The sequence below is a fragment of the Tenrec ecaudatus genome, chromosome 8 (assembly GCF_050624435.1).
Source record: "Tenrec ecaudatus isolate mTenEca1 chromosome 8, mTenEca1.hap1, whole genome shotgun sequence".
In the NCBI taxonomy this organism is placed as follows: domain Eukaryota; kingdom Metazoa; phylum Chordata; class Mammalia; order Afrosoricida; family Tenrecidae; genus Tenrec; species Tenrec ecaudatus.
This window is the reverse complement of record NC_134537.1, coordinates 150,923,054-151,066,179: the sequence shown is the minus strand read 5'-3', so window position 1 is coordinate 151,066,179 and position 143,126 is coordinate 150,923,054. Positions and strand designations below refer to the sequence as shown.

At 51.4% G+C, this 143,126-nt stretch overlaps 1 protein-coding gene, 1 long non-coding RNA gene and 1 pseudogene across 2 annotated transcripts; 1 reads left to right on the top strand and 2 right to left on the bottom strand.

The window, feature by feature from the left end:
• Positions 1-38,241: 38,241 nt before the first annotated feature.
• On the bottom strand, positions 38,242-39,624 carry LOC142455568 (periphilin-1-like; annotated as a pseudogene).
• A 58,097-nt stretch (positions 39,625-97,721) lies between these two features.
• On the bottom strand, positions 97,722-122,354 carry SDC1 (syndecan 1). The gene is made up of 5 exons (XM_075557067.1): positions 121,786-122,354; positions 102,560-102,641; positions 101,311-101,759; positions 99,993-100,128; positions 97,722-99,807 (listed from the first exon to the last, which is right to left on the bottom strand). Exons 1-5 carry the CDS (start codon positions 121,849-121,851, stop codon positions 99,638-99,640), a joined length of 903 nt encoding a protein of 300 aa, XP_075413182.1. The 5' UTR covers positions 121,852-122,354; the 3' UTR covers positions 97,722-99,637.
• On the top strand, positions 120,610-127,086 carry LOC142455303 (uncharacterized). The gene is made up of 4 exons (XR_012785762.1): positions 120,610-120,901; positions 122,738-122,975; positions 123,366-123,489; positions 125,300-127,086. It is a non-coding gene; the product is annotated as an uncharacterized LOC142455303 (long non-coding RNA).
• Positions 127,087-143,126: the final 16,040 nt, after the last annotated feature.

The following is a 143,126-nucleotide window of genomic DNA, read 5'->3' as shown; positions in this document are numbered from 1 at the left end:
GCTGTCTCGCTACCTAAAGATGGAGTTCGATGAAAACAGAGGGTCTCTGTTAAGTTCGCTGCTTGATCTTGGGCACCCAGAACAATGATCTAACGAGTAGGTGTTCAACCGATGGGCTGTCAAATGGATAAAATCCCCAAAGAATCTAATTTGGGTCCTGTTTCCACAGTGCTCACATCCGATGGCATGCGAGATAAACTGGCATATACATCATGATGATCATTTACATAAGTGCCAGGGCAGGGGCTGTGGGGCACTACACAGAGTAAATGTGAGCGTGTGCTTTGGAAGGCAGTTCTGAAAGGCTTCCTGGGGAAGGTGTCAGGGATCAGCAGGCGGGTGTCAAGGAAAGTAGAGGACCAAGGCCTAAGCAGGATGTCCTGAACATACAAGAGCTGAAAGGGACCACAGCAGAAGATTCAGGGAAGGGCCTTGAAAGACTGCTAGCCTGCCAGATTGGGGCAGGGCTGACCTACTTCCTCCCTGGATTGCTTGGCAGAGGGGAGGGACTCTGATAAGGCCATCTTCTGGATCTAGCTCATTCCTTTATCCCTTCAACACCAACTGCTGTGCCCTGGCAGTGCGCCAGGGCCGGTGCCGTGGGCAGAGGCCCCAATAAAAGATCCCGCCCCTGTGGTTGACAAGACAAAGCTGAACGCCAAGGTGAAAGGTGTCTCTCCCCAAGCCCACACTCTGTGCACAGGGCGCTGCTGGATCCCTCCGACACACGCATGCCTGAGCTCCAGGGTTACACCAGGGACACTCCCCTCAGCCCTGCAGGGACTTGTCCCTAAACTGGTTTTGCGGCCCGGGGAGCCTGTATTTCTGCTCACTCACCACACACGCCTGTCTGCATAGAAGCCTGGCGCACACGTGTGCGTGCACACACACCCCGCTGCTCCTGAGGCCTCCCACTCTCCCACTCCCCCTTCAGGTAGTGAATCCAGCATGGAAAGTGCGGAGCCCAGGGGCCAGAAGAAGACCCCCTCCCCTGTCCTCCAGAAGGTACTACTTGGGAAGTAAGCATGGGTCCCAGAAAGCCCCCTAAGCCTTTAGAACATGACAAACCAGTACAGAATCACGCAGGCTGAGCCCTATCCACCATGGGATGGGGTGACACGGGCTTTTAAGAACAGGGAGGATTTGCACCAGGTGTTGAAGAGAGGCATGGATTGGTGAACATGGAGAGGAAAGAGATGGAGAGGTAGGGAGGATGACAACACTGAATGAATCGGGCTCTTCGGCTACTGGAAACAAAAACAGATGGTCTATGGGTCCATGTAACCGAAGAGTCAAGGTAAGCCTGATTCCAGGTTATCAATGGTGTCAACAGAGCAATAGTTTCCCACTGTGTTCTCACCACATAAGGAGCCAGACATACTCGAGCAATTTAAGTGGACCAAGAAATTGCCTTTCCTGAGTATTTCAGCAGAAAGGCTCAGAAGTTTCCGATTGGCTCCCTATGAGCACATGTCCATTCTGAACCAATCCTCGTGGCCAAAGATCTGGCATTCTCCAATGGGGTGAGTCCAAGGCAGTACCCACATTTCTAGGAGATTCGCCCCCACTTAAGTCACATGGACTGGGTGTCCTCAGAAGAGCAGGGTTCAGTGATAAAGCAAAGGTGCCGGGTAGAGAAATAGGCCCGCAGAAGAACACCCTACTGTAAACCACAGCGCTCCCTTTGGGGAAGGGCGTGTAACCTATCCAGTGGGCTCATCAGGAGAACATTTTTACCGCAGGGCAAGAGCCCTCCCGAGATGAAACTTGGCTCTTTGGTATATTACAATAGATGCCACAGAAGAGCCTTGGGCTCTTTTAATCCATGCCCTGTGGGAGAAATTAAAAAAAAAAAAAAGACATTGGAGCCCGTGGGTAAACCTTCTTTGGAAGAGTAGAGGCTGGAGGGCCATTCTCTTACCATAAAAACCACAACAGTGAGGAACACCCAGATTCAGGGAGAAAATGCTAATGGTTTCTTGACACACTGAGTTTGGAGCGCCTCTGAGACACCCCGGTGGAGTTATCCAAGAGGCAGGTGTAGACATATGAGAGAACTCGCAAAGACTGGAGACCCATTGTCTTGCTGGGAGCCTTTGTTGCTGTGTGTTAAAGCAGCCACCCCAAAGCCAGCTTACAGGGCAGTGGACCCGCAGCCCTGAGTTCGGGGGAGGGTGGCTGGGAAGGCGATGCTCTGATGAGGACATCTGACTGGGCTTCGCTCCTCCATGCGCGGACTACCTTAGCCCGGCGGGGAGGGCATCGCAGCCTGGATCAGTCCTGGCTCCTTCATCCCAGGAGAAGCTCAGCTCCTTGAACCACCACCCCTCCACGTGGAACCACTTCCTCTCTACTCTGCGAAGTCCTTCCTCTTCTTTCCAGGACCACAGGGTCATGGTCACATGCCATCTGCATTTACTTCAATGTCTCATGCGTGACTGAGCCCACTACTATCCCGTGAGCTTCTAGATAGCAGGGACGAAGGCCTTATCCTTTCCTCTAATAGACTCATGGTGCAGTCTTCCATCATCCAAAGACCTGTGGAGAACCTCCCACATCCTAGGGCTCTGGTCAGGCACCGGATACACCGAGCTGAAATGTGCGGTCCTGCCTTGAAGACAGGTGATGACGCCCGACTGTGTCGTTGCTGGAAGAGAGGTGTGTGCACAGCGCCGTGGGAGCAGCAGCAGAGTGCCGACCTCAGACGTAACAGAAAAGGCGTCAGAGTGGCTAAACCGAACCGCATCAGCAGTTGTTCTAGGCCAGGCTCTGGGCTAAGCAGTTTGCTTTTCATTGACTTGTTTCTACCGGAGCTTGTTTCTACACATCGGACTGCTAACCACAAAGTCAAGGCGTCCTACTCCCATAAAGAGCTACGGTCTTGGAAACTCCCTGTCCAATAAGGCCACTGTGAGTCGGCAGCAAGTTGATGGCAGCGTTTTCTTGGGGTGTATGTGTCTTATGTTATTTATGTCTCTGAAGTGCTTTGAAAGCCTCAAAACCAAACTCACTGCCACTGAGTCAATTCCGACTCATCACAGCCCTATAGGACAGCTTAGCACCGCCCCTGTGGGGTTCTGAGACTTTAAAGCCTTACCCAAAGCGACAACCTCAATGATCAATTGCACAGTGGCGGGTGAGTTCGAACCACTGACCTTGTGGTGAGCAGCTCACTGTGCCATGGGGACTCCTTAAAGATCTGTTTACAAGTACACCAGGATTATTTTTAAGGAGGTAAACACAGACCAACTGTACAAAATTCAAAAGGTCCTGCGGACATCTAAGAGCCTTCACAGAGCAACCGATCCTTTCTCAGGTCTGTGTGTCTTTCTAGAGGTGAATTTGCGTACAAGTCTGTACAGAAACACAATATTTGGGCTATTAGGGTTTGGTTTGGTTTTTTAATTCAAGATGTCTTGGAGCTCATTTCATCCCCTGAGGGAGCTACCTCATTCTTGGTTAGTCAGTGGATTGGATTTCAGCATACAGACATCATCAAATAAGAGAATGTTAGTACCCAAGAGTCATTTAGTGTGGTACATGTGAGTGTCCCATAATTTATCCAACCAATCATATGAATGAGTATTTATTTTTTCTAATTGTTCACTATTATACATAATATGATAACAAAGGGTAATGTAGACATAATTTCAAATATGCATCATCTGTGTATTAGATACATCAAATAGGTGGTATTAAGGGGTCCAGCTGCATTTTAACTTGTCATTGCCTTCCATCTGCATTCAGTTTCAAACACACACCATTAACCTTCACAAGGGAGGCGCCAGTAGCTCAGTGGTTGAATCCTTGCCTTCAGTGACAGAGAACCTGGTTCAAATCCTAAAGAATACGCTTCGTGTGCGGCTACAACTTCACTGCCAGAGAAGGCTTACATGTTGCTATGATGCTGGACAGGGCTCGGTGGAGCTTCCAGGCCAAACAGACTAGGAAGAAAGGCCTGGCAATCTACTTCTGAAACCCCGTGGATCCTAATGATCTGAAGCGCAACTGTTGGTTACAGGGATGCCGCAGGACTGAGCAGGACTCTGTTTCTGGTGTGTACGCTTCCCGTGAGCCACTACAGAACCTCCTTCTGCATGGCCAAGCACCAGAGCTGGAAGAAGAAGGCAGCACTTTCTGTTAAAATGCACCTTTCTTTCACCCTTCAGTGTTTTTCATAGAAAATTAGATGGGCCTGTTTGCACTGGAGACTATTCACCTGTGTCTCAGGACCTCAGGGCCAGTCTCCCTGAGAAAGAACGCATCCTAGGCGCCAGGGCTGAACAATGAAGGTCAGGAAACCTGGCCAGGCCTCCGGGGTAGAGGCCCAGAGGACACCTTGCCTGGAGCAAGTTTAGCCTTCCCTTCCCAGGGTTCAGACCTTGAGGCAGCCCCTGTATGGTCCACCTGATTGCCCCACAGGCAGGCAGGCGCTCTTGGAGATGGGCATCAGGCACGTCCTCACACCTGGGGCCCTGTGTGTGACTGCCAAGGGAGGAGACTTACCTGGCCCGGTGAGAAGGCAAACTGATGAAGAGAACAGTGTAGTCTTCTCTCTCTCTCTCTCTCTCTCTCTCTCTCTCTCTCTCTCTCTCTCTCTCTCTCTCCATACCAATTACCCTTTCCCAATAAACCCTCCAGTCTCCAGGAGTAGTCCTCAGAATTCCCAGTTACTCCAAAGTCAAACTCCAGTTGGAACCGCTGACCCCAAGGCTCCTGGGTGAGGCCAGAGGGTAGGAGAGAAGAGGAATTTGCCTTCTATGGAGCCCTGGTGACGGAGGGGGCTGTGCATTGGGCTGCTAACCACAAGGGCGATGGTTCAACCCGTCAGTCATTCTACAGGAGAAAGATGAGGCTGTCTCTTCCTATAAGGAACCTCCCACCCCCCACCCCAATGGGAGCAGTTAGACCCAGTCCTGCAGGGCTGCTATAGGCAGAACTGACTCAATGGCCATGAGTCAGACCATCTCAGGCCACCAGGCAGGAGGGAGGCGACGGTCCCTCTAGCAGTGTCACCAGCCTGCTCCAGGCCAAGTCCTCTCTCCTGCAGTCGCCCTGGCCATGTCCCTCCTGGAATCCATTTTGCCTCCAGATGAAAAGAAAATGTTTTTTATTTATTGTTTTAATGCCTAGAAGGCCCTTCCGAGCCCGTGCCTACCTGTCTACTCGTCGCTCTCTCTTCACCCAACTCAGCCCGGCTGCAGCCCCAGCACGCAGTGCGCACGGTGTCACAGTTCATGTACCAGCTGATTGCTGTGACGAAACCTATAACCCTAAAACGAATGACTTACGACAGCACAGACTGAATGATTGATGCCCTAAAACTAATGACTTACGACAGCACAGACTGAATGATTGATGCCCTAAAACGAATGACTTACAGCAGCACAGCTCTGGAGATCTGAAGTCCAAACATGAAGCGTAGGGACTAAAGTCTGCGTGCCTGCCGAGCTGCATTCTTATGGCCATTCTAGGGGAAACCCCATCCCCTGGCTTTTTCCCCGCCTCAAAAGCTGCCTGCACTCCTTTGCTCGTGGCCCCATCTGTCTTCAAAGTCAGCATCCCAGTCTCCCAATGCCTCATCTGCTTCCATCATCACATCTTTTCCTCTCTCTGACTCTCATGATTGTATTGAGGACTCGCCAGAAAATTCTGGATAGAACCCCTCCTCCCATCTCATGACCCTTAATTCAATCGTACCCGTAAAGTCTCCTGTGCCAGGTAAGATAGCATGTTGACAGGTACTAGGGATTCGGACAAAAACAATCTGTGGGCCATTGTTGTTAGGGGTCGTCGAATTGCTTCTGATTCTTCTTGACCTCGAAGACAGCAGCGTGAAACCCAGCCTGTGGTCCAGCGCCATAGTCCAACCACCGCTCCCTGAGTCCCTTACTTCAGACACTGTCTCAAGCCATCTCCTGGAGGGTCTGCCTGTCTTTCGCTGACCTTCTACCTCCTCTCTCTACCTGCTTCTCTGAGGAGAGGCATGGTTTCGTCAACCACAGCTCACTAGGAACTTCTGAACACGTACGTGCTTCTTCCCCAAACCAGGGCACTGTGGATGACTGCATCAAGAGGCTGGATTTGGACTGAGAACAAGCCCTTGCCCTGAACCCACTGAGAGCTCACTAAACCCACTGTCAATTCCAACTCATAAGGATCCTATAAAAACCCACTGCCATTGGGTAGATTTCAACTCACAGTGATCCTACAGGGTGGGATAGAACTGTCCCGGTGGGTTTCCGAGGCTATAACTGATGAGAGCAGAAAGCCTTGTCTTTCACCCACAGATCGTCTGGTAGTTGTGAACTGCCGGTTAACAGCCCAATGCGTAACCACTCCGCCACCAGGGCTCCCGATCGAGCAGAGTGAAATTGCGCCTGGGACCTTTCCAGGGACAGACAGCTTCATCTTTCCCCCTCAGACCAGCTGGTGAGTTCGAACCCCTGACTTTGCAATTATGCAACCTAGTATGCCATGGGACTCCTTCGCCCACCAAGAGGGGTCACCATAGGTGCTATCAAAGACCCAGCCTGAGGGATCCATCGATTTCCCATTCCCTCCCTCCACCTGGTCATGAGTTCATGCTCAGACCAACATATTTTCAAGACTGAGGCTAAGGCCAGGACAATTTCCCTCACCTTCCCTTGTTCCCGCCCAACACCCCAGCTGATTGGTACTTCCTTCTCTGGGCTCCCACTGCACTCGGTACCAACCACAGGACTGTGTGTGTCAGCCTGTGCGTGTCTGAGACCTACATGGAATGGATGTCTAGGGCTTGGAAGACTCTACCTGGAGATCAGCTCTTCCCCTGCTCTGGACGCAGCCCAGCCCTGCCATCTCTGTCCCCAGCACAGACACCCCTCTGGTGTCCTCTCCAGCCTGCTTTTGCCGCTCGCCTTTGGAGAGTATCTGCTGTGTGCAAGCCTCCGGAAGAGCTATGGAGTCACCAGAGTGCATGAAGGAGACATGGCCCTCACTTCAGAAGGGCTCCCAGCCCTGGGGAGGCCAGGCCCCCAGACAGGGAACTCCAGAGCAGCCAGTGAGAAGCATCGGGGCGGGGCTGTTTGGAAAGAGTGACCCCTAGAAATGGAGAAGGCGGAGCGAACACACAGGGGCAGGAATCCAGAGTAAATAAAAAATGAGGTCTCCCAACCTCCTCTGTTTACAGAGGCCCAGAGAGGGAAGGATCTGGCCCAAAGTCACACAGCAAGTTGATGGCAGAGCCGGAACCAGAACCTTGTACCAGATCCTTGACTCTACCCAAGATCCAGTCTCCCTCCTCTGCCACTTCTTAGCGCCAACCAGCTCACACTGATGGCGGCCTTGCTTGAGTCTTCCTTTCGGCTCATGCTTATCCAAGGCTCACCCCCTACTCCTGGGCTTCCAAGTTTCCCTGACCCACTTCCCCTCCTGTTCACACCCCACCCCTCACATCCCCATACCCTCCTGCCTCTCCTTGTTTATCCCTCTCTTGCTGTGGGCAGGCCGCCTGTGTCTTCACCCTCTATTGTGGGAAGATGCTCGTGTTTAGGGAGGAAAGTTCAGACCACTGGGGGTTTCTCACAGCTTATGAGCCCCTCCCAAAGCTTGGGCAGAAAGGGTGAACATTGCTGGCCAGAGCTCTGGGGGGGGGGGGTGGAGTTGGAAGGGACATGAAATCCCAGAACTAAAAATAAAACGATGTTTCCCTGCTGGCCAGCATGGCCTCCAATCCATGTGCTGGCACCTCTAGCACCAAACTCCTGCCCGGGCTTGTAGGAATTGTTCAGACAGAAAAATCTTTCTTTTATATTTGCACCAAAATTGTCTATTTCCACAAGTTTTCCCACACCTGAATGGCTTCATGTGGCCCCTGGGCACAGTTTGGAGTGGAGAAATCTGCAGGGGACAGCTCAGAGTTGAGACACCAGTGACGCTGGGGCTGTCATGTTGAACATGAAACTGAAGAGCTGGGTCACACAGGCAGGGAATTGGCAGAACTCAAGACTAGAGGAATATGGGGTGAAGGCTGAGGCAGAATAGTCTGTGTGGCCCATGATGGAGGTTTGAGCATTTGGAGGTGGAGTTCCCGGTGACAATATTAATAGAAAGAGCCATCTGCCACATCTTAGTTTGGGATTCCCCATAAGCAGAACCTAAGACCCAGGCTTGGGGGCCAAACAGTTTATTTAGACAGTGATTTCGACAAAAAGAAATAAGGGGCTGGGCGAAAGGCCAATTAATGTACATTGTTGAGTTGGTTACTGCCACAGGCACCTGGGCTGGGTCCCACAGGAGACTGTCTGGGACACATGGCATGTGATTCAGACTCCCGCCAATGAGGACACGAGGCTTGGTATAGGGTCCTATCAGAGTCAGAGGGGTCTGAATAATTCTTATGAAAAATAGCAGAGAAGGCAAACACCAGGCAAAGATACTTTGCCACAAGGAAAGCCAAGGGATGCCTGGGGCTACAGAAGCAGGCAGAGCAAAGATTTCCCCTGGAGATCTCGAAGTCCACCTTCAGACTCCCAGGGGACCAGAACCTCCCCCTCTTTAAAGGCACCAACTTGCGGGAGTTGTTGTTACAGCAGCACCAGAAAACTAAGACACCACCTCAGCTCCCTCCGGGTTGTGTTCTGAGCTTCAAAAATCCTGAAGCAATAGAGCAACGAAGAGCCGCAGGAAAGGCTGCGTTTGGGCACTGGCCCCAAGCAGGGGCCTGTCCACCCAGCTGTGCTGAAATAAAGGGGCTGCAGCCTGAAGTGTCTGCTCAGCCAGCCCCCTAGTGCTGTCCAGCCCAGGGTGCTCCTCTGGAAGGACGACATGGCCAGGACCTCTTTGATCCCTCCCTCCACAGGCCCATTGGACAGGGGGCAGAAATCTGTTCGTCATCTGGTAGAACATATTGGAGGCCTTTGGGTAAGGACTAGAGGACCCAAGATGTGGCCTTGGTATGGAGAGGACACCTGGCCTTTGAGAAGTATCGGGGTGCTGCCTGGACCACACGGGGGGCCTCGGGTCTGGAAGAGGGGTTGGGGTGGTGGGGCAGAGGAAGACACATGAGGAAGGTTTTGAATAAGAGGCATTCCAGCAATGTGGAAAGAAATCAAGATGGAGACGGCATGGCCAGAGAGCAAGTGTACCCTCAGGAAACGCCTGGGGGGATTGAAGAAGAGGAATAACTGAGACTTTCAGGTGAAAAATGACAACTTACCTCTCCCCCGCCCCCCACGCCCCATTATAATTTCATATCTTTTTAAAAAAATCATTCTATTGGGGGCTCATACAACTCTTATCATAATCCATACATTCATCCATTGTGTCAAGCACATTTGTACATCGAAACTTTCCTAAAACTTTCATTGTTGCTCATGTCAGGTGCCCACAAGTACTCAAGTAGATTCAGACTCAGAGTGACATTTGTTCTTCCATTGAGACATTTCAAAGGAACCCATGCAATCACAATAAGGAGAGAAACCGAAGGATTGCTAAGAGCCACCACATGCTCTGAGATGAATGTGGTGGTGATGGTACAATTCCCCTTGCTATGACCCAACGACTGAACTGCTGGATTGTATGATATGTAAACGGCTTAAAATAAATAAATAAAATCACTACTTTGAAAAAGAGCAACAAACTGACCAACCGGGAAGCTGAAGAATAAGAATGGGTTCATGAGACCACTCCTTCACGCGCTCAAATCCAAGCCAGCTCCTAGTTGACCCCTCGAGTTTCCAACTGGCTACATTTCCACAGGAGCAGATAGCTACAATCTTTCTCCCTCCAAGTAGCTGGTGGTTTTGAACTGCTGCCCTTGAAGTTACCAGTCCAAAGCATAACCCACTATGCCAGCGGTTCTCTACCTGTGAGCTTCGACCCTTTCACAGGGGTCACCTAAGACCATCAAACACATATTTCCGATGGTCTTAGGAACCAAGACACCACTCTCCATCTGTCTCCAGGTGGGTCCACCCACATGCAGATACGCCCACCCACGAGTACCCGGCATGAAGACTGTTGGCCATGCTACACCATGCTTCAAGATAAAATTTCACTTATTTGTAATTAGAAATAAATATTTCACAATATATAATTACATATTATTTTGTGATTAATCACTATGCTTTATGTTCAATTTATAACAAAATACATCCTGCCTGTCAGATATTTACATGACAATTTTTAACAGTAGCAAAATGAGAGTTATGAAGTGGCAATGAAATAATTTTATGGTTGGGGGTCACCACCACCTGAAAGGGTCGCATGAGGAAGGTTGAGAACCAGTGCACTTCACCATTAGACTCTAATGGGCTCCTTGATTTATCAGCTGGAGAAAGCCAATGCTTAAACCCACGGTGGAGCCGATTTAGAATCACCCTTGTTGCGCCCAGGCCATGCGGAAGATTCAGAAGTTGGCTGTAGTGGGTACCTCTGGAAGCAGGGAAAGATTCGTTCAGAATCATTTAAGAAGCACTTGGCTCTGGGCTCCTTTTTCCCCTCTTCACGATGCTGTGGCTCAGCCCCTCCTTCCCCCTGCGAGGAAGGAGCCCTGGGGCTCAGACCCATCCAGGGGGACTGAGCAGCATGGAGGAGGGTTAGGGGATGGGGGACTGAGCAGCATGGAGGGTTAAGGGATGGGGGACTGAGCAGCATGGAGGGTTAGGGAATGGGGGACTGAGCAGCATGGAGGGTTAAGGGATGGGGGACTGAGCAGCATGGAGGGTTAAGGGATGGGGGGAGTGAGCAGAATGGGGGAGGGTTAGGGGATGGGGGACTGAGCAGCATGGAGGGTTAAGGGATGGGGGGAGTGAGCAGCATGGGGGATGGTTAGGGGATGGGGGACTGAGCAGCATGGAGGAGGGTTAGGGGATGGGGGACTGAGCAGCATGGAAGGTTAAGGGATGGGGGGAGTGAGCAGCATGGGGGAGGGTTAGGGGATGGGGAGCATCTTTAGTGCTGAGACCCACTGGCTCTTTGGGCAAAAAGCAACCAACGGGCCCACATCACTCTACCCTTAGGCAGAAGTTTGGAAAAATCCTCTCTGGACATTCTGGCTCATGCAGAGGAGCCGAATGTCCTGACCCGGGGCTTGCCAGAAGTGCTGGATGCATAGTAGTTACACTTGGGCTACTAACTACAAGGTCAACAATTCCAAAGCACTAGCCCCTCCACTGGAGGAAGATGAGGCTTTCTACTCCCATAAAGAGTTGCCCCATCCTTATGGAGAGAAGCAATACCAAGAGGGGAGGGGAAAGCTGGCCTGGGGGAATGATCAACATAGACCCCCACCCCCAGGGGCAGGAGGGTGGAGAACAACAGAAACATGGGTGAAGGGAGACGATGGACAGGGTGAAATACAAAAAGGTAATTTATAAATGATCCAGGGTTCACAAGGGTGGGGGGGGGGGTAAAAAGAAGAGCTCATATTCCAAGGGCTCAAGTATTAAGAAAATGCTTTGGAAGTCAGGATAGCAACATATGTAAATTAGCTTAATACAATGGATGTATGGATTGTTGTAAGAGCTGTGAGAACAGCTCACCCCCTTGCAAAAAAAAAAAAAAGAGCTACAAAGCTAGCCTGACCTACAGTGTCCCAGTGAGTCAGACTGGCCCCTAGGGCAGCATGTTTGGTTGTTTTTCCTACAGATTCCCAACTGATGGCGCACCCAGGACTCTCTCAATGAAGACAATGGTTAGCAAGCCCCACCCTAGGAGGAGAGAAAGAAGTGAGTAAATGTCCTGGGAACAAGAACACTCTTGGACATCATAAAACTTGGGAGTAGTAAAACTGGATGAACCACCTATACTGTTTTTCTTAGACACTTTTAACCTTGAACTTGTGAGGCTGCATTGGATGAGTAGATGAGTGTTCGTTTTATACTGTTGATAGGTTTTATACCCTCTATTGAAAGTGTGAAATATTTCAAAATTAAGAAGCTCAAAAAGGGCATTTAAAGTCCTATTGTAGATCACTGACTGTGCTGTTTTGTGAGACCATCCTCCTTTCTTGCTTCCAAATTTTAGATCCTGCTATAGCTACTCAGCCCTTTGCTGGTGGCACTTTGGGATACAAGGACTGGGCAGTGTATGGGAAGGGGTGGGGATGGAGCAGAGGGAAGATAGGGGACAAACAGAACCTTAGAGCTAAAGTTGAACTTAGAAACATAAGAGACCTGTCTAAACCTAGATTCTCAAGACTCCCTAAAGATACGAGAAAGGGGGAAGATTATGTGTAAGATTCAAGTAAATTTATGTAAACGTTACAGAAAAGAGTAATCCTAGAATATTGAAAACTTTCGACTTCCAAACCCTCGGACAACTCCAATCTGGGTCACCCAGGAGCAAACCAGCTGCCAGGGGTGGGCATGTTTTCTAAGAGCCAAAGGCATTTGGAGGGCTTGTCAGTATTGTGCTGTGATTTCTTTTCCATCACCTTCTGTCCTGTGAGCTTTCCTCAAGTGACAGAAACTTTACACAGAGGGAAGCGAAGTCTGTCAGAGTACAGTTATTGTGAACAGTGCGATTCTTTTGGGCTACTTTGTAGTAAGAGGTTGTTAGGTTTCTCGGGTGGGAAATACCTTGGTTCTTGGCTTTGCATGAGAAAGAAATTCTCCCCGAAGCCTGGTCTGCGACCCAAGTGAGTTTTTACAAAGGTAGAAGGTATTTAGGGTTTTATAGTCACTGAACACACATGCCTACCTGAGGCCCAGGAGAGACCACAGCACGGCAAAGCGGAAGCCCGAGGAGCAGCCAGAGAAAGAGGCCAGCGGTCTCCAGGTTCAGGCTTTTAGGGCTTTCCTTTGGAAGGCGTGGTCGATGGTCCTGGTTGACCCCATTGACTGAATTAAGCCCACCTGGCCTAGATTGGGCCAGGTGTACCACCTACCTAAGTGTACCACCCTCTCCCCACTGGCTTGGGGCCTGAATTGGTGCATGCCCAGTAGACATCCCTGGTCCTTGTTCTGCTACTGAACAAAGTATTATTACAAGAAACTATAAATCTCACCGAATACTCAGAAGGTCCAAGAGTCAGATACGGATGCCATGGGGCACAGACAATAGCCAAGCCCTCCAGCAGGAGCTGGCCCCACTATGAGACAGAATGGCTCTGGTCAGCCCCCACCAGTGTTTCAAGGACTATTGTTAGATGTCATCAAGTCCCTGCCTGCTCATCAGACCCTGTGTGCAACAGAACAAAATATTGAAGCTGCTGGGTCAATCCATTTTCTCTTCTGTGGCTCTTCCACTTGACCAAGCACTATGTCCTTCTCTGGTGACTGGTCTCTCCTGATGGCATGTCCAAAGCAGGTGAGACAAAGTCCCGACAGCCTTGCTTCCAAGTAGCCTTCTGGCAGTGCATGGTACTTTCCAGAGTCTTTGCCAGCCCCCGATTCAAACGCAGCTACTCTTTGGTCCTCCTTCCTCATTGTCCAAACACCACATGCAGAGGAAGCGCGGGAAAGTACCATGGCTTGGGGTCAGGCGTACCTTAGTCCTCAGAGTGACATGGTTGTTCTCCAACACTTTAGTTTTGTGCAGCAGACTTGCAATACATTATTTGGTTTCTAGACTACTGCTTCCATAAGCATTGGCTGTGGATCCAAACAAGATCAAATCCTTGGCCACTTCAGTCTTTTCTCCATTTACCATGATGGTACCTCTTGGTCCACTGGTGAGCATTTTGGTTTTCTTTATTGAGGCGCAACCCATAGTGAAGGTTCCTTACAGTCCTTGGTCTTCATCAGAAAGTGCCTCAAGTTCTCGATTTCAGCTGTGTCATCTGCAGGTTGCTAGTGAGCCTTCCTCCAATCCTGATGCCACATTCTTCTTCATAAAGCGGGGCCTCTCAGATTATCTGCTCAGCATGCTGACTGATAAGTATAGTGAAAGAATACAACCCGGAGACACATTTCCCTGATTTTAAACCGCTCAATATCCCGTTCTGTTCAAACACTTGCCTCTTGGTCCATGTACAAGTTCCCCATAAAACAATGAAGAATGATGAAATTTCCATTTTTCTCAATGCTAACCATAGTTTGCTAAGATCCACACAGTCAAATGCCTTTGCCTAGTGAATACAAGACAAATAGACCTCTTTCTGGTATTCTCTGCTTTCAGCCGAGATCCGGTTGACGTCAGCAATGAAACCCTTGTTGCCATTTCCTCTTCTGAAGCTTGCTTTGATTTCTGGCCATTCTTGCCCATGTGCTGCTGCAACCATTGTTGAATGATCTTCAGCAAAATTTTACTTGCATGTGATATTTAATGATACTCTTTGATAATTTCCACAAACAGTAGACCATCTTTCTTTGGAATAGTGATCCCTTCCAATCAATTGGCCAGATAGCTGTCTTGCAAATTTCTTATAATAGGAAAGAGTAAGTTCAGAGTCTCTTCTGACATCTACTTTGATCTTTTTTTTTTCTTTTTGGTCTTTTAAATGACCTTTGCCTTCTACATGTAAGATGCTCTTGATGTCATTCCAGAGCTCACCAGGTCTTCTGTTATTACTCTTTCATGAGTGAAATCTATTCTTGAGATGATCTTGAAATTCTGGTGGAATATACTCAAGGTTATATTTTGGTTCCTCTGAACTTGTTTTACTTTTCTTCATCTCCAACCTGAAGTTACATATAAGCAATTGATGGTTGGTTCCACATTCAGAGACTGGCCTTCGTTTGGCTAAAGATTGTGAGCTTCGTCACCAGCTCTCCCTATAGATGGAGTCTATTTGATTCCTGGGTATTCCATCCGGTGAAGTACATGTGTATAGTCATCACTTATGTTGTTGGAAAAAAAGTATTTGTAATGCAGTCATTGATCTTGCAAAATTCTCTTGTGCAATCTCCAGCGTTGTTTTCATCTCCAGGGCCATATCACCAGGGCCATATTTTCCAATGACTGTTCTTTCCTCTGTATTTCCAGTCCAACCTCTAATCACTATCGATGCATCTTAATGGCTTGTTCAAGTTCAGACTGAAGAAGTTGGTGGAACTCTTCAGTTTCTTCATCCCTGAAAGCTAGTGGTTGTTGCATAAATTTGGATAATTTTTGTATGAATTGGATTTCTTTATGTATGCATAGATATTATCCTATCACAGGCAGCATTCTACTTTAAGACAGATCTTGAAATGGTCTTTGTGACACTGAATAAGACACCATTCCTCTTGCATTTATCATTCCAGTATATTCTAGGATTCAAAATGGCCAGTCTGCATCCACTTCGGTTTACTGATGTATTGATCTTCATGCATTCCACTTCCTGTTTGGTGACTTCCCATTTTCTTATATTCATACCTTAAACACTCCACATTCTGATGCTTAATATGTGTTTGCAGTGTCGTCTTCTCATTTTGAGTCCTGCCCCATCAGCAAATGACGGTGCTAAAGGCTGTCTTCCATCCATATTATTATGGATGGCAGGAGAAGGCAACTCTTCCTCATGGTTTACTGAATGCCTTCCGACTTGAGGGTGTCGCCTCCCGGCGGTGGATCTGTGTTCTGCCAATATCGATGCAGTGCTCAGTGGGGAATCCTGCATAGGTGGACAACGGATCCCTTCTGTGTAGTCTGACCTTTGTCTGGAAGCTCTGCTCAAACTGTGCACCTTGGGTGACCCTGCTGGTTTTGGACTTACTGGGGACATAGCTTCCAACCTCTCAGCAACACACAAGCCACCGCAGTAGGCCACACTTAGAGACAAGTGGGGTGTTCCAGAGACTGGACTCCAGAAGCTCTGCCACCAGAGGCTTCCAGCAGCACACCTTTGAAAGATGGCGTCCCCTCCCCTACAGGCTTCCTTGTGTGGCTCCACAGTCCCACCAGTCATGTGTGAACAGCGAACTGTAGCACCAGGACTGCACCCCATAGAGGCCAAGGGATCCGAATCTAGCTTCTACTTTGACTGAGAGGGTGCAGGATGTGGAAAGTTCTCCAAACCCAAATCCATAGCCATCGAGTCAGTTAAGAACCCCACACAGAGTTTCTGAAACAGAAGCAGGACAGTCTCTTCTTCCTCAGAGGTACAGGGGCCTACAGACCAAGCCAAGGGGTATCGGTAGAGCTAGCCCCTAAGAGCAGGGTAGAAACCCCAGAGCCAAGGGCAGCCAGGTGGGAGATAGAGGAGCCCCTGTGGTCTGCTCAAACAGCAGGTGGCCTTAACTGGCAAATGAAGGGCCAGGATACGGGCAAAGCGTTTAGTAAATGGTCAATGATGACCCCCGGCAGGTCATCAGTCCTGGAAGTCCTCTTCTGGGCTTCGATGCAACAACAGCTCCAGAGAAGCAGAGTAGTGGTCGGAGCAGGGAGGAAGATGGGAATGCCTGTTCTAAGAAGCAGAAATCGGTAAAGTTGTCCAGAGATATAGGGCTCATCTACCTCTACTTCCCATCTGTTAAAGAGAGGGTCTTGCTTGTTCCCAGTGCCTGTCCAGGTCTGGACCACTGGAGGACAGAGAGAGTACTTGCCCGGGCTTCCAGTTGCCTCACATCCGCAGGCTTTCCAGGTCCACTAAACCAAGAGGTGGTGCTGGAAGCTTCTTCCCATTAATATTTCCAATGCCTGGGCAGGTGGGAGGTGGAGAGACATCCCTCACCTGCATTCCATGGCAACGGTGCCCTGTGCCAGACTGGGGCTGAAGCAGAGCCTGGCACCCGCCCTACCCCATGCAGCTAGCCCGCAGAGGCGGGGGCAGAGGGACGAACTCCTTCTTACCTTCATCTCAGGCTGCTCCAGTCATAAACCTTGGGTGCTGAGCAAACGGCCAGGGGTGTGAGGCCTCCCAGTTTCGCTGCTGGGAAAACAGTCAGGAACGCCGAGGCTGACCTGGTTTCGATGCTCATCTCTGCAGCCTCGCCTCTCCTCTCCTCTCCCTACGCCACCACTTCCTAGAGGGAGCAGTCAAGGCCCCACATTCCTCCAGAGCGGCCTCATCAGGAGAGGCTGCGGAGCTCAGACATCACCTCCATCACTGAGAGGTCCCGCAACTCACGGTCCCTTTGAGTTATTCCTTACTCCATAAAGACCTAGCATCTGAGCTGGTCCCATAGTCCAACTAGGAATCTCTGTTTCCCAGGTGGGGAAACAGAGGTCCAGGAAGTGGAAGTGACAGCTAGTGGCCGAGCCAGGCTTTTGCACTCAGGTTTCTGTATGCCCAGTGCAGCTCCTGTCCCTCTGCCTCCTATGGACAAGCACAGGAAGCAATCCTAAAGGGGGGCAGAGAACTTCCAGAGGCATGCCAAGGCTTTGGGATGAAACAGGAAAAGCAGCTCAGCCCTGGGATGCCTCCACTGGAAGCTCCACAAAAACACCAAGGGCCTTGCTTCCAAGATTCCAGGAGGTGGGAACCTGGTGGGAGGCGGGAACCTGGTGGGGAAACACCCCCAAATGTGTCCTGGGACAGTGGGGGCTTCCGTCCCTGCCCAGGGCCTTCCCTCCCCAGCATTCTGCTCCACCAGCACTCCAGCACCCCCAATGCCCCCCACTCATTCTGAGCTCATATCAAAGACCAGGGCAGTTGGCAAAGCACTTCCCGCCCCCCCAGCCCCCATCCCCACCCCCACCCCCACCCCAGGCAGTGAGTTTCCACCCCCTCTCCCAGAACCAGATGGAGACAACTTCTCCATCACATCCAATCTGCTCAAAGTTACCTGTACTCCATGCAAGTCCCTTATCAGAGGACCCTCCACCTGCCTCCCCAGCTGGGCTGGTTGGCCTCCAGCGGATTAGCCTGCCCCCGCCCAAAAAGACAGCACAGCGGAGGCTTTGGAGGCAGATAACCAGGGGGTAGGTTTGAACCCGTCACCTGACAGCTTGGTGGTTTTGAGCAAGTCACCTGTCCTGATGCAGTTGTTTTCGCAGAAGGTCCTGGGACCGGAGGAGAGGTTGTGGGGGAGAGCTTCCTCTCTTGCCCTTTTTCATCCATCACAGGCACACAGGGTTCTCCTGCCAGTCCCGCCCAGCTCAGAAGCTGTTGGGGGTGGGAGTCGGCCCCTCAGAAGCGGCTCACAACCCCAGAGCTCTTCTGTGGCTGCTCAATGCCGGGACATCATTCCATCTTCTCAGTAAGCCCGTGGCTGAGGCAAGGCAAGACTCACAGTCCCATAAGGCCCAAGGCTTCACAACCACTGGTTGGTGTGGAGTCAAAACAGAGGAGGTCGGGGTCAAGGGTAGGTCGGGCCTGGAGCAGGGGTGCAGGAAGGAACCTTCCAAGCTGCTCCTTCCTCTCCTGGTATGTCTGCCCTCAAAGGGCAGGAACGAGCCCAGCCCAGCCGCTGCCCCCTCCCAGCTGTGCCCTGGCCCAGTGTGTGTCCGCCAGGGAGGCTGGTGCTGGTGCTGGAGCTGGTGGCGCTCAGTATCAGTCTAGCCAATGCCAGTCTGAGCCCATAACCCTGGGTTCAGATCAAAAGACCTCGGCCCTCAAATCCGGGGGCTTGTGAATGGCTCCAGACCATAAATCTGAAACCCTCCAGCTAGTGAGCTGCCCTGATTCTGACTGGAGCTGGGGGGTGAGGGGTGGGAGGGGGAGAGCATGTGTGTGTGTGTGGGGGGGGGGGGGGAATGCTAGGATCCTGTTTCAGCCCAGACAGCAGCCAATCGGGAGGGAGGAGGGAGGGGGGACAGACCAAGCCCGCAGCGCCCCTCCCCCACAGCACCCAGTTTGGTTGCCCCCTCCCTTGTCCCCCACCCCTTTGTGCCCCATAAATCCCGGGGTCACTGTCCAGGAGGAAGAGCTGTCTTCTGTCCCCTGGGCCGCATGGCCACACAGCACCAAGAGCTGCTTCAAGCGCTCATTGTTCGCCCCTCAGGAATTTTAACGGCTAACATCTGGGTCCAGGAGGCCGGAAGAGCAACCGTCTTCACCTCCTTTGATTCCTCCTCACCCAGAGGGCTTTTCATGTTTTAATTTGAGGTGACCTCTGACCTGAGTTCCCTTCCCCAGAGATCCCAGATACTTCCTGCGCCCTCAGATAACCTCCCAGGCCTGCCCCCACCTGACCAGGAGCCACTGCTCAGGAGGCCCCACAGAGCCCCTCTGTCCTCCGGGTCCCTTCTGCCACTCCCCTTGCTTCTCCTGGGGGTGCTAAAAAAATAAAATATCTCCCTGAACTCTGAGTCCAGTGCAGTTCAGCCTTCAGAAAGTCAGTCAATCTTTTGATGACAACAAAAATCAAAGAGCCCACAGAGAGTCAAGAATCTACCGTGTGGCAGGCAGGCATCCTACAAAGCCGCGGTGTCCGCTGACCTGCTTGACTGGCCTTTTGAAATTCCTTCATTTCAGCCCCCACTGCTGGGTCTAGAAGCGTTTGAGGATTCCAGAGATGCAGAAACAAACCCCTGGGAGGGGATTCCCAACTAAAATCTCTACCCAGCATCCACAGCTCCGCTGGGCAGAATGCCACCCCGCTTCTCCTGGTAACCCTGTGAGGACCCCTCAGGGTGTCCGGGATCCAAGAATGTATGGGAAGGGACACATGGGCCAGGCTCTCAGTATCTCTCCCTTAAATTCTGAAGCTTTGTCTCCAAAGCGTCTGCCTCCTATATTCCTGCAGTAGTTACATAGTTTCATGTCAACTTGATATATAAAAGTGTAGGGGTGGAGTCTTGCCTGTCAATCAGGTCACAGCCTGATGATACCTCCTTGTGGGTGTGGCCTCATGAATCCCAGATAATTTATAAATTACTATTATTTTTTCATGTCTTGCACTTCCCGATGTCTCCCTTTACCCACTTTTCTGTTGTCCATCCCCCTGGGAGGTGGCTATAGGTAGATCATTGTGATCGGTTCCCCGTTTCTACCCCCACCTTCCTCTTCCCCTCCTGATATGGCTACTCTCAATATTGGTCCCGAGGAGTTTATCTGATCTGTATCACCTGTGTTTCCAGCTCTTATCTGTGCCCTGGTCTAGCCAGATTTGTGAGGTAGAATTAGGGTCATGATAGTGTGGGGAGGAAGCATTAAAGAAACAAAGGAAAGCTGTATGTTCTATTGGTGCTGTACTGCAAGCTGACTGGCCCATCTTCTCCCCATGACCCTTCTCTAAGAGGATGTCCAATTGCCTACAGATTGGCTTTGGGTTTCTACTCTGCACTTGCCCCTCATTCACATTATGCTTTCTTGCACTGGGTCTTTGATGACTGATACCTGATCCTATCGACACATTGTAATCACACTGGTTGGTTTGCTTCTTCCATGTGGGCTTTGTTGTTTCTCAGCTAGATGGCCGCTGTTCATCTTCAAGCCTTTAAGACCCTAGACACTATATCTTTTGATAGCCGGGCACCATCATCTTTCTTTACCACATTTGCTTGTGTACCCGCTTTGTCTTCAGTGATCCTGTAGGAAAGGTGAGCATCACAGAATGCCAGATTATTAGAACAAAGTGTTTTTGTGTTGAGGGAGTACTTGAGTAGAGGCCCAATGTTCATCTGCTTCCTTAATACTAAAGCTATAAATATATGTACATAGATCTATTTCCCCATCCTCATATATAAATATATTTACATATGTACATGCCTGTATTTAGATCTCTATAGATGCCCTTTGCTTCCTAGTTCTTTCCTCTATTTCCTTTTGTTTTCCTCTTGCCCCACTATCACGCTCAGCCTTCATTTGGGTTACAGTAATTCCTCTCGGTTACATTACCCCTGATCAATCCCTACCAGGCCTCCTACACCCTCCTCACCACCAATTTTGGCTCACTTGTTTTTCCCTTTTCCTTGGGTTTGTTAATACCACTTCCCTTTCCCCCCTCCCCCTCTCCCATGTCCCCCTTGGAACTGTCATCCCATTGTTTTCTCCTCTGGCTTGTTTATCTTGTCTATCTTATCTAAATAGACATGCAGAGATAATATGCATAAACAAGATCAAGCAAAACAAAGTGCATGTATTTATAGGTTTAGTGTAAAGGTAGCAGATGGACATTGGGCCTCCACCTAAGTACTCCCTCAATAAAAGAACACTTTTTTCTGTTAAATTGACATTCCATAATGCTCACCTTGTAGCTCAGAAGCAACAAAGCCCACATGGAAGAAGCACACCAGCCTGTGTGATCACGAGGTGTCAAAGGGATCAGGTATCAGGCACCAAAGAACAAAAAATTTTATCATTGTGTGCTCCCCTTCCCAATATGATCGCTAAAGACAAAGTGGGTGCATAAGCAAAAGTGGTAAAGAAAGCTGATGGTGCCCGGCTATCAAAATATATACCGTCTGGGGTCTTAAAGGCTTGAAGATAAACAAGTGGCCATCCAGCTCAGAAGCAACAAAGCCCACATGGAAGAAGCACACCAGCCTGTGTGATCACCAGGTGTAGAAGGGATCAGGCATCAGAGAACAAAAATATCACATCATTGTGAATGAGGGGGAGTGCAGATTGGGGACCCAAGACCCATCTGTAGGCCACTGGACACCCCCTTACAGAAGGATCTCAGGAGGAGATTGGCCAGTCAGGGTGCAGTGTAGCAACGATGAAACATCCAACTTTCCTCTAGTTTCTAAATGCTTCCTCTTCGCCATCCCCCTCCCCCACCCCATTATCATGATCCCAATTCTACCTTAAAATCCAGCTGGGCCAGAGGATGTACACTGGTACAGATAAGAACTGGAAACACAGGGAATCCAGGACAGATGATCCCCTCAGGACCAGTGGTGAGAGTGGTGATACTGGGAGGGTGGGGGAAAGGTGGGGTAGAAAGGGAGAAACGATTACAAGGATCTACATATACCCTCCTCCCTGAGAGATGGACAACAGAGAAGTGGACGAAGGGAGACGTTGGACTGTGTAAGATATGACCAAATAATAATAACTTATAAATTATCAAGGGTTCATGAGGGAGAGGGGAGAAGAGAGGGAGGGGAAAATGAGGAGTTGATACCAGGGCTCAAGTAGAAAGCAAATGTTTTGAGAATGATGATGGCAACAAATGTACAAATGTGCTTAACACAATGGATGCATGTATGGATTGTGATAAGAATTGTATGAGCCCCAGTAAAATGATTAAAAAGAAGAAAAGTCTATAACTAGCTCAAGGTCTATTTGTTGCCCTTTATGAGTGTTTTCCAATGGAGTCTGATGGGGCACGACGCCCTGGCTCCACAGTCTATTTTTGCTGTTCCCTGGGGGATTCATTGCTTGCTCCCCTTGCTATTCTGTTGCACGTCCTTAGTTTTCTCCTTGGTGTGGTGTGGTACGCGCAGGCACAATTCCTGCAGTATGTGTCCAGTTTTGTCCCCTAGTGCTATGGGTCAGTGAGGAACATTGTGTCTCGTGGTGGGGTGGGCCCTATGGTCCTCTCTGTGCATTGGCTGCACTGAGCAGAAATATCGTCCTCAGGCCTTGGTGGGCCAGGATGTGCTTCACTCTTTTTTTCCTCCCCCTTTGTTTGCTCCTTTGTGCTCTGATCAGACACATCCCTCTCCCTGAGCTGTAGCCTCAGTGCTGTCCTCTCAAATGAATTCTTCTGAGGGCAGAGGCGGTTGTCCACTTAGCTGGTGATGGGGCCGGCCCCTCAGGCCTCTACTAGTTCCCTGCTTCATGCCAGTGTGTTGTGTTCTTGTCTTGGAGCACCTCATTGAAGTCTGTTCCCTCTTTCCCTGTGGAGATATGAATAACACCCTCCCCTTGGGTGGCTTAGTGCCCTGTTCCCCTGGCTACCCATGTCTTTCCCGCCACCCCCTTTTTCAGTTGGTTACCATATGTATCCCTGGGTGTAGTCTGACCCTACCATAGTACCTGGACCTTGCCCCAGGAATGCATGTATATAGTAGCTTCTTCCCTCTGCCCCTTTTGCATTTTTGAGCTGACCTCAGCGGACTCATGTTGTACTTGTCCTTTTGTGCTTGGCTTACTTCGCTGAGTGTAATTTCCTCCAGTTCTTCCCATGCGGTGATGTGCCTCCTGCGTTCACCCACTGCGTAAAGCCCTGTCTTACACACTGCATTTCTTTCTCTAGTCATCCCGGCCTCGCACAACTCCATTCTAGCTTCCTTGGTGGTAGAGTCCCTGTGGGTGCAACACATGTCCTTGTCTACTAACCGAAAGGAAGGTGGTCCACCCAGAGGCATCTCAGAAGAAAGAACTGGTGATCCAGGTCTGAAAGAGCAGCCCAGGAAAGCCCGTAGGCCCGGCTCTTCTCTGACACACCTGCTAGCAGCTTGAGTTGGCGTTCATTCCACGGCAACTGGCTTCAACCATGACAGGGATCTGTCCCAACCCCGAGTAGACCAGGACACTCTCCAGTTCCAGTTCTTCAGTGGTTCCTCTCTCTCTATACAGTGAAGTGAACGATTCCCCCCGGGCATTCAGGCACCCCGGGCTGGCTCAGCTCCACTGCCCCTTTGTCCCAACGCTCCCCTTAGGCTCCCTTCCTACCTTCCCTTCCTCAAGTTCTGTTTCTCTTTTTGAAGTGCAGCTTAAATCTTACTTCATCCAGAGCTTATCATTCCAAAGCCTCTATCCGGGAGACTCCCTCTGTCCAGAGGCCAGGTCGTTCAGAAAGGACGCTTGGACACACAGTGGGTACTTGGGAAACGTGTGCTCATCTGGTTTGGTTTGTCTTTATTTTCCCCTCAAGAAGTTCAAGAAAAAAACAAGAAGATAGTGCGCCTGCCTTGTAGGCTTTGAAAAGAAGGGAGGAACATGGATCAAATGATTTTCCACATCAAAAGCAGGGGAAAATATCATGTTAACTTAGCCCCTGCAGCCCTCTGCTTCCACATCAACCCAATCATGAGTTAAGACTGATTGATTCCCTCCTTCACCCTGTGTCTTGCCACTCTCCAGCTGGGGTAGTTATGTAATCTGGTGTCAACTTGTGAAGGGGTGGAGTCTAGCCTGTCAATCAGGTCACAGCTTGATGACCTCATTTGGAGGCACCACAGAGATAAGTAGCTCACTGGAGGCCAAATGCCCACAGACTCTGTGCTTTTCCTGCTGAGAAGACAAACCACATGGAGGCATGCTGATGGAGCCAGAGCCCTGGAGCTGAAGGAGCCACGTGGAGACCCCTGCCAGCATTGAGTTGCTTCAACTGCCACCGAATCCACAAGACTTTCCATCCACTGGCCTGTGATCTTCCTGCATGCAGCATCGCTGCATGTGTTGTGTGAGTCTGAAGAGGACGTAGGGGCTAATAACAGACTTACGGGCTTGATCTGGACTGGGCTGGGATGCTTTCTCAATATGCAATTGCTCTTTTACATAAAGCTCTTTTATACACATGTGAGTGTCTCTCTGGATTTGTTTCTCTAGTCAACCCAGACTAACATGCCGCAATCCTCCTTTTCACTACACTCTCTTCTCCCCTCTTGCCCTCGTATTCCCCTCCCTCCGAAACGTTAGCCCACCTTCATCCAGTGCATCTGATGTGCCCAAGGCTCGTGCCACCTAGCTCAGAAGATGCATGGAGGGCGGGGTGTACATCAGACATAGCTCACAACCTCGGGGCTCTTCTTCAGCCCCCTCCCCCCCCAACAGATGAAGGGCAGGAAACAGGTTTCCTGATTGCCCGAGGGCAGCGATGCTTCAGAAGTAAAATCCTCATCTTTACAGAGGAGACACGAGATGAGTTCCTGGCCAACACTCTCCGTCTTTCCTTGAACAGCTGCATGTTGCTGACCATGCATTCCCTGGGCTTCCAGACTATCGGGCTGGGAAGAAAGGTATGGGGTTCTGCTTCTGAAAACCAGCCAGGAAGAACCTATTGGTCACAATGGTTGGACCCCACTGGGTCCAAGGTTGCTGTGAATGAGTGGCCAAACGGAGTGGTTACAAGTTGACTGTCAGCCACAAAGTCAGCAGTTTGAAACCACCAGCTGTACCTTGGAAAAAAGATGAGGCGTTCCACTCTTGCCCTCTGTTCATAATGGAGGGACGGGAATAAGCTGGTTACCAAACAGAGTGCATTGGAGGGATGACTATAGGAGAGTGAAAGGATACACCTGACTTGAACAGTTAAAACCTGTCAGTTGATCCCCCCTCTGATACATGTTGGGCCTGATCTGGTTTTCAACATTTTCTGGGTTTTTGTTTTGTTTCATATTGGGGTTTATCTCTAAAGTATTTTGTCACTGGGGTAGCCCTCTTGAATTGTTGTTAAATGTTTCTCTGTTTTCCCATATATGAAACCCAGGTTGATGAACCTATAGAGACAGCAAGTAGAATCAGGGCTCCTGGGGGTACAGTGGGGGAGGGGAGGTAAAGGGGACCTGACGTCAAGGAGTTCAAGAAGGAAGAGAATGTTTTGAAACTGATTGTGGTAGCAATTGTACAAGATGTGATTGAACTATGGAATGATGTGATGTTTGTATTAGCTCTCAGTAAAATGGTTTAAGGGGGCGGGGGGAAGAGTTACAGTCTTGGAAACCCACAGGAGCAGTTCTGCCCTGTCCTATAGGATCACTCTGAGTCACTCTGGCAGTGAGTGTGGATTTTGTTCCTTGTTTTGGAACCCCGATAACAATTTCTCGATAAGGAAACAGACGCTCCTGGAAAAAAAGCCTATAAAGGGCACCCAGCTGAGGGTACCAGAGCCTGAATCCTTCACAAGGCTTGCCAGCCCCAGGCCAGTACCCCTCCCCCGCGCCCCCCCTCCCCCCCTTCCCCCCCCCCCCCAGAGAGGTCTCGCTCCATATGGGAGCTGCCTGTGCTTAGGGGAGGGACCACCAGGCTTGGGAGCCTGGGAGGCTGAGTCCTGCCCCACATCAGCATGGTGACCAACAGAGAAGATGCCATGCAGGGCAGAGAAGGGGTACGCCTAGAGGGACTGGGATGCAGGAGAGCCAGGACGCAAACCCTCAGTTTCCCGCTGTCACTCTTCCCAAACTGGCCTTTGGTTTAGATTGAGTCATTTTCGCAGTGACAGGCACTGGGTGGCCAGCACGGCACTAAGCTAAGCAGTCGGGTCACAATAGAAAAGGAGGGGAAGTCCTGGCGCCTGCTGTCACCCAGGGTAGGAACTCATGATGTCACACCCCACCCCACTCCATGGACCGTCTTCCCTACCAGACCATACAGAATCCTTATCATTTTAATAGTAATTATCCATTTTAACCATAAAATAACATGTGATCAATAGAGCTGGAAATGACTCAAATGAAACCTTTCTTAGATTAGATGGTTCCTAACCACTAGTTTGTTTTGTAAGATCAATGTAATCTCATTAAAATGATTACAATGCAATCTGTAGTTACAATATGATTAGTATCAGAGTAAAAAAAATGCCTTTTCTGATTTTTCTCCTTTTCCTTAAAAGGCTACTTTGTTTTCGAAATAATTCTTGCTATGGCTTCACAAACACTACCAACCCCACTAGTGTAGCTGAAACACCCAGACATTTGAAAAAACAATGATAAGCACGGCAGCAACAGCAAGAACCATAGTGCTGTCTGTCAGTGCGGGCAGCCCTCGGGATCGGAAGCTCCACCGGAGTGGGGTGAGAATGACAGTTGTGACCAGAGCCCATTAAAAGGTTCAGAAAGTGCTCTTGTGGGCATATCGATGCATGTGTATGTTGGGCTTACGAAAAATATTTTTTATTCTAATGAACTATCTGGATTTTTTTAATAGTGAATTTCTGCTGAAACACGGCACAAAAAATTGATAGCCAGTCATTTGGGTGTCATCTCCTCTGACAGTGTCACCTGGTGCATCCTCCCCCGAGACACCCTTCCCCCACCCCTCCAGTGACATCACAGCTTTGGGGTCCTGAGAGGAAGGGAGAGGAGCTGAGACATGCAGGGCTGAAGGCCCAGAGCAAGCCGAGCTCAGACTGGACAGGCTTCCTGCACGGAGGACGCCCCCTCGGGCCTGGTACATGCAGGGCTCCTGTACCCACATGACCACATGGCGACCATCAGTCTGGAGTGGCCACACCCTGCAAGGTTCAAGAGCACTCTAGAGTCCAGAGCCTTGACAGCTCTGGGCAGAGCCATGGGCAGCCCAACGGTCCCCTCCCACTGGGCCACAGGCTAAATGGCAGCATTTCTGACCCCAAATCCCAGTCACACTGCCAGCCCCAGCCACACTGCCAGCTCCAGCCACACTGCCAGCCCCAGTTACACTGCCAGCCCCATCCGCACTGCCAGCGGTTGGGCCACATGACCTGGTTGAAGCCTTCCCCGCCTGCCCCTCGTCATTCCCAATGACTCATGTGGTGTCTCCAGGCCCAGCTCACCACATCTGACATCATCACCGCACCCCTTTCCCAGCAAACCCTGCTGAGCCCTCGCTTTCCTCTGAGCCACCTTGCTCCTCAGGGTTGGGAGCATCTGCACTTGGGTGGGATCTTAGAGCACCTCTAGGGCAGCCTCACCTTATAGTTGGGGACTAATCCCTGAGAAAGGTGATCGTTGATTGGAATTCACAGGCAGTTAGAACTGGATTCTGTCTCTTAAAGGGGCTGATCTGAAGCTCAGTCAGGGTCTGAGGAAATAATCCTTTCACTTGCCGGTGGCTAAGATCTTACCTTTTACACCTATAAATCGCTGCTGGACTTCCATGGCTGTGCCCCTGGGCACTGAGGTGCCAGTGGAAACAACTACAGGGGGAAGGATTGCCCCTGCCCTTTCCTACTGCTGGACATGGGGAGCGGCCAATCTTCCTCAGGGAGATCTGCCATGATAGAGTCAAGAGCAGAAAGGCAGGGATGGGCATGGTGGTGTGTTGGTAGAATTCTCCCCTTCCATGGAAGAGATCTGGGTTCGATTCTCAGCCAAGGAGCTTCATGCACAGCCACCTTCCGTCAAGTGTGCACACTGCTCTGATGCTGAGCAGGTTTTATGGCAGTTCTATAATTTCATATCAACCTGATACATAGATTATATGGGTGGAGTCTAGCCTGTCAATCAGGTCACAGCCTGATTGATGCCTCCTGTGGGCATGACCTCCTCATAAGGATTCTGGAACTTTGTCTCTCTTGGATCTACCATTAGAAGATCTCTCTCTCTCTCTCTCTCTCTCTCTCTCTCTCTCTCTCTCTCTCTCTCTCTCTCTCTCTCTCACCTTCCTGTTGAGGAGCCACACAGATGGCAGTCAAAGCCCTGGAGATGCATCCACTGCTGCATGGGTCTGAAGAGGAATTTATGGGCTAATATCAGACTTATGAACTTGATCTGGACCAGACTGGGATGTTTTCTCAATATACAATTGCTCTTTGATACAAAACTCTCTCTTACACACATACATGAATGTCCCAGGATGTGTTTCTCTAGTCCACCTGGTCTAACACAGGTTTTGACAGAACTTCCAGACTAAGACAGACTAAGGAGAAAGGTCAGCTGGTTTATTTACGTGGGAAGCTCAGCCAATGGAAACCCAGGGATCACAATAGTGATCCTTACCTGATGAGGGGAGGCACAGGCCCCAGCGGCATTTCCTCTGTTACACAGCAAGTCACCATGAGCCAAGGGTTACGGAATGACAGCAAACTAGCAAACAGCAGCAGAAGGTGTAGCACCTGGCTAGAAAAATGAGACTGAGCTGTGGCTCAATGTAGGGGGGCTCGCTAAGGGGCATCTTCTAAGGAGCCAGAGTGAACAAAAGAAAAGCAGTGGGCACCCAGCACCCCAAGGACCCATCGTTTCCAAAGTGGGATTATTGGTCCACCAGTATCAGCATCCCTGGGGAAATTGTTAGAAACACATACTAAAGACAAATGCTTAGCTCCACTCCAGACCTACCGAAGCAGTCCTCTGGGGAGTAGCAGCCAGCAATATCTACGATACCAAGCTCTCCAGACAGTTCTTATGAGAGTTCGAATTTGAAAACACTGTGAGACGAGAGAGCTAGCCAGCACCTGACAGTCCTGGGGGAGCTCACCAAATGCTCCCGCAAACACACTCTGCTTGTCAATAGGTGGTCCTCTCCTGACCAAACAGATGGGTCTGTTGGCAGGCAGGGTATTCCAGAAGGGTCTGGACTGGAATGAGTCTCCTGTTCAAAGGTGTGCCCTAGGATAAGACTGTGAGTAGTCACGAAGTCACCCCCACCCCCAAGTTCGGTTGCCTCTGCCCATCTAAATGGACTCCTGTCTCAATTCCCCTGCCTGACATTCCAGCTCCCCATTGGCTTTAGAACTCAGACATGAGCCTTCATCCACTCTGCTGCACCCATTACTATGCCAGGCCCAGAGTGTCCTTCCTGGTGGCTGCCTCTCCCTATTGCTGTACGATGAGGCCATCGTGCACCAGCGGCCAGCTATCTGTAACTGTGTTCTGGCTGTCCAGGGCACCCACGTGTGAGTGTACAGCTAGCAAAAGAGCAGTCAGAGGCCGATGCTCGAACCCCTAGTCCACTCATCCCGGTCCTGTAGGACAGGATGGCATCCAACTAATTAGAGCATCATCTCCCAATTTGCGTGAACACGTGATAGGGGATGGTGCTTGGAGTTTCAGCCCTCTTTCTCTCCCCCTTCACCCAACCGCCAACCCCATGTTCCTCTCTATCCCAGCTGCTGCTCCCTGCCCGCCCCATCTCTGTGTCCTCTATGAAGCCCTGTCTTCTTCTACCCCGACGGGACCCCCACCCTGTCAAATGGCCCTGCCCTAACCGCCTTCCTCCTTTGGATCTCCCGGCTAGGTTGGTTGCCCAGGCTCACCATTCTCACTCTCCCCATCCTCACCCTCTATGACTCCGCTGTCAGGTGTCAGATGACCTAAGAGCCAGCAGGTGACACGTCTTTGTGGATTGAAGTTTGAGGTAATGAAATCACAGCACCTCCTATGACACCCTATTGAGGGATACCCCTGCATTAGTGGCTACAAAGAGTGAGCATCCTTCTACCACCTGCCTGGTGGTTTTTCTCTCGAAACGTCTGTGCCTGAGGAGCCCTGGACTCCCTCTGCATCAGGATAGCCTCTCTGAGATTAACCTATCACATCCCACACTGTGTTAGTCTGGGACTTTAAAGAAGCAAATCCACAGAGACTCAAGTGTAAGAGTTTTATATAAAGGTTAAGTGCACATCATGAAAACATCCCAACCCAGTGCTGCCCAAGCCCACAAGTCCAACATTAACCCATTAACCCAGATATCCAACACTAATCCACAAACTCCTCCTCCATCTCACAAAACAGATGCAATGATGCCGACAGCAGGAGGAAAGCCAAATCAGTGAGCATGTAAGTATCTCAGCACTGACAGGAGTCTCCACATGGCTGCTCCAGCACCCAGGGCTGCATCAGGGTAGATCCATGTGGGTTTTCCTCACGGATGTCTTGCAGGAAGTGAGCCTTGCCAGTGGAAGCAGGGAACTGGCTAAGGCAGCTGCACCCTGGTCCGACCATCAGAAAGCAAGAGACCCACGAACTAGAAAGGCAGGGCTCACTGAGCCATTTATCCCTCCGCCCTTCAATTAACCCTACATGTGTTTATCGGCCAGGTAACTACCTCACTACTAAACTACCTCACACACCTTACCTCCACCACGAGCTTCCCTTCCCTGGCTGCCGTGCCCATTCCACTTGTGGTGTGTTCTCTTCATTCTGCTGTGGAATTGATTTTTCCAGACAATTTCACATCCACCTGCTTTTCTCTTATCATCATTAGAGATGAAGAAAAAATGATCCGTAAGTACAGTGGCGTCATCTTCATCTTCTGGAATAAATGAAAGCAGATATGGGCCTCTAGAGAATCCTTACTTCTTTGAACCATTGCAGATGTGTTTTTAAGAACTCAAGCAATAGCATGATCACTGTTAGGGGGTGAAGTGGTGGAGAGAAAATACAGAGAAATGAAGAGAAAAACAATGTTATCACCTGAAATCATACCAGCCAGAGGAGGTGACGAATCACTTTTTGTTGTGTAACTTTCTGAGCTGTTTCCTAAGTAAACAAACTTCACACTAGCTGGGAACATGAATTCAGTCGATCTCATTTATTCAATAGTAACCCAAGCTCCCATAGGCCCATGTGAGAAGCAAGCCTAAATCCTCTGTGCCTTATCCTACCTCCTTCCCTAAAGAAATCGAGAGTCCACCCAGTCCTAGGGGTAATGCTACTTACAAATGGCAACCGGAAACTGAAAAACCAAGAGGTCCTGGCCTGCCTTGCTGCTGGCATGGCACCACGGTGCCGTGAAGACGCTGGCCTGACAGAGTCCACTGGGATCATGCTTGGCAGGTCCTGAACCTCACCTGGTCCACTGAGTGGACCACCTGGCCTAACCTTGGGCACTAAGGTAACAGCTCTTGTAGTGCTTGAGTTTCAACCCTCCATCTCCTTCCCGCCCCAATGTACTTTCATATCTGAGCTGCCAATCCCTGCCTGCCCATCCCTACACCAGCACAATTATGGTATGTAGCTATTGAACGAAGTCTTGGCTCTTTGGACCCACTGAGTGTCTCCACAGGAAAAGAAGACCTAGTGATCTTCTCCCATGAAGACTGCAGCCTAGAAAGCCCGGTCCACTGTGAGGCACAATTCTCCTCTCATGCATGGGGCCACGAGGAGTTAAAAATAACTCAATAGCATCCAGAAGCAACATTCCTGAGGTAGATTGAGGCCCTGAGGTTGAGCCTGTAAGATCCTTGGTGTCATAGTGGTTGTGAGTTGGGCTGCTAACCACAAGGTCAGCAGTTTGAAACCACCAGCCACTCCTCAGGAAAAAGATGAGGCTTTCTTCCCCCGCCCAAATACTTATAGTTTCTCAAGACCACAGGGGCAGTCCTATCCTGTCCTAGAGGGTTTTTGTGAGTTGGAATCGATTCTGTGGTGGTGAGTTTGTTTTGTCCTTTTTGGGGGGTGCCCAAACCAGTCCCACATTATCACTGAATAAAGTCCTGATGATCTGTTTCTATAATGAGCACAGCAAAAAAAGCCTATGAGCAGTTCCACTTTGTAACCAAAAGAGCCTGTGTGACAGCCATGGGCTAGAACACACGAATAGCTGTGAGGAAGGTGCGGACCAGGCGGTCTTTACTCTGACACACAGAGGGTCGCCACGAGTGGGGAGTGGGGAGCAACTCAGCGGCATCTGTCATCCCTCTGGAGCATGCGGGGTCACCGTGAGTCAGAATCCACTCAATGGCCTTTATCAGTCCCTCTGGGATCCTTGCCCCCCAGGGAAATCCAGGCCATTAGCAACACCCATAGGTGACCAGGAGCTACTAAGGGGGAGTCCCCTGAGCAAGGAAGTGCTCATCCCATTGTCTAACAGACCCGATGGCAGTTTCCACTAGAAAGAACACTTCTGATGTGCCAGACCCCGCTCTATTATTACACGTATTGGAGAAGCTGGTAGAGTAGACTTTTTTGGTTGTTTTTTCCTCAGTTAGAGTTGTGAGCGCTCAGGGACCTCCTGCCGCCATTAAAGTCACACCAGCCTCCACCCGACATCCTTCCCCACCTACACAGAGCCCTTTCCGCCTTCCCGTCCGGTCAGACAACATCAGGGAGGCTCCTTGATGATGCGGATCATGGTACTCAGCTCAGCTGGGCCCTCTCGGCAGCGGCCACTGGACTAGCCATATGCTTGGGTAGCCCTATGTATCCTTTGCTGGAGAATCTGTGGACTAAGGTGTGCCTAACCCGAGCACTGGCATTTCCAGTCACCTCGTGTGTAATTCGCATGTTCGGCGGCGAATAAGGAAGACGACAGAGAATTGATGCCCTTGAGCTATGGTGCTGGTGGCTGCTGAATAGACCACCAACTACCAAACCACCCCCAAATCCGTCTTGAGATGCGTACAGTCAGAATGCTCCTTAGAAGCGAGGATTGCAAGAGTTTGTTTCATGTACTGATGGCAAACGTTCCACGATCAACCTCAAAAACCAGTGAAAGAAATAAGACACGAAAGACCACAGCGGACAATGATTCCATGAATTGTTCCACAGAAAGTCCCCAGAAAAGTCCTTAGTGATTAGCAGTGGGGAGTGACTTTGAATGGGTACAGAGTTTCTTTTTGAAGTGATGCGAATGTTCTGGACTGAGTTAGGGGTGATGGTTACACACCTTATGGATACATTAAAACAACATTACAATGTATACTTTACATGGTGAGTTGTATGGTGTGTGAATTATGTCTCAATTAAGAAAAAATATTGGTTGATGGATATTCTAGTTTCAACCTTTAATATTCACCAGAATCACATGGAGGGTTTTTTTTTCGGGGGGGGGGGGGCTAAAATTCAGATTCCTGGGCCTCCCCTTGCAGCCTCAGATTCAGTCCCTTAGGATGCAGCCCAGGACTCAGCATCTGATGGCTGCCTTCGAAGGGCCCTTCTCTGTTGCCCCAAAGGGCTGCTGTTTCCAAGGACTTGGGTCAGAAAATTTCTGAGCCAACCTCAGAAGACAAATAAAATTCTTTAACCTATTATTTCAGAGGAGGGGGAAAAAAAGCTGAAAATTTCAAACACAACCAAAACTTTGTTTTTCGTCTGCTTTTTATTAAAAACAGACTGGGACCCAAAGAAAAGCCATCAGGAGTAGGTAACGAAGTAACCATGATCATAATAAAAGAACAGAATGGAAAAACTGCCTGGCCTCGGGCAAACCACACCAAAAAAGGCTTCTGCCTCCTATGTTCAGCTGAGCAATTCAGACGGAAACATACCACTGGCCACATCGAGAGCTCCGTTTGGAGAGGGGAAACGACACATTAATAAAGCACTGCTCACTCCCCCCTCCCCCAAACACCTTCGGAGAGAGACACACATGCCTACACACTCCAAATGGAAGGCTTTGGTATGCGTTCCGCGTCTAGGGCTTTCTGCGGGGTTGCAGGGAAGCAGAGTTGTAAATTGGTATTAGCGCACGATCAAAAGGAATGTCTGCTTGCAATTATTTTGTGTTCAGGCAGCATTCAGAGACACTGGCTTTTAAAGTTCTGGCTGGGCCACGTGGTGCCCGTTTACGTACATACTCACACATGGACGTGCCTTTGGCTTTGTCCCCATGAAAGAGAGAAGACAAAGCCTGGATTTTGTCATTGTTGGGTCTTTGTCACAGGACAGTCTTGACCCAGCAGCTCCAAGGAGGCCCTCTGACATCGCTCTGGGCTTTGTTGTAACCACCGCAAGAGGAAATCTTGCTAATAACCCCTTGCCCCGAAAGGAGCAGTTACTGTAATTTGAGATCCGTCCGACCTTGCTTTACAGAAATTCACTTAACAAAACTCCAAGTGGCATAGAGGGGTGGTTGAAAGGAAACAGCATCTCTTACCCATGTATACTGAGTTCCTGGTTCTGAGACAGACTTCACTGATGATTTTATATTTCACCAGAGTCGGAACTCACAGGGTTGACAAGCCCCAAATTAAATGAAATAAAAGCCTTCTTGCCCCCAACAACAAAAAGGCCAACAATACAATTTGAAAACATGCCAAGGATAAGTTCACTCCAGAAGACACTCCTAACAAGCTCCTAAACATACTCCTGATCATTAGCCATGAAACCCACTACCATCAAGTCAATGCCAATGCACACAGACCCCACATAAGATTTCTGAGGTTTTGTAAATATTTATATTTAATATATTAAATATTTATATTATATAATATTTAATATTCATATATTATTTATATTTATTATTTATATTATATTATATATTTATATTATATTATATTATATTTAATTATATTTATATTTAATTATATTTATATTTAATTATATTTATATTAATCGCTTCATCTTTCTCCCAAGAAGCAGCTGGTGGTTTTGAACTGCCTACCTTGTAGTTAGCAGTTCAGTGCTTACCAGACAGCACCACTAGAATTCCTTTTTCTTTTTTTAACTTTTATTTTAAGCTTAATTTACTCCAAAGTAATACATTTTTACTTCCTTGGTTTCTTCTGGGAGGTCTTTCTCTTCGGTGCAACCTTCTCTTCTGATTGAGGAACCATTTGTTCCTTCTCAGTCAGGATCATGTCAGAGTGGCCAGGGAACTCATGTATGGATCGATCTGACCATACATGGTCTCTCTCAGGCGGCACTTCCCGGGGGGCTTTGTCCACCCGGATGTGCTCCGTGACCAGAAAATGCACATGTAAACCCTTCAGTTCAGCCTGACTCTGCATTTTTAAGCACGTGCAGTAAAAATTCAGCACTCTCTTTGGACCACCACGACCCAGGGCCCAACCCCACTGTTTGGCTTGGGCACATCTACCCATTCCACCATTGTAACGTCGGAAGGGCGCACACTGTTTCTGCAAAGTGACAGCTTTCAAATACCTGGTGGCTTTCCAGATATGCACACCCTGGATGGCCTGGGCAGTTTCACAGGTATTCTGAAAATGGACCTGAAGATTCAACCTTCTTGATTTGCATGATTTTGTGGGGGCTCTCTGGGTCAAGTGAGCAGTGAACCACTTTGGACAGATCACCTCAGGCCACTATGGGGAGAGAAAGAGTGGTAAGCCCTGGGAGAATTCATGGTCACTCACCTTCTCCAGACTTCCTCATTAGCCATTCCCAGACCCGAATTCATTACACTGGAGTCCATCCTGACTCACGGCAACCCTGGAGGGCAGAGTCGAACTGCCTCTGTGGGCTTCTGAGGCTAAAAATCTGCACTGGAGTAGAAAGCCTCATCTTTCTCCCAAGAAGTTGCTGGTGAGTTTGAATGCTAGCCTTGTGGTTCGCAGGCCAACCCCTAACCCAGTACACCACCGGGCACCTGAGCGGCAATGAAAATTGCCATGAGGTACCATCTCAAGCTGGCAAGGAGAGAGAGCACAGATCCAAAAGAGCGAGGACAGCCAGTGCTGACGGGGCTGTGGCGAGATTGGGACTCGTACCCTGCTGCTGGGATAGACAAACGGTCCAACCACTATGGAAAACAGTACGGGCCTCCTTAGGAATTATCGCACGGCTAGGTATAGAGTCTAGAGAATTAAGTGCCGTGGCAGGAACAGATATAGACATACCTGTAGTTGTCCCAGCATTTAGTCACAGGAGCAAAAAAGATGGAAGGAAACTAAGCTCCTTCCAAGGAGTAAATTGGTAAGCAAACTGGAGGACATACATACATGTCACATAATGACAACAGAAAACGTTTTGTCTTGTTTTGCTTTTAAGGAAGCAATTAGCTCAAAGGACCTGTGTCCTCTGTAAACCACAGCCTCCTCTAACATGACACCCGACAAAACCAGATGGTGCTGGCCGCCGCAGCCGGCCACTCTGACCAAGACCACAATAGCAGGTCCTGGGTAGGAGGGACATGAAATGCATAGCCCAAAATAAAAAAGACCCGACGTACTGGAGTAAAAGAAACGAAAAGAACTTCTTAGACAATTGCCCTGAAACAGCCTGTTACACCGGAAACTGAAGACACTCCCAAGGGTCACCTTTGAGGCAAATACTAGATGAGACTACACACCAACATTGACCCCATGAAGAACGTGCTGCTTCGAATAAGCAGTTACAGGAGACCCAAAGGGCAACAGTTACACAAAACCAAAGGTGAGAAGACAGGGGAGGGACAGGGAACCCGGGTGAATGGAAGCAGAGATCCCAGGGAGGAAACACGCTGCGGGGATTGCGACCAATGACATGGAGCAAGATTGAATAGGCAACTAAGACGCTGTGCAAACTTTCACCCGAATTACCATCAAAAGCCTTTTTGAAAAACAGATGAACAAATCTCCTCAGTGGACAGTTTCCTCAATGGACCCCCACACAAAAAAAGTCTGTGGGATGTGTGTGTGCCCTATGATTCCATATGGTGGCGCAGTGAGATAAAGGGTGGGTTCTTCACCGCAAGGTGGGGTGTTCCAATTCACCAGCAGCTCCTCCTCGGCAGAAAGACGAGGCTGTCTGCGCCCCCAAAGATGGGCAGCCTCAGAAACCATGGAGAGAGTCCCTTGCTGAGTCAGGATTGACTCGGCGACCATGGGGTTTGTTGTTGTTGTTTTGAGTTCATGATTCCATCTCGTGGTGACTGATTCATTACTGCTGCTACTGCCATCTGTTATATATGCCTGTGAGGCCGCAGAGCCCCATCCATCCGAGTGTGACGGCAGTCTGCATGTTGTCAAGCCCATCGGCTGCTTCCACCCACGGGCGTGGCCTCGAGGAGCCGTGCTCGGGAATGGGACCATGGGCACAGATGCGTGGTAGCAAGTGGAGGAGCGGAGGGTAACCAGGATCCCTGCTTGGGTTCTAGTTCATGCACCCCTGGGTTTGTTCCAACAAAGCACTTTAAAACGTGTCTATGTGAACAGTGGGTGACAGCAGACAAGCTCTCTCAGGAATACACTTTTCTTAGACTGGTTATGGTGTCTTAATAGATATTAAGGCATATACATGTGTGTGTGTCTCATCTGAACAGCGGCTTCTGAGGGGATCTGCTAGACCGGTTCTCAACCTGTTGGGTCGTGACCCCTTTCACAGGGGTCGCCCGATTCATAACAGTAGCAAAATGACAGTGATGCAGTAGCAACAAAAATAATGTTATGGTTGGTGGGGGGGGGGGTTTCCCTACCACATGAAGAATTGTATTAAAGGGTCACGGCATGAGGAGGGTTGAGAACCACTGTGCCAGACCAGTGAAATTCCAGGCAGAATCGCATTCCCCAGGGGCTTCCTGACAGTGGTCTTACAGAACCCAGGACAATTATAAGGGATTATTAGGTATAAGAAAATGGAAAACGTCATCAGTGAGAAAAAGGCCAAGAAAATTGAACTGGGGAGTCTTTTCCCATCACGACCACGCAGCTGCTCATTCTTCGGGACAGCCAGAGCTACCCTACAGAGTGGGGGACCTTACTCCGCCCAGCTTACTGCCCCCAGCCTGCCCCTTCAGACTTCTTTTTGTTCCCCAAGCTCAAAGAACATTTAGAACATTTAAAAGAAACTCATGTGAGTCTCTCAAGAATACCAAAACTTCTGGTTTTACATGACGCCGACCAAAGAGCCCAGAACTCTTCCAGGAAGGGCTAGGGGGTGATGGTGGATGGTCCAAAGTGGATGGTCCGAGATGAGAAAAGAAAGCTTCACATGATGTTTTGGGTTCATGAAGCGTGCTATGATAGTTTGTAGCGATACTTTTTGACCCACCCTTGCCTTACGGGTGTCCTAAGTTTGCAAGACTCCTGTCTGGACCTCTGATCCCCTGTCTGCCAATGCCGTTTTCCCTTCTCCAGCCTCTGATCATCTAACCTTGAGGTACTTCTTGAGGGGGCCATATTCTTTCCTGCCTGGGATTCTCCCCTCTGCCTGCCCTTCTCAGGACCACCTCCTTCCCAATGTCACTCACGACCTGACACTGGAGGGTGCGCTCTATGGGCAGTGCTGTGTATGGCTAACTCACCCCTCTAGCAGCTATCAGGCGTCCTCCAACTGCGGCCTGCGGGCCGGCCCACCAAGGACATTTATCCGGCTTGCCGGGTATTTTTGCCCCGTTTTGTTTGGAATTTGTTCATAGTTTGTTTTGTTTTGTTTAATACTTGACGAATTCTTTTTAGTGACAATTCCTTTAAGCCCTTTAACACAAAGTGAGATTCACAATTTCATCTACACTAAATGTCAGAAATCATCTATTAAACAAAGCAAAAGAGAAGTAACAAGTTAATTGAAAATTCACATATTAATTATTTTTGCAATAAGGTGCTGTGGTTGGGTCCCCTTGAGTGGGTTCTGACTCACATTGATGAGGTGCAAAAGAACAAAACACTAACAGATGCTATGTCATCCTCACAATAGTTGCAGTAGTTACGTCCCCTTTTCTAACCACAGAAACCCTGGTGGTGTAGTGGTTACACAGTAGGCCGCAATTCATGAAGTTTGCAGTTCGAAACCAACAGCTGCTCTCATGGAGAAATGTGGGGATTTCTACTTCTGCAATGAGTCAGTCTCAGAAATTCACAGGGGCTCTTGCACCCTGTGCTAATGGGTCATGATGAGTCAGAATTGAAATGATGGCAGGAAGTTTTTGCTTTTTTAATTTTTTTTTTGAGTTCCAGCCATTGTATCGATCCATCTCATGGAGGATTCTCCTCATGTTTGCTGCTTTCTACCAAACATGATCTCTTTCTCCAAGAACTGGTCTTTTCTGATAACACCTCCAGAGTTCAGGATGTTGCCCCTTTGATGAAGAGACTGCTGAACTTGAGGGGGAAGTATCTCTTGAAGTTTTCAATGGCTGAACAGGTCTCTCTTTGCTTCGATGCTGAGACTGATGGAAAGGGTATGACTTGCTCCTCTCTGGCGAGTAGCCTCTACTGCTGACACTGGATCCAGACCGGCTGTGTGGGGAATCCTTTCGGCCTACAGGTGATTCTCTGAAAAAGGGATTGTCCTTTTTGTGAGGAGACTGCTCTCTGGTATAGTGGGAAGAATAGAAACTTTTTCTTCGAAAGCCATCTCTCACATCCCTGTAGTCAGGTTGGCGACTTCCGGAATGATCATTTCTTGGCCATCTAGAACCAGAATCATCTCCTCTGTGAGATGGACCACTTCTTTGATCATGAGAAAAACTGCGGCCCTCGTCATATGCTCGGTAATCAACATGACTGTAATATCTATTGTAGCTTCCTTCACCAGGTGTTTCTAGTCGTGGTGGTTTCTTTGGCACAATATTAACTATGGTAGCCATCACTGAGATGACTTCGAGGGGCTGCTCGTTCTCTTGGGAGTCTTTCATGGTCATATCGTCCATCAGACCCAGACCACATTTCATCTCTTCTGCTAGCCACCACTCTGGGCCACCCCGAGATCCTGTCTGTTTTGTTTTTTATTTTTAAACTATAGTCCGGCCCTCCAAGGGGTCTGAGGAACAGTGAACTGGCCCCCTGTTTAAAAAGTTGGAGGACCCATTTAGACCAATGCCTTTCTCGTGGCCACCTCTTGAATGACTCCTGAATAACTGCATAAGTGACCTTGCAGGCCTCAGCTCACACCTGACTTTCACGGTTCAGCCTTCTCTGACTTTGGTACTGGGATACGTTACTGGCTTTCGTTAAATGCCTTTATGACTGACTAGTTGATTGGTCTAACGTCTCACTCCCCACCCCACCTCACATACCCTCACAACCCACCCACACACACGATTATAAGCTCCGGGAAGGACAAAGGTGGCACTAGAGAACTCTTATTGTACGTGTTCAAAAAATGTGTATGATTGAATAAACTGCCAGACAGGTTTGGGAGATGTCATGTTTTCCTAAGCCGCTAGTTCCGAGTCAAGTATTCAGAGGAACTAGGGAAGAAAAAAACCAACAACCTGGGTTCAGGATCAACAGATGGGAAAGGCATGAAGTTAGTGGGTGGTTCAGCTGCCTTCCTGACACTTTCAGGCCTGCTGGAGCGCAGAGGGATAAAGGGGCGGCAGAAGGTCTCCAGTAGGGTGACACATTCTCATTTCCGTTCTTTCTGCTGCTTGTGTGTGAACGCTGGCGGCACAATAGCTAACGTGCTTGGCTGCTAGCCAGAAGGTCAGAGCTTCACCCCCACCAGCCACTCGGCAGGAGAAAAGACGGGGCCATCCCCTCCCATGAAGATCAAAGTCTACAAAACCTCTTGGGCAGTTCTGCCCTGTCCTGTAGGCTCACGGCAACAGCGGAGTGACTTGCCGAACAAGACGTCCCATTTTCTGTCGTCTACTTCATACGACAGCATTGTTAGTATGCAGATTGAACTTGTCTGTCTGGTTTCCATTCCCCTGTGACCTGTTCTCTCTAGTACGGTTTTCGAAAACCATGTCGCACTGGGCAATGACGCTTTTCTTCCCGAGGCGCCTTAAATCGGAAGCCCACAAGGAAACGTGACGCTCTCAAACCTTCACAGGTCTCGCGTTGCTTCCGACGGAACACATGGGCCCATTGGGCCAGGGGAGACTTCGTGAGGGTCGTTGGATGCCTGGCGCAAGCGTTTCCTAAAGCATCTGGTGGCAGCAGAAAGGCGTGGGATGTGCAGCGTCGCCCGAGGAACCAAAGGCCAGTTGCATTCTCTGGGCTTGGTGCACAGGGGGCTGCCGGGCAGACCCTGAAGTCGCCCTCAGCTGCCTGGGCCAGCTTGCAAGCTGGACGTGTGGGTGCCAGAGAATGGGCTGAAACAAGCTCGCTTGCCAAATGAATTCCCCTCGGGCCTCCCTGCCACTTCCCAGTTGCTGGGGAAAATCGTGACATCTGTGGCCACATGGGGCCTGTCTTGGGGCTGGGCTGCCGACGGGCAGGGGAAGCAGCCGGGGTCTGCTCAGGCTTCTAAACACCAGAACTCCGGGAAGGTTGGGGCAAAGTCTTGAGCGCACAGAACTAGTGGGACCCGGGATGCTTGCATTGAATACAGGATCCAGGCCCCAGCTCCTGAGGCTCACAGGGGACCCACCCCAGATGTGTCATATTTCACCCTGTCTGGTGATAACTAGGGGGACTGCTGTCTTTTTCACTTGCCCTCATAGTCTGGCCACAGAGGAGCCTCCGTGGCATAGAGGTTACCCATCGGGCTGCTAGTCTCAAGCTTGTCACGTGGAAACCACCAGATGTTCCTTGGGAGAATGATGAAGCTGTTTCTAGAGTTACCATCTCAGAAACCCACCGGGGCAATTCTGCTCTGTACTCTTGGGTCACTGTGAGTTGGCATCCACGCTTCAACGGTAGTGAATTTGTTTATTTGCTGGTTTGGGAGGCAGCCACCAGTTTTGATTGGCTGTTCATCTAAAGGTCAACCTTCCAAACCTCCCCAGGGGTAGCGTGGAACAAAGTGCTGACGACCTCCGTACAGATGACAGCCTATGCAGGGTTCTACTCTGTAAGAGATGGCTCCCCATGTCTGGTAGTTACATAATCTAGTGTCATCTTAAGGTTTAAGTGTGTAAGGGTGGAGTCTAGGCTGTTAATCAAGATATGGCCAATGAGATCTCTGTGTGGGCATGGCCTTCCCCTAAGGATTCTGGAAACTGCTGATTTGTCCTCCTTGGAGGTGGGAAACTCTTGACTCACACCCTGGGAGATATAGCAGCTGACAAGATAGATGGACCCCACCCTGATGCTGGAGAAGCCATGCAGAGACCCCTGGCAGCGCTGAGATGTTTCCAATGCCACTGGATCCAAAGACGTTCTACCTACTGGCCTGTGATCTTTTACATTCAGCATCATTGCATGTGTTTCGTGAGTCTGAAGAGGACTTTATAGATTGGTACCGGACATATGGGCTAATATCAGACTTATGGACTTGATCTGGACTGGGCTGGGATGCATACTCAATGTTCAATGGCTCTTGTATATCAATCTCTTTCTTATACACATATGTGTGTCCATGGATTTGTTTCTCTAGTCTACCCAGACTCACACCATGCATCAGAATTGACTCGACAGCAGTGAGGGTTGGTAGGCTTATTGGATCTTGCTATAGAGTAGTAATAAGTTCCATCACTTTTATTTCTAACTTCCCAGCTTATGCAACACTTGATAAGTGTTGGCTTTTAGCCTTAATTTCATATGCAATACACAAATGTGGGCTCCTGGCTTTCGATAAAGATAGAGGCAGCCGGAGGCCCATATCTCAATACCAGTGTGCTTCCCAAAGACAGCGCCTTACCACTTATTTTGACCTTTATCCAGCCAGACCCTTTCCTGTACTTCTGCACATTGTTCTATCCATTCATTTGCTCATTCAACAAATGCGTATTGCATCCCTACTATGTGCCAGGGGCTCTCTGAGGCAGCAGTTGTGACACAGACAAGGGCTTCATTTTACAGCATTTATATTCTAAATTCCAGGTGTGGGAGGCAGCATGTGCGATAATAAACAAAAATGTCCCGCAGCAGAAAAGGAGGAAGGGGAGGAGATAAACAGGATGATCTGACAGAACACTCTGTGTGGGGCAGGGAGGGCAGCCAGGCCAGAGAGGGGCATGTGAGACCCTGGGGCAGGCACAAACCTGCCCTGAGCAAGAGGAGGAAGGAGCTTGGTATGTGCTGGGCACAGGGGAGGAGTAAGCGAGACCAGCGGTGCCAGCAGGCCGGGTCATGGAGAACTCTGTGGACAAGGGCGCACACTGGTTTGTATTTTAAATGCAATCAGAATACTAGAAGGCTTTAAGCAAGAGAGTGATTTATGTTTTTTAAAAATATTACACTGATTAAAAATAAATTAAATATAACACAGATCACTGCTCAGAGACAAGACAAGTAAGGAGATTCGTGAAGGCCTCCCCACTAGCAGTTATAGAGACTTGAATGAGGCCATGTGCAATAGAGAAAAGGAGATAAAAAGTGAGGCAAACAGAAATGTTTAGGATGAGAAGGTGAAAAGAGCAAAGGGCATGGACAATGGGTCTCAGAACACAGGGCTCCCTAAGACTACCTTCCGGAGATTCTCTTTCAACCTGGAACTGAGCCCATCTCTGAGATCACTTGTTAGCAAAATAGCTGAGGGCCACACATGATAAAGGATTTTCCCCGGAAATTCAGTCTGCATGAGAGCAAAAGATCACCAATTGCTCTCACGCAAAGATGAGCCTTTAAGGGGGCAGGGAAACTAGAGGGCTGGGCACGGAACAACCAGAAGTCACTGGGAGAGAATGTGCGCACATCGGGACAAACGTAACTGAAAATGCTACTGAGCCATCTGTGCAGAGACTGCCTCATGGAACCCTCACTTGCTGAGTAAACTTCCACCAAAAACTCAATGAGGTGTGATTTTTACTGGGCTCAGGTTTTTGACCAGAGACACAGAATGAAGTGGTGCCGTCCCTGGATGTGGTGACTGCATGGGAAGCGCAAGGACAGGGAAGGGTCGAGATCCAGCGCTTTGTTGTAGGCTCCTTGGTCTGAGCTGTCAGGGGAGACATCAAGCAGTTGAGATATAGGATGCCAGAGTCCTGGAGAAAGAAAGAATGTAAGCTAGAATCGTGGAATCCCTCAGAGTAGAAGCGGTATTTAACGGCTCGAAAGTGGCTGCTAACACCCGGGGAGAAACTACAGCAGAAAACACCCAAGACAAAGCCTCGACAAACCAACAATTAGAGGTTAGGAAGGGTGTCACCAAAGGATGCTGAGAAAGGATAGCAGGAGACGTAGGGCTGAAGGAGAGTGAAGGGTCATAAAATTCAAGGGGAAAATGATTTTCAGAGTTTTGTGTCTATTTGCAACCTGACAAGATAGAAAAAAAAATTAAATGAATCAGTGGATATTGGTGGCACTTCCTGCTGACAGTTAAATGAGGCAAACAGAAATATATGCATGGATTTTGAAATATTTAGGCAAGAAATAAAAATTAAAGGCATCCAAATTGGCAAAGAAGTCAAACTCACTCTGCTGGCCGGTGATGTGATCCTATATATTACAGGTCACAAGGGCTCAGCAAGAAAATCACTGGAACTCGTTGAAATAACTCAGCAAAATGGCAGCTGGATTCCTCTGCACTAATAAAAAGAGCTCTGGAGAAGACAGCAGGAAAACAACACTGTTTACAGTAGCCAGCCGAAAGATTAAATACTTGGGAATAAATTTAAATCAGAGAAACAGAAGACCTATACAGAGAAGTCTACAAAACACAACTAAAGGGGACCTACATACATGGAAGAACATACCATGTTCACTGACAAGAAGACTCAACATTGTGATGTCAATACTACCCAAAGGGATCCACAGATATAAGGCAATCCCTATCTATATTCCAACCTCATTCTTAAAAGAGATGGACGCGCTGAAAAGCTAATCATCAACTTCATATGGAAAAGAAAGAGACCACAGATAAGCAAATCACTTCTAAAGAAGAACAAAGCAGGGGGCCTCACACTTCCTAATATCAAACTCTACTACACTGCCACAGTAGTTGAACAGCCTCATACTGTACAAGGAGCACATAAACCAATGGGATAGAGCTAAGAACTCAGAACACATCCATTCACCTATGGACAGCTGATCTTTGGCAAAGGGCTGAAAGTAATTAAATGGTGACAAGATAGTCTCTTTAACAAATTGGGCTGGCAAAACTGGATTTCCAAGGGCCGAAAATTTAAGCAGGCCCTTTACCTCACACCATATATAGAAAGAAATTCAAGATGGATGTAAAGCCTAGAATTTCAAAAGATGATCAATGACATAATAAGGACAAACTTAGGGAACCTAATGCATGGCATAAATATACTATCAAAAATCAGAGAATGTAAACAAGCAACTAAAACCAGATGGCTGTAACATCCTAAATATAGACATTTATATGCATCGAGAGAGTTAAGAGAGATGCCACATACTGGAAAAGTATTTTAGCCATGACCTAATAGACAAGGAGTTGATCTCTGAAATTTATAGAATATTTCAATGCTTCAACAAGAAAGAGACAAATAATCCAAATTTTGAAAATGGGCAGAGGTCACGAGCAGACACCTCACCAAAGACATTTAGGCAGCCAACAAACATCTTGGGGGGCTGGGAGGGCAGGGGGGGGCACTTGTAATTATTATGCATTCTCACTGCTATCAAGTCTATTCCAACTCATAGCATCCCTGCAGGGCTGAGTAGAACTGACCCTGAGGGTTTCTATGGAAACAGAAAGCCTTCTCTCCCCCCACCCGCCCCCGCCCCCTCGAGCAACTGGTGGCTTCGAATTGCTGATCTTCTCGTGAGTGGCCCGTGTGCCCTGTGCCCACTACACTAGGGCTCCTTTTCACTGAGAGATGCAAATCAAAATGACCGGGAGATAGCATCTCATGCCAGCTCAATTAACAAAGCAAAGTTCAATCCATCAATACATAGCAAAGTTCGATAAACAGAAAATAATAGAGACTAAGAAGCAACCCAACCCCTCACAGCATGGATGAGTGTAAAGTCCATCACAACAGGACAAAAACTGCAGGAGACCTCTCTTGTAAAGCGTCTAGAAAAGGTTATCATGGTAATAATTTTTTTTTAAAAACATGCTTTTTGATGGTTACCCAGGGTAGGAGAGAAAGAAAAGTGAAATTGCTGGATAAGCTGTGGACCTATGTGAAGTGGGAGACAAGATGCAGTAACAGGGAGCTTGGCAAATAATGATGGAGGCAGGGCAAGGCATTGAGAGATTTGCAAGAATTAAAGGCAACAGAGACCAAGACCGTTTTATACACAATCCCACAATAATGGTTATCTACAGGTAGATGGTTAGACATGCTGGCTGAACAGGTGTGGGAGAAAGAGTGAGGCTATACTCAAAAATATATGTGTGTAAACTTTGTTGAACTTAATACAGAAGATTTCAAAAATACAATAACGTCTGAAGATCCGGTCAGCATTACAAAATTATATATATATGACACAGATATATATATTATTTTAAAATAATTTCAATTTTTTAATGCTGGTTGGATCTTCAGACATATATGTTTGACACAGGATATTTTTTATATGTGGATTTATCTATGTTGCAAATATATCCATGAATGTGATGGGACATACAGAGAGCAAAGCTATGAAAACTCTTAGTCATAATCCAACAGCTTGAAGAATTGAGTCATGGGGCCCGGGTGCTCAGGACCATGGCCTTAGGGGACAGGACAGTCAGTTGGCATATGATAGTCCATAAAGACAGTCTTCCACATCCTTCTTTGAGGAGTAGGAACTGGAGTCTCAAACGTTTGTGATGGGCCATCAAAGGCATTGGGCCATCAAAGGCATGGGCTTCTCCCTGAGCAGAGGAAAGCAGAGTGAGGAACACTGAAAGCACCTGCAAACAATTAGACTGAAGGGCCAAGGGGCCCAGTGCTGGAAGGTCAGTTTCTGACTCTGATACAGGACAAGTAGATGTTGCCTGGCTACCACCACCAACTGCTCAGAAAAGGAACCATTCTGGTAGGTTCTGGTTAGAGTGGGAAGAAATGAAGAACAGAGCTCAAACTCATACAAAAGATACGACGTAAGGCTGAGTGCTCAGATGGAAAGATCAGGGATAAGGCCTAGTGCTCTGGGGGAAAGGCAGACTGAGGCCCTTAGTCATCTTTCAGATTTGAAAAGGAACTCACTCCACGACTCAGTTTTCAGCCAGACAACAGATAGGTCTATAAAGGAACACAAGCGAGGTGCACACACCTTAGAATAAGCAAATATTTCAGATCAAAAGGGCAGCACTTACCCAGAGTTCAGAAGGTCCAGGAAAGAACAGGGACTAGAACCAGGAAATGTAGGGAGGAAAAGGGATCACTACGGTTACATTGTGGGGATTGCCATCAATAAAATGAAACAAAATGTATACGAATTAGTGAATGGAAAACTGATCTACTTTGTAAACTTTAATCCAATTCTCAAGTTTTTAAAAAGTCACCCAAAAGAACAGGTGCACATATTTATGTACTGGTTTCCGAGTTCTCTGTTCTGTTCCACTGATACCTCTCTGTAGCTCTCTGTACACGAATACCACACAGCCTTCATTGTTGCCATGTAAAATAAGCCCTTGTGGGATAGTGGGTTACATGTTGGGCTGCTAACGACAAGGTCAGGAGTTCAAAACCACCAGCTACTCCTCATGTGAAAGATGAGGCTTTCTACTCATGTAAAGATTTATAGCATAAGAAACCCACACAAGCAGTTCTACTGCGTCCTATAGGGTGGTGTGAGTCCCAGTCAACTCAATGGCACTAACTTTGGTTTGGGGTTTGATACTAAGCTCGGTTCCCTGGTCCTCAGCAGCAAGTGCTTCAAGTCCTCTCCACTCTCAGCCAGCAAGCTTGAGACAGCTGCATATTGCAGGTTCTTTATAAGTCCTCTTTCAACCGGGTTGCCACGTTCTTCTTCATATAATCCAGCTTGAATTCCGAATCAAAATTGACCAGATGGCATGGGTTTGGGGGGAGGTTGAAGAGGAGCAAGTTCTTCCAGCCAGGAAGAAAGGAGAAGATGGCTGTTGTGTGGGAAACAGTATCAACCGTGGTGAGAGTCTTGACAGCTCTATGAGAGTTAGTTGTTAGATTACCTCAGAAGACCTCACTCTCCAACCTGCTGATAGACCCTGTGTCCAGCGATCGTGCGATGAGAACGTCCATTGGCAGAGTGGTTATCCACTTAGTGGCAAACTGAAAGATTCGGGGTTGGGGCTGCTCTGGTGAGGTGGGGAAGGTGGCCAGGCAGTCTGTTCCCACAATGATTACAGATTCCAACCATGGGTTGGTATCAACTTCAGGGCACACAACAACAGCGATGTGATGCTGTCGTATCTAATTTTGCAGCTGTTCGTGGTTGGCAAGTGCTAGTAGACAGAGCATCTCCTTTCAGAATAAGTGGGTTTAAGTACTTTTTAAAAGAATTTTACTTTGGATTGAAGCAGAAATAGGACAGGTGGTGTTTAAAAGGTAGCTCAAAAAATCTAAGAGATGCCAAACCAATATCCAAGTTTGGGATTCAGAGTAAGGGAGAAGCTTAAATAAAACAACACGTCCAAAGAAAGGTTGCCTAGCCCAGTGGCTGAAACCTACGAAGGACTCACTCCAGGGCTGGCCACAGTGATGGCCAGTCCTTTCATGCTAACGCTACCAGATTCTGCTAATGAGATCACAGGGTGCCAGCTAAATTGTAATTCCAGTTTAATTAATGGGTCTTTTGGGGGGGGGGGGTTTGGTGTAAGTATGCCCCGTGCTAAGAAACCATGTGGCATTTATCTGAAATTCAAATGTAACCGAGTGCCCTCTCTTCTATCAGGTAGCCCTACTGCACATACTTTTCCTGGAACGAAGGGAGAGGGCATTAGTATCCTCAGGAGGGTTGGTATCATCCAGGGTCCCCTCCCACCATGGACTTCCTGCCAGACCAGGCCACACAGACCCCCAAACCCAACCTCATGGCCATCGTGTCCAAACTCATAGTGACTCCAGAGGATGGAGTAGAACTGCCCCCGTGAGTTTCCAAGACCATAACTGTTCGCTGGAGCAGAAAGTTTCGCCTTTTCCCATGAAGCCACCGGTCATTCCAAACTGCTGGCCTTGAGGTCAGCCACGCAATGAGTAACCCGGGACTAATCCTCGGTAAGGTTTGTTATCGACGCCAATCATGGAGTAATGTGGAATAAATACAGCTGCAGGTTGCTTACAGGTAATGCTTCTTAGATTAGATGAATAATATTTTTGTGACAGTTTTCTGCGCTGAATTATAACCATATAGTTTGCATCCTTCTTAGTCACTGAGCAGAAGCCTTTTAAAATTTTTCTCCTCTGTGTCCTTTAAATGACTATCTCATTCTCAAAGAGTTACTGATAGGGGCTTACAGATACTCCTGATCACCATATTGTAGTTGACCATCAGGGAATTTAATGAATTTAAACGAAGGCTGCATGAGTACAAAAATCCCAGCCACAAGGAGAACAAAGTGGCAGGTGGTAGCACTTGTGGTCAAAACCACAAGATGCAAAGTGTCCCCTCTAGCTGGGTCAAGAGGACAGCTCTGACCAGAGCATCTTAGGAGATTCAGAGATCAAAGTCATGTAGAGTTTTAGCCTGGGAGGTATATTGATAAACGTGTCTGGATCATGAGCTGGAGACTGTGGGGGGTCACCTACGCTGCCTGCCCTCCCCTGGGAGCTGCGGACGATCAGGGGGTTGCTAATGGGCAACTGCCACTCTCGGATCCATAGTCTTCAACTCCATTCGGTCTTCTTCCCAGGGAAGGCCACCTGGACTCTCCAGTTTCCAGCTTCCCCATCTTTCAACTAGCGCTGATGGCCGAGGAGGTCAGGGAGCCGGAAGGGACTTGTTGCTGGCGCAGCAGGTGACAGGCAGAGTCTTGTAAACGCATGGGGGTAGGCTATGAGGTTCTGAAGGTTTACAGGAGGGAACTGGGCCCATAAACACTCCGTATAAGAGCTCTTATAGCTGTTCGACTGTCCCTGTCCTTCCCTCCACGCCTCTCCCTGGCTGCATTGAGCCAGGCCAGAGACACCGCTGCAGTGCACAGAAAAACAGGAGAGCCACAGGCTCTGCCACCATTCCCTTCATCGCCCTCTCTGACCATGCTGAGCCCGGGTGACAAGTGACAGATCTCCTGGGTCCCTCCCAAGGATCACTGTGCACACACAATGTCAGCTTCATTGAAGTGCTGCCTGATCCCTTCCATTTGCTTTTCAGAGAGGAACTCTCCAACCAAGAATTTCAAACAGGCATCCACTTCTCTGGGACGACAGGCCAGCCCTGTGTCCACTCCCAGCACTGTGACCAGCAACTACAGGCAGGACAGTGTGGTCCTAACAAGGCAGGCCTGGAGACCTCACGTCCCACCTCTCCTGCCGTGCCTCTGGTCTTCAGAAGATGTCTTCTTCCTGGGGGTTGACCTATTCGGTCAGTTACATTAGGGGAGATTTGGATTTAATGGGATTTCTTCTGGGCAGTAGGAGAATCTGCCCATCTCTACGATCGCTCACGTATGGAAACAGTAGCTGTGGTTCCTAGCAAACCGAGAATGGGATTGATGTGGTCACTGTGCCTTCTGCTTGACCCATGGCACCTTTAGGCCATTACTCATGCCCACAGGCCAAGGTGACACAGTCACTGTCTAGTACTTACTCATATTCCGCCTTATATCCTCAGGGTTGGGTGGGGCGGTGTCCTTCTCGGACAGATTGTCCTCCTCTTCCTTGATGCCTCTGTGGGGACACAGTAAGGACAGAAGTACAATATCTGCCATTGCCCAGAGCCTCTGGTTCCAGCCTGCCCCTTTCCAGTTGGATCTGGGATTTGCGGATACGTAATGTGTCTTCGTGCTCAGAGACGTATACTCGTGTGCGTGCACATGTAGACGTTGATAGCTAACCTGCCTATCTGCTGCGAATGTGGTGACTAGTATCACACACCCTGACTATCAGTGTGTCAGGCTTACACACAGAGCCCTCAGGCACACACAAATAGGCCTGATGACAGCTTCATGGACACTACCCCGGACAGCAGCTACAGAGGGCGCTGACTCCTCTGTTCCCCACATACTCCATCCCACCCACCCCCTCTCCTGAGGAGGGCCTCCTCCTAAAGGTCATAAGGTCAGGCCCCTCTCACAAGGCCTGTCTCTTCTGTCTCCACACTGGGTCACTCAGACCCCTGACCCCTCTCTGTTCTGACAGGATGTTGGCCTTCTGGTACCCGAGACACTGGCTCTGTCTCTTCGTAATGGGCCCAGATGCCTCATACTTCAGACCCCAGGAACAGTGGATGTCCACGAGCAATTTCCCATTCCCATCACCAGGATGGGCCCCTAGCAGCCTAGACAGGAGGCCCGAGCCTGCTGCCATCCAGCCGATTCTGACCCCTAGTGACTCATTTGCTCCGGAGAAGTCCTGTACGCCACAGGCCTCCCCAGGCTGCTTCTGTCTTTCACACCAGCCCTGGCTTCTATAACATCGCCGGGTGGATTTGAACCACCAGCCTTCCTACTACTGGTCAAGAACCAACTGCTTGAGTCACCCATACCTTACCAGTTCTGAATCAGGGCTGCCCTAATCTAGGGCCGAATAGAGCTTCCCATGGGGTTACCAGGCTGTATGTCTGTACGGAAGCTGACAGCCACCTCTTTCCCCATCGCGGGGCTGGTGGCTTAGAACTGCCGACCTTGCCATTAGCAACCCCAGGCTTAACCCACTGCATCACTGGGCTCCTTCTCTTTACCTTGAGTTAACGGCCCCATCTGTTTCCCTGGCCTTGGGACGCCCCAGGGACGTGAGTTGGGGCCACCCCCAAAAAGGGGTTTGGCAGATGTGGGAAGAAGCCCGTGCCTGTGGCGCGGCTCAGCTCGGGCTGTGTCTCGTGTCCCATCCTCCAGTGACTGTCTCCAGCTGAGACGACACCCACTGAGAGCACTTGTCCCCCTGTGCGCTGAGAAAGGGCAGAAAACCCTCCCTAGCCTATAAAGCCACCCCAGAAGCTGTTCCCGCCTCGCTCCCAAAGCTTCATAGAATTCCAGTGTGGGATGTGGGCAGGGGAGCTGAGGGCTGAGGAACCGGTAGAATCTTCCCCAAAGCATCCCTGCTGTGTCTACACCCTGGGAGACCCAGGGATGGGAGAGACGCTGTCTGCCTCAGAACCAGGGGACGGTGTCCTCGCTTCGCTTCCAACTGAAAGGCCACCCAGAGAACCCCCATCCCGCCAACTCAGCATGCCCATCTGCTACGCGGTGGCTTCAGGGGTCCATGTGGTCCCCACGCCCAGAGGGCACAGCAGGAGGGCGGGTGATCCTCAGGAGGTCCCTGAGCCACGCTGAGCAAAGCCGGCCTGCGCCTCGGTCTAGGCACTCGGTGCTATCCAGCCAGGACATCTTGCAGTGCGAGTGGAATGTGGAGGTGGGGGAGGGAGGAAGATACCAGCGGCGTGTCAGAATCATGGCCTCCAAGGTGTGCGCTGACCCAGCTGCTGGGCGCTCCTCCAGCAGTCCGGCTCTGGGTCTGACAGGCCGTTTTTATGATGATAATTAACTTTTTATAGATTTTTCTCCCGAAGCAAGTTAAATCGCATCTGCTCGGGCAGACATCCAGGCCCAGGGCAGGCGGATGGAGCAGCCCAGGGCCCGAGGCCCTGGCGGGCAGGCCTTCCTGCTACAAAGCTCTGTGTCTAATAGAAAATCCAGTCTGGGGTGTGGGGCAGCCCGGGTATTTTCCTGTAGGGTGTGCTGTAGGATGCCAACTTTGCTTCGGCATCCTTTTCGTGTGGACGCTGAGTTCTGGGTCTGGGCAGATGGCCCTTTGGGGGCAAGTCATCTGTGGAGTAGAACGTGGCAGTCGGGGTGATGTCAGCCTGTGGCTGGTGCAAGCAGACAGACAGGAAAACAGAGAGCCTCAGCCAGCCAGCGGTGAGCAGGCAAGGGGCAGGGCTCAAGGAGGCTGGCCAGCAAGTAGCAGAGGTCCCCACAGGGAGAAGCAGAGGCCAGCCAGGAACCTCGGCCCTAGATGACTGGTAGCACTGAGCAGCTTATCATTATGAGATAATGGTGCAACATGGGCACAAAGAAAATGAGGTACCCCGGGCCTGGGGGGACAAGGCTTCCTCCGCTCAGTAAAGACTTCCACTGGGTTCATCTGCCACCAGCATAGCAACCCATACTGCAGCTGCTTCACCTCCCTGGCCCTCCTGCTTTGACCCTGGCCAGAGGAGCCCTTGTGGCACGGGCTGCTAGCTGCAAGGTCAGCAGTTCAAAACCACCAGGCATTCCTCAGGCGAAAGATGAGGCTTTTGTATGAGTCTGGGTACCTTAGAGAAACAAATCCACAGAAACTCATGGATAAGAGAAGTTTTATATAAAGGGTAAGTGCACATCAAGAAAACATCCAACCCAGTGCTGCCCAAGACCACAAGTTCAACATTAACCCATTAATCCATATGTCCAACACCAATCCACAAAGTCCTCCTCCATCTCACAAAACAGACGCAATGATGCCGACTGCAGGAGGAAAGCCGAGTCAGTGAATGTGTAAGCATCTCAACACTGGCAGGGGTCTCCACAAGGTTGCTCCAGCACCCAGGGCTGCATCGGGGTAGGTTCATGCGGCTTCTCCTCAGGGATGTCTTGCAGGAAGTGAGCCTTGCCAGCTAAAGCAGGGAACTGGCTAAGGCAGCTGCACCCTGGTCCAAACGTCACAAAGCAAGAGACCTGAGAACTAGAAAGGCAAGGCTCACTGAACCATATATCGTTCCACCCTTCAATTAATCCCACATGTGTTGATCGGCCAGGTTGGCACAATAAACTAACTAACTCAGCTTTCTACTCCCGTTACGAGTTACAGTCTCAGAAACTCACGGGCAGGTCTACCAGGCACCATAAGTCGGCATCGACTCGATGACAGTATGTTTGGTTTGGGGGTTTTAAGCCTGGCCAGACTCTGCATTAACTTCTGGGGTTACAAAATAAAGAAAATGCAGCCTCCTCCCTGAAGGAATTCCCTGTTTTGTGAGGGAGCGAGAGAGGTCAACTGGGTGCCTCCTACAAAGGTAACAGACCCCAGAGGGCCCTCAGTGTGAGGCACACGCCCTGCAGGGATCACCCTCCAGCCCTGCCCCCCAGCTACCAGGCCCTCCTTCCCATCCGCACCCCTTTCTGGGACCCCCATCCTGGCCATTAGGGAAAAGAAAAGCTGCCCTTTGGGTTCTCCCGAGCAGGGCCTGTTTCCAGTCTAGACACACACCTCCTTTGCTGAGAGCTGACCAACTGACTAGAGCTGGTGACTAATGCTTCTCGCTTCCAGAGCATGCTGGGCGACTTCGCTTAGCTAAACAGAACTCCCGCCAGGCGGTGACTAGCTTCCCCTGCCTCCCGACCAACACTCCTTCCCATGCGTCCACACTTCGGGCCACTTTTACTCAGCTTTATCGAGTGCCTCCCATGTGGAAGAGATTTTGCCTTAGAAGTAAGCCAGCTGCTCCGGTGTTACCTAATGCTGCATAAGGAGCCACTCCAAAGCCAAGGGCTTTCAAGCTGGAGCAGCACCAGCATTTGTTTGGCCCATGAAGGTGCAGGGTGAGCGGCCCTCTGGTGAGTGTCCTCCAGGACAGCTCCAGGGCTGGGGCTGGCTTCACGCATGCTTCAGCTGGGTGCCTGACCTGCAAAGGCCCCGGAGCTCCTGGCCCACGAGCTGGTAGACAGAATGCTCTGCCAATCTTCCCATCAAAAAGGTGGGCTCTAATTTCTATAGCGACCTCACCTCCATCGACTCTCACCTAGTGGTCTCTCCAGCATGGTGGCTTCAAGGTAGCAGGACCAGTCTGTCTGCTTGAGTCTCCCGGGCACGTGTGCCAAGCAAGAGAAAAGAAGGTAGATGCTGTGCCTGCCCCTCTCTTAAAGACTGAAGTCAGGTAGCACCATGTCTGCCACCTTCCAGGCTTTGCCGGGCTTCATCCAACCCAGGCCGTGTCGAAACTCACTGCCACCAAGTCAGCGCTGACTCACAGACCGCCCCCTGTGGGTTTCTGAGACTACAACTGTTCCCAGGAATAGATAGCCCAGTGTACCTCCCCAAGAGCTGCTGGTGGTTTTGAACTGTTGACCCTGAGGATCGCAGCCCAATGCGTAACCGCTCGCTACACTGCCAACTCTCCTCCTTCAAGAGAGGGCAGTTCAAATCCACCACTGAATGGAAGCCAGTCCCAGATTTCGTGGACATGGTTTTGTGTCACCACACAAAGCCAGGGCTTTGTCCTGTGATAGAGAAGGATCCAGAAACGACGTGTCCAGGACCAGGTGATAATGGGATACCAAGTCTTCTGGCAACAAGGCCCAGGCCTCGCTGACACCTATCCCGTAGATCGAGGGCCCAGACTCCCTGCGAGCGTCGGGTGAAATCTATCGAGCAGGTTTTCCGGCAAAAACGTGCACATGCATAAGGAAGTTGTGTCTGCAACTCTATGGGCAGTGTGATGTTGGCTGTTGCAGAAGGATGTAACCCCAGAGTCAAGTCTGGGCTAACCCAAGCTGACCTCTGCCTGCCCTCAACACAGCCACTGCACTACCAGGGCAGCCAGTCTGTAGGCAGGAGCCGGTTCCTGTTCCCACGCCCACCTGGCAGCTGGGAGGCCTCGCCCAGGCCCAGCCATAGGGTCTGGGAAAGGCCTTATTTGCGGTCGGGTCAGTGGTGCTCTGTGGAATTGGCCGTGGGAGTGTCCACGCGGTGCTGTGTCAGCCACAGCCCCTGCCTTGTCACACTCACCACATGGGGAAGAAGGAGACCTACCTTCCCTTCCTGCTCCTGCCGTGGCACAGCAGGGCCTGGGAGGGGAACACCGGAATCCGGCCTCCCCTCGGAGCAGCCAGCAGGGACAGGCCTCCTGGGGAAGGGCCTGAGCTCCCCAGTTGACACAGCCAAGGCCATGGTGAGACCAGCCCTGCTCTCCGGCCCCTCACACCGAGGAGGTGCATGTGCATCAGAAACTCCGGAGAAAGAGTGTCTGAGAAAGTCCTTTGGGTGACTGGAATAAGGAACCCCCCACCCTGTCGTTGTCAAGGAGAGTCATGGAGCAGTAGAAGGAATAGAGACCGAGGACACGGTCCGAAGTCCTGACCATATGACCTTGAACAAGTTATCCTCCCTGGGGCACATTCCCACGGGGTTAGCATATGCGCGTGGGAATATCATCCTGTATTTTACCTAACAAAAGCCAAACTGCACAGGCTGGCGTTGAACCGTTTTACTCAATGACATGGATTTGTCAATGAAACATCACTTCTTTGCTGAACCTTGTCAGGGTTCCCAATAGTTCAAGTGTTGATGCTATTTACAATGTAACCCCGATGAGCTCAATGCATGTTTACTTGTTATCTTCATGAGGAATATGGAACAGGAAGTTGGGCAAAAAAACATGTAAATCTACCATGTAGATAGTACTGTTATTGAGTCGATTCTGACTCAGGGCGACCCTATGAGACCCAGTGGTAGCGCCCACACTGAAACTTTATGGCAGGTGGGTTCCAATCACCCCTCTTTTGGTTAGCAGTCAAGCGCTGGACATCTGCACCCCCAGGGCCCCTTCTATCCAGACACAGGCAAGGCAAAGAACCTCAAGAACATGTTCGAATACCCCAAGGGTGGTTACTGTGGGTTATTTATTACCTGTGCTTCCAATAAAATTCATTGTATCACATGTAATTCAATTTTTAGAAATGGCTGTATTTAGCAACCAACTCACAAAATACCTGAAAGGGTACCAAGTGGCTCTGGTGAGCTTGTGCAGGTTAGCTTCAGGGTACCACCGATTAAACCCAGAACTGCCTAACATCAAAAGCCCAGTGTCCTAACGCCATCTCGACCGACCCTGCCAAACACACCCGAGGTCCATAGGTATTAGTAAGCAGCTTTTAAAAATTGATCTGACCTCAAAGCCAAGTTCATAAGCACTCTCACTTGTCTCTACTGTTTTTCTTTGACTCTGGAAAGGTAGCCCTGTTAGCCCTGGGGTGGCCTGATAGGGAAAGAGAAAGAGAAAGAAGCAGAGAGGGAGTCTCGGAATGCCTCGATGGGCCTCAGTCCAATGCAGTCATTCACCCCAGGCACCTCCAAGCATCATTTCCCCCACGGGCAGAATGGCAGTAGTCCTGTCCCAGGTCATGCAATTTCTGGGCTGAGTCTGGACCGGACCCAGGTCTTCCCAATCACCCACAGGCCTGCATGTGCCCACGAGGGCAGACAGACCTGAATGTGAAGGGGTTTAGAGATCCAGGAAGCATCTCCTGTGCAGCCTACCACACGTCCAGAGGAGTACACAGCATCATGTGTGGGGTCACGTGCTGGGAGGCTGCGAGTCCAAACCCCCCCCAACCCCCATGAGCCACTTCAGAAGAAAAGCCCAGTGACCCTCTTCTGAAACATCAGCCTTAAAAACCCTGTGAGCGCAATTCTAGTCTGGCACGACGGGGTCGCCACGAGTCGGAATGGACTCCATTCAGCATGTACCCGGGCCTCAGAGGAGCATCTTGTGGGGGCTGTCATTGTAAGGATGAGAATGGCAGCCGACCAGCTGACCATGCCTGCTCACAAGCTGCGCCATCTGACATGGTAGCTGCTAGCCCTCATGACATGGTGGTTACTCGTGGCGCAGCGAACGGCAAGATCAGCAGTTCGAAGCCACCAGTCGCTCTTTGGGAGAGAGCTGGGGCACACTGTTAGTCTTGGAAACCCACAGGGGCAGTTCTGCCCTGTCCTAGAGTTGGCCTGGACACGGACACGGCGGCAGTGAGTCGAGAGCCTGGTTTGACCACTTTCATTTAAAGTGATTAAAATTACATAAATTTCAAAATCAAGTCCCTCACTCCACAATAGCCACATGGCAAGGGCTCGGTAGGCCCCCTGGTTACGGCCTGCCATAGGATATCTCAGCTGTAGAACCTCTCCGTGGTCACAGAGAATTCTACTGCACCGCGCTGGCCCATGAAGGAAGTCAGCGACGTTAAAAACCAAGCTGCAGCCTGTGCGATCACGCCAAAAGCAGGGGAGCGGTTGGGTGGATGGGGAGGGGGCGGGTGGGAGAAAGCCTTGAAGGACAAGGAACAGGAGCCCCACCCCAGCCGGGGGCTCAGGCCTGAGCACGTTCTGTTTTCCTTCAGGCGGCCTGACCCGGCCTTCTCTCTGTGGTCTCCACCACCCAGAGGCGGAGACTGGGGCTTGTGGAGGCCTGCCGAGGAGCTGACCAGGAGCCAGCAGTCCTGGGAACAGCAGAGCCTCCTCCAGGCCACCCGGTGACTGCAGCCCAGGCGGGGTGGGGCCGGAAGGAGCAGCCGCCCACCTGCCCGCACCCCAAAGCTTTGACAGAAACCCAGCAAAGGAGGGCCTGGAAGGAGCTGGGGGTTGTGGGCTGGAAGTGATTCTTCCTGACGCTCAGAAAGCCCGCTGCCTTTGTCATAATGACTGGCCTGAGGAGGAGGGGGCAGTTTGGGGTGTAAGTTTGTCTGGTTCCATGACATCTTTCTTTCATGGGCTCCAAGGCTTTGATGTCTGAGGGTGTCCTCTGCCCGGCTTCCATGTGCTGGTTGCCTGGTGGGGGGGTGTAGGGGATCCTATTATTCGTTTTCAGATTCATCTCATTAAATGAGTTCTGTACAGGCCAAAGAAGGAACCTAGCAGGAAAGAAATGTGCTTCCCTTCTAGGGAAGGGGAGGTGGGAGCCCCTTTACCACTTAGCACATTGTTTAGTTGTGTACCTGATTTAGAAACACCCATTGCCCAGGGCAGGGGAGTGATGTGAACACCTGTCCCTGCCTCACTCAGTGCCATCAAGTTGATTCCAACTCACAGTGATCCCTTAGGATTGCCCACTTGGGTTTCCACGTCTTTAAATCTTTAGGAGAGGAGACAGGCTCGCGGAGCTGCTGAGTGATTCGAACCACAGACCTTGCGGCTGGCAGCAGTGGCTAGCCCCTCAGGGCCCCTTCATCTGTAGACTTAGTTGGTCCTCCGGTGTTGTTAGTTGCTATCAAGTGAATTTCAACTCATGGTGACCGTGTAAGTGAAGAGTTGACCCAATCCCTGGGCTTCTCATGAATAAGGAAGATCAGAGAATGAATGTGTTTGAATTATGATGCTGTAGAAAACGATTGCAGTAAATGCCACAGAACCCAAGAGAATGAACAAACATGCCCTGGAGGAAGACTGGCTCATTCCTTCATAAAGAGCATGGGAGCAGGTGACCTCGCCTACTCTGGACATCGTAGCTGAAGGGATTAGTCCCCGGGGAAGGACCTCCTGCTTGGTAGAGGATCGGCAAAAAAAGGAGGAGCTAGATTGACATTAAGACTGTATCAGCGGCTCCAGCACAACAATGCTTGTAAGAATGTCATGGAACAGGACACAGTGTTTCCTCCTGTTGTTACATCGAGTCCCTATGATTCAGAAGCTACTCAATGGCACCTGGCAACAAAACAGGAAGGCTACAACCTTTCAGAAGCAAAGCGCTATCTTCCAAGGCCCGTCTGGGTGTTTCGAACCATCAGCCTTTCCACTAGCAATTGCGTGCTTCACTGAGAGCACCCCAACCTTCCCGTGAATACGTGTCGTGGTGAAAGGACCGTGGGAACCCCAATCCCATGAGTCAAAGGGGGTTCTTTGTACCGTCAATGTGCCTCTCAGCACCTGTGGCTGGGCTTGTCTTTTGCTCTTCAGAGGGAGCTCTGTGAGAAGCCCCCAGTTGAACCTTCAGGAGCTCTGCAGAGACATGTCGAGATGGCCTCCCACACATCCGGCCCAGCTGAAGGGCTGGAGTTGCCACCGAGGAGTGAGACTTGGCGTTTCCCAAGCCGGGAGGGCAACTGACTGCAGAGTGCGAGCCTTGGGCTCGAGGATCCTCTCTGGAACGGTGGTAGAACTGACGCTGGTCCAACAAGCCACACTGTGGCTGTGTCGAAGGCTCCCTATACAGTCACCTTGAGTCAGAATCAACTCGGTAGCCATTGCTTGCTTGATGATATTGTTTATTTGTTTGTTTTTGGTTGGGTGATCTGCTTCTCTGGGAAGGTCTGACGGTTCTCATTCACCTGATAATGTAACCACATCCCATGATCGCACCGGCTGAGACAGTCAGACACCTGCTCCCGGCAGCTCAAAGAACGCACTAGTGCGTGAGGCTTGGGGCTGTGCCTGCTGGCCGGCACTGGGGGCTTATGGAGGTCACTTCTTGGTTCTTCACAGTCTCGACCTGTACCTGGGATCCTAGTAACCTCACTTCTGATTTCATTCCCACAATGTGCTGGTTTTGTTTACTGGATATTTTATGATATATTTTTTCAATTGCCGCTCAATTTTTGTATGGTATGATCATAGTATTGTGATTATGCTTTGTTTTAGGTTTTTTTTTAAGAGTGCTTATCTTTTAGAGCAGGAGTTGAGGTGGCGTAGTGGGTATTTGTTGGGCTGCTAACCACAAGGTCAGCTGTAGGAAACCACCTTGGGAGAAAGGCTTTCTACTCCCGTAAAGAGTAACAGTCTTGGGAACCAACCCACGAGGGCTGTTCTACTCTGTCTTGTAATGTCACTGTGAGTTGGAATCAACTCAATGGCCATAAGTATCTTCTAGCTGTACATTCGTAACTATTTAGAGACCAACATTGTCTGAGATTCACTTTGTACCTACTCATCTGTGGTGGCATGGTAGGAGGAAATGGGTGCGAGGAAAGAGTGCCAAACTGGTCATGTTGACGGTTGGTGATGGCTCGTCACACCACCTCACGGTGGTTCCCTACACGATGTGTGCTCTGTCTGCTTGAAATGTCATCTAACTTGGAACCAACTCAGCAGCACCTACAATAATAGTAAGGGAGGCTGAGGATCTACAGCCAGTGGAGTGGTGAGGAAAACAGACCCATCTCCTCTGGTTGCTGTTACCCACCTTCTGTTCGCATGCTCCCACCCCATCAGGCATGGGTAGAAGAAGTCTCACTCCACAACACAGACCCGAGAACCAGAGTTGAAAATCCACAGGAACTCCATCTCCCTGCAGTCCGATGATCTTGAACAAAGGTTCAGAGCTCCTTCAACGTGGGCAAGATTGCTTCTTGTACTCACGGTGCTGATAAAACAGGAGGTAGATCAGCAGAAAAAACAAAAGAAGACCCATCCCACCACCCCGAAAGTTATCGTTTGTGTTAGTCTGGATAGACCAGAGAAACAAATTCATAGATACTCATATGTATATAGGAAAGAGTATTTTTATACAAGAGCAATTGAATATTGAGAAAACGTCCCAGCCCAGTCCATATCAAGTCCATAAGTCCAATATTATCCCATATGTCTATAACAACCTATAAAGTCCTCTTTGGACTCACAAAACACATACATTGATGCCGAATGCAGGAAGATCACAGGCCAGTGAGTGGAAAATCTTGTGGATCCAGTGGTGTTGTAAGCATCTCCAGGGGTCTCCACATGGCTTCTCCAGCACCCAGGGCTCCGGCTGAATCAGGGTAGGTCCATGTGGCTTCTTCTCAGGAATGTCTCACAGGGACTGAGTATGTGTCCCGCCTCCAACAAGCTATTTATCTCCTTGGTGCCACCAAATGAGGTCATCAAGCTACTACCTGCTCACAGGCTAGACTCCACCCCTTGACTCTGAATCCGCATATTGACACCAGATTATGTAACTATCACATCTTTGCTTAAAATGTTCTGCCATGAGTATTTGTTTGCTTATTTGTTTGTTTTTAAGTATCTCAGACTAGACAGTAAACATTGTCACTTACGGCTCAATGATTATCAACCAGAAGCTATTTTGCCCCCAGGGGGCATGTGGCAGGGTCTGGAGACACCTTTGATCATTACCCTTGGGGCAAGGGGTGCTGCTGGCATCTAGGAGGTGCAGGCCAGGGATGCTGCTTAATGGCACGGTGCACAGGCCAGTGCCGCTGACCAAGGACTGTCCAGCCCCCAAGTGCCAACAATGAGAAGCCCCAGGGCTTGTGGGATTGTATGTAACTCATTCAAAGCCCTGCTGTGTGAAGGGAAGAGATGGGACGTCTGGGTGTGAGAAAATCTCAATGTCTGCTTGCGCCCCACTGCCATCAAGTCAATTCCCCCGCACAGTGACCCCCCCCCAGCCGCACGGCAGAACTAGCCACCAGGTTTCTAAGGCTGTGATTGTTATGGAAGTCAACTGGCCCAGCCTCTCCTGCAGAGCAATTGGCAGGTTTCCACTACCAGTGTCTTAGTTAGCAGCCAAGCTCCACCAGGGCTCCTTAATGTATGTTCTAGAGGTAATTAAACAGCACAAAGGAATCCACGCTTCGGGGGCAGCTAGCAAGGGCTTCGGCTACAGTTATCTAAATATGCTCCCAAGGATTAATTAACTAGCATAAACGATGTGCTAGATAATGTATAATTGCTGAAGTGAGTGATGCTCAAGAAATGTGATTAACCGGAAAGCCAGTACGGGCAATAGTATCTTTGCTTCAACAACAGGGGAGAATCAGGTAACTCGGAGGTTTAACACTATGAAACGCTACTTCCTATTTATTGTGAAGGGGCCCCGGGATCTCCTTTCAACACTGAGAGTGGGTTCTATCTCTTGATCCAACTAGACTATTCGGACTGTTAACAGCACATATTCATCGCTTTGGGGCTCTGAACGCTTTGTGCAAGTGTTGGTCAGGGTGCCCAGAGGCAGGGAGAGGGGCCAGGACCCACCCAATCCACTGCCATCAAGTTGATTCTGACTTACAGAGATCCTATAGGACCGAGTGGAACTGCTCTATAGAACTTTTGTAACTCTTTACAGAAGCAGACAGCCTCCTCTTTCTCTAGAAGAGTGGTAGATGGATTTGAACTGCTCATCCTATGGTTAGCAGTCCAGCGCTAACCAGCTGTGCCACCAGGTAAAAGTACCCACCCCAACTCACTGCCATTGAGTTAATTTCAACTCCTAGTGATCCTATAGAAAAAGTAGAACTCCCCTCCCCACCCCCCGGTGCCCCCGATTTCAGAGGCTAGAAATGTTTACAGGAACAAAAGCCTCATCTTTCTCCCATACAGCTACTGTTGGATTCAAACTCCTGAACTTGTGGTTAATAGTCCCAACTCCTAACCCACTATGCTACCGGGGCTCCTTGGAGGCTGTCAAATGGCTGAGGGGTTTTTGTTTGTTTATCGACTTGCTATCAAAAGTTTGCTGTTGTGCAGAGTCTGATGTGAAATGTGCTTTCCCTGGAACATACCTCCTTGTTACAGGTGTGGACCTGAAGACTTCGGGTGTGGGCCTGATCATAGGTCCCACCTACTGCTTAGAGGATACTGATGGTTCCTTAAGAACCTGGTAATCACTGAATGGCCAAATAGGCTGAGATGAGGTTGATAATGGCAGCAGTATGTATTGAAGATAAAGCAGAGAAAGGATGAAAACCCTCCACTCCCTTCAGTTTCTGCTGATCGTCCTCATATCTTCCATGGACACCACAGGCCTCCTGAGCACCAACACAGCCGACACTGCCTTTCTAGCCCAACTGGCTGAGACCTGGCAGTGGATGCTGACGGGGTGTGGGGAGGCCAGAGTAGAGGAGATGATCTTTCTCAGATCTTCAGTGGATACCACATGCTTACCCGGCCCCAGCACCACGTCTCACATCCATCATCTATTCCGGCTGTGCCAAGGTCTCACGCATGTCTCCTCACACCTGTACTTGTGGCTTCACCTGTGGCCAGGGATGGCGTCTTTGTGCCTAAGGGATCTAAGGTATGTCAGTAACCATGTAAGCAATTGCTCTAGCCCTCATGCCTGGCCCCGGGGGCTGGACTTTGTCAGAGTGGCCAAGGTTGGTTTTCACTTATTCCGTCTGCTGCCAGGTGTGTGTTCCAGCTCCAGCTGCATCCAAGTATGCGCAGGATGACCTCATGGCCTACAGAGAAAGCCAGGGCACTTGGTTGTTCTGCAGCACGCTTCCTTCCCAAGGGAGGCTCCTTGGTCGCAGGCCAAAACCATGTGTGGTTAGACAGGGAGCCCCACAGTGAATAGTCAGAGAAGTGGGGCGTGGATTCCTGCTCCTAGTGACCCTACAGGACAGGATAGAACTGCCCCTGTGGGTTTCTGAGACTGTAACTCTTTATGAGAGTAGAAAGCTTCATCTTTCTACCTCAGGGCAGCTGGTGGTTTCGAACTGCTGATCTTGCCTAGAGTAACCCAGTGCATAATGACCACTCTGAGGGGGCCGCCCAGGGTTCATAAATATAGGAAGTCTTCTTGCAGTCACCAGCAGCTAGAGGGGGACGAGCCTGTGGGGATGGAGAGAGAGGACACAGTAGGGAATGAGTAGGGGAAGGGGTGAGTTAGCAAGCAGGGGAGGGAGCTTCCTGAGCTGACCATGACACGAACTTTCTGAGGAAGGGGCTTTGCTGCCCGACTCATTCTTCAATGGATGTGTGTGTGCACATGGGCCTGCACACACACACACACACACACACACACACACGTCCCAGAACGGACTTAGCTAGCCACATGCCCCTTCCTTTCTAAGGCATTAGATTCTGTGTCTGACATTGATTCTTCCTCATTCCAATAGCATGCGCTGGGATGCCAGATGAGGCCCAAGATGCTTCTGTAAATCCAAGATAAGCTGCTTCCCTCCCAGGCCTTTCCCTTGAATTCCCCCTTAAATAAGTCAAACGGCCACTGGAGAGTCTCGAGACTCCTCCGGGCAGAGCTCCTCCGCCAGGGTTATATTTCAGGAGACCAGTTGGGGCTCCCCGTGGTTTCATGGGTGCAGCACAGGGCTGCACAGTAGCCCGCAAACCAAAAGGTTGGCACTGCCCACTTCAAACCCCATCCAGAGAGGCCTCCAAAGAAAGGCCTGGCAGTCATTTCCACAAGGTCACGTCCTAGAAAAGGCCAGGGAGTGCAATTCCTGTCTGCATCCACGGGGTCCCCACGGGATGGAATTGGTGTGACGGCTACTGATTTGGGGCTTGGCGTAGAACCCAGAGTGCTCTGTTGGGAGGAGACGGGAGTGCATGCTCTCCCATCATCTTGACAGCACCTTCCCCTGACCCATGCCAAAGCAACGGTGGAAGACTGCCCCTGGTCACCCTTCAGGTGTGGAAATAAATTCAGCCCAACCATAGACAGCTCTGTAGGGAGAAGCGTGACACAGCCCCCCCCACCGCTCCCCCGAATGAGCATGCATTTGAGTGCAAAGGGCGGAGCTCCAAGGGTTGGGAAAGCCAGGAACACGGGAGGACATGGGACCAGTGAAGGTGGTCCCTTAAGGGGACTGCAATTGACGACTCGAGATGACGCGGGTATGAATTGTTCAATGGAAAACAGATCTGCTGTGGAAACCTGTGCTCAAGTCACCATTTTAAGAAATATGTTTTAAATATAAAATAGAAAAAATAGAATATTTAACAATAGAAAAGTGGGTGAAGGGAGATGTCGGACAGTATAAGATATGACAAAATAATTTATGATTTATAAATTATCAAGGGTTCATGAGGGAGGGGAGAGCAGGGAGGAAGGGGGGAATGAGGAGCTGATATACAGGGCTCAAGCAGAAAGCAAATGCTTAGAGAACGATGATGGCAACAAATGTACACATGTGCTTGACACAGTGAATGGATGTATGGATTGTGATAAGAGTGATACGAGCCCCCGGTAAAATGACTTTAAAATAAATAAATAAAATTAAATATTTGACAAGCTAAAAAAGAAACCAACCAACAACCCGTGTGATGAGGAAAAGGAACGGCTGGCTGAAAGAACGCCGCTCTGAGCCCCTCTTTCTACCCGGGAGCGCCCAGACCCTGCCTGCTGAGCCCGCCTGCCACCAGCCAGGTCTCAGCCTCAGCCCAGCAGCAGCACCTGGCCCTCTGCCCACCCAGGCTGCCCTGGGCCTCCTGCAGTGCTGTCTTCCTCCTGCACCTAGAGGGTGCAGTGGGTGTGAGCAGGGTTAGATGCTCTGACAAGTTCAGATCCGCATCTTTGATCTGCAGGCCTGGCCGGCTCTGGTGGGGAGAGCATGGGATGTAGGCGAGCCTGGGCTGACATCGCAGCTTGGCCCTTTGCCCCACGCTCTGTCCCCACCCCCTAACCCCAATCCTCCTCCACCACCACCCCGACACCGCCAAGGCCCCGCTGGACCAGTGCAGGTGCTTCACAGCTCAAAGCCTGAGGGTTCACCTCTGAGCCGTGATGGCATGATGGAGTTACTCCTCAAAAAGCCAAGCCCCATGGGACAGAAGGGCACTTGCCCCCACCCCACCCCCATAGGTGGTCCAAAGCTGTCGCCTGGGAAGCCAACTGCCGGGTCTTTCTCCTGCAGCCGGAGGGTTATCTGATGGCCGCTCTGTTAGCCGCTGAGCACTAAATGGCTGTGCCAGCAAAGACGAGTGAGAGGTGAAGGTTGATAGTGGGCACCCCAGCCCGGCCATCCTCGCTGAGATGAACTCGGCCCCGGGCTGAGGGTTTGGGTCTCCGCTCCAGGCATTGAGGTTTTGATGTCCAGTGGCACAGTAAACACTTCATATCTCTATGTCCCAAGCCTCCCAGCCGCCCTAAAAGGAATTTCCTGTTCCCTGTCTAAATGAGGAGCGCCCCCAAAGGGGTGGGGTCCAGTGAGACTGCTTCCCCCTGAAGTTCCCTGGAAGACTGAGGCTGAGCGGGAGGAGGAGGAGGAAGGAAGGAGTGCCTCACTGCGGAGTCCTGGAGGACAGCGCTGGCCGAGGCCTGACCAGGGACTTTACCGAGACCTGGCAGAGGCGGCCCTGCCCTGTCACGTCTGCCTCTGCAGCCCACTCGCCTACCAGGGTGTTTGAACAGTGATTAAGCAGCAGCCAGCAGGCCGCTGCAGGCCAAGGTGGGCACGGCCGGTGAGCTCACCCTTGCACAACTGCTGCCGCGCCCGCCCTCCCGCCCGCCAGGCTCTGGAGCAGGCCCAGTGGCACAGGGCCAGGCAGGCTCCCCAAACTGGCCCAATAGAGCTGGAGACAGGAGCACAACCGCCTCCCATGACCCTAGCCCAGGAAGCCTCCTCTAGGGGCTGCTGTGCCCCCAGACGCAGACTTCAGGCCCTGTCGCCAGGCCTCCGGAGAGCTCTGGTGGGATCCGCCTGGCTTGAAGTTTCTTCACCTCGGCCTGCCCGTGCACTCCAGCCACAGAACATAGGGCCCCACTGAACTGGAGGAGGCAGGAGCTCACCCTGGATCCACGGGCCCCTGCTTCAGACCCAGGGCAGCCCAGGGGCCACACAGCTCCTCTCCACCTCCCCTCTCTCCCCCAAGTCCTCTGAGCCTTCAGGACACACAGGCATGAGTCTATACCAGGCATAGATACACCGACCTCCACACACACCCTTCCCTCTGAGCACCCTGACATTGCTGGATCAGAACCCAGGTGGTGGCACAGATAGATGGGAATGAACTCATGGTTTCCAAAGGAGCTCCGACGGCCTCCAGACTCAACCCCGTCTCTACTGCTTCCCACTCCATCCTGGCATGTGGCTCGGGCCTCCTATTTGTTTGTGGAGTGGAGCACTGAAGTCCGTACCTAATCTAAGACTGTTTCTCTGCTGCCCTGCCGAAGCTGGGAGTGTGGAGGAGGGGGCTGACAGAGAAAATCCTGCGAGAGGAGGGGCAGGAGGCTGGAGGGAGCATCACTAAAGATGGTAACCCCCCCCCCCCTAGCAATCCACAGTCCCTCCCTAGACCCTCGTGGAATTCCTCCCATGACGGGTCATGCGGATTCATAGCTTATGAACAATTTTAGTAATAAGATTATGTTATAAATGTAGTGTGAATTGCAATGCTGTTGCTTGTCCCACACTCATTCTGAGCCCGGCTTAAATTTCTGGCAGCTCCTTGACAATGTCCTGCTGCAATCGTTGCTGGGTGATCTTCGGCAAAATTTTACTTGCGTGTGACATTAATGATGTTGTCCTATAATGTGTGCACTCTATTGGGTCACCTCTCTTTGGCATGGGTTCAAATTCCGATCTCTTCTAGCCAACTGGCCAAGGAGCTCATGCCAAATTTCTTGGCTATGGGATGAGATCAAGAACATCATACTTGAAGGGAACAACAAAAGATCTAAAATTAATGGCCAGGAGGGCAAAGAATGCCTGGTGGGGTTCAATCAAGTGTAATATAGCCTAGAGGAAGTACTGAGAGCCAAATGAAGGTCAAACATGATGGTGGGGCAGGAGGAAAGTAAAAGGAAATAGAGGGAAGAACAAGGAGGCAAAAGACATTTATAGAGATAAAAATATAGGCATGTACACAGGTAACTATGTTAATATATCATAATAGGGATAAAGGTCTATGTACATATATATCTAGGTTAAGTATTAAGATAGCAGATGGTCATTGGGCCTCTACTCAAGTCCTCCCGCAATGCAAGAACACTTTGTTCTAATCACCTGGCATTCTGTGACCCTCACCTTCCCGACAAGATCATTGAAGACAAAATGGTGCATAAACAAATGTGGTGAAGAAAGCTGATGGTGCCTGGCTATGATAAGATATAGTGTCTGGGGTCTTAAAGGCTTGAATTTAAACAAGGAACCATCTAGCAGGGAAGCAACAAAACCCACATGGAAGAAGCACACCAGCCTGTGTGATCACAATGTGGTGACAGGGTCAGAAGAGCCAAAGCAAACAATCATATCGATGCGAACAAGGGGGAGGGCGGAGTGGAGACCCAAAGCCCATCTATAAACCATTAGATATCCCCTCACAGAAGGGTCACAAGGAAGGAACCATTCATCCCGGGTGCAGTATAGCACTGATGAAACACACACTATTCCTCTAGTTCAGCGGTTCTCAACCTGTGGATCGTGACCCCTTTGGGGGTTGAACAGCCCTTTCATGGGGGCTTGTCCGATTCAGAAGAGTAGCAAAATGACCGTTATGATGTAGCAATGAGACTAAGCTTATGGTTGGGGGGGGCGTCACCACAACACGAGGAGCTGTATTAAAGGGTCGAGGCATTAGGAAGGTTGAGAACCACTGAAGTATCATGAGGCAATGTGTCAAGGCCTAGAGTTAGAAACCCAAAAAGGTAGTGCACGCTCAGCACATTTTAGACCTAGAGAGCTCAAGGAAAGGAAGTCGACCTTGAGGTACAATATTGAAAGAGTCTCTTGGCAAAATGTTGGGTTGACGCAGAAATTATCCAACGACGATGGAAGTCAAAGAGAAAGATGAGGGATAAAGGGGTTGTCTCCACCAAATGCCTACGCTCACCAAAATTAGCTGGGCATGCCACAGTGGAGGGTTTGGAAAGAAATTGGGCACACATTAGGCAATCCAAAGCTAGGCATGCTCAGACCAAGGTCCCCAAGGCACAGGTGAAGGTCAAGCTGGGCACACACTAGACACCAGCAACATTACCATCACCATGTGCCAGAAGTCAGCCACTAAGATTGGCCAGTACCCTCAAGCACGCTGCCCACCTAAGGGGGAGCGCAGGGGATAAACCACAGACTTAGGCGGACTGCTCGCGCTCTCTCTCTCTCTCTCTCTCTCTCTCTCTCTCTCTCTCTCTCTCTCTCTCTCTCTCTCTCTCTCCTCTCTCCCTCTCTCCCTCCCTCTCCTCTCTCTCTCTCTCTCTTTTTGGGTTCTGGCCCTCCTCTCCTGGTTCAGTAGCCTCCTCTGAAAGGCCATGTCTCCATGTGGATTTTCGTGCTCCCCCAAAGCCGCCGCCATTGTTGGTCTCCAACTTTCCCATGCCCCCCCGCCCCCACAGCCATGCAGCATTGCACACTTTCCAGGGAGAGCATGTACTGTCTGAGACTTTATTCCCTGAAACTTTCCTTTCCCTCATAAAATCTACTTGGACTTACAAAAGTGCTCTTGCCGCGTGAATTCTTTCAGCACCAAGAAACCAAACCGTCCCCGGAACCTAGCCCAAGGAATGCAGAGTCTCCGTTATCAAAAAGAACGAGCGGGCCATCCAACCATTTCAGGAAGAAGCGTGTGATCAAGAACCAATGTTCCTGAAGAAAGAAGCTCAACCTGCCCTGAAGGCTGTAGCCCCAAACAAGGCTGCGGACTTGCTGGTACACCCACCAAAATGTGTGGCCCAGCTGAGGAAGCCCTGGAAGCACCCACTGTGAGAGAGCAGAGGACACTGGGAGGCGTCCTCTGACGGAGGTGGCTGCTGCTGCTGACCTCTGACTCATAAAATGTACTTTGTATTCAAGCCCTGTTTTGACTATTCCCCATGTTTTCATTCTTTTTCTCTCATAGATTATCAGCCGCCAGTGGATGAATTGTGTAACGCCCCATTTTACAGCCTCCGGAGAAGGGAACATAGAGGGAAATTACATCGCTTGCGCAAAGATATTCAACTAACTAGGCAGCTGCATTGTGGGATGCCGTCCCGGCAGCCAGTGCTCAGCCAGCAGCTCCGTCGGTAGATGAGGAAGTAGGGTGGGGAGGGGGGGGGGGGGCGGCGGTGAGGTGTGGATGGGAGTTTGTCACATGGAATAATCCAGGGACTTCCCAGATGGAGGAATTAGTGTTTGCCCGATTAGATTAGAGGGTGTTAACAAGAGTTCATCTCCGGGATGGGGGAGGGGAGGAGATTCAGGAACTTTCCTCCAGACCCAGGATGACCTGACTCCCACCTGTAGACATATATCCAGGTGCTCTCACAGCCACGGCGTGAATTCTGATTCACAGAAACCCCATAAGACTGGGTGTGTCTTTATCGGAGCAGATAGGCTCTTGTCTCAGACCTTGCAGCGAACAGCCCGACACTGCCGTAACCCACTCCGCCACCAGGCCGAAGGCCACCTCAGTGGAGTTGATTCCAACGCAGGGGGACCCTATGTAGGGTCCCCGATCACAGGTGACATGTAAACACACACACACTAGAAACACAGTGGTATGTAACGCAGCAAAGGGCTGGGCTGTGCGGTTTTCCCCTTAAAGGGACAGAATGTAAGTTCCCACGCTTGTTACAACCCCTGCCCGCCTACCTCTCCAGGACATATGCAAATGAAGGGGCAAGGTTGTGCTCCAGTCAAACTTGACCTGCGGGCATGACAATTCACATTTCATATCACTTTCGCCTGTCACAAAACATTCTTCTCCCGCATTTTTCAATAGCTTCCAGCGTGGAAAGCAGTTCCGGCTCCGAGGCCGGGCATAGACAAACACAAGGCTGGGCTTGGCTGCAGGTTGAGGTCGGGTGATTCTTGCCCTAGAGCAGTGGGTCTCCACCTTCCTCACGCCGCGACCCTTTCACACAGGTCCTCATGTGGTGCTGACCCCCAACCATACCATTATTTCCGTTGCTACTTCATCACTGTCATTTTGCTACTGTTATGAATTGTCATGTAAATATCTGATAGGCAAAAGGTATTTTCATTGTCATAAACAACATAATTAAAGCATAGTGATTAATCACAAAACAATATGTAATTATACATTGAGAAATATTTATTTCTAATGAAAAAGAAATTAAATGTTGTCTTGAAGCACGGTGTAGCATGGGTAACAGTCTTCACGCCGGGTACTCCTAGGTGGGCGTATCTGCGTGTGGGCAGACCCGCCTGGAGATGGATAGAGGAGCGGTGTCTGAGTTCCTAAGATCATCAGAGTTATGTGTTTTCTGATGGTCTTAGGAGACCCCTGTGAAAGGGTCATTCGGCCCCCAAAGGGGTCGAGACCCACAGGTTGAGAACGGCTGCTCTAAAGGCTCAGCGGGGTGAGAGGGCATGGAGGTTGTAAAGAAAGAACCCGCTGGCTGCCTGGAGCTCCCCAGAGCCCCAGGACCAAGGAGCGGGGTTGGGCCAGCCCTGGAGAGGCGCCTGCTATCAAGTCAAAGCCACTCCAGCTTGTGGCGCGTGGCGCGTAGCTGTCAGAGTAGACCTGTGCTCCAGAGGCCTTTCGATGTCTGGTTTTTCAGAAGCAGCTTCCAGTTGTTTCTTCTGAGGTACGCTGGGGGGACTTGAACCTGCAGCCTTTCCAATGGCAGCCCTCACAGTAACTGTTTGGACCACCCAGGGACTGCGTGAGCACTGAAAGAAAGGCTATGTGTTTATCTAGAGTCTTGTGAACACAGACAAGTCTAGTACAGAGCCCACAGCAGGGACTACTGCTGATTTAGTCATTCAATTGGGCAATGTATTCATTGTATACTATTTGCATCCAAGGGTACAATTGTTCAATCGAGTGAATACACTTGTTCTGGTTTTATTCTGAGGCTTTTAAGCAGGGACACGTATGTTTTGAAGAAGGTTTGGCATCTGTGTGAGCATCTTCCATTTTCCCTCCAGATCCATTCTCATCCCTCCCCACCTCCACCCCCAACCCTGGCCTCAGACAACAGGAGGGCGGGGGGCAAATATGGGCAGCATATTTTTTGCCTTCCAGTCTCTACAGTCTCTAGTTGGGGTGGGACAATGGGGAACCCAGCAGGAGATCCAAGGAGAGGCCGGGAGAGAGGCCTGAGTATTTATTCCGTGACCAGCTCCCCGGAGCACGTGTGTACACGGTGGCAGAGCTGCAGTGCAGTCCCAGGGTTCTGCACTAGCTCCAGGGCTTCTCACTGCCCAGGACTTTATCAACTGTTTGACATTGTCCTCATTTGGATGCTCAGTGTGTTTCCTGCTGAGACCTGACTGTGCGATCAGAGGTGTGAGACTGGGTAAGAACCCAGTAGTCATCATCCTTCTGGACAAAGAAGGGAGTGAGCCAGTACTGTCAGAGTGCAGCGGTGGGAGGAAGAGATGGCACTGAGACCACTTTAGAAGCCAAATGGATTGAATAAGGGGGCTGGCGAAAGAGGACACTCCGAGATGAGCTGCCTTTTGAGCTGGCAAAACTGGAGAAAGAGGAGACGGGGAAGAGGTGAGATGTTTGGAGTGGAGATAAGGGGCCTGAGGTGCAAGTAGGACATCCAGATGCACAGGTGCGTCAATCTCGCAGCTCTGAGCCATGACTCATCCATCTGGTGCTGTGGAGTAGCCGCCGTTGTTAAAGGCTGCTTGGAGAAAGGACAGCGGATGAATGCCAGTCTACTTTCCCTTCCCCTTCAGCGGCAGGCTCTCAGAATCATGGCATCAGCGAGGGAGGGCGGGTAATGGAGCATGCTGGGGAAATAGTCCATGCCCAGGACAGCCAATCCATGATGCTAACAAGGGATGATCTAACTAGCCAGGGATTCTCAACTTGACATCCTTCCCCCGAGGGGATATTTGGGTTAAATCTTCCTTTTAATTTCCTTGCTTGGACTATCCACCTCGCTGAGGTTGGTAGGAGGTAGTTGGTCAGACCCAGGTATTCTCTCAGGCCAGGTCCTAACACTCGGACAAGACCACGTGCGGGAGGGCGTGCCTAACTCCTTCGGGTTTCTCCAGAGCTTCATTTTCCTTACTAAGTGGTCTCCCTTCTGATGACATTGCCCTTCCAAAAACAAACACTTGCTTGAATATTTCCCAACTGAGTCCCTGTTGAGTCTGCTTTTCCCCCAGAAGTCAAACACACTCTGCCTTGCCCTCTCCACCATTCAGACCAGAATCAGGCTTCAGCCTTAATTTTTCCTTGGTTTTTCTGCTCTTTCTCATCCACAGAACACAATAGGGTTAGTTGGTGCCCCAAGAGGTTGGGTTGTGGCTTGGCCTTCACAGCTTATCTTATTCTTGCCGCCTCTGAGGGGATGGGAGTTTGCACAATGCGTCTCTCCATGTGCTCACAGTAGTTGCTACATTCCCATTTCTGGAGAGGCTGGCCCACCTTTGAGTCCCCTCTGCCCCTGTCTAGTCCTCCCCAGTCTGGGGTTCATTGATATCTGGTCGAGACCTGAGTCAGCTACAGTGCCTCCCAAACAGCCCAATGGGCAGGCATCTATTGCCTTGGGCAGCACAGATGTGACCAACTGCCTGGTCATTTAGGGTGGCCATGCAGCTAACAGGCACAGCTGGGCAGAAGTCAGCCTGTGTTGGATGAAACAATGTCAGGGCCTGAGGAACAGAACCTTGACCTGCACTGATGCATGAGTCAGCTGAACACTGGTTGACATACTGACTACTGCAGGGGATTCAGGCTTTCCAGAAAACCTGCCAGGGAACTGGGCATTAAATGATTAAAGTATCATGCTGCTGATGCAGTTATGGGCCAAGTGCATAGTGGGATTTAATAATGTTACACTAGAATTAGGATGTCCATTCATAATCAGCTCAAACACCCTGCAGAAAGGGCATCTTCCCTGAACCACTTCCCCGCATAATACTTCTGTGGGAATAGTGCCCCCAGACTGCATTCACTGGGTTCGTGGTAGCGCTAGGGGCCTCAGAGCCCCGGGGGGGGGGGGCACAGCTGCCAAGGACAGCAGTAGATAGTGCCTTGACCTTACAACAAGACGGTGTTGAGCAACAATGCAGAGAGAACCCACCACCGTTAAGATTTCGCACTGACTCCTTAGTGTGGAAGGGGGTAGAAATGGAAACGAGTCCTTGATTCGTCCTTTTTGCTTCAGTCCATAGAAGGATGAACAGTAGAAATGCTTGATCTCTGTTAGACTGTGGGCTTGCTGAGCCAGTCGTAGTGAACGCTAAGGTTTCCAACAAGCCCTGCGTAGGAGCCCTGGCCAGTTTCACACATGGTACCCACAGGGAGAGTCACCAGTACAGGCCATCATCCAGGTGACTCTGTCCGCCTCATGGGGAACCAATGTGCTTCTGTCGGAGCAGAACTATGTTTCCGATGGCTTTTCAATGGCTGCTTTTGTTTTGGTCCGTTTTCTGAAGTGGATTGCCAGGTCGTTCCTGCACAGGGTCTCTGGCTGGACTCAAACTTGCAACCTTTCGATGACAGCTGAGCCTGCGAAACATTTGCACCATCCAGGGTCTCAAGGAGAGAGTTCTGAGCTCGAGCATCTCCTTTTCCAGATCCATTTTCCTCGGAGCCCCAAGTCAGTGGGAGGAGCGAGGCCAACAGCTCTCGAAGGAAACATCCTATCCCTGTGGGATCAGAAGCACGTCTGTGGAAAATAGCACCATCCCCGGCAGAGCGGGAGTCCTGGTGGCACAGGTGGGCTGTCCAGTGGCCTCGCTGTGAATCAAGGTGGCCACGATGCCAGGGAGTGTGATTTGGAGACAGAGTCTGTATGAATTGGAGTGTGATTTTTTTTTTTAATGGCAATCAGTCTTGACGCATAGTGATCCCGAGCGACAGGGTAGAACTGCCCGTGTGGGTTTCCGAGACTGTAACTCTTTGGAGTTTCTTGGTTGAGTTTGAACTTGCTGGATGTTCTCTTATGGCTGCTGGTGGAAACTGCCAGGGAGGACAGAGACGGCTGAAGCAGAGCCTGGCACGTGCCTGTCACTCACTGCCAGTCATAGCAACCTGACGGCACAGAGTAGAACTGGCCCTTTGGGATTTGAGGCTGTCGATCTTTCCGGGAGCAGAAAGCCTCATCTTTGTGCCATACCCTAGACAGGGCTCCGGGTTGGTTGGGATTCCCGTGTTGACTTCCCGAGCAACACCATCATCACGTGGCTTCGGTGACTCCCATGCCGAAGAGCCCCCCTTCCCCAGGCTGGGGAGCTTGATCAGTACCTGGGACGGCCACCCCTGTAAGCAGCCCTGCTTAAAAAAGTTCTGACTGTTCACAGAACACTTCCTGAGGTCAGGACTCCCATGCTCGTGGGAACAGGAAGTGCCCTGGACCATCCACCATGCCCCTTCACAAACCTCCCATGTAACCTTGTGCCAGGAAGTCAGCGGTCTGCCCAGCAGGGTGGTGGGAGGACCACCCTAGACCGAACCAAGCTCTATGGAATCAGTCCTGACTCACCGTGGCCCTAATGGAAGGCGGGGAACTGCCCCTCTTCACAGGATGACCCTCTTCACAGCCTCGTCTTCGTTGCTCAGAGCAAGTGGTGTCTTCAAACGGTTGGCCTGGCCCAGCATGCAGCTCACTACGCCACCAGGGCAGAGTCGCTACTCGTGAGTTTCAAAGTTTCAAACAGTCCCTTCATTCAGAGCACCTTGCTAAAGTATCGAGGACGTCCTGAGCGCTGTGCTGGGCCACAGCCTTTGCGGCAGCACAGTGGGATGTGGTGGGGGTTGGAGGGGCACCTATTGAGAGTGGGGCACCCCTGAGCCATCTTAAAATTACCCAGGAGCTCCAAGGAAAAGACCCAGAAGAGGAGGCCACAAAGACCTTAAGATGCTGTGGTGAGAGTTGGGGGGGGGGTGGACACGAGGAAAGACTCACCCCCACCTACCTCTCTAAGTCAGTTTCATGTCTCTCCCCCTGGTTCTAAGGCTCTTGCTGTATCCTCAGGCAGCTGGAGATATTGCTGTACGAAAATCTTTCTCCTGCACACTGAGACCTTTAGTCCAGCCCAGCCTTCTTTCCAGGGCTCTAGCAACCAGCCTACCACACGTGCCTGAAGAGGGCATGGAGACTCAAAATAGAGGGGAGTGGGAGAGGGGGGTGTTAGTTGTTCCCACACACAGTCTCCAGGACTGTCTCTACCCCCATTCTGACCCAGCTCCTAGAAGTATCTAGAGTCCCAGGCAGATCCTCCAGGAGACAGCTCCTTCGTGATCTTCACCCGGGGAAGGTCCAGGACTGTGCTGGAGGAGAAGGAGGAGGATGGGGGAGGGGGGGGAGAGAAGGGGGAGGGGAGGAGGATGGAGAGGACAAGGAAGCTCCCCAGGCAGGAGGCAGCAGCAGCGTCCATGTTTGGGGGTCTCTTTCTCCTTCAGAGCCTGCCCTGTGGTGAGTGGGCCTGGCTCCCGAGGAATTCCTCCACGGGCCGCCCCTGGCCTATGTGGTGTGAGGCAGCAGGTGAGCGGGCAGATTCCCTGCGTCCAGAAGGCCCCAGCGAAGCTGCCTCCTCTATGAGAAGACATTGGGTCTGAGCGGTAGCCTGGGAGCACGGGCAGGGCAGGGCTGACTCATCCCCACAGGAATTGGTCTTGGGGCAGGAAGAAAGGGTGGGAAGGCCAGCTGGGAACTGGAGCTCAGGGTGCGCTCACCAGTACAGCCCTGACTCATGACAGTGTGTCCCTGCAATCTCCTCGCCCATCACATCACTCAAAGGTGCTTTGCTCTGGTTACGGCTGTTGCTGAGAGCTGCTCCCGGAAGCCTGGACCACATCAATGCCCCTGAGTGGCTGAGTTCAGGGCCGGACTCCCAGCAACCCACCACTCACTCCCCCCACCAGACCCCAGCTCACCACTCTCCATTTCTCCATATTTTCCCCGTGGGTTGGTGCTTGCAGTACTTTTGATGAGATGCTGCTTTCTTTCGCTTGTTGGGGAAGCGCTGCCCATCCATTCGAACCAGCCCAAGAGCCCCTTCCTTCCACCGCTTTCCCTGACCCCAGCGCTCTTACACCTTCCTGCTCGGCCACGCCCTCTCCTTTTATCCTCCAGGGTTTGGAGTCTAGCTCCCAGTTTGCCAAGTTTGCAATGTCTGATTCGTGTCTCCCCAGCAGATCAGGAGTTCCCCAGGGGGGCAAGTGTATCCTATTCCAAAAGGGAACGGGACAGGCAGACCATGCGTGCACATAGTAACAGAGTGCTCAACTGCTAATCCTGTGTCTCCCTGGCCCTGCATCTGGCGCGGGGAGCTGGCCCTGGGGAAGCTAGGAGAATCCTTTCTTTCAGGCAGCAGCTGGGCTTCTTCCCGTTCTGCAGAAGCCTGGGGCCTGGTCATAGGAAGTGACCCACCCAGGAGCTTATGACATCTTCTCTCGGCCAGTGGCTGGCTGCTGTTCTAGACTGACTACTAGTGTGTGAGTCAGTAACAGGGATGCGGGGCCAAACAAGGTGGCCTCCAGTGAGAGCCATCACACAGAGAGGAAGCGTCTGCCTGCATTTCTCCAAGGGGACTCGCTCCTCCCATCACCCGAAACCCTTGTGATGGTGCCCCTCCACCCCCTTCACATTTGTTAGCGAGTTTCCAATCGGAGGTTCTTTCCCTGCTCTGTAACAATAACAAAGCAGGAAGTTAAACTTACCACTCAAGCAAACAGGTTGATTAGAGAGAGAAGCACATTGCGAAGTGCAGGTGTGAAAAAGTTTTCAACATCTTGCAGTGGGGCGGGGAGAGGGACAAGGGGGCCTAAGGCAACTGTGGACCACGTTTTTTAAACCTCACCTGTGGAGAGGTTTTTAAGGATGTTTAGGTGGGCAGGACATCGTGTTGATTCGTGAAGTAAAATAGAGAATTCTGAGCATTGAACCCATAGCGTGGGGTTATAGTCATTGGACATGTGTGGAGTAGGTGCTCAAAACGGAGTCCAACGTAAGGTGGCTTCGCTTATTATGGGATGGTGCCATAGGTCCTCAGGTTCGAGCCCGCTGCCTGGGTGTTCTTTGCTCTTTGGTTCAACTCGAGGTCGCAGGTGCCTGGTCTACGCCTGTTCCTGTGTCCAGTCTGGGCTGCCTAAACGCTGACTACTGTGGGGTAAGGGCGTAGATCTAAAAGGTACAATATTCTTGCAGGGGGTGGGGGTGGGGGTGGGGGTGAAATGATAATGACATAGGCTAGTCTAATCTGGCACAGTTTCAAGTTAACTAGAGGCAGATGGCCTAAGGTCCTTCTGTGTTGGCCTGAAGAAATTCCTTGGACTCCCTTGAACTTGAGATATGGGACAGAAAGAACCCAGCCTCTTTCCTAACCTGTCTCATATTCCGCCAGGGTTGTGTGTGGAGGCTGCTCTGGGTAGGTTTCTAGAGAGTTCTCCTCAGTATCAGAAAGAACAGGGACCGAAAACAGAAAGATCCGGAGGGTCATGGCTCCGCCCTCTGACTGGCAAAAATAACCCCTCTGCTCTGAATCTCAGTTTCAAGGTGATGGCACCCAGAACTTTGCAAACTCCACAGAGGTTCATGGACTCGAAGAGGCACTGAGGGAGCACCCAAGTTCTAAAGACACCGTGAAGGACACATCCCAGTGAGCATCAGCTGCCTTCACTACGAGAGACTACTGCGTTGCAATAATGAAGCTTTAAAGCCAGGTAGTTTTAGGTTCAAATCCCAGCTCTGCCCCTTACTAACACAGGCGAGGAGATGGAAGACCTTGATGTCACGGTTAGGTGCCATCCAGCCAGTTCCGACTCATAGTGACCCTCTGTGAGATAACGCAAAGCACGGCCTGATCCTGCTCCACCCTCATAATTGTCCTTATGTTTCTGCCTGCAGCTGCAGCCACTGTGTAAATCCATCTTGCCGACGGCCTTTTTCTTTTCATTTCCCCCCTACTTTCCAAAGCAGGATGTCTCTCCTGAGTATGTGAGACAAAATCTCATCATCCTTGCCTCTAAGGAGCATTCTGGCTGTACTTATTCCCAGAAAAAAAAATTGTGTTTTGGCAGTCCATGGTACTTTGAATATTCTTCAAACACACCATTCTTTCTTCAGTCTCCTTATTCAATGTCCAACTGTCACACGTATATGAGGCAACTGAAAATGCCATGTCGTGGGTCCTCACAGGACTATCCTTACAGAGGTTGCGTGGAGCAGATTTCCTAATGCAACATGTCATTCGATGTCTTGACTGCTGCTTCCGTGAGCACTGATTGTGGATCCGAGCAAGATGAAATCCTTGACAACTTCAATCTTTTCTCTAATTACCAAGATGTTACCTATTTGTCCAACTGTGAAGATTTTTATTGGCCTTACAATGAGTTCTAATCCACACTGACAGCTGCAAACCTTGATCTTCCTTAGCAAGTGCTTCACGTCCTCCTCGCTTGCGGTAAGAAAGGTTGTGTCATCTGCATGTCAGAGGTGGTTAATAAGCCTTCCTCCCATCCTGATGTTGCATTCTGCTGCATATAACCCAGCGTCTCTAATTGTTCAACATGCAGGTTGAATAAATGCGGCACAAGGATGTAACCCTTTACTGGGTTTAAACCATGCAGCATTCTCTTGTTGTGTTCATGCAACTGCCTTTTTACACATACACAGGTTCCTCGGGAGCACAATTAAATGTTCTGGAATTCCCATTCTTCTCAAAGCTATCCACAGTTGGTTATCATCCACACCGTTGAACGCCTTTGCATAGTCGAGAAAAAACAAGTAAACATCTGTCCAGTACTCAACCAAGAGCCATCTGAGGTCAGTACTGATATCTCTTGCTCCACAACCTCTTCTAAATCCAGCCTGAAGTCTGTCAATGTACTATGTTGTAACTTGTTGAGTGATCTTCAGCAAAATTTAACTTGCATATCATATAGATTATATTGTTCTATAATTTGCACATTCTGTGGGGCACCTTCCTGTGGAATGCGTACAAATATGGATCTCTTCCAAAATTATCAGTTGGTCAAATAGCCTTCTTCCAAATTTCTTGGCATAGGTCAACAGGCTGATTTGATTCAGCCTGTTGAAACATGTTAATGTTGAAATGTTTAATGTTGAAACATGTTAATGTTTAAACGTTTTAATGTTTAATGTTCATCAGCCTGTTGAAACATTTTAATCGATTGAGGTAGTTAGTTTATCATGCCAACCTGGCCAATAAACACATGTGGGTTTAATTGAAGGGCAGAGGGATAAATGGCTTGGTGAGCCTCGCCTTTCTAGTTCTCTGGTCTCTTGCTTTCTGATGGTCGGACCAGGGTGCAGCTGCCTTAGCCAGTTCCCTGCTTCAGCTGGCAAAGCTCACTTGCTGCAAGACATACTTGAGGAGAAGCCGCATGGACCTACCCAATGCAACCCTGGGTGCTGGAGCAGCCTTGTGGAGACCCCTGCCAGTGCTGAGATGCTTACACATTCACTGATTCAGCTTTCCTCCTGCAGTCACATCATAGTGTGTGTTTTGTGAGATGGAGGAGGACTTTGTGGATTGGTGTCGGACATATGGGTTAATGGGTTAATGTTGGACTTGTGCATCACTAGGTTGGGATGTTTTCTTGATGTGCACTTAAACTTTATATAAAACTCTTATACTTGGGTTTCTGTGGATTTGTTTCTCTAAAGTACCCAGACTAACACATCGATATTCCATCAGTTCCCTGGAGCCTTGTTTTTGGCTAATGCTGTCAGTGCAGCTTGGTCTTCTTCCTTCAGGGCCACTGGTCCTTGATCGTATGGTCTCTTGAAATGGTTGAATGTTGACCTTTCTTTTTGGTACAGTGACTGCTTATTCCTTCTATTTTCTTTTGACACTCCTTACAACATTCTATATTTTGCCAACAAAAATCTTTCAATATTTCAACTCAAACCTTGAATTATTTTCCCAGTTCTTTAAGATCTGCTGAGCATGCTCTTCCTCTTTAGTTTTCTAACTCTAGCTCTTTGCATATATGTGACAATGTTTTACTTTGTCTTCTCCAGCTGCCCTTTGAAAACTTCTGCCCAGCTCTTTCACTCCATTTCTTCCATTTGCCTTAGCTTTTCTATGATTGTGTTAGCCCAGGTAGGCTAGAGAAACAAATCCATGGAAATGCATATGTATATAAGAAAGAGGCTTATATACAATAGTAACTGAATATTGAGAAAACATCCCAGCCCAGTCCAGATTAAGTCCATAAGTCTGATATTAGCCCATATGTCCAAGACCAATCTATAAATACCTCTTCAGACTCATGCAACACATGCAATGATGCTGAATGCAGGATGATCCCAGGCCAGTGGGTAGAAAGTCTTTGGATTCAGTGGTGTTATAAGCATCTCAGCTCTGGCAGGGGTCTCTATGTGGTTTCTCTGGCTTCAGAGGTCTGGTTGCATCAGGGTAGGTCCATGCGGCTTCTTCAGCTCAGGGCACTAGTGTAATTCCATGTGTCTTGTCAGCTGCCATGTCTCCCAGGGAGTGAACAGAGAGAGTGTGTCTCCTGCCTCCAAGGAGGAAAAACCCAGTTGTCCCAGAATTCTCAGGAGAAAGCCATGCCCACACAGAGGCCTCGTTGGTTATATTTTGATTGACAGACTGGACTCCACCCCTTCACTCATAATCCTCTCAAGTTCCAAATTGACACCAGATCATGTATCTGTCACAGTGACTAAGAGCAAGTTTTAGAGTCTCTTCTGACATCCACTTTGATCGTTTCTTCTTTCCCATCTTTTGAATGATCTGTTGCCTTCTTCCTGTAGGATGTTCATGATGTCATCCCACAGCTCATCAAGGCTTCTGCTATTAGTGCTCAATGTGCCAAATTGTTCCCGAGATGTTCTCCAAATTCAGATGGGATATCCTCAACACCATATTTTGGCTCTTGTGAATTTGTTTTCATTTTATTCAACTTCATCCTGAACTTTATGAGCAATTGATAGTCGGTTCCACAGTCATCCCCTGGCCTGGTTTTGACTGTTGAGATTGAGTTTCTCCATCATCTCTTCCCACAGATGTGGTCGATGGGATTCCTGTATATTCCATCTGGAAGAGTTCATGTGTACAGTTGCCGTTTGTGTTCTTGAAAAAGATAAAAGGTATTTGTAATGAAGAAGTCATTGGTCATGCAGAGCTCTATCATGAGATCTCCAGCTTCATTTCTGTCACCAGCACCCCATGTTCCTACTACTTTCCTTCTGCTTTGGTTCCATCTTTTGCATTGTAGTTGCTAATAATTATCAATGCATCTGGATTGCAAGTTTGATCCACTTCTGACTGAAGATGTTGGTAGAATTTTTTTAATTAAATGCTTTTATTGAGGGCTTATCACAGTCCATACAATCATCCATCGTGTCAAGCAATTTGTACATATGCTGCCACCATCATTTTGAAAGCATTTTCCTTTCTACTTGAGCCCTTTATAGCAGCTCCTCATTTTCCCCCCTACCTCCCCAGTCCATCCTCCCTCATGAATCCTTGGTAAGCTATAGATTATTATTTTCATATCTTAAATTGTCCTCTGTCGCCTTTCACCCACTTTTCTGTTGCTCCATCCCCCTGGGAGGGGGTTATATGTTGATCCTTGGGATTGATTCCCCCTTTCTCCCCCTACCTTCCCCTTATCCTCCTGGTATCTCTATTCTCATCATGGGCCCTGAGGGGCTTATCTGTCCTGGATTCCCTGTGTTTCGGGTTCTTATCTGTAGCAGTGTGCATTCTCTGGTCTAATCCGATTTGTAAGGTAGAATTGAGGTCATGATAGAAGGTGGAGGAAGCATTAAGGAACTAGAGGAAAGTTGTGTGTTTCATCAGTGCTATACTGCACCCTGACTGGTTATCTCTTCCATGTAACCCTTCTGTGAGGGGGTGTCTAATTGTCTACAGATGGGCTTTGGGTCTCTACTCCACACCCCTTCCCACACCTCCCACCCCCATTCACATTGAGTATGATTTTGTTTTGGGTCTTAGATGCCTGATACCTGATCACATCAACACCTCATGATCACCCAGACTGGTATGCTTCTTCCATGTGGGCTTTGTTGCTTCTCAGCGGGATGGTGACTTGTTTATCTTCAAGCCTTTACGACCCCAGACGCTATATCTTTTGATAGCCGGGCACCATCAGCTTTCTTCACCACAGGTAGAATTCTTAAATTTCTTCATCAGTAGCTTTAGTAATTGGTGCATAAACTTGAATAATAGTTATATTGACTAGATATCCTTGTATGTGAATAGTTTTTATGCTAGCACAGACAGCATTGTGCTTGAAGATAGATCTTGGGATGCCCTTTTGATGATGAATGTAGTACCATTCCTCTTGAATCGGTCATTTGTAAACCATATGATTTTCTGATTCAAAATGACAAGTACAATGTAGTACACTTAACGGCTAGAATATCAATCTTCATGCGTTTCACTTCATTTTCGACAATTTTTCTAGATTCATACTTCATACCTTCCAATTTCCAATTATGAACTGAGGTTGGCAGCTGTTTGTCTCCTTTTGAGCAGTGTCCCATCAGCTAAGTGAGGTCCAAGAGCTTTCCTCCTGCTGGCCTCACTCCATTCCCGTCCTTAGGGTCGGCTTTGCTTTGTGAGGACAGCTCTTCCTCGGTCCTATTTTGAGAGCCTTCTGATCCGAGGGGCGATCTTTTGGCACTATCTCCGGCAATATGCTGCTTCTAGCCATTGGGCTGCTAGTACCCGACAACGTTGCCACGCTATCTGTAAGCTTTCCAGTGGCTATTTCCTCTGAAGTGGACAGCATATTCTTTCTTGTAGTCCGAGTCTTAATCTGAACGTTCCACTGAAACCTGTTCACGTTGGGTGGCCTTGCTGCCCGTTGAAATGGCAGTGGCATAACTTCTAGGATCACGGCAATATAGGGGTCACCAGAGTATGACAAACTGACAGACAAGCGGTGGACCTAAGACCCTAGGATGAAAAGAAGGTGCCTTGTATGGATTTCCTTGCAGAAAGTATTTTAGCCTTTGTTCTTGATTACTGTGACCTCCACCAGCACCTGAGACTGAGTGGAAGCCGACCAAACCAAGAGGGACTCCCTGGGGGACTCAGCAGACATGATGGAATCTATCAGCATTGTGTGATGATGAGACTAACAAAAGTCCTGGGCCCTAAGACTCAGAAGACCTTCCTGGTTGGTGACAGTGCACACAGGACACATAGTGGGTCCCTCAGTGAGACGTGGAAGCTCTCCACACCTCACCTTTTGCCTCCCTTCATTGTATCCGTTGGGGCTATGATACATCTGTAGCCAGCATGTGGTACAGTTTCTGTGAATTCTGAGGCTCCTTCTAGTGCACACAGGCAGCAGTGAGCGCCAGAAGAACTGGTATAGGATTTGGTCATCCGAAGGACTATATCCTTCTAACCTAAGGTGTAAGCTCTGACCTAGCTCTGGGTGGTCACGGCCAGAGAAGTGCCGCCTGGACAGCTGGTCTGAAAACAGGGGTCCTTCTAACTTGTGAGCCGCGCTCCAGCTCCAGGCGGGTCGAATCAGAAGGCCAGAGGGAGAGAAAGTCGATTACTGCTTTGGCAGCTGGTGATGAGGATGACATAGGAAGGTGAGGACATTCTGGGAATGTGCAGCTCTTTACCAGGAAGGTTGCAAAGAAGGTGGGACTTTCCCAAGAGCTGAAATGATGATGGCTATGTCTCTGAGCCCAGCTGGGCAGGCCAGTTTCTCCGCCAGGGAGGGTCCACAGCCACACGGCAGAGACATATGTGTCTATATGTGTCTGGAGGTGGCCAGCGGGGCCGGATGGAGCCACAAGGCACCAGAAGGGAAGCCCTGGGAGGACAGATTAGGCTGCCTCCTGGGTGGTGCTGCTGGGCTGGGCCTTTCATCTGCAGATGCCTGGGGCTCCCTCCCCACATGGTACCCAGAAAGGGAGCAGGGGACTTCCCTTCCTGGAAGCGGCCACAGCAGCAAAGCTGTCAGCAGGGGGTGAGTGGTTACAGTGGCTACGCCTCTGCCTCCCTGCAGCCCTTGAAGTGTGTGAAGATTTCTGCTTTCATGGCGGCCCTCCCCCCCTCTACACCCTTCCCCCATCCTTTTAAGGGTGTTTATGAACTGAGGATGGGGAGTGGATTGCCCCCCCTCCCCGGGGTCGGGTCGGGAAGGCAGGAATAATTGTGGTACACACATCCAGCCCTACCCACCGGCCCTGTTCTGAGCTCCAGCTATGCAGACCAGCCGCTGCACAAGGGCCTTGTCTGTGGGAAGGAGAAATCTCTCTTTCAGATTGTGGTGGCTGCCCAGAGGGGCACGTCTCTAATGTCCAGCAGTACTCCCCGTGGCCTGGGGTCACCTGTCCCCAGGCAGCGTTTACATGGGGAGGAGTCTCAAAAGGTATATAACACAAAGAGTTTGCACACCGGCATCCCCCCCAGAACATCCTTGGGGCCAAATTCCAACCCACCAGTTTGGTCACCACTGCCCTTCCAGCCAGAGGGTGATGCAGATGAGCTATGTGCCTGGGAGATCCCCACCCTGCCCCCATCTATTTCATACTGAGAAGCCAAAGAGGACGCTTCCCTGCTGGAAGTGCCCACAGGCCCAGGGCAATTTCACCCTCTCAGGGACCTCCCTCAAGAGAGGGCGAGGCAGAGGGCCTGGGGCCTCCTTAGCCCCTCCTGTGCTGAAGCTCCGGGGGGAGCCAGTTTTGATGGAAAGTCCAATCTGAGCCAGGTCAAACCCAGTTGGTTCTGAGACCAACCCCAGCTTCCTTCTCCGGTCTCAGGCAGTCATTCCACCTACGTGCTCTCCCCCAAGGACTGAGCAGGTCGGCAGGTAAGTAAAATGCTGCCTGCAATCTTCCTACATTCTCTCCAGAAGAGAAGCCCTAGGGGCATGGTTGTTAGTGTTGGGCTGCTAACTGCAAGGTCAGTGGTTTGAAACCACCAGCCCCCCTGCAGGAAAGCTTGGCTTTCTAATCCTGCAAAGAGTTTCCACCCACCCATGAAACATACAACTTTCCTCCAGTTCTTTAATGGTTCCTCACCCCGTGCCCCCCACCCCACTATCATGACCTCAATTCTACCTTATAAATCCGGCTAGACCAGAGAATGTGCATGGGTACAGACAGATAAGAGCTGGAATCACTGGGAATCCAGGACAGATAAACCCCTCAGGACCAGTAATGAGAGTATCAATACCAGGAGGTTAAGGGAAAGGTGGGGGAGGGCGAAAAGGGGCAGCCAATCACAATGATTTACCAGTAATCCCCTCCCTGGAGAACAGACAACAGAAAAGTGAGTGAAGAGAGACATTGGTCAGTGTAAGACATGAAAAATAATAATGTATAAATTATCAAGGGTTCATGGAGGGAGGGAGGGAGGGTGGGGAGGGAGGGAAAAATTAGTAGTTGATACCAAGGGCTCAAGTAGAAAGAAAATGTTTTGAGAATGATGAGGGCAACAAATGTATAAATGTGCTTGACACAATGGATGGATGGATTGTGATAAGAGCTGTATGAGCTCTTAATAAAATGATTTTTTTTTAAAGAGTTTCCTTCTTGGAAACCCATGTGGGCAGTTCTGCCCTGTCCAATGGGGCCGCCATGGCTCATTATGGACCGGAGGGCAGGGAGCGAGGCATGACCACTGAAGCAGCCTCAGGTCAGTTTTTTATCATTCCAGTCCGCATTTAGATGCACCCGCACGTGCACGCACCCGTGGGGAAGACGTGGGAGATCCGAGACCAAGTTTGGTCGTGGTGCTGAAACACCATAACCTTGACTGGCTATGTCCCTGCTCCTTCTCGGGCTCCAGTGATCACCATGGACCAACCGGGTGTAGGTACAATGGTTTCTCCTTCGGGAACCACTCCTTCAGCCCTCCGTTCCCCCAACACCGCCCGGGGCCAAGCATCGGTATGGAGGGAAACACAAGTCCAGGAATGATCAAATGGGTAGATGGAAGGTCTGTTCCCCTCCACTTCCCTCCTCCCCCCCAGTCTCCCTGCCTGCCCGGAGAGCTCCAGGTGTTTTCCATTGAGAGTTTTATTGAAGATTCTCAAGCAGAAGCAGAGGGAAACAGAAAAGGCTACTTAATCCCTTACCCCACCCCCAGGCTGAGCCCAACACAACAGGAGTCAGGCTACTTTGCAGGCCCTTTACCCATGCCCACTCTTCTTGGGCAGCGGAGCACCCACCCCGGGAGGTCACCCAGGGCCCAGCCACAGCCTCCAAGTCCACTGCCTTCCACCTGTCCTGCACACCACAACAGCTGCAGCGTCCTTCGTCCTTCCAAGGAGCAAAGCTAATTACCCCAGGCCCTTAACTTCCAAGCCCGCCAAGGCTGCCCCCACCCCACCTCCACACTTGGCTCTAAACAGCTGGCTCTGATTTTGTAGCACTTGTCGATTTCCATGGTGCAAATATCCCCACGATGGCCAATTTCAAGCCACCAACCCGGGGTCACTGAACTCTGTGCACAACCAGCTCTCATCAGCCATGGAGCCTCCTTCACCTTATCTCACAGCCTCTCCCCCATGACCTTTGACCTGAGACACAAAGGCCCTGGATGCTCTCCCAGCCTCACTTCTCCTACTTCCGCACCCCAGCACAGACCGCCCCCTGCACGCTGGCTGGTCTCCGGGGGACACTGCCCTGTGCGCACGCACACGTCACTCTCAGCAAGAACGCCCTGGCTCCTGTTTGCAGGGCCAGCTCCCTTGAAAAGACCGTGAGGATGTCTTCTTTTCCAGCCCCAAGAGGTGCCCTCCATCGGTGTCGTTAAAACACTGCCCTTGGACCACATAAAAAACAAAACAAAAACCCCTGCCCTTGGGCATCTACACTGTTTAATCATCACATGCCTGCTGCCTTGGCCCTCAACTCCGGGTTCTTTAAAGGCTCCTGCCTCAGAAGAGGCCTCACTCACTCTGGGTTGAAGGAGTAGGGGGGCCTGGAGCGACAACCCCAGGGGAAGAGTGGCCCAGGGGCCTGGCTCCCCCTCTGGCACCTCTCAGAAGAGCCCAGTGCTGCCTAAGAGGCCACTCAACTATTGGAATGGGGAGGGGGGTGTTCCCAGGTTTCTGGACTTGAGATAGGCCAGGTGATGCATCTCCCCCCCACCACCCCCAGACCACCCACTATCACGTAGGCAATACAGAGCTGACCTGGGCTGAGGCTGCAGCAGAATGAGCTGCCTCCCTCCACACCTACCCCGCCTCCCCTGTTGTTGTTTGTGTCCCTGTGGCCATGGCTTCCCGAAGGATAGCTTATCGTTATTGACTTTGGCACAAGCACCCAGGCATTTTAGGGAGGCCACCCTTTCCCATGCCCAGGGTGCCAGCCTGGACTAACCTCCTCCACAACCTGGCCAGGTGGTCCTTTGGGTGAAGAAAAGCAGTTGCAATCCAGGGGGCTGGTCCGGACTTCGGCATGAAAGAGGCCGGCATGAAAGAGGCCGAGGCCTGTGTTGGTCATTTAGTAGCTGTGTGGATTTACCGTATATACGCGTGTATAAGCCTACTGTTTCAGCCCATTTTAATTGCAGTGTTTGTGGTGAAATTAGGTGCCTCTACTGATCTTCAGGTCAGCTTATACTCGAGTACATATGGTAACTGCTTGTGGCCTCTGTTTCCACATCTGCAAAATAGGGGGAACCAGGCCTGCTTTTCTAGTGGGGGGGCCACCACTGACCGCCATTCGTGGAGCACCTGCAGAGGGCTCACACCAAAATGCGGAGCCTCCTTGTGCGATCGATCACATTTACTGCATCCCTCTACAGCAAGACCCGTTAGCCCCGTTCACAGATGAGGCAACCGGGTTTCCCTGGGGCTTACGGCCACACAGTATCTTAATCGATTGAGAGGTGTAAATATTTCACAGGGAGCCCTGAGAACCCGGACGTGTAGTGAGAAGGAGTTGATAAAATTTTTCTTCCTTGGTGGGAGAGGGAGTGGGGAAAAGAGGAGCTGATACTAAGAGCTCAAGTAGAAAGAAAATGTTTTGGAAATGAGGATGGCAACATATGTACAAATGACCTTGATACAATGGATGTCTGGATTGTTATAAGAGCTGTAAGAGCCCCCAATAAAATTACTTATAAAAAATAATTATTCCTCTTTGTGTGGACTATGGCCAGGAGGCCACTAGCAGGAAGTCAGAAAAACCCACGGAGCAGGAGCAGTTAGGTGACACAGAGGAAACCAGGCTGCTTCTGTGCCACGGACCCCTCGGGGTCTGGTAAGGAAACCTCTTCCCCTCCCTAGTCCTTGGGCTGCGGGAAAGGAGAGCCGGTCGCTGGTTCCCAGGGCCAGTGAAGAAGAGTTCACTACAGAGAATAAGGAGGTGATTTAGGGCTGCGCTGGGCTGTAGCCTAAGTGTGATGGGGGTGATGCAACTTAGAAATTTGTAGAGCTGCACACTTCTAAAGGGATACATTTCCTTTTGCTGCCCAGCAAATCATCCGAAAAGCCAGGCTCACTAAAGAAGGCTGAGGTGTCAGGATAGGAGGAAGATTCATTAGCATAAATCTGAGCGGTCACAGAAGTTCACTTAGCAAAGATTTCTGAAAGATTTTCTATGTGCCCAGCCCTTGGTGTGCAGAAGGGAACTGCAGGGCAGGGCATTATTAAACGTGACTCTTCTAGGCATCGTCTCTGCCACTCCCGCCAAACCTTTTCCCTGATGGGTCTGCATATGATCAAGCCGGGGTGGCGTGGGGGGTGGGGTGGGATACGGATTGGATTCAGTGTGCAAGAGCTTGTTTGGAGGATTCATGGTGATATTCTGATTACTACCCTGCTTCATAGCCAATGAGCCCTCTCAGAAGCCGGGTGGGGGATTTCACTCCCAGCCAGAGTCAGGAGTGAAACGTGCCCTCCAGACCACAAGATCCCTGAGCAGTGAGCCTCTTGGATCTGGAAGACGGCTCTCCAGTAGGGAAGAGACAGAGGTACAGCAGAAGGAAGAGAAGCCAGGGTGTGAGAGAGCGGTGGGACTTCCTGGTCCACAGAGCAAGTAAAGCTGAGTGCTTTGGGGCAGGAGGCTGGTTTGCGGAGTGGGCTGCCTCTGGGCACTTCACTGGGCAGAGCTGAAGTTGATTGCCTTTGGGTTGAGGCTTATAGGGGAATAGTATGCCCCTTGGGCATTTTTCCGCAGCCCTGAAAGAACTTGGCAGCACATCCCACCTGAACAAAGCTAGCCTGAGCACTTCTCCCCATCATGTAACCTGTTCACTTCCTTAATCAGCCATTTGACCGTGACTATTGTCTGTGAATTCTGTGGGGTCACGGCAATGAATGTAGAACCTAAATGAAATAGAGCAGAAGCCAGCCCAGAAGCTCAGCCCCAGCCCTCGCCCCTCACCCCACCTCATCTCGGTCATCTGCCCATGGCCATGTCCACATCCCCAAACACAACAAGCTCAGGCCAGGTCCACTCCTAGCTCCCTTGGTAGAGTCCTCCAAGTAGCTTCTGATATGAGTCAATAAGCTACGTATGTGCTGAAATGCTAGCATTTCAGGGACATTTCCATGGACTACAGGACCAATAGTTTTGAAACAAGAACCTGGGGTGGGGGTGGGGGGGTGCGGCGAGGGAGGGTAAAAAGAGGAGTTGACACCAAGGGATCAATAGAAAGTAGAGGTCTAGGAAAGGATGATGGCAATTTTATGCTTGATACAATTGATGTATGGATTGTTCTAAGAGTTGTAAGAATCCCCAATAAAATGATCTTTCAATTTAAATATATATATTTGTAAATATATATTGTAAATGTATATATTTGTGTCTTCAACAAGGGTCTCCTCTCTAGCAAGGATCGTGAGAACGGGCAATGGTTCATTGTATGTAAGGTCGCTATCCTGACACGATGCCCCCTAGCAACAAGTCTTCGTGGAAACAGACCTTTCGATGCTTAGCAATTGTGGTGTGTAACTATTACATGTTCTTGGAAGAAGTACAGCCAGAACGCTCCTTAGAGGCCAGCAATGATGAGACCTCGTCTCCCATGCTTCGGCCATGTTGGCAGGAGAGATGTCATACTTGGTCAAGTGGAGAAGGACGTCATACCTGGTCAAGTGGAGGGGCAGCGAGAAGGAAGACACTCGTCAAGAGATGGATTGATAGAATGGCTGCCCCAAGAGGCTCCACTGAGCCTGGGAACAGCCGTGAGGGCAGTGCAGGCCTGGGCAGTGGTGGTTTTGATGCACATCAACGGCTCCTAAGAACAACCACAGTTGTATCACTGAGTGCTTCACATATCTGCGGAGGTGAGTCTGACTCAAGGCAACACAGTAGAACTGACCCCAAGGGGCTTCTGGGCTGTCAATCTTGCCAGCGACAGAGGGCCACATCTTTCTCCTGAGGAGCCACTGCTGGTTCAAACCTGTTGGTCAGCAGGTGAGTACTTAACCACTGCACCACCAGGGAAGTCTCTTAAGGTATGTACAGACCCCTATCCTCTCAACCCCCCGAAAACACACTGCCATCAAGTTGGTTCCGACTCAAGAGCACCCCTAGGAGGGCTTCTGAGACGCTACATCTGGACGGGAACAGAGAGCTCATCTTTCTCTGGGAGAGTGGATGGTGAAGTAGTTAGTTTATTGTGCCAACCTGGCCGATAAACACAAGTGAGATTAAATGAAGGGCGGAGAGATAAATGGCTCAGCGAGCCTCGCCTTTCTTGTCTCTCGCTCTTTCATCATCGGACCGGTGTGTGGCTGCCTTGTTTGTTCTGTGCCTCAATTTGCAAGCTACACTACCTGTGGGACACCTAACCTGTGGACTGTGTCGCTGTAATTTGAGGTTCCTTCAAGGCCTGCTTTGCCACCCAATTGAAATTTACATCTCTTGAGTTGGGGACTGACTGTTGGTGACATGACTGATTATTGGTGACCTGGCTGATTGTTGGTGACCTGCCTTGTTGCTGCCTGTGCCCAGATGGCCTGAATTTCTCTACAGAGGACTACCTGGTGGCCCTTAAGACTTGAAGGACTGCCAGTGTCTAACAACTCTCACGGGAGTGAGTTGCACTGAGCCATTTGTACTGCTTTATAATTTAACTGTGTATTTCTTATGTTATATAGCTATCTATCTGTATAAATATATATACATACACACATATATATATAGTTATTAGCAATCTGGTTTTGTCTCTCTAGAGAGCCCCAACACATTTTGATACCAGGAGTGGGGTGTTGAAATAGCATTACTAGTGTAATTTAAGAAGCCCGTATTTATGATTTTATTTCTCTAGAAGCACTCCTGCCTAACACAAATGGTGAATCTAAACTGATGGCGAACTCACGCCTAACGCCTGGCACCACCACACCTCCTCAGTTGTCTGCTTAGGAAGATTTCTTCCAGAAATGTTCTCTAGTAGTAATAGCCTGGACACGAGGAATCCCCCAAAAGGCGTGGTTCAGTTGATGGTCTACACTGTGCAACACACTCTGGCATCCTTGAGAAGATGAGGGGCGGGCTGCAGGTGCTGAGAGGGCTCTTGGCCAAAAGAGGAAACCACCAGTCCGTGTGTGTGTGTGTGTCTGTGTCCACTCAAGGCTCTGGGAGAACCCTTTGAAAATACACACAGCCTCACCAGTATAAGCATGGATCAACTTTCTGGAAGCATGCCCCCTCCCCCCCACCCCCATCCCCACCCCAAACCTGGCAAGCAGGAAAAGGCAGGCTTCCACTTTTGATGTTGTATTTGTCTGTTCTGTTTGTATTTCTAATCAGGTGCATGCAGTATTTGAATTTTCAAAATGTCACCAGGAAACGTCTGAGCGGTGGGATTTCAAACGCATTTTGTCTTCTTCCACGTGCTTTTAGATGTGAGTGCACCGGTATGTAACCAGGCTCAAGGTTTGTCAGTGTTTGGGACAAACAGAACCTTTGCTACCCTGGGATAAAGTCCAGTCTCCTTGCAGTACCCAGAGAGATGCTTGGTGCCAGCTGTTGCTTCTCCTGCAGACGCCCCCCCTCTCTCCTTACTCCTGGGCAGCACACCACCTTCGCAGGCACCCACATCCCCTGACCCTTGCTTCCCTCTGGGCCTTTGTCACTGTGGTTTCTTCTCCCAGGAACACTCTTACCACTCCTGACAGCCCTGTAACTTTAACTTACCTTCAGCTCGCTGGTGGTGTAGTAGTTACGTGTTGGGCTGCTAACTACAAGGTCAGCAGTTCAAAACCACCAGCCACATCACAGGAGAAAGATGAGGCATTCTACTCCCGTAAAGTTACATTCTTGGAAACCCACAGGGGCCGTTCTACTCCACCCCATAGGGTCCCTCTGAGTTGGAAATAGCTCGATGGCGGTAAGTTTGGTTTTGGAGTTTTTCAGCTCACTGTCCATTCCCTTCCTACTGCTCACCCTTGACAAGTCTGTTGTTCCGGTTCTCCCTGGCTCCCCAGCACCCGTGGCAACACTCCTTCTGTGTATTTTACTTGTCTGGTTCCCTCGCCAGCTTAAAGAGCCTTGAGAGAGCACTGGCCCGGCTCCCTGTGGATGTCCCATGCCTTGGCTGTGAGACTTCAAAATCACAGATGGTGACAGAACTGAATGAATGACAGCTGGGTCCCCAGGATTATCCGTGAACAGGCCTGAGCGGAGTGGGGGTCTCAGACCTGGCCCCAGACTCTGAGGCTGGTGGAAGCAGATGCAGCAGCCAGCAGCTGGGCCGCCCGCTCGGCTCCACGGTGGCTTTCATTTCCTCTCCTGCGATGCCAAAGCCCTGAACAAATATTTTCCTGGAGTGGAGGAACGGCTTAGCTCCCAGCCTTTAAGTGCTGGAAATGCTGGCTTGGCTAGGCAGGTTCCAGGAACCCACAGAAGCTTGGGGTCTGGCTGCGGAGAGGGAGGGCGGTCATCAGGGCTGGGCGGTGCCCTCCTCCTGGGCTGTCCGAGCGGGCAGGGTCCACCTTCCCCAGCAGGCCTAAGGAAGCAGCCAGCTTGCTCTGTGCAGCGCGCAGCTCTGGGCAGCTGTTGCCCTGGGCCTCTCTGCCCATACATTAGTCCTCTGGGGCCCTGAAAACGGGGGTCCTGTGGGCCTCGCTCTTTTTAGCTGAATAAAGTTACAGTGACGTTTGGAGAAACTTCTTAGACTCTCGGAAGCTCTGTGCCGAGCCTGCCCACCACGGCTTTCCTATTGAGAAATAACTTCCCGAGTCCACGCATGCTAAGTGCTAAGCTTGATTGATTGACATGGGCATACATCCTTGTCATCACCACCACTTCAAGGATTGCCAGCACCCCAACCACGGCTTCCCTTGCTCCTGATTCGTTAGTTCTGCCTGCACCCGAGCTTCACAGCCGGGCAGCGTCCCGTGTGGTGTGGGCTGGGTGTCTGGCTTCTTGCACTAGCTAGCCCTCTAGGTTGTGGCGGACCCAGCAGTCACTGTAGAGTCGGACTCCCTCGTAGGAAAGCTAATGATAATAAAAACAAAAAAACACTCGCAGCATTGAGTCGATTCTGACTCATAGCCACCCTATCGGCCAGCGTAGAAATGCCCTTGTGGGTTTTCCAACCTGGGAACTCTTTTTAGAAGTAGAAAGCCTCGTCTTTCTCCCGAGGAGCAGCTGGTGGTTTCGAACGACCGACGACTGACTTGACAGTAGCAGCCCAATGGGTAACCACACCACCACCAGGGCTTCCACTGAGGACAACCTCCTCCACGGGCACCACCTGGTTACTGGCAAGCTGCTGTAAGCATTCGTAGGCTCCCTGCTCAGGGCTCCAGGATGGGGGCTGGTGTGGGTGCAGGAGTCAGGGAGTGAGAACAAAGCTGTGGGGGTCCTTCGCAGCGCCAAGCTGAGCTGGGCAGGGGCAAATGCTGCAGCTCACTGCACCTCCGGGAGGGGGGGGCACCTCCGGGAGGGGGGGGTCCCTTCCCTCCCCCTCCCCTCCCTCCTAGCTCCTGTTCATCCAGCTCTCTGGCCACCTCCCTCATTCACCCAGTGAGTGGGATTTCCAGAGGGGAGAGGTGGAATCCTGGTCTGGGCCCGCCCTTTGCTGTCCCTTGCAGGCCTGTGGTCCTTGTCAGATTCCAGCGTGTTGGTCTCACCTGACACTGACCCGGTGCGACACAGCAGCACGCTCCCACTGTGCCTTCTTGGTTGGAACCTTTCCAGAAGCCCAGGCCCAGGTCTTGCTCCCAGAGCTGCTGCGTGAGTTTAAACGGCTAGCTTCACTGCCTGAGCCAACTGGGCTCCCTTTAAACTGGTGAAAAGCAGTAGATCCACTTGAAAGTCGGCTCTGCCTCCGCTCCCCAGTGCTGTGGGGAGACCTGCCCACCATCACTGCTGAACCAGGAGGAAGGCGTGAGATAGCCCCCCCAGCCTGGGACCACTATCCCTTCTGCCCTCATCAGCCCCCTACCCTCAACCAACTCGGAGGCCAGCCTTTTCAGGGGCGCCTTCTGGCTTCACCGAATGCACCGGGGGGGGGGGGGGTTTGGGAGAGGTGATGTGAGTGAGGTGGGGGAGCAAGTTCACAGGTCCTGTCAGTTTTATCCCAAGCTCACCTCCTCCTCTCCATCCTTGCCAGCACATTTTCTCCGATCCCGAAAGCGGAATGGGTACTGGGTCTCCTGTTTCTCCCTCTGTACTGCCTCACCGTTCTTAATCTGCTTCCGGGCCTTCGGTAGCCACGTTATTCCCACGGCATCCCTCCCCACCTGCCTCCTCCTTTCACGGAGAACACACAGCTGCCTGTCTTCACGGCTGCCTAAAGGGGCCTGGTGGCAAAGAGGGTTGGTTGCCTGTTGGGCTAACTTCAAGGTCTGTGCTTCAGCCCAACAGCTACTCCTGGGGTGGAAGACGGGGCTTTCTACTCCAGTCGAGGGTTGCAGCCTTGGAAACACACAGCAGTTGGACCCTGTCCAATAAATAGGGTGCGGCGAGTCAGCACTGAGTCTGGTTTGCAGAGCCATGTCCTCCACGTGGAAGGCCTCCTCTCTGATGAGAGACTAATTTGACTTCCTCCTTCCAGATCCAGTTCAAGTACCATCCCAGCACCCAGACCCCAACCAACCCCTCCCACCAGCACTGTCCCTGAGACCGCCCTGGTCCTAGCCCACACCCTTCTCAGCCATCCCGAGGGCAGGGCTGCCCACCCTGCTTCGGAAATGTCCCAGTATCTGGAGCCAACCCCCAGGGCAAGCCAGGTAAAAATGCCATCTCAGACAGACTGGCTGCAAAACCAAACCAGGGCCAATGATGGCTTTTTCTTTTAAATGACTTGCAAGTACTCGGTGCAAAACTCAGTGTGTGCCCGCTCCCCCTGCCTCTCTCACACCTGGGCACCCTGGGGCAGGGAGTGGGGAATAGGGTCACGCGGGCTTCCCTGTTCCCAGGCAGACAGGGGCGTCCTGGGAACGTGAAAGGGGACCAAGGCTGTGAGGAAGCAGTGAGATGGCCGAGAGACGGGCAGCAACGCATTCCGTGGCAGGCAGGGGTGCCCGTAGGAGCGGAGGTTTCAGCAACTTTGCACGTTTGCTTCCTTCAGCGTGAATCTTGGGCCTTCAGTGAAGTGCTGAGGCACAACCCTGGCAGTGCCCCGGCAAGGAACCCAGGAGGGGGAAGGGAAGTGGGCAGAGCCAGAGAGCAGCAATGATCAGGAAGAGGCTGGATGGGCTGTTTCATCCACTGCGATGTTATGGGAAGCGGTGGCCTGCAGGCTGGGGCTCTGAACTTTCGGGTCACCCACGGAGGGCACTTTCCCCAGTTTCTCGTACCAGCGTTAGTGCAGTGGCAAGCCAGGCTTTATTGTGATCCTGGGGCCAGGGCCCACCTCCCAGTGCCACTACTGAATGGCGTGGACAAAGGCGGCCCTTTTGTCACAGTTTGCAATGAGTGGCAGTGTTGGTTCACAGACATCAATGACAGGCGCATCATGTTTAACTGTGGTAAGTACAGTAAGAGCACTTTGATAAGTGGGCAAGGACATTCATTTGTTCACTGGATGGATGGATGAATGATAGGGAGGATTTGTATCACAGCCCCCAAACCCTTTGGCGCACATGTCAGGGGAGAACAAAATTGTCCACCTGAGAAGCTGCCCTGACCTAGTAGTGCCTGCCCAGAGCACACCCGAGGTTCCGTGTCGGGGCCTGGCCTGCATTTGGGGGCAGAGAGTGGGTCAGACACTGGGCACCCAGTTGGAAGGGCATGCCAGAGCACGGGCAGCCTGACAAAGGCTTTGCGTGAGGGGAGAGCTGCTCAATGCCCTCCAATTGCAGGGTCACCTTTTCAGCCCCCGTCCGTCAGTGGACTTCCTCCCTCACCTATAGAGGACGTGCTTTAGAACGTTGGCAGCTGGCATGTCTGCTAGTGAATCCTTAGGAGCTGCACACGAATGAGCAGAATAGAGAGCACGCTGAGTCAGCAAGGAGGACCAACATGGTCGCCATATAGCAGATTCAGGAGAGAGCCACGGTGCGCCCGGGGGAGGGCATGCTGCCAGGCTGCTGAGGAAGGACGGGCAGGAGGCGGGAGGAGGGTCTGGACCAAGGCTTGGGTGAGTAGGGCAAAGACGGACTCCCTTCCAGGGAAGGCCCCCATGATGCTTTCTCGGCTCTTCACCAAGCCAGTGCACGCAGACCGGCCCCCAACAGCCACCCCTGTGCCTACTCTTTTTTTTTTTTCTTTTTTCCCCTGTGCCTACTCTTAAGAGACTCACTGGCCACCAGCATCTGTTGCCAGAAACGACAAGTACCGTTTATTAGTTACATGATGGGCCCAGCCAGCGGCCTGGCATCACCCCTTAGAGGCCAGCAGATGAGCATTGGCACTGGCCCGTCCCCCGCGCCTCGGTCATGTCCTGTCACATGCTCCGGTCAGAAAGTCCCAGGATTGAACGCAGGACATGGGTTCCGCTGCTAGACGGTGCATCTGAGTCACTCAACAGAGAAGCTGACGGGGCAGCTGGAGGGCTGTCGAATTAAATAAGCAAGGGCAGAGATCCCCAGGAGCCCTGGGTGGAATCCGCTGGAGCAGGGCACGGAGGACTGTCCAGCTTGAGTTGAGAGGCCGGCCTTGGCTCCAGGCCTCTGCCAGGGCCAGCAGCCTCGGGTCAAGCTGTGCCAGGGCCCTCAGCTTCGTGAGCCCTTCAGGTGTCTGCTTCGAGCTTGACAACACAGAAATTTACATCAGCCCTTAGAGAAGCCTTGGCTGAACCTCCCGACCTCTAGAAAAACCTGTAGCCGAAGCAGAAAACAAACCAAACCAAACACAACGCAGCGGACTCTGGACCCGGAGTCGCTCATCACAGGAAGGATGAAGGCACAGATATTTGGCACCGCCTCTCCCACCACCGCGGTGTTCACAAACAAGGGCTGGTCTCGGTCCACACCACCAGCGCAGCGTGAGAAGCGGCGAAGGCATCAGAGTCCACGCGACTACTTTATATGAATGGTTTCTACACGTGGAAGATCTGCTGAGCAGAGAAAAGCCAACAGGATTAAGTGCAGCTTTGCCCAAAGCAAAGGACTATCACTCTTTGGGAAACAATGCTGCCCGCCCCCCTCCGCTCCCCCAGCTCAGGACAGGGCCCACGGGAGCCGAGTCGCAGGAGTCTGGTCCTTCCTGAGGAGCGGGGTCAGGTGTTCGCTCGTCAGGTTCCAGGACAGAGCATCGCACAGAGCTGGCCCCGATGGAGAGAAGGGTTCTGTCTTGGACCTGACAGTCCTCTCAGACCTTGACCCTGAGCCACCAGGGTCCAGTTCTCACCCTCGACTCCCCCCAACCTCCCAGCAGCCCAGGTCCCGGGCATATTGGGGGAGATTCCACACACAGCTTGTCTATCAGGAGACTGCCTCATGACAGCCTGGGTTGGTCGGCCTGCTAAACAGACATTCTGTACCCTGTTGCGCACGCAGTGTCCGATTCAGAAATCACATACCAGGAGCCTATATCCTGGCCTCCAGATTTGGTTCTCCTAGTTTAAAAAAAAAAAAAGTCTTTTAACCCTGATGCTGTCTCGTGATGATAGATTTGGGAAGCCAGATGGGGGACACACCACCATCCACTCACATCCCTGACCTCGGAAGTAGCAAAGTCTACGGGGTCTACAAACAAAGAAACTAGAGGAAATATGTGCAAAAACGAGTTGATATCTAAATTAAACATCCCCACAAAACAAAGTGAATGCTGAGAGTCCTGAACGCCTCCCCGCTGCCACTTGGTGGTGAGCACCCCAAAGGTGGCTGGTCTGTACCGTTAAGTGCTATTGAAGCATCAGCCAGCACCCTCCCCATGGGAACCTTCCAGGTAGGGCAGCCCATCCAGAGCCAAAGCAACCGCGTCCCCTTTCTCTTGTGGGCTGGGGAGGGGCTGCTCTGGTTTGGAGAAACTGAGTCAGAACGGTGAGGGGCCACATCAGAAAGGTCATACGTAAGAACCCCCCTGTGCAGGCCAAGTCTGTCAGCAGAAGTCAAGAGAAGCTAGCAGGACTCCCCAGCACCCCTCCGGCTTCTCCAGGCAGGCAGAGGGCACGCTAGGGAGGTGGCCTGGTGTCACAGGAGGTCAAGGCCTGCAAGTTCTTCACGGAAGAGGCAAGTGGGGGCCTGGTGAGTGGCAGCGGGGAGGGGGAAACAGATGGGGGTCTCCTGTCAGGCGTAGAACTCCTCCTGCTTGGTGGGCTTCTGGTAGGCCCCGCCGTTGGCTTGCTTTGGCTCTTCCAAGGAGTAGCTGCCCTCGTCTTTCTTCTTCATGCGGTACAGCATGAAGCCCACCAGGCACACGGCAAAGATGAGCCCCACCAGGCCTCCGGCGATGACCCCTAGGCAGGCAGAAGGCACCTTAGCTCAGCTGTTGGGGGCCCTCAGCAGGAGCCCCTCCCTCTCTTACCAAGCAGCGCAAGGAGGCAGCCCAGGCTAGTTGAGGGGTAGTGCCACTCTGGGACTAAAGGTCCCCACCCGGAAGGACACAGCACCCTTTCCTCACCCGCCTGAGAGAACAACTCACCACCCAGCACTTCTTTCCTGTCCAGGAGACCCTTTGAGGCCCCTGCGGTCCCCTTATCCATCGGGGGCTGGTTCCGAAGCTCAGACTCCACGGTAGCCCCAACCGCGTTGTCCCCAGTGGTTTCAAAGATGAAGTCCTGCGGGAGGACAGGGCAGGATCAGGTGGGGGTGGGGGGTGGGGGCAACCTCGAGCAGCAACCAGTTCCAATCCCAGCCCCAGTTCCAATCCCACCGCTCACCATGGCTACTAGCTCACACACACCCAGCCCCGGGTCTCCCTTTACACTCCAGCCCCGCTGGTTCTGGCCAAACCGTGCCGGAGCGCACACCAAGCATACTTTTCATACTAGAACAAACAGGCCTGTCTTAGCAGAGAGTGCACACAAGTGTCAGACTTGGTAGGACTTGTACTCTCACGGCAGGGGTCTCCCACAAGTTTGGGAAGCTGCGTTTTGGATGATCTTTAAGGATTTGTGATGGGTTGAATTGTGTGCATCCCCCTCTGCCCTCTTAAAAAAAAAAACAAACCAAGATTGTTGGGGTCCCAACTCTGGACCCTTGTGAACACGACCTTGCTTGGGTCACAGGGTCTTGGCAGATGTCAACGATGACATTAACCCTAGTAGGAACAGCATCCTCGTGAGAGACCCAGGAAAGACGTTATGTGCCGATGAAGGCAGACTGTGGGGAGTGACGCATTCCCAGTCACGGATGGCCAGGAACTAGCCAGGAGCTGGGAAGAGGCGATGAAGGCTCTTTCCTGGGAAAAGACTGATTGCAGAAATGGAGCCTCCAGAAGGAAGAGCCCAGACAAGTGTCCCCTACCCCCAGTTTGTGCCACTCTGCAAACGAAGGAAACACAGACAAGGCTGGTCTCTTACTTTGTCTACCCTGCCCCTGGCCTAAAGCCCGGTGGCACAACGGTTTCAGCTCTTGGCTGCTGATCCAAAGGTCAAAGGTCGGGCAGTTCAACCTGCCACTGGCTGCTCCTCAGGAGAACCACGTGGCAGTCTACTTTTGCAAAAATCCACAGCCCCCAAAACCCACAGGAGCAGTTCTTTCCTGTCCTGTGAGTTGGAACGGGCCAGACAGCAGTGCCCAGTCTGGTCAGCGAGGCAGTGAACCAGGACCTTGTGACCTTACCTTCTCTGTGGGAGCTAAGACGTGCCTACATGGCACAGGATGCTGGACTTGCCTGATGATGCCACCCATCCCCCGCCCCTCGCCCCAACCCCACCAGCATGCATTGTGCTCAGCAGGCACCAAGGCCACCCCATGTCCCAGGAGACGCAGAGGTCAGGAAGGGGCAGGTTGCTCACCGGCTCCCCAGAGCCCTCTCCTACTGGGAGCTGACTGGAGGGTGCCTCCTCAGCAGCACTCGGGGTGGCCGAGGGGCCTCCTTCCTCCTGGCTGGGAGCGTCAGGGTCCAAGTGGCGGCGTCCTGTGGGAGCAGAGGTCTCATGGTGGCCAGGGTGCCTGTCCCTGGGGGCGTCAGTGGTGGCAGGGGCCTGGGCTGTGCTGGCTCTTGCTGTTGAGACCCGGTGGGTGGCTGGGTGCTGGGTGGTGTCGCTGGGTGGGTGGGAGGCCTCCACCTCTGCCAGGCGCACTGCCCCCACCTCCTCAGGCCTCTGGGGAGCAGGCAGTATGGAGGTGGCCTGGGCCTCTATGCCGGTGGGCTCGGGAGCTGCAGGCACTGACGTCGTCAGCAGCCACATGTCTTCCCCCGCGGAGGGAGTCTGATAGGCCAAGCTGACATCTTGCAAGGCACCTGCAGGGTCAGAAGCAAAGCGTATTGGCATGGGAGTCACACTGCACAGCCAGGCTGGCAGGGGGCATGAGAGACTTGGGCATCTGGGTGAGGTCCCTCACCAGCTAACATGGAGAGTACTCCCCACCCCAAGGAACTGTGTCTACTGGTGCCAAACTGGGCTGAGGTAAAAGGACTTCAGAGATGGACAAGGGAGGCCCTGATCTCGGGGACCACAAGACAGATACCAAGGGCACCAAGCCTGTCCTATGACCGCTGATGGCCACTCTCTGGGTGGGCGGCATCTAAGAGTCCCCCAGTGCACACTTGTCTCTGCCCCCCTCCTCCACCCCCGAAAGGCCTACGCTCTCAAGCCCTGAGGCCTGGACTCTCCTGGTCAGCTCTTGCACCTGTGCTGAGGCCACCTTCCCCAGAGAGGTCTCTCACTCCAGGTCCAATTCAAGAGCCACCTCCCGTGAAGCCTTCCTGAGCACCTCCCACCCAAAGGAGGCAGAAACAGGAAATGAAGGGGTCCTGGCCAGAGTCTGACACCCCCATGCGGGGCTCTGGGCTGCCTCTCCTGCCTCCCCCAAACTGCATGAGCTCAGGTTATGACTCCCCTTGAACAGATGAGAAAACAGAGCCTCTGAGATCAGATCCCTCTGTCTGTGTGCAGCCCACAGCCCCAGGGCTTCCTCCTCCCCGCCACAGCAGGGGCCCCACTCTCTGCCCTAGCACTGCCCCCTCATACCTGGCCGGGGCCATACACTTAGTGCCCAGTAAATGCCCCACCCCTCCCACCTTCCCAGTGCCAGCCTCACCTGCACCCGAGCCGGAGAAGCCATCTGAGTCATCCCCAGAGCCGTCCTGGTCTTCGGGGGGCACACTGGTGACCACAGTTTCCTGGAGAGGTGTCAGAAAAGGGTGTATGAGCTTGGGCTTGGAAGGAACCTTGTGGTTGCTTGGACCTCATCCCTCCACAGGGAAGGGAGCCCTCCCAGTGGTGCCCAGACCGGGATCTGGCAGTCTGATTCTGTCTCCAGCACACCTGCAGATGCTACAGTAATGTACAGGCCTGGGGTGCAGGACAACCACAGGAGAGCCCACGGCCACTGGGGAAGAGCCCAGACCTCTCTGAAGGGCCCAGAGAATTACCTGGGTGCATAGGTTGTGGTCCCCCTGGCAGATCCCCCACCTACTCCCTACCCTGAGAATCATGTCTAGTGAGCCAGTACCATGTCGGGGGTCCAAGGTTGCCAACCCCGCCCCACTAAAGGGCTCTTGGGAAGCCCCCAGGAATAATCCTACAGAGGCTGGACCGACCCAAAAGCCAATGATGGACACAAGGGTGAGTTGAGTGTCCTGAGGAGGAGAGTTGGATCTGCCACATCCCGGGGCCCCCAGGGCTCCTGTCCACACCCAGCCCATCTCCTTGTCCCTCGTGAGGACTCATCACTCAAGGGGTTTCCTTCCCTGGGGAAAGAAGACAGGGCACCCATGGGCCCAGGGCCAGATGGAGGCACCAGGAGAGAGGTCGACGGGAAACAGTTTGTAGAGGGCCGGCCTGGGAATGCAGCCTGCCCAGCCGGCTCTGAGAGGTTACAGGTGCCAGAGTGCAAACAGATGCCCAGCCCCCAGGCTGGCCTGAACCCGGAGGAGTGGTGAGGGGGCTGAAGCAAGCCCGTGCAGAAACCCTGTGTGGGTGGGAGCCAAAGTCTGGGCCTCCCCAAGACACCCAGCACCACCACCACCTACAACCCCCCTAGGGCAGCCAAGCTGTGACACCGACCATCGGGCAATGTAGGCCTCTTGCTAGGGCTCCAGGGTCAGAGGCCAGGACACAGAAGCACTCAGCTCAGCAGGTGGGCTTCAGAGGCCCACCAAGCTCTGCCATCCACTCCCTAGAGGAGCGGCCCAGGAACATCACTGAACATTCTGGTCTATTGCCACGGGCAATAATGAAAGGAGGTTTGCATAGGGAACCTCAGGGGCAGGTGGCAGGACGCACGGATGCTGGTAGCAGAAGAATGGGCTCAGCCTGGAGGAGAGGGAACCTGGGTGCTGGGTACCGCCAGCAGGCCAGTCAGGAGAGAGGGAGGGATGGTGGGGGCTGGGGGGGGGAAGGGGATAGGGTTTCAGGGGGAGTGCCAGCTCTGCTCTGCACAGACTTGTTGGGAGCAGGGCTTCCTACCCCCCTCCCCGCCCACAGCCTGAGTCCTGAACAGAGGGGGTGGGCTTGGTGGTGTGTGTGTGTGTGTGTGTGAGTGTGTGTGTGTGTGTGTGAGGTGGGGTGGGGAGACAAACCCGCTGGCCTCCTGGCACAGCCCTGGGGCAGAGCTGCACCAAGTGGAGGCTCCCACTCCAGGGTCTTCAGAGTCAGAAGAAAGTGGCAGAAACGGAGGGGCCACAAAATGACACCGAGCTTCCTTTGAACATACAAACCCAAACACTGCTCCTCCTCACACCTCCGCCTCTGGAGAAAGGGCCCCAGAGGACCTAGCTGGGCCACCTCACTCACCAACAAGGGACAGTCAAAGGACAGTCATGCAAGCTTCGCTGGGCCATGAACCAACCCACGCCCGGGTACAGCCTTCTCTCCTGTCTCAAGCACTGCTCCAAATACCTGTGCTGCCTCCCCAGAGCTTAGACACCTCTCCAGCCTTCCCACCCACCAATCAAGCCTCTCTGGAAGGAGGGTACTTTCAGCAACAAATAATCCTGTCTACCACCCACTACCCTGCAACTGTCACAGACCTGTCCCCCCAAGACTGCCCAGCACCCATCTGAGACCAGCTTCACCCTCCTGACCCAGCCTCTACCCTCACTTCTCTTCCCGGCTCCCTCCCTCTGAGGGTGAGCACCAAGAGGGGCAAGAGAGCCAGACTTGCCCCACTGTATTTCACAGCAGAGCCGGAGTCTTGATATCTAGACTCCACTCCACACACAAGGTTGTGTGGCCTGCAGGGACGACCACAAGCCCTGGACACCATGTTTCGCCCTGCAATACTGCTGGGATGGTCAGTCCGGCCTAGTCCCTGGCCAGCTCCAGGGCATCCTGGTCTCTCAGCTCCAGAGGAATTCCAACAAGCTGAGTTTCCCAGGAGCAAGATAAGACTCCAGGTTAGCCCAACCCCAGGCCCTAAAGACAATCTGTCCTCCATCTCTGCTCAGCCTCTGCAATCTTGTTTACACAACATGCTCAAATAAAGCAAATCATCTCCAGGGAAACCAGGGCAGTACCACCCCTCTCAACCTCAGGTATCCACCAAGGGCGCTGGGCTGTGACCTCCCCCCACCCCTCCAGCATCAGCCTCCTGAGAGACAGGAGAGACCTGAGTCGGTGGGGAGAAAATGAGCAGAAACTGCTGATCTGGATGAGCTTGGAGAGTCCAGGTGCCAGCTGGGGTTTTGGGTGTGACTTCCAGTTTCATTTAGCAGCTGCTGTGAGAACAGCCGTCAGCAAGCTGCCTCCAAGCCTCGTGGGGCCCTCCCTCAGCATCGTCACTGGCTCAGGTCCTTCCTGAACTCTCAGCCACTGCTCTGGAATAATGAGCTAGCGGGGCTGGAGGCATGGCACCCTCCCCAATGCTGTCCAGAAAAGCAGCTGCCCGCCCCCCACTGTCCCCTTTCCATAAACAGCCTGGGCCCTGGGATCCCACTGGTGTGAAAGCCCACGGGAGATGGGTCAGGGAGCGAGAGAGGGAAGATGCTGGTCTCCGTCTGGGCCGTGGGCAGGAGGCCCTGGTCAGGTTTCTGGCTGGCGGGAGGGTGCAAGGAGCAAGGCTTTCTCTGATGCTGGGGGACATCCCCTTCCATTTCTGCCTCTGCCTGCACGGCGACAGTGGCATCTCTGACAGTGAGTGGAAAGGGAATCTCAGCAAGCAAGAGTCTTACACCCAAGACCATTGTACCATTGCACCAAAGCCCATGCCCTCCTCACCCCCAGCCCCTAAGGACCCTCGACCTGGCTGAGCCCCTCAACTGGAAGGAAAACTTGCCCAAGGCTTCTTCTCACCACCACCTGCAGCCTGGGAAAGTTATGGACTGACGAAGACCCGGTGGCTGAGGGTAAAGCTGGCCGGTACACAAAGCTGGCCCAGGTCACTCGGGCACTCAGGGCCTAAGAGGCTCTGCCCCCAGCCATTCCCAAGGAGTCTGGAGGCCTGTGCAGAGAAGCTGCCGGAAAGCCCCTAACCACTGTACTGGTCAGAGGCGGCCCTCCTCGGTCACCTCCATCCACTGTTGCCCTGGCCACTGAGGCTGAGGGGTGCAGCCTGTTACCCTGACAACCAGGGCTGAGTGGGTCTAGGTGGATTCTGTCACAGTGCCCCTTCAAGAAGTCCCGAGCACCAAAGCCTGTCAGTAGGGTCACAGGAGAGGTTCAAATGAGGATAGCCAAGCAGGGGCTTCCAGCTCCCCAGAACGCCTGGCTGGCCCACCCCCACTCCATCCATCACCCTGCAGCCAGGGGATGCGTAGAGGGGGTGGCGTGTGACTAAGGTGTCTCGCAGGCTGAATGATGCATGCAACACGAATCCCTCACAAAACAGTCCTGAACCCTGTGCTGCATGCTCTTGAAACCAGCCCGGAGTGTGCTCCGTGAACAGGGCCACTGATGTCACACAGGGTCCTCCAACCCAAAGAGCCAGCAACCACCCACGGGGACTTTGGGCAGGGCACAGAATCATGGGTCCACTCCAGGGGTGTCATGGCCCTCTCCCCGGAGCAGCCTGGGGGTGGGGGTGGGGGGCTGCCTAGGCCTGGGCCTTGGAGCCCCAGCCAGATGCTGCGAGGATAAGCCAAGCCACAGCCCCCAGTCGCTCACTTTGCAGAGCGAAAGGGCTCATGCTTACAACAGCTTTGGCTCATCAAGTGGGGGCGGGAGGTTTAAATCTCCTCAGGCTGTAACTGAACTGGTGGGGGTGGGAGCAAGGGGAAGGGGCAGCTGGTTCCTGTGGGTAGGCGCCAAGGCTTTGAATAAACAAGGCCATTAGTCACAACACCAACTTTGGGAAAGCAAGGATAAACAGCTGGCCCTTATCAAAGGGCTGGGTTACAGCCTTTGCCAAGTGGCCTCCATCGCTGGCCTTGGCGCTACCACTGCGCGGATGGACAGACCGGCCAGGCAGGCCGCAGCTCCGTCCAGGGGCTCAGACTGCGAGGGTCCAAAGGTAGGTGGGCCCCACTGCACACAAGCCCCCAGGGTGCGTGCCTGCCACCCAGAGGCCAGCAAGGGCCCTGGGGGTGGAGGGGTGGGGTGGGGAGAGCGCTTAGCAGATTTAATTGTCTTGGCTAGCTCTACGGTGTAAAACTAAGGGAGGCACACTGCTCACCACACCTCTCCCCTGCTACATTCACCCCTGCTTCAAGGGGTGCCTCACCAGCTCCACCCAAAAGTCAGCTCATCAGGCCGGGTTGAAGGCCCACAACTCTGCACCCGTAAGCATCTCGCCGGGGGCTGTTGGTATGAAGTCAAGACCCCCACTCAGGTCTCTGAATAAACTGCAAAGCAGAGCCCCCTCCTCCTGCAGAGACAAGGTCAGTGCACGCTGATCTGAGTGGGCTCTTTCGGCTCTTATTCCCGCTACACAAACAGGACATAGGTCCACCGGTGTACGGGGGCCTCAACAGGGGCTGGGGGGAGGCCCTGAACTTCCAGAAGCACCTGACACCCTCTGCTCCCAGCAGTGGAAGAAGCAGATCACCCGAAAAGCAAGCTTCATCTGTCCTGAAGCCTGAGGCGGAAAAGGGACGTCTCTCAATTTTCCAGGAAGTTGCCTGTCTCCAACCCCTTCCCACTAGCAGGCCGTGCAGAGAAGGCTGAAGCTAGCAGAGAAACCCACTGAAGCCTCAAGGCCTAGACAGGGAAGGAAGGAGGCAGTGGGCCATGGAGCATGGGGGTGCAGTCTTTCAGGGGTACCTGCATGCTGGGGTGAGGGGGGTACAAGAACACTGTAAAACATCCAAGCCCACCCCCATACTCCAGGTGTCCTGTCATATAGTGCAGCTTTGTGGCCAGGGAATCGCTGGCCCTCCCTTTAGTCCAGGCTAAAAGGATCTAAGTGCTGAGAAAGTTAGTGAGTTAGTATAGGCAGGTCAAAACTCAAGCATTGTGTTTTGAAAATGATATACCACTGTACAATCACGCTTGATCTAATTGAACTATGGATTGTTATACTAATCTGTAAGAGCACCAATAAAACGGGGAGTAGGCAGCAACAATAACAAAAACCCCTCAAGCATCAACCCCGAAGGCATCATGCTCAGGAAAATAAGTCGGGTCTCAAAATGACAAACATCTTACGATCCCGCGACGTGGGCGCTCCAAGAGAGGAAAAGGTTCCCAGGTAGTGCGGACGGTTTTTGCTTCGCGACTAATCAAAAGACCGGCAGCTTAATGCCCCGGCCCCCCACCAGCCCAGCAGACCTGGGGAAGAAAACTTGGTAATGGACTTCCCTGCAGATTCTCCCCAGGAGACCCTGCTGAGCAGTTTCACTCGACATACAGGGTGGCAGAATCCACCTGGGACACGGGCTCCGGTGAGCTGGTTTTGTTTCTCCTGCCCTTTATTTGCTCAGAGTAGAGACAGAAAGTACACCAGCGGTTGTCATGGACACCCTAGGGTGAGAAGGGAAGGGGGACGATTGCTTAATGGGTACAGAGTTTCTGTTTGGGGTGATGAAAGAGTTCTGTAGCCAAATGGGGGTGCTGGTTGCACAACATGATGAACATCATTAGTCACCGAACAGGACGCTTAAAACTGGCTAAAAAAGGCAAAATGTGTGCTCTGTAGACGAAGGGGGCTTCCAACAAGTTGGTGGGCAACTCCAATGGTTCCATGTTTTCATGGAGGTTTTGAAGCCCCTTCAGAAGAGCCCGAAGCACCTGGGAGCCAAGGGCAGACCCTGTCCGTGGGAGTGGGAGCGGGAGCGTGAGCTCGGGCCTCGGGGTCTGGGGTAAAGGCGCAGGCCGCAGGTGCACCTCTCACCTGCTGCAGATAGACGCCTGGGCCTGGGCCTCGCTGCCTTTCGGGCCATGGAAGGGGGATGGCTAGATGACTTGGGAACAGGTCCCTGTGTCCTCATCAGCGTGACCCTGCGGTGTTCAGGCTGATAAGGTCATAGAAGGCCATGCCAGGGGTCAGCAGAGAGGACAGGGCCATTGCATAGCCTGAAGAAGAGATTCCTGGGTTTGGACATGGTCCACCCCGGAGAATGGACGTGCACCTGCAAGGGGACATCCTGCCCTGGAGCAACAGTGAGGCTCCCCTGCACCCCCACCCCATCAACACTTCCACTGGGAGGGCCTTTCAAGACCTCCTGATCTTAGTAGTCCCCCACCCTGAGACCCGATTCACTGCCCTTGGGGATTCAGGCTGGGGGAGGAAAGGCAACCGCACTCAGCTAGCTTCACAGACACCCCCCGTGGCAACATTTCCCATGCCACCAAACCTTGAGATTTGGAAAGCAAGACCTGGACTCTCCCCACTGCCACCCTGGAGTCCTCTCGAGGGCGGGGAAGGGAAGTGAGGCTCCTAGGGAAGACCAGGGCTATTTATCGAGGAAGGGGAGACTTTGACGCCTCCATGCCAGCCCTGATGTCCAAGTCAGGTACCATCACCCCCATGCCCAGCCCTCCACACAGCGGGTGCCGGCTTCAGCAGGGCCCACGTGCCAAGACTAGTCTCAGAAGAGGCGCAGCGGAGGCTGGGGACAGAATGGAAGACCAGTTCCTCGGCTTCTCCTTACCTGTCAGCACGTGGGGCTGGACCGGGCATGGCAAGATTTCACTCAGCCATTGAGCAAGGGTGCCCAACCCAGGCCCAGGCAGCCTCTGCACCAGTGCTGTTCCTGGAGCCAGAAAGGGCCCGCCTGCCCACAACACTTGCCAACCGCTCCTCCTGGGGCCTGCGGCCCTGACCACAGGGTGTGAACAAGGGAAAATGACCAGCCCCATCTTGGGAAAACCTGAGTATAATCTGTGTGACTATGGAAAAGAGCCTGCCTCAAGGTGCCTAACTGTACAAAGGGAGTTGGACAAGATGTGGCAAGGAGGTTCCGCAGGCCAATGGCATCTGGGGCTGGGGAGTCAAGCCTCACAGTCACAGGGTGGCCAGGCAGTGACCCCAACAGACCCACGACACAGGGGCAGCCCACAGAGACAGCCCTTGGCCACAAGAAGACCCACCAGGAAGGGTTTAGTCGATGGCATTCGCCTGTGTCTTTGCTTTTTCAACTTCCTGGAGGGGCTTATGGTCTAAGCTGGAAGCAAGAGATGCCCCAAACCAAAGGGCAACCCACAGGGGGTGTTTAGATACTCCCCTCCTCACCGACCTTCCCCTGCTCCTCTAGAGGCTTCCGCCTCTTCCAGTGCTGGCTACTCAGCGGAGACTCCCTGCTCAGTGAAGAGCACCCCCAGTCAACAGATCCTAGGAGTCTTGCTGGGAAGTCCCCCAGACATGCTTGCAGCTGAGCAGAACCCCAGCTTCCACGGGGCTTAGGGCCTGATTTCTCGGGTGCATGGGCTTCTGGTGGTACCTTCCCCTGCTCTGGCTACAGAAAGCACCCTCAAGTTTCACTGCAGCAGAAACTGTAGCCCGGACACACCTGGGGCCAGTCAGGTCTCCAGCTGTGTGTGGTGGATGCAGGTGAGGGGGTTGGGCACAAAGAGGCCCATTCCAGACCCCGGGGCAGTGTGTGTATGTAGGAGCTACGGAAGATGGAAAAGGCTGACCAACGTGAAGCTAGATCCCAAGAAGCTTTTTTAAACAAACAAACAAACAAACAAACAAACAAACCTGAGTCTGAATGTGGTCATGAGCCAATTCCATCCCAAGGAAGGAAAGAGTAAACCTCCTTTGCTCAACCAAAGCCCCCTCCCCGCAACACCTTTAAGTCCCAGATGTACTCTCTTCCTCCCAAGCTGAGAACACAGGGCTAGGCTGGAGTCTGAGTGAAGGTGGGGTGCACTGGGGAGCCTGGGCAGACACAGGAAGGGGCTGGGCATCCTGAGCAGGTCCCCTGGAAGCATGGGGACGAGCTGAGTGGCAGAAGGTAGAACGTTCTAAGAGGCGCAGGTCTGGCCAGCTGGAGGCCCCACAGGTTGCTGGGGGTCTCACCGGCATCTGCACACAGTGGAGGCCCAGATGGCTCAGAGGGGGAAAGGATGCAGGCCCAGGCTTGACACCCAGTTGCCGGGGCCAAGAAAGGGCCCCAGAGCTCTGAGACTGTGGAAGATTGGGGGGAAAGCCGTGGTCAGGGCTGGGGGGTAACTTACGAAATGAGACCTTGCCCCAAACAAGAGTCATCGCAACTAATACGGGCTGAGCAGCACGTCACCCGGGATGGTGGTGGTGTGGTGTGGTAACTGCCAGGCCAGCAGTTTGGACCCAGCCACTCAGCATGAGAACGGAGGTTATCTGCTCCTGTCAGAGAGTTAGTTCCAGCAATCTGTGGAGCAGTTCTGCTCATTGCTGTCAGGTGGCTATGCGTCGGAGCCAACTAGGGGATGTGCCAGGCTCAACGCCCAGTACTGTGAATGAATTCAATTTCTATTCACAGCAACCTGAGGGGCCAGGCCATGTTCACATGAGGATGAGAAGACTGATCCTGGGCGGGGGAGGTCGGAGTCGGTGTCCTATCAGGCCCAGAGCACACAGCTCCCGGAGCAGAAGAGAGGTGCCTGGCAGTTGCGCAGTCGGGCTCTATCGGGCACACTGCCAACGGCTTGTATCCGAGCAGAGCCCACAAGGCTCTGAGCCTGAGCAGAATCGCCGGCGCGGCCCACTGGACAGGGCGCAGGGGTACAGTGTGAAAAGAATTGGGTTCTTGGGGTGGGGTCCTCCCAACAGGCCCCCCCAGCCTCATCCCCCTGCCTTTCCAGTACAAACGTCCACCTCAGGGCACCCACACAGACCACTGCCCCCCCCCCACAACGAGGCCTTGTCCAGCCGGTGGGAGGCCCCAGCCAGGCTCAACTCTGCCCGAGTCTTCCTAACCTCTTCCTGCCACCTGCACCCCAGCTCCCACGCCCTCAGCTCCGGAGCCAGCCTCTGGCAAAAGCTCACGTGGAGGAGAGCAAAGTCTTGCCTGGCCTGTTTGGGAAGGCGCCCCTTTCAGAGAAGGGGCAAAAGCCATGTTTGCAGACCCTGCCATGTTACAGCCGCTCGGGTCAGGCCAGCTAGCTGCTGACAAGGAGTTATTGAGCGCTCGGTTGGGACAGACTGTACCTTACCCTCAGTCACAGAAGCCAAGGTCCTCCCCACTGGAGCCCCAAAGCTCCCCCCCAAAGTGGACTCCTCTACCCCATTCCCTCTGGGGGGTGGGGGATACAGAGAGGCCCTTGCCCCATTCTTCTGCATACCCTAATCCTGGAGATGTAGCCAGGAACACAGCCCTACCCCCTGTGGTGAGCTCTGAGAGCTTCTATGTGATGTCAGCAGCTCCACAGGGCTCAGAGGCTCCTGAACATCCCAGAGCCTAGGGCCCTGCAAGCGAGCCCAAACCTGACCGCCACATCCGCCCAGAACATTCCCTGCAGATAAGCTCACCAAGGCCCTGGAGTCTGCTGGGCAGCTGGAATGAGGAGTACCTACCAGAGAACAGGGCCAGTGCTTGGCCCTGCGGATTCCATAAAGCCCCCGCCCGGGGGGCGGGTCGGTGGGAGGGGGGCCTGGAGCATCAGCTGCCACCACTGGTATCAAACAGTAAAGGCTTCCTCAGACCTGTGCCAGGTGCCCAGCCCACCCCCACCCCCGATGCCAGGGGTGGCAGCCCTCCATAGATCCCATGTACTTTCCCATTTCTAGCTCCCAGATGGGTGACCTTCACGGCTCACCAGCCCCCACCAAGACCGTTTCTCACTGGCTGAAGAGGGCAGTGTACATCCCCAGAGAAACAGTCACAGAAAGAGCCCGGAAGCCCAGGCGAACGCCACTGGGAGCGAGGGTCTGGGTAGGCGAGCTCCTTAATGCCTCCATGGTACCCACAGTGGTCAGCCGCTCATCGCCCCACCCCAACACTGCCATGCTCAGAGCAGCCTTTCAGGGCCAGAGTTGAGAAAATGTGGCCTGACGTAGTCTGAGCTGCCTACCAGAAAGCACTGAGCTGTGGGGGAAGCCCCTCGCAGGCTGGGGGAGCTCGAGGTGCCTGAATCATGCCGCCTCTTCCACAGTCAGCTTTCCAGCCTGTCTGGTTCCAGTAACCTCTCTGAGACATGACGCCTGGATGAGAAATGATTCAGGCTCTCACACTTGGTCAGACCAGGGAGGCCCATGGACTTCCCAGATACCACCTGCTGCAGCAGCCAACATCAGAGCCCACCTATGCACCCACCCATCAGGTAAGCAGCTGCTCCAAGGCGGCAAAGTCAGGAGAGGTGAAGAGTCAACCACCTTATGAAAGAGATGACCTCATCTCCGCCACGGAGCCCCAGGAGGCAGGCTGAGCACCGTCCCCTCCCTCAGTTCACACAGGTCAAGAGAGGCCCACAAACAAAGTCATTCAGTGCCAGCCAGGGTGAGGGAGCCCTGGTTTGTGCTTAGCTGTACCCGCCCCCCCCCCACCCCCTCAGGCATGGCACACAGTCGGGTCATGGTCAAGGCTGGTTGGGTGAGTCTCAGGGGAGGAGCCACGGATCTGGCACCATGACTCAGCTGAGGAAGAGGGCAATAAACACTCACCTTCCCCGCTGCCCCAACCTGCCCGATGTGGCCTCTGTTCTGATGAGCGAGCCCCAGGGCAGGTGGCTAGCATGCCTGGGTGTGTGTACAGATCCCCAGGCTCGGCCCCCAGGCCCAGTCCCAGCTCTGCACAGGGGCCTCCTTAATGAACCTGAGTTCACCCCCTCCAAGCACACTGCCTGGATGTCGCCCTCCTAGTCCTTCCCCTCTTGCTCCCTGCACCTGCTGAGGGAATAATGGTAGAAAACTCAGAGCCCATGGCAGGTCCCCGGTGCCACTGTCACCCTCCCCAGGACAAGGTCTCTCTGTGACTAGGTGGTTCTGAGAATTGAACAGGGAAGGGAGAGGCCTTGAGCAGATGGGGCAACTGAGGTTCAGGCGGGTAGTGACCTACACAATGGCTAAGCTGGGCCTAGTAAGGACAGGGATCCTGGGTGCCCTTCTATGCAACAGTAACTTCTACAGCCAAGGACAGGAGCCCTGGGGTGGGAGGTGGGGGTAGGGGGGCATAGTTCAAAAGGGAGGGAGAGAGAAAGGAAGCTTCCCGCTGTCTAAGGGGACAGGTACAGACACAGAGGTGGTCACCACATTGTCCAGAACTGAGACCACGGTCGAACAAGTACTGAAGGCCACTGGGGAAAGGGAGGTGGGACTAACCAGGCCCTGTGCTTCTGACACACACACTCTCTCTCTCTCTCTCTCTCTTATTGCTGTGGCCTTCAGATACGTCGCAGGAAGAGGTGCGCTCCCCGGGCTGAAGGAGGGAGGAGCGACATAAAGTCGGGCAGTCCACAAAGCCTGAATGCCAGCATAACAGAGGCCCTGTCCTGGTAGGACTCCAGGTGAGGACGAGAGGGACCAGAAGCAGGAGGGGACACATGCCACTGCCTCAAGTCCTTAAGTCAACAGGAGCCATCGCTGGGCCAAGGACTGGGTCAAGAAGTAGGTCCAGCCACAACCCCGCCTCTCTCCCGACTCAATGGTCTCCAATCAAGACCCTAGCGCTCTTTCCTTCCTCCTGAAATCTTACCTCTGCACACGGATGGTCTCAGGGCAGCCTCCCAACATGCCAGGCAGTAAGGACACTTCCCGGAAGCTTAGACTGCCCTGATCCCCAAGGTGGGGCTCCCAAAGCATTGATCATAGGGGTGCTGACCCAGTGTGCCTGCCTGTCTCCAGCCTGGGGACCCAGAGGCCTTCTGGTACTCTCTCCCCATCCAAATAGAAGCTGCCTGCAGGCAGGCCAAAGCAGTGACGTCACAGGTAGAGCTAGCCCTTCCGCCAGGGCACGTTGTGGACAGGACTTCCCACGTCTATGCAGCCTGAAGTGGCACAGGTGCGGAAGTGACCCGGAGCCCAGGGTCCTGTCCAAAAGGTGCCGCCACTGCCCCAACTCCAAAACCCCTAGCCCAAACACACCTCATTTTGGGACGTACACATGCTGCTCTCCCCTGACCCCTGGCTTCTCATAGAGAGGCTCCAGAAGGCACCCTCCTATCCCAAACCCCAGCTCTCCTGGAACAGCTGGGAGGGAAATGACAGCAGGCTGACTCTGTTCCAGGACACAGGATCCTGGCACACTTCTTACCAGACTCCTTGAGTTCTATTCCTGCTCTCTAGACACACTCAGGCAGGCCTGAAAGGGGGCTTTCAACCAAGGAGAGTTTGTTCTGTAAATCGAGCCCTCGCCTACAACTAAACCGGGAGAGTTCCTCAACCTAAAGTCACTCAACAGCCCATTTCCTCCCGCGGCCGCTCTCCTGGCTGCACCTGATGTTGGGAGCAGAGGGGCCAAGAGGTGGCATCCAGCTAGGACCCAGGACTCCTGGGTTCTGCTTTCCCCACCTCTCAGGCTTCAAAAAGAACCCACACTATGTCTACAAATGAATGAGGGAGTTCGTCTGGAGCTGCCCAAGATCCACACACAAACATGGGGGGGGGTCCTGCGCTGAACCCCTGTACCAAGTCCAGGCTGCGATGGATACAGGTACACATACTTTCCACAGTGCCCCCTTGGGTCCCACTGCTTTTGTCTACCGAGAATTCGTGTGAGGAGCCCTTGCCTGTCCCTAAGCAGTCACACCGTGGCAAACACAAGCCTAGGAGATTGCCTGGGCTTCTGGTTTGCCTGAAAGTACTGCTCAGCCCAGTCCACCCCAACCCTCACATCCACGGCTCTCTGGGATAAAGAAAAGACTCAGAGTGGAGCGACTGGTGGTTTCAAACTGCTGACCTTGCAGTTCACAGCCCAACGCACAACCACTGCGCCACCAGGCCTCCCCTAACACTCAGCAGTAGGCACATAATAAAAAAGCAAAATAGCCAAACCCATGGGACTGCTCCATGGGGTCTCTGAGACTAGAAACCTCTACAGAAGCCCTGTCTCTTTGCCACAGAGCAGCTGGTGGGTTTGAACTACCAACCTTTTGGTTAGCAGCCCACTGCTGGGCTCACTGCACTCGCTACTAGGGCTCCCAGTGCTCCAACAAGAGCAATCCTGATGATCTGGACAGTTAACTTTCCACTGGCACATTCATTCCCAAGCACTTTCATGCTTGCATTATGAAATGACTACACCAGTGAGTGACAGAATAGGGACAGGGAGAACAGGTAGTATTATGTCCGCTTTACAGATGAGGACATCAAGATTAGACGTACGTAAGCGATTCACCCAAGATGAGTGGCAGTGTGGGGACTCAGTCCTGGGGAACTGCTTAATCCAAAGCTCTCTTGGGCATGCCAAGTAGTATGGGAGCATATTAGACAAGCGAAAAACCAACTCACTGCCATTGAGTCAATGCTGGCTCACGGCAGCCCTATAGGACAGGGTAGAACTGCCCCCGTAATGAGCTGCATGGGAGTAGAAAGCCCTGTCTTTCTCACCCGAGGAGCTGGCAGTTTCCAACTGTAGTCCTTGCTGATTGAGGCCCAACCTGTAACTCCTACGCTACCAGGATGCCTCCTATTATGCGAGGATAAATCCAAAAGTATTGCTACAAAATCATAGCAACATATGAAACAAAACTATCAAAACGTGAAGCTATTGTTTCTTGACGGAGCCTCCAGCTAGATCCATAACTTCTGAAGAAGGTATGTTTCCATTTCTCTCACCCCTTCCCAAAGGAGTCCTGCCCGCTCCAATTGACATCACATCCAGTCGCCAGTTTGGGCATCCCGGAGGGACCCAAATCGTATGTTCCAGACCCAAATCGTATGTTCCTTTTCATGTTCTTCCAGTTTGGAGGACAAAAAGCCATTGGAAGGGGCAAGATCAGGCCTGTACAGCAAATGGAGCAGGGTTTCCCAACAAAATTCTTTAGGACTGTGCTTGCCACCCATGCAGAACGGGCAGGTGAGCTGGTGTGAGGGAAAGAAAGTCCTCAGTGCGACTTTCCTGGCCTTTAACCCAAAAACGTGGGCTTTCATTTTGCTTGAAATGTCTTCCTGATGCACCCCCGCGGGCAGGGTTGCTGTACCTTTCAAGAAAAGCTCTCAGGAGTTTGGGAGTCCCCAAACAGTAACCACAATCTTCTCAGCTGACTGCTCTGTCCTGAGTCTGACTGATCTGTCAACAGATCGCCTCGGCCGTCAATAATTTAATTAGCTTTTTTAAAAAAAGACACCCTAATGAGACGAAGACAAGTATATGACTGAGAGAACTGGTTACAACCATCCACTGATCACAGAGACATGTCTAAACATGTTCTGTTTGGAATAAACCCATGCGTGTATGAACTGGAATCCTTGACAGCAATACTTTTTGGTGTGTGTATGTGTGTGTGTTTTATAGATGTTGGCCTAGCAGGGTCCTGGGATCAGTCACTTAAGGCATCAGTCAGACAGAGGGACTCAGGTGTCATGGTCAGGCCCTTCTCCCAAGGGATGAATCACATGTGTTTATAAAGCGACTGCCCCCCCCCCAGCAGGTGCCTCACCTTGTCGGCCACTTGGTTATGCTAAGTCTGGAAGGGCACAGGGACACCTCAGGTCATTCTCTGTCCTGTCACTCTCTCGCACTGAGAGCCACAGGACCCACACTCCCTATTCCCCCACCCTCCCCATCTCTCAGAGCCTAACACCTTCGTCTTGGAAATAAGTCGACTCAGCTGGGTTTGTCAGTACTGCTGGAGGAAAGAGGGGAATTAGGGCTCGGTAGGAAAGCTGCATGTAACAGTAGAGCACACACAAGTCCCTTTGTGTCACTGTCAGGAAGAGAGATCCGACTAGAATTTTAAAATATAGCTATCGCGGGGCATGTGGGGCAGGGGCAGTGTTCCTGAGAGCTCAATAAACCCAGGCGACAACCCTGAAACCCACCCAGCACAGCCACAGGAGGGCTCTGACCGGCAGAGATTAAACCCTGCTAGTCTGCTTGCTGATCAAGGAAGGGGAAGAAATACTTCAGGAAGAGCCTTGCCCAAAGCATGAGTGCTTCAGAGAGTGCTATGGATTCTCAGCTCATTTTAAAAGAGGGAGGTGGGGCACTTGGGTACCAAGTGAACCTCCCTCCGGAGGATCTCAGGATCTAAAACTCTGCTTCCAGAGAGTCTTCTATAAAATAAGCACATAAATCAGCTTTTTCACTAATTCTTTCCAGCCCCTGTGCCTGTCTCACCCCTCTCCCCACTCATCTGCGTGAATGAGGTTACGCTGGACCCACCACCACCACCACCACCAAGAGCCACAGGTAAGGGCTTAAATGGGCTCCGCCCTTCCTCCATGCAGAGGGGAGCCAGAAGTGACATCACCTCTCCAAGGGTGAGCGAGCCCAGGGGCAGGCAGCGAGCGCTTCCCCACACCCACTCTGCCAGGCCGTGGAGAAATGTCTCTACTAGTCCCCATAATTAAGGCAAAAAGAGACTTTATGCCTTTCAAGAGAGAGAGAACAGCAAATTAACCATCCCAGGGGGCAGGCGGGGAGGAAAGCCATTTTTTCTTACATGGCAGAAACAAAAGACCACAGGAGAGGCACACACAGAGAGAGAGAGAGAGAGGAGGGAGAGAGAGAGAGAGAGAGAGAAACTTTTCGGACAAACCTGTTCTAATCCCTTGGGAGTGGTTTTGAGCAACCTCCTGCCCAGAAGCCTCCGCTTGTCCTTTCAAAGTCAAACGCCCAAGAGTCACACCCTGCCACCCTGGTCCCCAGGGGGTTTGTGACCTGCTTCCCACGGGGGCCACGGTCACCCCTCCAAAAAGGCTGGGGCCTCAGCAGTCATCTCACCCATTCAAGTAACTCCCAACTGCTCATTCCCTTTAGGAAGGGGTCCGGGAAGGGACTTTATGGCTCTACTCTGAACCAAACTGAACACCCTGCTGGGGAGGGAGAGGGCAAGGCTGGGAAGGAGAAAACAATGCAAACTTTATCAAGGAAAAGCAAAAGCTCCGAAGCTCAGAGCTTTCAGGCTCAGGTAAGCCAGCCTCCTCACCCACACAGCTTTCCCTCCCCCCTCCTCCTCCCAGCTGGAGAGCGCCCTGCCCCCAGGCCCACCCGGTTCCCTGTCTGCACAGGTTCCTAGGTGAGAAACAATGCCTCATAAGGCAGCATCTACCCAGGCCCAACATACAGGAAGCTCCACCCCAAACTAAACAAACCTACGGTGGCGGGCGGTCCAGGCTTGCGGTGACCCTGGAGTAAAGGTGACCAGGACTGTAAAAAGCTGTGCTGCCATGTCCTTCAGAGGCCCTCAGAGGGGCTGGTGGGTTTGAACTGTCTGTTGGCAGGCAGGCAAGGCCCTTTAACCACTGTCAACTGGACTTCCAGGAAGCTCCACAGGGAATCCTAGGTCCTTCCGGGACCTCAGCCCTCACTGCAGAAGGTCAAAGAATTGCCATCCCTGTCCCCACCAGGTTCTGGCAGGAACTTGGCAGGGTACCCCATCTCAGCAGGCCCTCACGAGACTTCACTTCCACCTGGAGAGAGTGGGACATCGGGGTAACGCCAGGTGGGCCACACAGCTGCATACCCTCCCCAGTGGTTCGCAGTGCAAGCGGCATGGCAGGCCCACAGAGACAAGCTGCGGTCACCACTTGAGGCCAGAACCCCAGCTCTGCACTGGAGCCCCAACTCTGAACCCATTTCTCCGCCCTCATGTCAGAGGTAAGCATGGGCTTGCTTGTGCTTCTTAGTGATCTATTGTTAGCTATCTCCACCACCCCATCAAAGATGCTGCTTCTAAGTCTGACAGGCTTCGATCTCTTTCCCAGACCCACACCACCTTCCAAGAGAGTCAAAACCTGGTCAAACTTAAAAACAATTCCTGCCGGGCGTCAAGCACCTAGAAAAGCAACGGAAACACCTCTCTTCCAGTGTTACCTAACTAATCTGGAGCGAAGTTTCACATCTTTGATGTGGTGAAACCCACGTGAAAATTGTTCACTACAAATTAGTGGGTAAGCACTGGTATATCCGTGCGTCCCTTGCTCAGTGGGTAATGTGCCTCTTCTCCCCATGGCTCCCCTAGACTCCATTGCCTGAGGGGTCAGGATGCACCAAGGACCCTCTCCTGGGCTCACCCTGCTTGCTTCAGGCACAATTGCGGGCTGGGAGGATTACTTACAGGCCAGCCTCACACCAGAGCTTACTTTATGAGACCAAAGGCCACACGAAAACTCACTGCCATCAAGTCGGTGCTGGCTCACAGCGACCCTACAGGGCAAGGTAGAACTGCCCCTGGTGAATTTCCCAGGCTGTAACTGCTTCCTAGAGGTGCAAGTCCTGTCTTTCAGCTGGTGGTTTCGAATTGTTGACCTTGCAGTTAGCAGCCCAAGATGTAACCACTGCGCCACCAAGGCTCCCTGGGAAATACCCCCAGGTTCTCCCTACTTAGCAGACTGGACCCACCAGTCGCTCTGCGGGAGACCGCCAGCGCTGTGGGCTTCCAGCAGACAGATGTCCAGCCTTAGAAAGCCCAGGGAGCGCTTCTGCCAGGGGTCAAAGTCCACTCTCCAGCAGGTCGTGCTTATCAATGTAAAGGAAGACCGCGCCAGATTTGCGGAGAGACTGCCCAGCTTCCACATTAGAAGTCGAGGTCCCGACGCCCATCCCCCGGCCAGAGGTCTTCCCTGCCCACGTGCTTCTCTGTACCAGAACGAGGGAAGTCGAGCTGACCAGATGTGGCGAGACCGCCACTTCCGGAAGGGGAAGAGCCCCTCGCTCCGCACCTCCCCTCCCCATCCCGGGGGATGGGCGACCCGGTCAGCAGGGAGGACCCGGGATCGCCAGCCTGGGGGTGGCTGGGCGCGTGGGCTCCCCGCGGCCAGCGCTGACACCTGGCGGCGGCCCAGGGCCCAGGCCGCGTTCGGGCCGGCGTCGCAGGGCGGTTCCCAGGAAAAGGTTGCAGGGGCCGAGAACAAAGCGCCCCCGTTGCAGGCGGGCCGGCGGGCGGGCGGTGGCCGGGGGCGGGAGCGCCACTTTCCTGGGGCCCTCAGGTGGCACTCTGTCGGCCGGGTCCCGCTCTCCGGGGTACCAGCCCCCCTCGCCAGGTTGGTGTTGGGAGTCTCCCCGATCTTAAGGTCCCAGACTCCTCTAGTCTCGGGCCCCACTTTTGTCCCCTCTTTTCCCCCAGCTCTACTGGGCGGGCCAAGAGACCCGCCTTCTCTCCTCGCGGCTTCAGCACAAAGCCGAGCCGGGGGAGGGGGCTCGCTTTCGGGGGCGGGGGGAGCCATTCCCAGTGCACTCGCGTGGCAGCCGCCGCCGTGCCAAGCGAGGCTGCCCAGAAGAAGTTGGTTCCTCCGGGTCGCTAACGCTGTCGGGCCAAATTCCCGGAGCTTCCCGCTGCCAGCGCCCCTGGGCTCACCTCCAGCCGCCCGCGGAAAGTCCGAGGGCCCTACCTGCACCCGCCCTCCCGGCCGCGGGCCTCCCCCGGCTTCCTCGGCCCGCGCCCACCCGCTCCCGCACCCGCTGCCCGGCGCCCAGGCTCGCCTTCGGGGAAGGGGCCGAGAGCGCGGGCTCAGGTCGCTGGAAGGCGCGAGCCCGCGGATCTGGTTTGAATTAGGGTCTGCGAGCCAGGACTGGTGGCCGCGGTCACTTCTTCCTCCCAAGTCTCCGGCGGAGGCGCGGGGCTCGGGGCGGAGCAGCCGCAGGCCGGGGGACTCCAGAGGAGTGGCGGCATTTTGCACAGTTGCGCGCGGAGCCCACGCAGGCCCCGCTCCCCGGGGCGGCCCTCGCAGCAGCAGGGGCGCGGCGCCCACAGACGTGCGGAGCGAGCGCCTGGTTTCCTGCTGCGCCCTCCGGGTCCCCGGGCCGCGCCGCGCCGAGCTAGCGCGGGAAGAGGTCCCCCGCTGCCCCTCCCCCTCCACGTGCCGCCGTGGGACTCGCGGTTCCCCGCTCGCCGCCGCCTCGCAGACCGGCGCGGGGCCGCACTCACCGCGAGGGCTGGCTGCAGGCGCAGCGCCAGCGCGCAGAGCCCGAGCCAGAGCGCCGCGCACCTCATGCTGCCCAGGCCGGCGGCGGCAGGGGCTGCGCGGGTCGCGGCTGCGCGGCGCTGCTCCGACGCCTCTGGGCTCCCGGCTCCCGGCTCCGGGCCCCGCTCCGCCGCCTGCGCTGCGGCTCCTCGGGCTCCTGCCCGGCGCGCTGCTGGTCTAGGCGAGGGCTCTTCGGACTGCACCTCCAGCGGGACTGCTCTCTGCCGGGCTCGGCTCCAGCCCGCACCTCTCCAGCCGAGCTCCGCCTTATAATAAACTCTCGGGCCCTTAGCGGTTGCACAAACTAGCCCCCCACCCCCAGCTCCGCCAGGTCTGACGGCCGGCCCCGTCGCCCCGCCCCGCCCTCCGGCCCCGCCCCCTGCGGCGCCGGCCAGAACTTCGCCCCGCTCCGAGAGGGTTTCTCGCCTCGCCCCAGATCGGCGCGCTTTAGCGCCGCTGCCCGGCGGCGATGGAGGTGGGGGCGCGCCCGACCCCGGCCCCGGGTACTGAAGCGCTGCCCTGGAGAAGGGCCGGTAGTTCGCTCCCGGCCGCGGGCGCGAGTCTGCAGCGCCCTCTGGGCGCCGACTGCACGCGCTCTCCAGGTGCTCCGGACGCCCCGATCCCGGTGGGAACGCTTTCGGGGGTGGGGGGCTAGGAGGCGCCGCGGGTCGACGAGGCCTGAAACGGAGGTTCCTGCGCCCGCGCCCCTCCTCAGGGTAGGTTCCCACCGGCGCCTTCTCCCGGGAACACCAAGTGCTGGCGACGCAGCTGAGCTTTAAACAGCTGGGCCCGCTTGGGAGAAACTTTTTTTTTCATTTTAGTTTTTAGTTTCTTTCTATGAAGGACAATGCTTTCAGTCTTCGGCCTCAAAGCTAAAAGGGAAAACAACTGCTTTTTATCTTGTTTTCACCCCAGTTGATCTACCTGAGGATTCTGATCTGAGACTCTCCAGTTGAACGGATTCCCCTCCATGATTCCATGGTGTTCCTTAGAGCTGTGTACCCAGCATCCATCCAGCACTTCAATTCAAAAAAGACTGACCGGTGCTGGGCAAACGCGGAAGTGATTGCGGTCCTGCCAACTGACCATCGTACCTGCACCTGGAGCACAAAGATGGTGTTGTCAGACTTGGCCTGAAAAAGCATCCAAGCAGGTATCCTGACTACCTTCCTCACCTGAGCAAGTTGAAGACTACTCTTTAAAAGGGATTCAATGTTCCTGAGCCTGGGCTATTCGGGCAGGGAAAGTTGGCCGTGGGTCCCGGGATTTGCCTCCACTGGCCAAGCAGGTTTGCCCAGAGCTCAGCAGTCTCCAGCGCACACACACCACACCGCTGTCAAGTCACCAAAAGAAAGCTGCCTAACCAACAGAACTCAGACCATCTGAGTTGTCTGAATTCATGCAACCCTCTTCCCTCTCCTCTGGCCTCTGTGGGGAATAACAAGTCCTCCTGAGGGTCCGTGGGGCCTTGGTAGGTTCCCCTGGGTGTCTTGCTTTCAGGGAATCCTAGCGGTTTGACAAAACAAGGTGGTGTGTCTTTCAGACGCTGGCATCCACCGGTGTGATCACAGCTCCTCGCCTTTCAGCCCAAGATGGAAGAAAAGTAGGACCTTTGGATTCTTGCCTTTCTCCGCTGCTCAAGAGGAAGAAAATGGGGACTTGGAAGGGTTTGTTGGCGTCTCTGCAGATCTTAAAAATGACTAGCTTTGTGTTTCTTTTAAATACATTTTCCCCACTTCAATTTAAGGTACATGCTTTGGGCAAACTGAGGAGGGGGCTGCACAGAAAAACCCAAAGCGGGCACGCCCAAAGAAAGGAAAGGAGGGTCAGGCATGCTTGCTTCTCCTGGCCACCTGCAAAAGAGCCTCCTCTCCCTGAAGCTTTCTTGGAGTCCGGTAGGACCCAAGGGCCTGAGCCTTGGGACTCTTGCAGCTCTTTGGAATTTTGAAGCGGTGAAATTCTGCCAGCATGCGTTGCTATGGCCCTTCTTGTTCAACTTCCTAAGCCATTCCATGTTTCGTACCTGACTCACCGTCTCTGCTCTGGGACACTAGGCAGGGCTTATGTTCCTACCACTGGCTAGGACATTCCAAAGGTACTTCACAAGGTGTATGGGAAAAATGCGAGTTAAGAGATCACAGAACGTTTGGAAGCCCCCACCTATTTTTCCTGGCAGCCCTGGGAACTCATTCCCCTCCCTCAATACTGCTACCTCTGCCCACCAGGAGAAAGTGCCTGGAGGGCAGGACCACCCCTCCCATTCCTTCCATGGACACACAAGATTCACTGTGGGGAGGGGCGTGAGGAGGGGAGATGTCCTGCTCTCAGCAGATGTGGACAGAGGACAGGGCAAGGGAGAAGGCCAGTAGTTTAGAGAACTCTGAGCACAGGCTCGCCGCCTGATGCGAAGTGATGGGAGCTGGCCCAGGCTCGCTCTAGGCTCGTCAGCCCCATCAGCACTGACAACGCACTTGTCCTGTAGCCCAAGAATGCAACGCCAGGGTATGGACTCTTCAGACCAGGGACAGATCTAAATGTTCTTCAACAAAGAAAATGGAAGTCAATGTACTCCCCCACCCTGTGGGGCACTATGCAGCCAATTTTCAAATGAAGCCAATGATGAAGGTCTGACACTCTTAACATGCCTTTAAGCCAAAAGAATAAGTTAAAGAGGCTCTGCAGACAATCAGATCAGACTTTTCCTCAACAGCATGTGTGTAATGTGCATAAAACTCAAAACCAAACTCAATGACATTGAGCCAATTCTGACTCCTAGTGACCCCATAGGGCCCAGGAGAACTGCCCCTGGAGGCTTCCAGGGCTGTAAGTCTTTATCAGAGCAGAAAGCCTCCTCTCACTCCTGAGGAGAGGCTGCTGGTTTCAAACTGCTAACCTTGCAGCAGTTAGCCCAATGTATCCTATGCCACCAGGGATCATAAAATGCATATATATATATATATATATACATATATATATATAACTCCAGTTCACATGTGCTTAGGTTTATTCCAGACAAAACGTGTCTCAGCAATCAGGGGATGGTTGCAGACAAGTTGTCTCAGCAATACACTTGTCTTAGTCTCATTAGAGTATCTTTTTTTTTTTTAAGGGAGAAATGTTTTTTTTTTTGGGAGAAATGTTTTATGCCATGAGGAAAAACTATTTTTAGGTCAAGGATTATATCAAATTTGCAATAAAACCCAAGTAGACATTGTTCCAAATCATTGAAGCTTTGCCACAGTTTTATGGGATTGCTGCTCAGCCCCCACCCCTACCCCCACTCTGCCAGGAAACAGCAGGTTTAGCTTAATCTATGTATAAAAAACATTTTATTGGGGGCTCTTACAACTCTTAAAACAATCCATACATCATTGTATCAAGCACATTGGTACATTTGTTGCCATCATCAGTTTCAAAACATTTACTTTCTACTTGAGCCCTTGGTGTCAGCTCCTCTTTTGTCCCTTCCTCCCCCAGAAACAGCAGTTTTCAGATGGACCAAGTATTTAAGGCTGCAAAGATGAGCCAGGAGCGAGACGACCACCAACCTGAGAGAATGACGAGACAGTGGAAGAAGACCCCAGAACGGCCCCGGATGCGGTAGCTACTGAAGTTGGGAATCACACGAAGTTCAGTATTTGCGAGTTTACACGAACATCGGCTGCGGCAAACTTTGTTCAATGGAGCCCAAAGGTGTCCTGTGAAGAGCAGTTGGCTCAAAGAGCTCAACTTTCCACTCGTTTTTAAGACAAGATTGAAGCTATTGAAGACAGTTTCATAGAACTAATGGGATGAATCTTAGGTTTACCACCATGAGTAAGATCCAATCAAAACTGCCTTCCACAGGACTGTGCTGGACCACTTAAATTCCAGATGGAGCGGTCAGCCCAGCTTATCCAGACTTCGTTGTTGTTGTTTTGGGGGTGCGACTTCAAATGATTTTCTTGAAGGACACAGGATGATCATGAGGCCTTTTTATGAAGAAATTTATAAAAATTGCATCAATGAGAAAAAGGCTGGGGTTACTGCACCGAGAATTTGGCTGCCATTGTGACAGTGATCCTGCTCGTTCCTCGACTGTAGCAACGGGTGTCCTACGAGAGTTTCATTGGGAAACCTTTCCCTAGCCACCTTACAGTCCTGACCTCGCCCCTTTCGACTTTTTGTTCCCCAAATCAAAAGAACACTTAAAGGTGATTGCTATAATGTGAGCCTCACAGGGATGCCCAAACTGCCATTTTGACAGGGTACACATGGGAGAGCCCAGAATTCTTTGGAGAAGGTTTAGAGAAATGGAAACCCTGCTTCCAGAGGTGTCTAGACAGGCTTCTGTTCTCAGTTTGTGGCGGTTACATAGTCTCCTGTCAACTTGCAAAGGGGTGGAGCCTAGCCTGTCAATCAGGCCATAGTCAATGAGGCCTCCATGTGGGCATGGCCTTCTGAGGATTCTGGGAACTCTGCTAGGAGACACTCTCTGCTTCATCTTCCTGCTGACAAGACATATGAAGCTACACTGGAGGAGTCATGAGGAAACCCATACCAGTGCTGAGATGCTTCCATTGCCACTGGATCCGCAGGACTTTCCACCCACTGACCATGATCTTCCTGCATTCGGCGTCATTGCACATTTTGCATGAGTCTGAAGAGGAATTTACAGACTGGCATCAGACCTATGGGCTAATATCAGACTTATGAACTTGATCTGGACTGGGCTGGGATGTTTTCTTAATATAAAATTACTCTTTCATATAAAACTCTCTTACACATATGAGTCTCCCTGGAATTGTTTCTCTAGTCTACCCAGACTAACACAAAGCTCATTTAATCTTCTACTCTGGTTACCCAGGCAACAAGGGAGTGTACCTGCCTTGTGCTCATGAACCATCTACAACCCTTTATTGGTATATCTTAAAACTACTTCAACATTGCACCCTAGCTGCTCCCACCACACCAAGGCAAAACACTAAGGGTGTGCAACAGAACAGCAAGGGAAACAAAGCAACGAAGTCCCCAGGGGATACCAAAAATAGACTTTGGGGCCAGGTCTTGGCACCCCATCACACGGAAAATACTAAAACCAACAGTCCTTGAACTAACTACAAGCTGTTTTGTGTGTGTGTGTGTGTTTTGTTTTGTCATTGGCTTTTTGTTGTTTTCTCTTCTTGCTTGGTTTTCTCTGTTTTGTTTTTGTGCATGTTATTATCTCTGCAGGTCTGTCTAAATAAGATAGGTTGGATGAAGAATCTGGAGGAGAAAACAGTGGGACCGACAGTTCTGGGGGGACATGGGAGAGGGAGAAGTCGGGGGGAAAGAAGTGGTGTTAACAAATTCAGGGACAAGGGAACAACAAGTGATCCAAATCTGTGGTGAGGAGGGTGTAGGAGGCCTGGTAGGGCATGACCAAGGGTAATGTAACCTAGAAGAATTATTGAAACCTAAATGAAGGCTGAGCATGATAGTGGTACAAGAGGAAAGTAAAAGGAATTAGAGGAAAGAGTTAGGAGGTAAAGGGCATTTATAGAGGTCTAAATAGAGGCATGTACATATGTAAATATATATGTGAGGATAGGGAAATAGATCTATGTGCATATATTTAAGGTCGCAGATGGACATTGGGCCTCTACTCAAGTATTCCCTCAATGCAAAAATACTTTGTTCTATTAAACTGGCATTCCATGATGCTCTTCTTCCTGACACAATCGCTGAAGACAAAGCAGGTGCATAAGCAAATGAGCTGAAGAAAGCTGATGGAGCCCGGCTATCAAAAGATATAGCATCTGGGGTCTCAAATACTTGAAGGTAAACAAGCTGCCATCTAGCTCAAAAGCAACAAAGCCCACATAGAAGAAACACACCAGCCTGTGTGATCATGAGGTGCCGAAGGGATCAGTTATCCGGCATCAAAGAATAAAAATATCATATCATTGTGAATGAGGGGGAGTGGGGACCCAAAGCCCATCTGTAGGCAAGTGGACACCCCCTTATGGAATGGTCTCGGGGAGGAGACGAGCCAGTCAGGGTGCAGTGTAACAATGATGAAACATACAACTTTCCTCTAGTTCCTAAATGCTTCCTCACTACCCACAATCACGATCCCAATTCTACCTTACAAATCTGGCTAGCCCAGAGGATGTACACTGGTACAGTGGTGAGAGTTGGCGATCCTGGGAGGGTGGAGGGAGAGTGGGGTAGAAAGGGGGAACTGATCACAAGGATCTACATATTACCTCCTCCCTGGGGGACAGACAACAGAAACGTGGGTGAAGAGAGATGTCGAACAGTGCAAGATATGACAAAATAATAAATTATAAACTATCAAGGGTTCATGAGAAAGGGGTTAGCGGGGAGGGACAGGGGAAAATGAGTAGCTGATGCCAGGGGCTTAAGTGGAGAGCAAATGTTTTGAGAATGATGACGGTAAAGAATGTACAAATGTGCTTTATACAACTGATGTGTATATGGATTGTGATAAGAGTTGTATGAGCCCCCAATAAAATGAGTTAACCCTCCCCCACCCACATGAACCCTTGATAAATTATAAATTATTTTTAGATCTTATAGCATCAGGTTTCTACCTTCACCCATGTTTCTGTTGTACATCACCCTGGTGGTGGGAGGGGGTTATGTCGATCACTGGGATCTCCACCCCCCTTCCATCTTCCCCCTACCCTCATCACTACTCCCAATAGGGGTTTATCTGTCCTGGATTCTGTGCGTGGAGGAATGGACTCATGGACCATAACATCAAGCAAAGTTTATTTGGAAAGGAAAGGGGAAAAAATATCAGTTGAGTTGAATGAAATGAGTCTAGGGGGTTTAAATCAGGTGTGGAGTACTTGGCCTGTCTATCTCCAGGTTTTGTACTCACCCCAGATCTGGTCCTATTTTCTCTGGTCCAATTATAAACCTGGTCATGACAAAACTAAAACTGATATCAAGGGCTCAAGTAGAAAAAATTTTGAAAATGATTATGGCAGCATATGTATGAATGTGCTTGATACAATTGATGTATGGATTGTTAGAGCTGTAAGAGCCTCCAATAAAATTATTTCCAAAAAAAATAAACATTGTCTTACTCTACCCCCAGGTCTTGCCTGGCCATGGATGAGGAAGTAATCATGTAGTATTAAAAAAGTTTTGGGTTTAATGAAAAATAAAATAAAATGATTTAAAAAACAAACAAAACTACTTCAACAGGGGACCCCTCACCTCCGCTGAGTCTGCTTCCCGTTGTGTTAGGCTGGGTACTTTAGAGAAACAAATCCACAGAAACTCATGTATAAGAGAGAGTTTTATAGCAAGGTTAAGTTCACATTAAGAAAATATTCCAACCCAATGCTGCCCAAACCCACAAATCCTCCAGTAACCCACATGTCCAACACCAATCCACAAAGTCCTCCTCCATCTCACAAAACAGACACAATGATGCCGACTGCAGGAGGAAAGCTGAGTCAGTGAATGTGTAAGCATCTCAGTGCTGGCAGGGGTCTCCACATGGCTGCTCCAGCACCCAGGGCTTCACGGGATAGGTCCATGTGGCTTCTCCTCAGGGATGCCTTGCAGGAAGTGAGCCTTGCCAGCTTAAGCAGGGAACTGGCTAAGGCAACTGCACTGTGGTCTGATCATCACAAAGCAAGAGACCGGAGAACTAGAAAGGCAGGGTTCACTGAGCCATTTATCCCTCCACCCTTCAATTAACCCCACATGTGTTTATCGGCCAGGTTGGAACAATAAACGAACTATATCTCCCATGATTCAGGGAGAGAGAGAACCAGTTCCTGTCATGTAACATTATTCTACAGTCACCCCAAATTAACGGACACTCCTGCAAGAACGATTAATGAGCTTTTCCGGAAATCTATGTCAAGAGGTGGCAGGGTGGAGGGCATGTTTGTCTCAGAGAAGGTGACTAAGCTGCAGTCACTGGATAAACCACGTGGGGAGCCTGCCATTGGGAAAAATGTTCAACAGTTTTTCATATTTAGACCACAGGTAGGCAAATAAGCTCAGTACCATGCCCCTAATTGGGCGCTTTTGACCTCACTTTTATTAGGTCCTGTGTGGCCCAGGGCTTGTGCAATATAGACAACCAGGATGTTACATTCTCTCCTTGCTAGCTGCACAACACCCGTCATAGGCCACACCAGAGGATCCAGTTTGGAGTCCCCTCTATGTGAACTGAACTTTACCCTAAATACAGCTGTAGACGATTACAGGAACTGAAATTACTCCCTTCGGCTGAAACGCCCCTGAGGGAGAAGCAGCAGACGACGACTAATCTCTCAAGGCTATGGTTGTCGAAGTCTTTGGAATTTAGTTCAAAATTCTTGCCTTGAGGCTGCCCAATAAATGGCAACACAAGCCGCCACATATATGTGCTTTTTTATGACATGCTTACCCCAGTTCTGCCTTGGTGAATTAACATTTTTGAAAGTTTTACCTTATCTCCGACCCTCACTTTTTGTGTAAATAGCATCCAGTCACATAAATTGTTAATCTGTACAAATCAACTTTTAGGTATTTTGGTCTAAAACACTCTCCTACACATAGATACTTTCTTTTCCTCAACAGTGTTTTAAATTCAGTATAATTGGCTGAATTAATGATAATAGCAATATAACTACCACCTGCCCCAGGAGGATAATTTATAATGTTCTTCATCAAAATAACAGTGATATTTTTTCCTGTTTATTTTTCTTCAGTTGTCAGTAGTTTTATTTTATGGTTTCTATTTTTTTGTTCCTCTATTCATTTATTTTTTAAATCGTTTTATTAGCGGCTCATACAACTCTTATCACAATCTATGCAAACATCAATTGTGTAAAGCACATCAGTACATTCATTGCCCTCAGCATTCTCAAAACATTTGCTCTCCACTTAAGCCCTTGGCATCAGGTTCTCATTTTCACCCTCCCTCTACACTCCCCCTCCCTCATAAGCCCTTGATTTATAAATTATTAATTTATAAATGATTATTTTGTTATATCTTGCCCTGTCCGACGTCTCCCGTCACCCCTTTTCTGTTGTCCATCCCCCAGGGAGGAGGTCACATGTAGATCCTTGTAATCAGTTCCTTCTTTCTAACCACTCTCCCTCTACCCTCCCAGTATCGCCACTCACACCGCTGAATAGTGATATTTTAAAAGTGAGTCAGGGACATGTATAAACCATAGACGCATGAATGGATTTTTGAGCTTGCATTAATCACAGTCTTAATCTAAGAACAATTAGTTTATGACCTGGTCGCTCAATGCCTGCCTCCCTGAAGTGATCCATGAAGATGTGGGCGCGATAGCAATGTGCGGTGAAGGAAGCAGTTGGAGCCCAGCTATCAGAAAAAAATAGCTTCTGGGGTCTTAGCGGCTTGTCCAAAACAAGCAGTCATCCAAGTGAGGCATCAGCTAAGTCTACACAGATGACATACACCCACCTCTGTGAACCAAGAATGGGAAATAATAAAAACCAAACCCAGAAGAGGGACCGATATTAGACCTTCAGTGTTGAACACCAGGTTTACAGAAGGCTGTGGATGGCAGTGAAAACGCAAACCCCATTTTCAGGGTCCCCCATGCCGACGAAGTCTCTCGGGATTCCTCTCTTACTGTGCACCTGGGAGGAGAAAGGCCTGGTCCTTTGGAGGGTGGAGGTCTGCAGCTGTAGTTGGGTCAAAAGGTGACACCTTGTCATCTCACCTCTCTGTGGAACTGATGTATGATTGTTCACGTGTTTAATATGTCTTCTGCTTGGCTTTTGATAAGGCTCTTTTCTGCTTCACTCTGTCATTGTTTGGGGGCTGCTTGGACTTTTGCTTTTCTAGATATGAAACCCAATATAGGTAACCCTAGAGACAAGGGCTAGATGATTGTTTCACAAGGACGTGGCAGGGGAGGAGGGTGAGCAATGGAGCACTAACAAGGAAGAAGGAATGTCCAGGAATCTAGTGGTGCCTGTGAGTGAACTATCAAAATGTATGCTATATTAATTGTATGTTGATGAAAGTGTTGAAAATAAACTAATTAATTTAAAAAATTTTAAAGACATGTTTAGACCCGAGTGGAAGCTATACCGGGAAGCAATAACTTTACTTTTTGAGATTTCTGTTTAATAAAAGTTTATCTTGATTTTGTAGCAAAACCTTTTGACTTAATCTCCTCCGTAATTTTTTTTTTTAATATAGGGACTCAAAGTGAGATGGGACAGGGTAGAAGAACTAGTATGTCTCCTCCTTGTGTTTATAATGGAAATACCCAAACACATCTATGCAAGAGAGCTTCAAAAAGCTGGTGGACAAAGGGAACCAACCAATCGTCAGCCCCCCCAAAGATAGGAAGAGGATGAGAGAGAGAGAGTATGCCTGTTTCACTTTTGAAAAATTGTGTCCTGAGGGATCTGGCTACCAGGACCCACTGCTCTGAAAGAGAAGGCATTAGGAGGCCCTGGATAGAAGGAAAGACAAATGTGGAACCAAACTGAAAAGCACGAAAGAGATCGGATGTACTGGTCTGATAGAGTCTGATGGTCGCCCTACCCGCACCCCCACCCCCACCCCCACCCCCACCCCCAGACCTCCGTCACCTTCAGGTCTGGAATTGAACTCACCTTGATGGCCCCTTTTTAACGGAACCAAAGGCAGGTCTGCAGGGAGCGCAGTAAGAAGCAGGAAGGTGTGCATCGTGCAGAATAATCAACCTTTTGAGGTCTAAAGGGCAGCACTAGTCAAGGACCAACTTCGGAAGGGATAAGGAGGAATGGAAACAGAAAGCACGGAGAGGGAGCGGGATGAGTGTCCCTCCTCCAGGTGGGGGATTGTGACGAATGAGATGGAACAAAGTGCACAGGAATCACTGAAGGTAGAACTGGTTCTCAGCTCTGCGAACTTCACCCATGTCACAATGGAAAGCTTAAGAAAGGAAGTTGTTTCCTGCATCCAGGGGGAAAACTTTCATCTTTCCATAAAGTTGTCCGGCAAGCAGCTTAAACCACAGGCCATTTGTGGCACTGTACCTGCAAAGTCCAGAGGGGGCCTAGACCCACGGGCAACATCACCTAGAGCCGCACAAAGCCAGGACTTCAGCTCCTCTTACCCCTCCTCTGCTCTGCCACCCCCGTTTGGGCATTGCCCTTAAGATGGTAGCAAGTTGTGGCACGCACCGACATAGCTGACACAGCCACAGCTAGAAGACAGACGACTCCTTCATAATGCCATTAAAATAAAACAAAACCCATGGCGTAAAGTTGATTCCACCCCAGAGAGACCCTCAAGAGCAAAGTATGTCTGCTCTGGAAGAGTTTCTGAGACTCTTAATCTTTACTGGACCACACAACCCTCACCTTTCCCCCACAGAGCGGCTGATCGGCTTGAACCACCAACCTTGAGACTAGCAGACCAATGCTTACCCTACTACGCCACAAGGGCTCCTTTCCTCGGAGGAAGGAGATGCACGTACTCCTCACTTATCAATTATCTCATTATCTGCCACATTCACAACAGAAAAATATCTACTATTGTGCTCGTTCCGGATTTACATCTTACAGGAGCAAAGACCCAGGTGTGAGGCGGACATAATACTGGCCTTGTTGGTTAAAGTTATGTGTCAACTCGACTGGGTCATGAGTCTCAGTGGTTTGAGTGTTAGTGATATAATCTGTCAGTCATGTAATGTTGGAATCATCCTACGTTTTGTGTTTTGTGATCTGATGTGATCGTGTGTATTAACCTGGATTTTGAAACTTAACCAAGTCATTAAGTGAGGAGAGGGTGCAGGGCTATCACCTCCCTTCTTTTCCACACCCAACACTCTTGTGAACCTACTTGGGCCAAGTGGAGGTTGATGACCAACATGAATTTAGATTTATCAGCAGAGGGGTGGCATAGATTTAAGAGGACCAATACGATATCCATTATATATTTTAACTTCCAAAAATAAGCATCAGATGCATGTGAGGACACTCTTATCTAAATTCAGTAGCATCGAGTCCATTCCGGCTACCCTATAGAGCAGAGTAGAACTCGCCCTGTGGGTTTCTGAGACTGTAAATCTTTATAGAAGTAGAAAGTCTCATCTTGGGGGGAGGGGGAGAAAGGAGGAATCTATCATAAGATTGGCTATAGAACCCACCCCCCAGGGGGGTGAATAACAGAAATGTGGGTGAAGGGAATCAACAGAGAGTATGAGACACAAAATAACAAAAATAATATATAATTAATCAAGGTTTCATGAGGGGGGGAAATGAGGGGGAAGGGAAGGGGAGAAAGAGGAGCTGATTCCAAGGATTCAAATAGAAAGAAAATGTTTTGGAAATGTTGATGGCAACCTATGTACAAGCGTGCTTAATACAACTGAATGATGGATTGTCATAAGATTTGTAAGAGCCCCCAATAAACTGATTAATAAAAGCAAAGCAAGGAAAGTCTCATCTTTCTACTGTGGAGCTGCTGGTGGTTTCAAACTGCTGGCCTTGTGGTCCAAAGCTTGACGTATAACACTCTCCGGCACCAGGACTCTAAGGTTGTTAGAGGCTGTCAAGTGGGTTCTGACTCATAGCGACCCTGCGCACAACAGAAGGAAACACTTTTAGTCCTGCACCGTCCTCAGGACTCTAAAGTTGACGTAGAACCCCCTTTTCCTATAGCAGCTTCTTTTTCCCATTGGAAGCATTTTCACTATCAGCTGATTGGTTTGTCGTGACCGGTTTCAAACACAGAACAGGAGTCTGGTGAACGCTTGTGCCGCGGTGTGATGCCTCTTTGCCCAGGAATCTCCTCTGGTTCATGACGCCCCTCTGTGCAGACAACCGTTCCACAGGGATTTTCAGAAGTGGATGCCAGACCTGTCTCCTGAGGTGTCTCTGGTTAAGAATCCCCCTGTTACCTGCCACTCCGTTGATCACATCTTAACAGATGCCCCTTTTCTCTGCTTTACACTCTCTTCTTATGAAATGGAGCATGGCACGTATAACTGAGGTCTTCTGATTTACATTTGGAGATTTGTCCAAGTTGATACCTGCATCTCGGGTTCGCTGATTTGAGTTGCCTTATGGTATCTCCTGGCGGGTATGGGCAGCGAGGGATAGCAAAATGAGAAAGGGAAAAAGAAAAGGGAAAGTGCACCTTGTCAGAGGCAGAAAACTTGAGAGACCGAGAAAAACAGGGCAGTCCTGCTCAGTCCTGGTTCTCACACATCTCACTGTACCACTGTGAGTGACCACTGTCCATCTGTGGGTGGGTTCCCGTTTTTAATATTACAAACAGCATGTTGGGTTTCCACACAACAAACAAAATCTTTGAATGGAAACCCAATATGCTCTGTAAACCTTTGCCCAAATTATAATAAAAAGATACAAATAAATAACCAAATAGAGACTCTTTCCCTAGTGCAGTTGTTCAATTTATGGATCAATCTAAGATCATTGGAATTTACACATCCAAATAAGAGTATCCGCTCCCCAACAGTGCTCCCGTCAGGAGAGTAGACTTTTCTGCAGCGAGGCTGCTGTCCTGCAGGCGACATGTAAATGCCTTTGTCTATGTTGCTGATGGATACATGAACCCAGAGCGTTGCTTTGCCCAACTTCAGGGGCGTTACTACAATGGTGTCCTTTGGAATTGAGCTGGAGAGGGGATGGAATTCACAGTCCACAGTTTCAGCAGAGATGCTGCCCCCTGGAGGTGACAATGCAGCAGAGCTCCAGATGTGCAGTACCCACTGGGAGCCAGGCTCAGGGCTGGATGCCGGGGACCCAGAAGCGAAAACATACAGTTCTCGTTTTCCCAGGGGTTCGCAGACTTTGGTGAGAAGCAGATATAAACAATCCTTATAAAACAAAGAAGTGAGTGTAATCCTAACCTGTTTACCAGCAGCTGGAGGGAGCAATTGATTCCAAGTGCCGGGACAAGGTCCAAAGGGTTTCCAAGGCGAGGGCTGGGCTGGAGGTGGGTGAGAAGATGTTAGGGTCTATCCTTCGATGGAGAAAAAGGGTTTTAGTTTCAAGTCCACCAACGTGGTGGTTTACAACACTCATTTGTTGTGTGACAGTTCTGGAGGCCACAAGTCCTGTGGGCTAAAATCAAGGTGGCAGCAGTACTGCACTCTTTTCAGAGGCTCTAAAGAGCCCATTCCACACCTCTTCCAGGTTCTGATGGCTGCCTGCATTCCTTTGCTCATGGCTCTAGTCTTGCAGGCCAGCATCTGCCAATCTCACTCTGTTCCATCTTCACATTGGTCCTCGCTGTGTAGAAAGTCTCCCGTGCACCTTCTTGCAAAGACACACACCAGGCCCACTAGGGAAGTGTAATCATCTTTCTGTCCCTCAGACAATCACAGCTTCAAAGTCTCTTTGCTTCCCTTGCTTTCTTTCTCTCCCCCCCCCCCCCCCATATAAAGTAGCATCCTCAGGTGCCAGTCTTCTGGTGAACAATTCCACTGCCTCCACAGATCATTCTAGGAGGGAACCCAATAAGGACCAAGCAGAGATGCAAGAAAGAACTCAGTATGTCCAGGAACCGGAAGGAGGGTGGGGTGGCAAGGACCAGCAGGATGGACAACAGGGCCTCTGCCAAGTCTAGGGACACCCCCTCTCCCCAGCACTAATTGTTTGTGAGGCACCGGTGTCCTTTCACAGCGGGGGATGGGGGGGAGTGGGGGCAGGGAGGCCATGATTGCATTTTAGAAAGTTCTTGGAGGGTGGACTTCAGGAATGGAGGAGGAGGAAGACCGCAGGCGGGAACACTGGACAAAGCCTGGCAATGGTAGGGAATGGGGGTGGAGACAGGTAAGGCCTGGTAAATACAGAGGAAGTAGAATTCAGGAAGCCCCTGGGGTGCATGAGGCAGAGGCTGGGTGTGGCTTTGAAAACTCTCTGTGGAAAGAGGGACCAGACTTCCACCCACTGCTCCAAGATGTGAATGCAACATGTCGGCATGGAGTAGGGAACCAGTGGAGAGGTCTGAGGAGCTGGCCCCAATGCCAACTATGTGGACACCTGCTCCCAGAAGAATTTATTTCAGAGGGCAGCACTGAATCTGCAGCTCTGGGAGAGGAACATGTCTGATCAGAGCACATGGGAGCAAATGAAGGGGGAGGAAGAGAGAGGGGTGCACATCCTGGCCCACCAACCCTTGAGGACGATATTCCCGCTCAGAGCAGCCAATCCACAGGGAAGACCATATGGCCAGCCCCACTATGAGACATAACATCCCTTATTGACCCATAGCCCTACAGGGGGGCAACACTGGAGACACAGTCTGGGAATTGTGCCTGATCTGATCCCACCACACTGAGGTAAGGGTGTGGAACAGAATAACAAGGGGAACAGAGCAACGAATTCCCCAGGGAATACCAAAAATAGACTTTGGGGGCAGGGCTTGGCACCCCACCAAACTCGACTAGAAAACCCTCCTAAAGGCCAACTAACAGTCCTTGAGCTAACTACAAGCTTTTCTTTCTTTCTTTTTTTGCCATTGGCTTTTTGTTGTTTTTTTGTTTTCTTATGTTGCTTGGTTTTGCTGTCTTATTTTTGTGCATTATTATGTCTGCAGGTCTGTCTAAATAAGATAGGCTGGATGAAGAATCTGGAGGAGTAAACAATGGGACCAACAGTTCTGGGGGGACAAGGGAGATGGGGAGGTGGGGGGGTGGTAAGGAAGTGGTGTTAACAAACCCAGGGACAAGGGAACAAATGATCCAAATCAGTGGTGAGGAGGGTGTAGGAGGCCTGGTAGGGCATGACCAAAGGTAATATAACCTAGAGGAATTACTGAAACCTAAATGAAGGCTGAACATGATAGTGGTACAAGAGGAAAGTAAAAGGAAATAGAGGAAAGAGCTAGGAGGCAAAGGGCATTTATAGAGGTCTAAATGTAGGTATGTCAATATGTAAATATATTGATATATGAAGATGTGGGAATAGGTCTATGTGCATATATTTATAGGTTTAGTATTAAGGTAACAGATGAACATTGGGTTTCCACTCAAGCACTCCCTCAATACAAAAATACTTTCCTTTATTAAGCTGGCCTTCCATGATGCTCACCTTCCCAACACAATCGCTGAAGACGAAGTGGGTGCATAAGCAAATGTGGTGAAGAAAGCTGATGGTGCCCAGCCATCAAAAGATATAGCGTTATAGCATCTGGGGTCTTAAAGGCTTGAAGGTAAACAAGCTGCCATCTAGCTCAAAAGCACCAAAGCCCACATGGAAGAAGCACACCAGACTGTGAGATCATGAGGTGCCGAAGGGATCAGGTATCAGGCATCATCAGAACAAAAAATCATATCATTGTGAATGAGGGGGAGTGTGGAGTGGAGACCCAAAGCCCATCTGTAGGCAATTGGACATCCCTTTATGGAAGGGTCACAGGGAGAAGATGAGCTAGTCAGGGTGCAATGTAGCAATGATAAAACATACAACTTTCCTCTAGTTCCTAAATGCTTCCTCACTACCCACAATCATGATCCCAATTCTACCTTACAAATCTGGCTAGCCCAGAGGATGTACACTGGTACAGATAGGAACTGGAAACACTGGGAATCCAGGACAGATGATCCCTTCATGCCCACTGGTAAGAGTGGGGATACCGGGAGGGTGGAGGGGGATCTACATATAACCTCCTCCCTGGGGATCGACAACAGAAAAGTGGGTGAAAGGAGACATCGGACAGTGCAAGATATAACAAAATAGTAATTTATAAATTATTTATAAATCTATAAATTATCAAGTGGAGAGCGGGAAGGAAGGGGGGAAATGAGGACCTGATACCAGGGGCTTAAGTGTAGAGGAAATGTTTTGAGCATGATGAGGGCAATGAATGTACAAATGTGCTTGACACAATTGATGTATTTATGGATTGTGATGAGTTGTATGAGCCCCTAATAAAATGATTTTTAAAAAGAGGAAACTCTGTGAAGGTGGTCTCCACCTGGTGGATATTAGCTGCTGTGAGGGGTGCCGGTTCCGAGTGGCACCACGCTGGGGGCCAAGGCTGCCCTGGCTCAGTGACTCAACTGGGGCCCAGGAGCCTTTGTTGCAGTCTCGGCTGGGATGCTTCCGGCAGGGATGAGTGCAAATGTCAGTCACACCCTCCCCGGTATAGCCATGCCCACTCATCCTGAGCCACTTCCTGGGGTGGGTCCACTTGTGCCTACCTCCACCGAGCAGCCTGTCCACACAAAGGATCACCCATGATCTGGTGTCTGTGTGGTCGCTGGGCCCTCTGACTCAGCCCCCTGTGAAACGGGAGCCGTGGTGATGCCCTTGGGCCAGGGATCAGGGGGCTGCAGCCAGTGACAGTTGATCCACTAAGCAAGGTGAGCACTTACGCATGATTACTCATCTGCGGGAACACCTCACAGCTGCTCATCATCTCAGCCAGGTGGCTCCTAGGTCTGGTGGGCGTCTCTCTCTCCCTAGGGATCACATGCATCCAGGGAAGCCCCGGGTTACCTGTTTCCTTACTAACCTGTAGGGAATGATCTCACCTGTGTGCACCACCCAGGCTGCAGGCTCTTCTCTCTCAGCCACACGCTCCTTCTCCGAGACCAGGGGTCTTTACAAAGACCCAGCTCAGATGCGATTTCCTTCTACAAATCTGAGCTGCCTTAACCGAGTGACAAGGTGCAAGGGAAACATCTTTGTGCGTCAATGTATCTCACAGAGCTGTGTGGGTTAAGGAGGTGAGACCGCTGTGTAGGAGAGGGCGTGTCTCCGGTCCGGACCTCCCTTTGCTGCCTCTGAGCTCAGACAGCTGTGAGGAGCAACTGAGACAAGGCTTATAAAACCCTTAGCATTACGCGTGGTAGAAGGCGTGACCCTTGAAGTAAGAGAGAAATTAAAAGTCTGGGGAATGGGAGACTCTGAGTCCTGAGATCACTGGTGTCATGTTGATAAAAACATACACATGCGCACACACATGTAGACACACCCATCCAGACACACATAAACAAGCACACATACATACATAACATGCAGATATATACACATCCATCCATTCATATACACAACACATATAAGCACACATGCACACACAGAAATGCATACACACATGCACTCATATACACATACACACATATACATGCACGCATATGCACATGCAAACACACGTACACAAACCTACACCCATGCACATATGTGTGTGCATCTCCCCTCCAGCCCCAAGGACACATATGCAACCACACGCAACAGCGAAGTGTGGAAGCCCATTCACCAAAAGTGACTTTACAGTCCATTGTGCAGGCTGAATGGGGCCTGTAGAAGTGTTTTGTTTTTAGTGTGTAGACAAAGGTTTCCTAGGAATGGCCCATGGCCCATGAAGACTGCAGACTCCTGATCTCTCCAGCATGGTCAGAAGATCCGAGGAAGCACTGGTGAGCCTATCCTGTTCGTCCCCGGCCTCCCTGTCCCTGTGTGGCTCTGAGGCCCGGAGCCCTGGCCTCACCATCTCATCTGGCTCTGGGGTCAGACTGGACAGAACACCAGCCCAGACAGCCTGGGCAAGTCATAGCCGCTCCCTAAATCTTGCTTTCCTCATCTGTGGAATGGGTTTAATAGGAGTCCGTGCCTCAGCCGGCACTGCGACTCGCAAACAAGATATTAAAGTCCTGAATGCCTGTCACTTAGTAAGTATCGTGTACTTTTTAGTTGCTGCCGCTATCATTTTCTCTAGGGCCAGTCAATGACTTCAGGATGAAGGCTAAATCTACAGAGATTGGGATGGGCTTTTCTCAATTTGCACAGCTTACGGTCGGTCCTCAAATCTCAACCCCATTGACTGACAACCCCTAGAAACAAGCTGTGGGTCCCCGAACTCCCTCTTAGCGCCTTGTCTGCCTGTCTGCTGGTCTACCCAAGCCCTGGCACACATTCTTGTTAGGTCCAATCTGGAGAAACAAAGAGGAGCGGTGGGGTAGTGTTGCTCCTCAGGCTGCCAACTGCAAAGTCAGCAGTTTGAAACCCTCTGTGGGAGACAGATGACTTTTCTACCCCCATGAAGATTTAGTCTCAGAAACTCACAAGGGCAGTTCTACCCTGTCTGGATACGGTTGCTGTAGACATGTCGCAAATCGGCTTGATGGCGATTCTGGAAAAGCACCTACTGTAGACACATAACTTCCACGGACTTCCACTTTGGTTATCTCCCAATCTCCCCTCCACTTGAACTCTAGAGATGGTCTTCACCCTCAGGACCCCCCCAACCCCTCTCTTCCGGAGACTGCCTAATATGCAGGCCAACACTCCCTCGCTCAAGATACGGGACCCAGGAGTTCTGAGACGGTGGGCGCTGCTGGTAAGGAGCCGGGCTGTCTAGGTAGAGAGGAGGTGGAGAGGCGCTCGTGGGCAGAGAACGCAGCGTGCGCCAAGTTTGAGAAACTGGAAAACGTCATGTTTTCCCTGAAACCAGATCATTACCTGGGATGTGCCGGCCTTGGAGGAGGCCTTGAACAAAGGTGAGCAGAGGTCTTGCAGCAGCGGTGGGTGGTGGACGCTCTGAGAAGGCACTTTGCCAGCGCTTCTCATGGCCTGGCAGGAGGGGCTAGGCTACCTGCCCTCACACGAGGGCTTCCAAAAACTTTTAGCAGTACTGATGCCTGCAGAGCGGAAGAAGGAAAAAGGAAGGGCAGTGTTAGGTGGGATCTGCTTTGGGTTTGTTTGAATAAGTTACCGCCAGCAGAATCCAGTTGTCCGGAAAGCAGCAGTTGGTTTGCTGTGTGAATAAATGTAGGGATGAGGTGGGTAAACTGAGAGGCCGTCTGGCAGGGGGCTCGGTCCTTCACTCCAAACCTGTATCCTCAGCAAAGGGGACTAGAGTGAAAGGTATACTGGGCCCTCCTTAACTGGGTCAGAGGAGCAAGGTCACTGAGCACAGCACGGGCCCTCCCGTGGGCAAGCTCTTAGCATGGTGGAGGCGGCCAGGGACCCAGAGCTAGACCCGGGACAAGGTGATTCAGAAAGGGGTCAGGGGCTTTCCCCAAGACGGTGGCAATCAGGCTGAAACCTAGGTGGTGAGTAGCGGTCAGGCAGGCCGAGGAGCACGTCGAAAAGCATGTCCCAGGTAGACCAAGGCTTGGCCGCCGGGAAAGGAGAAGGCAGGGGGCCATCTGTGGACTGGTGAGTCATGACTCCTGAATGTTCAGGCCCCAGGCTCTGGGAGTAGCAGGAGGTGGAGGCGACTTCAAGCTGGGCCCAGATTAGGAAGGTCCATTTGAGGCGAACAGATGGGATGAAGTAGAGAAGGCCGACTCCCCTGGGTCATCAGGTGCAGCCCCTGCTGCAGTGTGAACCAGGCAAGTTGAAGGGGAGTGAGGACGGGGGTCAGGTACCAGCCACGATAGGACCCTGACACCTTCCAAGGGCTGTGTGAAAGAGGTAATTGGTGAATCCACTGTCACTGCAAAACAATGAAACCATACAAGTAACCACCAAGCATCACCTTGACCACCCCCTCCAATCCCACAGCTTACCCTAGTTTACGAAGAAAGTGTGTGTCTGGGATTGAGGAAACCGACTAGGGAAAGGAAGCAGTGTGGGGAGGAATGACTGGTGGTGGTGGTGGGGGGACCCAGTGAGGACGAGGAAGAACACACGCAGGTGAATTCTCGGGTGTTGGGGCGAGTTTGTCCCTTGGAAACAGGTGCCCTCCACTGGAGTTTTCTGGAAGGTAATGGCTTGGTGGTGATGAAAATGAAGCTCCCTCCCAGGTTCTGAGCTACGAACCAAGAACAGAACGCAGGGAGGGGGTGGAGCAGAATTGGAGACGGAGGATGGAAGGAGACAGAGGCCTATGGTACGTTTCTAGTGTGCACAGTTAACATACTGTTAACCAAAAGGTTGGCAGTTTCAGTTCATTCAGAGTCCCTTAAGAAGCCAGACCAGGGGGATCTCCTTGAAAAACTAACCATTGAAACCCCATGAAGTCCAGGTCTACTCTAGCATGTGCGGGCTTAGCGCGAGGCAGTCGACTCTACAGCCATTGATTTGGGTTGCTCGGGAGTCGATCCTGGACATACCGTTGGGGCTTCAAGAATGAGGGCTAGACTGAAGACCCAGGTTTGAGGGGATCTCACACGGCAGCTGCAGCCTTGAGAACAGAGGAATTGTCCAGGCAGTGCCTGTGCGGGGAGAGTGCTGTAGTGTCCGAGAGAGGTGAAGGCCAGAGGCCTGGGGAGGCTCAGGCCTGCCCCTGAGAAGCTGCATGAGCACTCCATGGCTGCCATCTGGGCTCTGTGCACAGCCTATAATTGTCTTTCCCCCGAGGGTCTAAGGAAGTAAGTTGGTAAGAGGTTGCTAGGAATGCAGTGGAAAAGCCCAG

Excerpts from the sequence above, each read along its gene's own strand:
- SDC1 (XM_075557067.1), bottom strand. The coding sequence starts at position 121,851 with ATGAGGTGCGCGGCGCTCTGGCTCGGGCTCTGCGCGCTGGCGCTGCGC. Across the intron at positions 102,642-121,785 it reads GCCTGCAGCCAGCCCTCGCG|GAAACTGTGGTCACCAGTGT; the intron begins GTGAGTGCGGCC and ends ACACCTCTCCAG. Across the intron at positions 101,760-102,559 it reads CTTCTCCGGCTCGGGTGCAG|GTGCCTTGCAAGATGTCAGC; the intron begins GTGAGGCTGGCA and ends CTGACCCTGCAG.